This window comes from Biomphalaria glabrata, chromosome 14, assembly GCF_947242115.1.
Source record: "Biomphalaria glabrata chromosome 14, xgBioGlab47.1, whole genome shotgun sequence".
Classification (NCBI taxonomy): Eukaryota; Metazoa; Mollusca; class Gastropoda; family Planorbidae; genus Biomphalaria; species Biomphalaria glabrata.
This window is the reverse complement of record NC_074724.1, coordinates 9494552-9638730: the sequence shown is the minus strand read 5'-3', so window position 1 is coordinate 9638730 and position 144179 is coordinate 9494552. Positions and strand designations below refer to the sequence as shown.

At 33.9% G+C, this 144179-nt stretch overlaps 4 protein-coding genes across 15 annotated transcripts; 2 read left to right on the top strand and 2 right to left on the bottom strand.

The window, feature by feature from the left end:
• Positions 1-25900: 25900 nt before the first annotated feature.
• LOC106075794 (uncharacterized) lies at positions 25901-50516 on the bottom strand. Of its 2 annotated transcripts, none has more exons than XM_056011307.1 (6): positions 50444-50516; positions 47249-47312; positions 46781-47113; positions 44979-45047; positions 39950-40078; positions 25901-30107 (listed from the first exon to the last, which is right to left on the bottom strand). In XM_056011307.1, exons 2-6 carry the CDS (start codon positions 47298-47300, stop codon positions 30043-30045), a joined length of 648 nt encoding a protein of 215 aa, XP_055867282.1. In that variant the 5' UTR covers positions 47301-47312; positions 50444-50516; the 3' UTR covers positions 25901-30042. The 2 variants fall into 2 exon arrangements, with proteins under 2 accessions (XP_055867282.1, XP_055867281.1); XM_056011306.1 differs by lacking the exon at positions 50444-50516 and adding an exon at positions 49413-49509.
• Positions 50517-55112: 4596 nt separating this feature from the next.
• On the top strand, positions 55113-75894 carry LOC106055250 (uncharacterized). Of its 3 annotated transcripts, none has more exons than XM_056011390.1 (10): positions 55113-55288; positions 64217-64546; positions 65136-65254; positions 67337-67544; positions 68522-68707; positions 69460-69531; positions 70604-70722; positions 71904-72099; positions 72952-73077; positions 73710-75894. In XM_056011390.1, exons 2-10 carry the CDS (start codon positions 64279-64281, stop codon positions 73958-73960), a joined length of 1545 nt encoding a protein of 514 aa, XP_055867365.1. In that variant the 5' UTR covers positions 55113-55288; positions 64217-64278; the 3' UTR covers positions 73961-75894. The 3 variants fall into 3 exon arrangements, with proteins under 3 accessions (XP_055867365.1, XP_055867364.1, XP_055867363.1); XM_056011389.1 differs by lacking the exon at positions 55113-55288 and adding an exon at positions 62975-63232; XM_056011388.1 differs by lacking the exon at positions 55113-55288 and adding an exon at positions 62976-63348.
• Positions 75895-79846: 3952 nt separating this feature from the next.
• Positions 79847-87547, top strand: LOC106055240 (uncharacterized). Of its 8 annotated transcripts, none has more exons than XM_056010251.1 (10): positions 79847-79951; positions 80260-80396; positions 80806-80987; positions 81332-81533; positions 83328-83594; positions 83782-83944; positions 84989-85033; positions 85335-85361; positions 85645-86474; positions 86507-87547. In XM_056010251.1, exons 2-9 carry the CDS (start codon positions 80327-80329, stop codon positions 85667-85669), a joined length of 981 nt encoding a protein of 326 aa, XP_055866226.1. In that variant the 5' UTR covers positions 79847-79951; positions 80260-80326; the 3' UTR covers positions 85670-86474; positions 86507-87547. The 8 variants fall into 8 exon arrangements, with proteins under 8 accessions (XP_055866226.1, XP_055866229.1, XP_055866231.1 ...); XM_056010254.1 differs by having other exon boundaries at positions 79949-80069; XM_056010256.1 differs by lacking the exon at positions 79847-79951 and adding an exon at positions 79958-80101 and having other exon boundaries at positions 85645-86369; positions 86566-87547.
• Positions 87548-87601: 54 nt separating this feature from the next.
• Positions 87602-128157, bottom strand: LOC106051064 (uncharacterized). Of its 2 annotated transcripts, XM_056010246.1 has the most exons (17): positions 128014-128157; positions 126360-126713; positions 122398-122703; positions 120492-120812; positions 112581-112934; positions 110015-110299; positions 109121-109429; positions 107857-108162; positions 105453-105782; positions 104188-104508; positions 102132-102431; positions 100836-101159; positions 98965-99099; positions 97300-97327; positions 96150-96166; positions 94811-95001; positions 87602-92423 (listed from the first exon to the last, which is right to left on the bottom strand). In XM_056010246.1, the coding sequence occupies exons 1-17, from the start codon at positions 128114-128116 to the stop codon at positions 92253-92255; spliced, it is 4155 nt and encodes a 1384-aa protein (XP_055866221.1). In that variant the 5' UTR covers positions 128117-128157; the 3' UTR covers positions 87602-92252. The 2 variants fall into 2 exon arrangements, with proteins under 2 accessions (XP_055866221.1, XP_055866222.1); XM_056010247.1 differs by lacking the exons at positions 120492-120812; positions 122398-122703; positions 126360-126713; positions 128014-128157 and adding an exon at positions 114383-115015.
• Positions 128158-144179: the final 16022 nt, after the last annotated feature.

Here is a 144179-nt window from a genome sequence, read left to right as displayed (position 1 = left end):
GTATACAAATGTAACTTTAGAAAACCAATTTTGAATGTTTATTTGATCAAAATATGAAATGAATGGACTTTAATTAATATATTTATGTGTGAAAGTATTAAACTATCTGTGCGAAGAGAAGTTTTATCATCTTAGAGTTGGATTAGAGTTTTAGATCTAGGGATGGGATTATAAAGTAAACAATTAAACGAAATAATTTTTAGTACGCGATTCATGAATGAATATAGATCTAGGCCTATCTCAACTCGGCTTCGCGGCTTTCGTAAACGAATGTAGCTTTAGAAAACCAAATTTGAATGTTTATTTGATCAAAATATGAATGAATGGACTTTAATTAATATGTTAATGTATTAAAGTGTAAAACTATCTGTGCGAAGAGAAGTTCTATCATCTTAGAGTTGAATTAGAGTTTTAGATCTAGGGATGGGATTATAAAGTAAACAATTAAACGAATTAATATTTAGTACGCGATTAATTACGGAATTGTCTAATGAAAGAATGTTCGTCAGGAAATCTGTAATCACAGATATAAGGAACTAATTAATGTAAAAAATGCTTTTGAAACACAAAATTGAAGGTTAATTTTATTTTATAATGAAATCAATGGATCTTCTTTTGTCTTTTCATGTGTCAAAGTAAAAAACTATCTGCGCAAAGTGTATTTCTTAAAATTAGATTTAGATCTAAATCCTTTCTATCTTTTCTCATGTCAACATTGTAGACATGGCCTAGATCCATAAAATACTATAGCTGTAATAGAGTCGGACAACTTTATTTTTTTTGAGGGTCTTACATTTGTTTTAGGGCTACAATACATTCACTAAGGTCTAAGTTGGTACCCAAGGAACATTCCTGCCTAGTTTTATCAAGATTGGTCAAGCGGTTTTGATGTCTATAAGTAACATACATACATACATACATACATACATACCCCTCACATTCTACTTTATAATATAAGATATACTAGACATATGTTACCCGCGACCCGCGGGTCTTTATTTGCACATTACTGTCGATACTGAGAGTGTTTTGTAAACAATTAAACGAAATAATAATGTAATAAGTAAAGCTAATGTGTCAATGTAAAAATAGTGTGAATGAAGCTATCAAATCAGAATAGCTAATAGGCTTAAATCTTTTTTTTTTTTTCAAATTAAAACATTTGCTTGTAGGCCTACATATATTTGATTAAAATTTGAGATGAATGGACAATAATTAGTATATTTATGTGTTAAAGCACAAAACTATCTTTGCGAAAAGAAGTTTTATCATCTTAGAGTTCAATAAGAGTTTTAGACCTAGGCCTAGGAATAGACTCAGTAGAGAGATGTGTTAATGTGTAACCATTGGTAATGTCTAATGAAATAATGTTCTCCAGGAAATCTGTATTCACAGATATCAGGAACTAATTTATGTAAAAAATGCTTTTGAATAATCTAGTGGATTGGATTTAGATGTATGTTAAACTTAGCTAATAATCCTTTCACGTAATTTCTCTTTCGTTACGAAAATAAAATTAGTTTTGCGAAAATGGGTTTACCCGAGGTCGATACATTCTTATCTATTAAAAACGAAAAGAGCGATAGCTTTGTTAAATGAATGGGATTATAAAGTGAACAATTAAACGAAATAATTTTTAGTACGCGATTCATGAATGAATATAGATCTAGGCCTATCTCAACTCGGCTTCGTGGCTTTCGTAAATGTATGTAGCTTTAGAAAACCAAATTTGAATGTTTATTTGATCAAAATAAAAAGTGAATGGACTTTAATTAATATGTTTATGTGTTAAAGTATAAAACTATCTGTGCGAAGAGAAGTTTTATCATCTTAGTGTTGAATTAGAGTTTTAGATCTAGGGATGGGATTATAAAGTAACAATTAAACGAAATAATTTTTTGTACGCGATTCATGAATGAATATAGATCTAGGCCTATCTCAACTCGGCTTCGCAGCTTTCGTAAACGAATGTAGCTTTAGAAAACCAAATTTGAATGTTTATTTGATCAAAATAAAAAGTGAATGGACTTTAATTAATATGTTTATGTGTTAAAGTATAAAACTATCTGTGCGAAGAGAAGGTCTATCATCTTAGAGTTGAATTAGAGTTTTAGATCTAGGGATGGGATTATTAAGTAAACAATTAAACGAATTAATATTTAGTACGCGATTCATTACGGTATTGTCTAATGAAAGAATGTTCGTCAGGAAATCTGTAATCACAGATATAAGAACTAATTAATGTAAAAAATGCTTTTGAAACACAAAATTGAAGGTTAATTTTATTATATAATGAAATCAATGGATCTTCTTTTGTATTTTCATGTGTCAAAGTAAAAAACTATCTGCGCAAAGTGTATTTCTTAAAATTAGATCTAGGTCTAAATCCTTCCGATCTTTTCTCATGTCAACATTGTAGACATGGCCTAGATCCATAAAATACTATAGCTGTAATAGAGTCGGACAACTTTATTTTTTTGAGGGTCTTAAGTTTGTTTTAGGGCTACAATACATACACTTCGGTCTAAGTTGGTACCCAAGGAACATTCCTGCCTAGTTTTATCAAGATTGGTCAAGCGGTTTTGATGTCTATAAGTAACATACATACATACATACATACATACCCCTCACATTCTACTTTATAATATAGATATATAATATATATATATATATATATATATATATATATATATATATATATATATATATATATATATATAAATGTTTGTAAAATGTTTTACATGTTTCGGATGTTCCTTCAGAGTTGAAGATAGTTTACTTCCTAGTCCAAACCTCCCGCAGGACGACGGGGGATGGGAGCGGACAGGATTTGAACCCTCGACCATCGATAAATCCGAACGACAGTCCAGCGCGCAAACCTCACGACCATATATATATATGCATATATTTTAATGTACTAGTTTAGAGAGTAGGTTAGTTTTGGTTAGACAAATATATTGTGTATAGTTTTAGCGACGGTAAAAGTAGTGACGTATTAAGACAGACTAATGACGTAGTAGACTTAGGCAAACAAGAGACCAACATGGCGTTATGTTAGAAGTTTGTGTTTTGAATAGTAGTTGAATAGTAGTTAGATATAGTGACGTTTTAGGAAGGCTGGACGGATTTCCCAGTGGTTAATAAAGTATCATTTTATAGAACTGAAGGTTGTTATCAACTATATTCAACTTGTAATGTTCAGTGGCTAATGTTAAATAATAAATGATACATAGTCAAGGTCATATTAGATTAGCACATAACAATATATATATATATATATATATATATAGCCTATATATATATATATGACGTGGAGATTTAGTTTAAGCTTCTTTTTCGACATCGTTTATCAGAGTCGACTACCTTTATATTGTTTGCCTTTTGCCTGTGTTGTTTCGATATTAAAGTGTTATCTCTCTCTGTCTGTGGCAAATGTAGAGCTACTTAAAGCTTAGGCACCTAATTATATTAATAGAAGTATAGTTACTAAGCTGTAGTTTTTACTATCCGGTTTACTATCCGGTAGTGAAATTCGACCGGAGCCGAATATTGCCGAATATTTAAAAATCCCGAATATTCGCAGATGCCGGAGCCGTAGCGACTATCCAGTGCACCCCTAATATATATATATCATGGGCGTTGTGACGATCACACTTGCCGGGGATTATATTTGATAATAATTCAATGAAATGAAGAAACCTCTTTGTATTTTCTTCAAAACTTCTTTAATAATACTTCTTCAACTTTCACATAAAAATAACTTCTCACTTAACAACAACTTGACACTTCATAAATAAAACGTAAAGATACATAAAAACTACACTTAGTATAACTTCAACTTTAACTTCAAACAACATAACTTAAGATAATATTACTTCAACTAATAAGACTTTAATTAAATTGACCCGCTAATATCACAAAACCATATCTAATCGAGGACTAAGCGAGGACCATCGCTCTACAAGAACTACTAATTTGCGAGGACCCCGTCTAACTGACTTTCCCCTAATTTATACATTTCTTAATCGTACATTCCAGAATCATGGAAACTTCTCTCTTAATTATTTTAGTAACTTTGACCTTGTAGAAGCTGACGTGTGCTATTTTTTTCCTTAACCCCTTTCTTTGATTGAATACCTAAAATTAACTTGTTTACGTTGGACACTTGCACTGGTTTGAACTCGCTTCTAGAAACTGGTCGAAAAAGGTCACAGACTCGACTCGTGACAGCGAGGCCAGGATTTTTTTTGGGGGGGATTCCCCCACCCCCCCGCGAAAAAAATATTTATATGTATGTATGTGTGTGGGTGTACATAATGTTTATTACATTTTAACTAAACTTTTAGTTATTTGAAAGACGTTTATTGTGCCGTAGAAGAGGTTCTTCCTGGAGTTAGTGGAAAAATTGTAGACTTCTCGTTGTAGCTAGCAAGTGAGTCTGGGGGAGCGCCGCCAAGCACTATTTCTGGTATTGAAAGCCAACAAAATGCATATTCTGAGGTATCTACAGTTTATATTCCTAGCTATTAAAAAGTCTGAAGCATCTTTCCAACTGCTCCGAGGAACTCCATGAATGTGTGGCACCAAATTGTACTAGGATGTTATCGCTACTCTTATTAGTAATTTATTTTGTCGGAGAACATGTCGCGCAAACCTCATGCCAGGCTCTGTCACAACCTTACTAAGGGATCGGCTCCCAGTTTGGCATATGATTTCCTTGATTGAGACCCGATCTCTATAACTGACACCTAAAATCTGTCTTAGCCATCTTTGTTGAGCCACATTTAGAGTTTTTCAATTTCGGCAGATGACTATTCACTGAACTTTATTAATGGAGCTCCGCCACTGGTAGAAATGTGTAACCTCTCTTGAATACGCTCTTGAAATCAGGCGACTGTAGTTTGCTTTTCATTTTATTTCGAAAAGGGAAGTTTTATAGTCAAAATCATCTGTTGGGGCTTTTAAACTAAAAAATCTATAGAGTTTGTTTTTTTTTTAATTCAAAACCCCATTTAGCTACGGTAATTGAATTAGTTAACTGTAGTTTGCTTATGAATGATATTGAAGATAGAGTTGTTTTTTTATCTCAAAACGCTCTGTAGGGAGATTATAAAATCAAATCCATCTGGAGGGGTTTTAAAAAGCCATTTGTAGTAGAGGGGTTCAAACTCAAAACCTCCAATTGGCTTGGCTACGCTCAAATAATTTTAGTGTATAATTTGCTTTTTTTATATTGAAAAGGTACTTTTTAACATCAAACAATCTCTGAAAAGGGCTTTAAACTAAAGATCATAGCATTTTAAGTGCGTAATTTGCTTTCATTATTTTACATTGAAGATGTATTTTTTTTAGCTTCAAACCCTGCTGGGGAGGGGTTATAACTCAAAACTGAGTCAAAACCAATTAAACTAAGCTCATAACATTTGGAGTGTGTAATTTTCTTTTTTTTTTTTTCATATTGAAGAGGTATTTTGTAGCTTCAAACCCTACTGAAAGGGGTGGGGGGGGGGGTACTCTAAACCTTTTTGGCTACGCTCATAAAATTTTGAGTGTGTAATCTGCTTTTTTTATATTGAAGAGGGGGTTTATCGTAAATTTTGGAAGGGGTTTTAAAATCAAAATCTTCCTTAACTGTGCACCTGGAAATGGATGATTGTCGTTTGCAATTTTTTTGTTTTCTTTTATAGAAGAGGGAGAATTAACTGCTAAAACCCCTGGTAGGGGTTTTTAAACTCAATCCCCTTGGTATGGGGTTTTAAATTGAAAACCTTCTTAACTGTGCTGTGGCAAGTGTTGGTTTAGTATTAAAATATAATCTCAACTAAAATAAACGAAATCAAAGCAAAAAATAAGTTACTAAATTCCGATCCACCCTGTGGGGGGAATTTTTTTTCGGGGGGGGGGTTAAACCCCCAAAACACCCCCTTGGCTACGCCCATGATATATATATATATTTATTTATTTATTTATATATTTATTTATTTATTTATATAGTTAGTTAGTTAATTATTTTGTTATTTATTTACATATATATATTAAAAAGGTAACATTAGTTAATAAAATTAAAATACATTTTGACATTTCGTGATTAATAATATCAATTATGTGATACGTATAAACAAAACATTTATATTGATGTCATTTGTAACAAATAATTAATTTATAAAAGGTGTATTGTAGTTAGTATGTATTTACCTCAACAGTTTCGTTAACCTTGTTTTTGCTTTTTATATAAATCTGTCCTCCCTTAATTAGATTTTTCTCGACGCCAGTAATAGTACCAATCAACAGGAACTTCTCTTTCAACAGTAGTCCTTTAACACATTTAGTATTGTTGATGCTTTTGGAAGAAGCTAACTCAAGATGCACGTGAATTCCAGAACAAGCTAGTCAAATAAAACATTTTATTCGTAACAAACCGTATTACTTACCAAAAAAATTTAGTAATTTTATTTATTAAGGGAATTGAGTGTTCCTAGATCAAAAGATAACTACAATTGTGAATCTGTTCTTCCAAGGACTATACAAAAATACAAATACAAAAAATTCAAATACAAAAAAAAAATTCCTTCTGTTAGATAAAAGAAAAAAAAAACATTTAAAAAAGATAACACCTTGAGCAGGCTACATTTTTCAGCAAGAAACTTTATTCGGACTTAGAACTTCTCTGTAAACACCATTTTTTAAGACGATCGTTGGGCCATTCAGATGTCCAATTGAATAAAAAACTAAAGACATTTCGGTCAACCGGTTCTATATTTTTGCAAAAGAAAGCCGACGCGTTCCAATGGGGCAACATTGCCTTGTGGAGTTCGGGGTCTTTGATATATCTTAAACAGTTAATTCACACTCTCAATTAAGAATCGATGCTAATTTATTGCTTCGCTATTTTGCAGCACCATAAAGTGCACTACTTAAAGTCGGTTTACTCTTGGTTTTACATGGCCGAGATATTTTTAAGGAGCCAGTTGAGCGAAATATGAAATAACGAAAAGGTTAGGTACCTTGGGGTGATCCTCGAGCAGATACTAACAATGTGCAATAAAATCCAGAACCTAGGAACATTGGATTAGGGTTTGGATCTTGTTTTTTTGGCACATTGGCAAAATGTTGTGCCTATACTCTTCGAAGGGTTACTTCCAATATACAGATCGATTGCTAAGAGTTACGCAACTGAATTGGAAAATCGGCCTTTGCGATGGCAGCGATTGTCTAGAAACTGGCAAAAAAGAAATATGGTGAGATAACGCAAGTAAGGAGAATGTGGGCAGTGCGCTTACAAAATCACTGCAGTCTACACATCGTAAACGTCTACTTCGGTAATGTTTAGGATATATCCATAAGTCTTATTTGTGTGCTTTCAGAAGAACCCCAATCACCGCCTTAGAAATGGTGTCAAGATGTTTGCCCGTAAAATTGCAGAAAGCAAAAGTCATACAAGATCATGGAAGGTAAAGATAGTTTGAGGAGAGTTCCTCTTTCACACGAATGTTTGACGACTGGGATTGTAGTCCGCGAGGCAAACATTATGCATGTTACGCTGTTGCTGTGTGAAAAAAATGTTACTACCCCCCATCCCTTGCTTTGTTTTCCCCCTCACCCCAACAAGGATCACCTCCTTCCAAAAATCACATATGCCTGCTTTATTCTGAGTCAGACAGGAAAAGAGAGCCAAACCAACTAGTCGAAGCGGCCAGCGAAACCATCAATTCTTACAAGGTAGGAGCCACCATTATCTACTCAGACCGCTCTGAAAAAATGCACGACGAGGATCTGAGCACTGGATACGGAGTTGTGATTAGGTCTCATAACATGCACGGTGCAATGATTTATCACCATTTTAATTTATAGGTTATTTGCCCCTAGTCGTGTAATTGGGAACAGATTGAAATACGAGACTCTTAAATATCAAGTACTTATAATTTTTTTTTTAAACTAACAAAATAAATAACTAACCTGTATGAACAGACATGAATGCAATGATCATCAGCATCTTAGCCTTGATGATCGGCATTGTTTTTGACATTTTTCTAAATATGTTTAGCAACAAATAAATTTTAATTAATTAAAATAAAAGATAACAATGTATCAATAATAGTATTTTCAAAAATAAAATATGCCAACCATATTGTTTGTAAACACGAGAATAAATCATGAAAATCATATGACGTTGTTCTCTTTACACACTTGGTATCAAAATGCAGGCGACTTAAAACCAATATGTTGTTAAAAGTCAGTAATAATGGATGCAAATGTGAACATTATACACAATACTAGAGATTGAAAAGTATAGTTTTTTAATAATAATAATAATAATAATAATAATAATTATCTTTATAATAGAAGAAACCGGAACTATTACTATGAAAATTACCACAAGAAATTTATTAGAGACTGTTTTCTGACAATAGCTTCTAAAGATATTTAAGTAACATAAAACCTAAATCCAGTGTAATTACGGGGATAGATTAGAGTGCAACAACAAGAACAAGATCACTTTTCACACTTCAGACACAATTCTTACAAGTTTTCAGCCTCGACTCTCACCACACATTCATTCGATATATATATATATATATATATATATGTATATGGCTTCTTCTGTCTCGGAAGGCAATGGATGTGCCCAGATGAATCATTGGCTTTGGTTACGTCTTGAGATGAGACAGAGTAACTGATCAAGCCGATTCTATGGGGGCAGAGTTTTCCACAGTTTGTGCTTGTATATTCATCTGTCCTCATCTGACAGGGCAGATTTCTTTTTCTTTCCTTTGGCTGATGCTGCTTCATTTCATTTTGGCTAAACTGAAAGAAACTGAAGTCTGGAGTTTAAAAAAGGAGAGTAATACAAGGTGGTCAACAAAAGAAAAAGAACCTTCGCAGTTTCTTCGCATCTCGACAAAATTCGCATCTCGAAAATATCATTAAGCTGTTGGAAAAGCTTTCTGAATCAACAATTGAAGAAATGGACACTAAAAGCAGATCACATAATCTCCTTCATGCAATCGAACATTGTTAATTTTTTGCTTATCTGGTCAAATCTTCTGCGACAAATCAATATAGTTGAGCAGAAACGACAAAAGTCTAAAACCATTTCATGCTCTCTGCAAAATGATGTGAAACGGACGATGCTGTACACCCAACCCACTGAAAAAGCAAAAGAAGTCAGTGAATGCTATGGATTTCCAGTAATCAAAATAATCAGAAGAAAGAAAAGACTTAATGGGGAGATGAGTTATAATATGGGACTGTCAATAGAACTGCAACTCAAACGTGTAGGACAGACTTCATATGGAGATGAAGCACAGATTCCAAATGCTGGAAAACCATGTGGACACCTTTGGATTTTTTCTTGAACCAAGACACCTGTTGGAGACTATGGATGATGACACGCTGCTGAAAAACTGTTTTACTTTTTCCTGTTTGATGATATACAGGCAAATCACTAGTTCATTGTCATTGATGCTTGAGCACTGTACATCAACAAACCAGTGCCACAATCGACACATTGAGGAAGCTGACTTCATGTGGTAATGATGTGTGCTCAAACCTTGCAATACTGCTATTCAGACCACTCGTGTCATGCGAGAGATCATTCTATTCTCAAAGCTCAGATTAATCAAAAACTATCTCAGGAGCACAATGACGCAAAAAGGCTTAGCATGGTTTTTATGTCAGTGGAGTCACAAATAATAGTTGGTAACAATGTAGATGATGTTATAAATGCGTTTGCGACGTCAAGCTATGAGATTTGTAACTCACTTGTGCATTATTTCTCCAATAAACAAGATTCCTAATGATTATTTCAAGTAACTTTACTGATATACTGTACCAATGAGAATGTATGCTTATATTTTTATTAAATACATCATCTCATGTCATGATTTCGATTGTCAAAATCCGAGGGGCCCCAAAAGGGGTCAGACTAGACAGGCAAGATGAGACCCTATATGGGTCATATTAAATATACAAACATACAATAATTAATAAGCTTAATGAGTCGTTGAATTGACTCTAATAATATATAGATCTACATCTATTATAATAGTTTCTAGACTCTAGATCTAGATTTAAATATATATAGGCAAATGTTTTTATTTAAAAAATGGATTTAGGTCGATTAGCTATTTTAATACCTCCACTCATACCATTTCTACATTCACATTCGCTTTATACGTATAACAATATTATTTTGCTTAATTGATTTTAATACACTATATCAGTAACTATGGAAGCGATTTGCAAATTATGAACCTCGGGCCGCCGGTAATATATGGCTAGCACTTAACATAGCTCTGTTGTAACTAAAACGAACTCCAAACTTTAAAATTGAAAGGACAAAATTGTTTGGTTGGATTTATTATTCCTAAAAAAGTATATCACTAATAAATTACTTAAATTAAAATGTCATAAATCGCTTGAACAAGTTTAAGCCAATGAAAGCATGTCTAAGAAAAGTAAGAAAAAAAAAACAACTTTGTTTCCTACTTTGTCTAAAACCATCTCATTTTATTCTAAGAATACATAAGCAGTTAGGAGAATAACATTTTTCGTACGTTGCAAGTATATACATATATCATACACAGCCATATAAAACATTCCTTACTACGTATTTTTTTTAAATTTAAATTATTCATAGAAGTTCTTGTTTTTTTTTTACCTTTTTATTAATCACGGCTTATCTGTCTTCGGTAATTGAGAATTGCTCTAAAAAACATTTTATTTCGGAAATACCCCTTATTATTTTGTTAATAAAATTGTTGCCAGATATGATGGCTAACTTTTAATAGGTGGTAATGTAGCATAGATTATTTTTAGTGAACCAATAAAAAAAAAAGAAAAGAAACACATTTAAAGTTTATTTTACTCATAAATCACAAAAATGGAGTTAAATCTAGGTGCTGTGATGTGATGTTTTTAAAATAGTTTTGTTGAGATGGCTTCAACAGGCTTTTGGCGAGAGATTCAGAAAAGAGCAAGCCGGCATCCGAAATAACATTATCTGTGACACAAATCTTCTACAAAATATCATACAATAAAGTCTCAAATATTAACAACGTAGACTTTCAAAAAGCGTTTCTTTGTGTCTATCGAGAACAAAACATTTATGAAAAATCGTTTTCAATCTACAACACATACACCTAATCTAGATGCTGCTTTAAAACAGAAAAAAGAACAACATAGTTTTTCAGCATCGAGACAGCCGTCACTCTTGTCTCCCTTCCTCTTTCTCTAAGCAATCCAATCCATAATGATGAGAGCAATGAACACCTACCTTCGTTATTTCATAACATGAACTAGATCGAATGATTTCACAGATGCTGTTGCACTATTAAAGTCTAAAAATAAATGCAAACAAGACCTGAAAAGAGACTCTATAAGACACAAAAAATTGTCCAGTTTATAAACTTCGATAGAACTAAAATTATGCCATTAAAATATATGTCAAAGGCTGCCATAGTAAATCAAAGCTTAAGGGGAGGTATCCCTATAGAAAATTGAGTTTTAGGTCTAGGATATCGATTTTTAACTAATAACATAATTAAGTAGATCAATCATTTTTCATTACATTACAATCATTTTTATTGCTTAAATCTGTGTCTAAAACATGTTTTTTTAATGTTTTTGTAAGGGCTATGAGACAAAATCTTAATAAAATTTATACTTTAAACTCATTTTTCTCAAAATGTTAGTTTTTGCACATGTCATTAAGCCTTACTAGGAATTTCTCCTAAACTACTTGATAGATATTGAAGAAATTTGAAACACTTCTTAAGGACATCATTTACTTTACTCGTACAATGTTGTTTTTGTCAATATTTTATTTATTTTTTTTTAAGTAATTTTAATTAATATTTATCCTGTCTTTTAGGTCTAAAATATAGTAAAAATTCAAAAATTTGTAAAAAATGTAACATACTTAAAGCTTTAATTCTGACTTTGGACCAATTTAGAGGATCCTTTTTTGTTATCTTTTAATTCAATTTCATCTATTTCTGATCAATAGTTTTTACAATATTCAGAGTTTTAATTTGTATACAAAAAACATTATCCCCGTTACCATGGCAACTATCATTCAAAAAAACTTTTTTTTAGCATTATTTATTTTAGAATATCATTATATGTTACCATAACAAATTTCAAAGGCCTAGCTTTAGAAATAACAAAAGTAAGATTTTCAGGGATACCTTGATAATTTCACAGACTTGGGCAATCCTAAAGTAAATATAGAGCTGAAGCTAGGTGCTGAAACAAATGTGATACATACATACATTAAGCATTAATGAAAAGCATCACCAGGGACCAAGTTTTTAAGAGAGAAAGTAGTGAGTTAAATGGGACGAAAATAAGGGACTGCGCCGACCAAGGCTGGAACCATTGACCCTGGAAATGACAACACCACCTATGTATCACATTTGTTTCACTGCAACCTATGCGACCGCATTGGGCCCCGCATTTTTATAGGATCCGCGCTAATTCAAGGTGTATAAATTATTAAATTAAACCGTTTTATAACTTAAAAAAGATTTCCCCCGTTCTCCTATCGATTTATCAGGAGCTTTTGGAAATCTACCGAAATTGCAAAATATACGAAAAGGTCCATAAAATTTACGGAATATATAGACAAAAAATGTAATTTTGGGGTGTCATTCAATACTGAAAACGCCAATCCTACGCGCGAAATCCGTTTCGCATAGTTAAATGTTATTTAGTGACCTGTAAATATACATAGTAGATTACTTGTTCTCTTTCCAAGACTTCTTGGTCACAATGGTTAAGTATAAGGAAATATATAGACAAATTGTCATTTCGGGGTGTCATTCAAAATGGAATACGTCAATCCTACGCGCGATATATAAAAATGGCATTATGCATTAGCCGCAATTGTGTAACCTGGTGAAAGAAGCTTCTCGCTCCTCAAATTAATGAAGAATTACTTGAGGTCAACATGTTTCAAAGATAGATTAAAACATTTCGTAATTCTTGCTGTTGAGCGTGCTCTATGTAGGAAACAGAATTATTATGATTTACTGTATGACTTTGCTTGTATAGTAATTCTGTACGTAGTAAAGAATGAATAAGATGCATAGACGAATTTATTTTCTAATACAAACTCTCAATTTTCACTTATTATCCGCTTTCCTATCCAAACTTGGCCCCGCGAAATCCTTTTCGAAATGGGCCCCACAATGGTTAAGTCCGGCCCTGCTATTTAGTGTTTGTAAAATGTTTTACATGTTTCTGATGTTTCTTTCAGTGTTGAAAATAGTTTACTTCCTATTCCAAACCTCCCACAGGACGAAGGGGGATGAGAGCGGGCAGGGTTTGACAGTCCAGCGCGCAGCCATCCGTATCGAGCTGTAAAAAGCGTGTTATCCCCCCCCTCTCCCTTTTTTTTCTCGCAGGACGAAGGGGGATGGAAGCGGGCAGGGTTTGACAGTCCAGAACGCAGCCATCCGTATCGACTTGTGAATACCCATTTGTTCTTCCTTTCCATCTTGTTTTTTCATGGGTTGACTTTCCACAGAAATAAGAGAGTGATCTTTCCTTTACTTCTTCTTCTCGCCCAAACTCTTGAGGGAAGTGGAGAATCATAGATATATATTATAGCACAACTCGCAATGTAACGTATACAAAAAATATCAAAAACATTTTCAATTTTCATCAGGTAAAATAATTTGAAGCTTGAAGTTTGGCAAAAAATGAAAGTCCTCCACGGCTACATAAGTATCAAATGATACTATTTTTGGTATTCAACTGGACTATAAGAATGTCCTCTTCTCCTCTGAAGAAGCGCCCTTTAAGACCTGGCGATCTATAGGGCAGATGATGTTTAGGTCCTTTTTTTTCTTTGGCCAACGGTTAACCAGCAGGGTGTCATGTGACCATAGAAACGACCAACCGCTTTTCTTTTTCCAAACTAAAGTCAGATATCTATTAGTGTTGGATGAAATCAAAGGTGATTTAAATACCCGAAATTAAAAATCCCAGTTTTCAAATCCCAAGATTCCAACCCAGAACCACAGTTTTGGCACAGCGCCTATCAAATTTATCAATGCATTTTCATTATGTCAAGAAGGCTCAAGATAGACATTTCTTTATGTTGACGTCAAAAGAATACATTTCTGAAGGTTATGAAGCAGGAATAGCTTCACTTTTCGACTCTGCCCAGTACGCCAGTAGCAAAGAAATTGAGTGCACCCCAAAATCCTCTTGCCGGCTAGAAAAGATGTTGATAAGTTTCATAATAACTTCAGAAAAAAAATTCTAGTACATATAATTTACATTATTATCCTAAAATAAACGACTAAAATACTATTTATAAAAAAAAAAACACTTTGAATATTTGAATCACAATATGTATATAGGAAAAATGACACATAAGCAGACAAAAAAAAACAACCTAAGAGTTATAGCAATGAAAATTATTTCTTATTTTACTTAAGTAAAACCATTAGTCAAATCACTAAACTTATATTAATAGGCACTTTACGACTTCAAAAAAAAAATGCATCCACATATAGACTATTTATCCTTTAAAAAAAATGAAGTTTTTATCTGCTCTTAATAAGTAATAAATGATAGAAGAAAATAATGTTTTTGTCCGAACAAATTAACTCTAAGATGATATAACTTTTCTTCGCAAATAAAGTTGTATTCTTTAACACATGAACAGACTAATTATAGTACATTCATTTCATATTTGTTTTTCTAAAGCATTTTTACATAAGTGTAACTCTATTCCTAATATAGCGTGCTTCTATATATAGATCTATACACAAGCTAATGTTTTCATTTAATACAAAAATGAATTTAAGTCAATTGACTAATTTTAGCTCCATTCATAATATTTTTTAATTATAAATTCGTGCTTTCGCTTCACTTATAACATTATTATTTTCTGTATATGTTTCTAATGCACTGTCAGTGACTACATAAGCAATACGAAAGTTAAGATCCGCGGGCAGCGCGTAATATCTGGATGGTATATATATAATTGTGTGACCGGTCACTTCATCCCCGGTCACTTCATCCCCGGTCATTTCATCCCCGGTCATTTCATCCCCCGGTCACTTCATCCCCCGGTCATTTCATCCCCTGGTCACTTCATCCCCCGGTCACTTCATCCCCTGATATTTTCATCATCTGATAATTTAATCTAACAAATTGTAATTTTAAAAAGCATTAAATGAGCAATATTTAATGTATTCCTTTTTTATTTAAATGACAGAGAGAGAAAGAGATAGAGAGAGAGAGAGAGAGAATCACACTCTAAATATACATGCAAGATTATTTCCAATAAGCACTCAAACAATTAATTTTAAGGATATAGGAACCTCATCATGACGGGTATGTTCACATAACTAGAGGCCCCCCACCAGTTTCAATATCTAGAATGAATATCAATAAACAAAATCTCTGTGGCATTTTACGTCTCGAGAGACAATCTTTTCCCTTTGCAACTTCTTGTGTGACTAAAGAGGCCAATCCTTGATACACAGCTGAAATCGCAGGTTGGGCAAATATAATCACCAGGCGCCGTTGCATTTTCACCCTTCTTTCTGCTTCTGTTGTGCATGACATCTGCAATCTGTGACCCTTCCTTTATGCTCACTCTCCATGTGGATCTGTCCAGTGCCACCTCTTCCCAGTTGCCAGTGTCGATTTTAAAGAGCTTCATGTCGCGTTTGCATACATCCGTATAACGTAAGAGTAGGCGACCAGCGGCTCTCCTGCCTTCTATTAGGTCGCCATACAGGATGTCCTGTGGAAGTCGACCTACTGGCATTCTACGAACGTGGCCAAGCCAGCCAATGCGTCTGCTGCTGATAACAGAGCGGATGTCCTGGCATCCTGCTCTATGTAGGACTTCCTCATTGGTTATCTTATCTTGCCACCTAATTTTAAAGATCCGCCTTAGGAATCGGAGGTGAAAGACATTCAGCTTTTTTTCCTGCCATGAGTAGGTTGACCATGTTTCACTTCCGTACAGCAAGGTGCTCAACACACAGGTCCGGTAGACTAGGGCTTTAGTACTGCTAGTCAGCAATATGTTGTCCCAGACTCTTTTCTGCAACCGTGACATTGTGGCCATTGCATTGGCTATCCTTGGCAAAATACATACTTACATATACATGTAGGAATAAAGTCCTATAACACAATTTGTAACTTTAATGTTTAAAAGGAAGTCCGCCTTTATTAGAAAAAAATAAAACCTTATTTCAAGGCTAAAAATGACTCGCCCATTTTCAAGAAAGAGCGATTAAAAAATCAAATAAAGTGAAACATGGTCGTACTTTCACCACAGCTTGGCCTTTGATGATAAGTTATCAGCGGCACGGTCATAATTATTGTAATCGCACTTCTATCTCTCAAAAGATTCCCACTACTTGCACCACACCTTGGCCTTTGATGATGTCTAAGGCTGGCCCTGTGTCAACAAAATCTTTGAGATATCAATCCAAACAACATATTTGATACTCAATGATTTATTTCATTAAAATGCCTGTTTTTTTCACAGTCAAAGCACGGGATCCATGAGTTGTTACACTTGCCATATTGTACAAACCGACCCAACACTTTCAACACAGGTTTTCATAGAATTGAAAATATACTGGCTTGTGTTAGTCTTTGACTAAATGTTTCGAAATATTGCCAATAAGAATAATCTTCGTTTACTTTAAACTTTTTAGAATGACGTTTAATGACAATGTTTCTTTAGCCTCTTCATGATAAGTGATAAGAATAAAAAGTTTTAATGTTTCTAGATATATAGATATTTACAATTATTTATTTAAGTGTATTTGCATTTTTATAATTGTAATGTGTGGGAACGCCTAATTTCTTTAGGTGTTGGCGGGCCCCATAAAACACTCCGGCGGGCCGCATGTGCCCGCGTCCGTAATTTGCTCACCCCTGGTCTAGCTGTACTGTTTTTTTACCTGCTAAGATTCCTCTCTTTACTTCTATATTATACATATTGTACATTAATTCCTTAACTCTGATTAACTTTGACATTGTCTCCCAGTATGCCCCCTTCTCTCACAATTAAAGTATAAGATGTATGGATTTGTTCTTCTGTTTGTGGGTTTTTATCGCTTTCGCCATACACCTGCTCTCCTTTCTTTACTTTGATTTTGACCTATTGCAATCACATTTCTTTCTACCTTATATATTAGTTCTTTATTTTCAAACTGTGCTATCCATGGCATCTGATATATGGAATCTTATGTCTTCTTCTAGATCCCCATTTCTACATCGAATACACTTTATCCCATAATATTTCTTCCAATTCTCTGAACACATTTTCACATCATGAATGTTCCATATAATTAAATTTATCTCATTCTGAGATTCATTCATGCATTCTGAGGACTTTAATCTTGATTCAATTAATATGTCAATAATAATCTCGTTTAAATGTTTTCTCTTTTTTTAATTTACTTGTATCTTCCTCTTTCAACACGAAATCGCACCATTCCACATTCACACTGTGATGCCACGTAACAATAAACATTAGCTATATAACTTTTGCTGTTACCCCAAGAAACGTTTTCAAAGCTAAGTTTGGGGATTTATTGAAATACATAAAAGTTGTAGTTTCACTTTCTGTCCATGCAGTGTATAGGGCAGATGATGTAAAGGTAATCTGTTAAAGGGCAAAATGTTAACGAGGGTGTCATGTGGTCAGCACACGACCAGCCGCCGCTTTCCCAAACTAATTAGAGATGGGTGAACTCAGAGGCGCCCAAAAGTTAAAAAAATTCAAATCTCAGTTTTCACCAGGATTCGAAGCCCGGACGCCTCTCCTCCTATTTGTTGTTATCTCATTCCTCATATCATACGACCTTCGTTCATCAATTTATTCACGGTAAGAATGACAATGAGAGAAAAAAGAAACTTCTCTATTGGTGACTTGATCTCGGCACGCAAATGGACACTAAAAAACACAAATACGGTTTATCGTCTGAAAATACGCATTTCCCAATCTACAGCACACCCCCCCCCCCTTGAAAAAAAAGTACTTATTGCTAATCCTATATAGATCAGTTCATCAATCTACTACGAGAAATCATCGCATTTTCTTTTTCGCACGCGCTGATGCGCTAGGATTTAAATGTTTACTAGATCTTACTAATCTAAATAAAGCAGAATTTTTTTCAATGTGTCAGTTTATATGAAGGCTTCAGACTGATTGGGAATAAGGTTTCTTTTCATCTAGATATGATCTAGAACTAGATTTATATCTAGATATATTGTGCGATGCCAGGAACCTATAATATTGTTATGACTTTGCCATGCGCACCGCCATCCAAGATAGTGCAGAAAGAAGGTGCGCAATTGGTCTCAGAAGTGGGATTATAGGCTACTCAACGAGAGGAGGTAGGCTTTGATTACAATGACATATTTAAAGCTATTACATCAGCTCTCAATTAAGTAGCTACGACAAGAGCTTCGGGACCTAGGTTTAGAATCCCTCGGTAGCAGGGAAACGGTCACGGATCGTCTGCGCCAAGACTTGGTCGATGAAGAAGAAGATCCGGAGACTACACATTTGAAATTGAACTTGGGTTTGTTGAGTTCTTTGACAAGATACAGGAAGAAATTGTTGCAATGCGTGAACAAATTAACAGGATGGGGAGTAAGGTAGATGAAAGTGTATTCCAAGTAGAAGGCCAAATAGACCAAAGTGATAAAATTGTGTCGCAAGCAAAAGGAGGAATAAACTCGTTAGGTAAGGAGCAGTTGCCTGGTCAGAACTGTGGCTGCACAAACAGTGGTGATGGAAGCGCTGGGGATTGGAGCGCTGTCTGTGACTGTGTTGTGGGCAAGTCTGGCGGGGATGACTTTCATGGCGAGAAACGTGACAACAATTGCTGCGGCGATATCAATGGGATATACAGAATTGAAAGAAAAGAAACAAATGAAGAAACTAGAGAAATCTGTTATGAGCCTGAAACTTTTGTTCCTGGTATACCTTCAACGAGCCGGACAGATCAAGACAACGTTGGGTCAGCGTCCAAGCTGGCTGCTGTGGACCTTAAAGACCTCTGTTTATCTGTCAGTACCTTTCATAAGAACTCAAGCCATGAAAGCCTTAAGACCGTTTCTGATTCCTTGCCTTCGATGTCGTCGAGGGAAATTGCGAATACGGGCCCCAACAATGGCCGAGACAGAAACAACGAATTTGACTTTGGCAGCGGCATAAGAGAGAACTCGATGCTTGACAACTGCATCCAGGCGATTGACATGAACTGTGTATGCGGCGTCCTGCGGGGACAGTGCCCATGCCAAGAAACCCAGCAACAAGATCTGAACTTAACAGACATTTGTACTTCTGCCTACATCAGTGAGAGTGACTTGAATGATGGTGAATCAATTCCAGCAGAACCTGATGCAGTGGTGGATGAACATTCGCTTATCGAACATTACAAGAGTGCTCCATGGACATACATTACAGATGAAGCTGAGAAAGACTAAGTGTTTGAAAACATGGCTACCTGTGGGCCTACAACTGTGTCACGAGACGTCCATGGAAAAGGTCCGCTGACTTGGCGTCTTAAAACAACGGCCCTGGAAACTACAGTGATCGCCACAACCTCCATTTGTGTTAAGTGGCTGGTATCAGAGACTATCGTCATGAGGTCAAAGCGTAGACTGGCCAACTGGAAGAAGAGGAAGCGACGGCCTCGGAAAACTGTGCAGATGGCTTCGTGGACAACAGGCTCCCTGTCGCCTGTGGCTCCCACTGATCGACCTCCACCTGAACTGTCAAACCTCAGCTGCAGTGTTTCTTTTCGGGACGAAAAGTGCTAAGACGGGGGCAATGTTATGACTTTGCCATGCGCATCGCCATCCAAGATAGTGCAGAAAGAAGGTGCGCACTATCTGTGACCAAACAAGTCGGATGTTGACATTAGTAGACAAACGATTTCCGCCCAAGTAGAGAACCAATATGGAGATGCTGTACTCAAGGCAGATGCCCTTTATGTTTATTATGTCTCTATGTAAATAAACGTCTATGTCCACGTTGAGTTGCCTCAATTAAGTTATTACAATATGAATTTAGATTTAGAAATAAGATATAAGATCCAAATTTAATTCTAGTCTTGATTCTAGATATAGGCCAGATCAGCTAGATATTAGCATGTGTTTACTAAAATTAGACTTATGATTAATCTAAATGAAATTACATCTAATAATAGATTTATACTACTGATTTTCTTTTCGGTCTAGTAGCTCAAGGCAATGGAGATCTAGATCTACTTAAAGCAACTATTTCTGCCATCTTATAAAGAGATTTATTGATCTCCTTATCACTATTCTAGGTCTAGATTCGATTTGTTTTTAAACATCAAATTCAGGATATAGTTCTTTTAAGGTGAAAGTGAGAAGAGTAGAGGTTTTATTATAGAAAAAATATTGGTTTAGCTTAATCTCTCTCTTTCTTAGCATGGTAAAGGGAATCAAACTGATTTTATCTGACTTGCAGAACGTATCTTCAGTGCTAGATCAAGGGCTACTGTTTTAGTCAATAAAGACTAGCTAGGTTTCATTACTTATGAAAGCATAAATTCAAAGATTTCAAAGAATGAAATCAGGGGCATTCAAGTCTGAGAGTGTTTGCTTTAAATATGCTGACAAAAAAGTATTAAATTCTTGATTCGTTTCTCCCTCCCCATTGGTCTCAGACAGACAACATGCTACACCACTTTTAAGAAGAACATTAAGACCTATCTGTTTAAAACTTTTTTAGATTAGTACGTCATTTTAACTATCATGTTTGTGTTGGTAATGTTAATACAGCACATTGAGCCTACATTTTGTTTGTTAACATCACTTTATAAATACAATTATTATTATTATTATTATTATTATTATTATTAAATAACAGTTCTTTTTTAGCACCCACAGTAAAGTAAAGTAAAGAAGCCATTATTAGCGGTGTGTAAAATGTCCGCCCGTTCGTCTGTATGTCTGTTAAACTGATCTCAAAAACTAGAATAGAAATGAACAAATATAATTCACCATGCGATGTGGCTTGTAAACTTTAGGAGCAACGTCTTTAAAAAAAAAAAAAAAAAGAAAACCATTTTGTTTTTAAATTTAATTATGAAAGCGAAATTTAAAATAAAAAATATACCACTCTTAAGACAATACAGAAATGTAAGGTAGGTTAAGTTAATCTTTTGACAAAAATATGTGTGTATCACTTATTCATTAATATATTTGTAAAATGTACAACAAATGTTCACAACAAATATTAAAGTTACATCCTCCAGCGCTATTCGAGGCATTGGGGGCAAGCAGTCTCCACAAAGATCTGTCACTTGTAATGTCTGAAGCCTCTTTCCACCTGGTGTCCACTGTTCTGGGGTTTTACATGAAAGTGTGCCTCCAAATTAAACGAGGATGTTGCTCTTTTAGACTTTCCTTAATTTTTCTTCTCATACATAGCAAAATACTTGTTTATTGATAAAAGAATAAAAGAATGTTCCGGTCTTTGTTTTGAAAAAAAAAATGACATACATTACTTTATTTTTCTTTCGAATCGTTGCTACAATATTTTTATTGACAAGGAACGAATTTTCCTTATCTTATATGAAAATTTTACAAACGTCTAATGACTGTTTGAAATCGCTTTACATGTATACTAGCATTAATTTACCCGGCCTTGCTCGGGTTTTTCTTTCTACAAATAGCATGCATTTATTCCGTTATGTAAGCTCTATGTAGACTAATAGTACCTACCTAGAAGTTGAAATGTTTTCTGTATAATAGTGTAGATTTATAATTATTAACGATATAATCTAGTATAGATCTCGCTGAAAGATATAATCTAGTATAAATCTCGCTGTCTTGATTATCGAATGAACTCACGTCTGAAACTGAATCTTTAGAATTATACAAGTTCCAGTCCAGATTAGATCAAAGAAATGAAAGTAGGTCTTAGATCTATTTTTAAAATGTGTATTCTTAATTAAAAGTACAGTCAAACGTATATTTAAGAGAGTAAAATATTGAACTCTCAATGATCTAAATATAAAGCAAAATAGAGTTTATTCAATTTATTAGTCAAAAGACAACATCAGTTTTTAATTTTTTTTAGAGCCGAAAGTTCATGACCTCAATACGCGTTGCCTTGAGTCGCCTTGACAAAAAGCAATAAAATATATTTTATAATCAAATCGAACGCGTGAATGTAATTGTTTATATAACATTGTTAGTTTAATTTTATGTAGCTCTAGATTTAAAATCTAAACAATTTGAATGCCACAGTAGTCTAGTCAATAAATAAAAACTTTGAACCTATTATAGTACAAGACTATAAACACTGTGATGTGAGATTGTGTCGACCTAGTGTTGACCTAGATATACTAGCCGTGTTTCATTCATCATTTCGTAGCTAAGTTACTAAGAGGTCTAAATGCGCATAAGTAAATCTTTAAAAAAAGTAAATTCAAAATAAAGACTTAAAATTAATCTGAATCGGTAACTGTAGGCTTAAATGCTTTAAAAAAACACATTGGAAAGTAAATTGTATTATGTAAGTAGTTTATTAGTTTTATAATATGCCTTTATAATGGGCGATATTATCACCTCTGACGTTATGTTCATTCGTATCACTGCGCGATATAATGGTTCCGCAATGAATGGAAAAGTATGTCAAGATGTTTAAAGCTAATTACATTTAGATCGAACGATTTTATGTAAAAAAAAAGGTTAATGTGCATCAAATAATGAAACGAATGGACACGTATTTGTATTTTCATGTGTAAAATAACAAAATAATGTTTTCGTAAATGAGAGCTAATTATATCTATAGATTTTCATCTCTGCTGCGCATGCGTGACCTCATCATTTAGACACAGCATGCAAACATGGCCTAGATCTATAAAATACTATAGCTGTAATAATTTTTTTTTGAGGGTGTTAAGTTTGTCTTAGGGCCACAATACATAAACTACAGTCTAAGTTGGTACCCAAGGAACATTTCTGCTAAGTTTTATCAAGATATATATATATATACATATATACATACATACATACATCAAACATTCCGTTTTAATAATATATTCATATAAAACGTCGCAAAAAGTAAAATCCGATGTTCCTGAAAGAAAGATCATACTTGTGTTCAGAAAAAACTCTACTAGCGTGCCTCAGTGGCGTAACTAAGGGGGGGGGGGATGGGGGGGGAGAATTTTAAAATCCCCCCGGGCCCCCACCTAGGGGGGGCCCCCAAATGGGTGTCGGAAATAAATTTGTAAATACATAAATTAATATATTTGATTGACAAATAATAGATCGACAAATAGATCTAAATGGCGAGTATATTGTGGCTACACTAATTAACCTTGAAGCAAAATTTACAGATCTAAAAGTTATTCTTAATAATGCTAAAATAGTCCATTATTCGGGTTTGGCATCTATAATTTCAGAATTAAACTTCACACTCGAGTTATTACAACTCTATCTTTCCTCCATTCAATGGAAACTCCCTTTTTATTTTCATCTAATCCTTTTGTTTTCGCACAAAACATAAACAACAAACAATGACGTAATATCATATAATATTAGCACATCATTCCTTTTGAAGTTATTATCACACCCTTCCTTTTAAAGTTCTTAAGAGTGATATCTACTAGCAGGGCCGGCCCTAGCATTTGCGGGGCCCTATGCGAAACGGATCGCGCGGGGCCTATCTGGGTAGGGATAAGCATAATGTCAAAATTATTATTTTTTTAAATTTGAAAATAGGCCTACTTTCGTCTTTGCAATAAATTTTTATCAAATGAAAGCTCGCAATGCCACTTTTTATTTATTGGCACCCCAAAATGTAAATTTGGTCTATTCTCCAGGAGATTTGAATAAATTCAAAAAAAGTTCAGGACTTTATCGCATATTTTGCCTTTTCATGAGATTTCCTGGAGGCCCTGGAAAATGAGGAGGTCGCGAAAACCCTGTTAATTTATTTACGTTATAATGGTTTAATTTAATACTTAGAATTAGCGCGGGGCCTATGAAAGCGCGGGTCCCACTGCAACCGCATAGGCTGCAGAGGCCTAAGTCCGGCCCTGTCTTTAACAATTCGTCCACTTCTGGTTGTCTTGACTGGCACAAGTTCTCTAGACATTGGTCTATAACTGTCTGTTTCGTTTGTTCCGACAGTTTGCAGTTCATTGTCTTCATCGGTATCATAGTAACCAGAGATGTCTTCATCGAAACTCTTATTCAAAAAGCGTTGATTTCTTCGGTATTTTTTTCCATTGTTTCTATTTATGATGTAAAATCTGGGTGCTGAATGTTTTTTTATGACAACTGCTTTCTGCCATGTTTGACCTAGACGAACTCTCCGACAGAATAATCTTTAGGTTCGTTGAGTAATGTCTCTGCATTTTCAGCTACCGATGGTTTCAATAGTTTGGGATCAGTTGGAATGATTCCCTGAGTCTTCTACTCGTCAGCAGTTGTGATGGTGAATACGGCAGTCCACTTATCGGAGTATTTCTATACTCGAGCATAACGAGATATGGATCTTTCCCACTTTTGTATGCTCTGAATCCTTTTGCTTTCGCTCAAAACATAAACAACCAACAATGACGTAGTACCATATAATATTAGGACAGAATCTTCTTCATGCTGTGGAAAATTAAGAATTTTTTGCCTATCTTGAATTCTGGTCAAAGCTCCTGCGCCCAATTAATATAGTTCAGAAGAAACTACAAAAGTCTGGACTGCATATACGGGAAGCTGCTAAAGAAATTAGTACCATTTCATGCTTTCTGTAAAATGATGAGAAACTGACAAAAACCCAATCCATCGAAAAAGCAAAAGAAGGTAGTGAATACTATGGATTCCCTGTAATCAAAACAACCAGAAGAAAGAAAAGACTTGATGGGAAGTTGAGTTCTAATGTAGGACTGTCAATAGAACTGCAATTCAAACGTGTTGCGACAGAAGTGCTGGACAGATTTCATATGGAGATGGGCAGATTCCAAAGGCTGGAAAGAAAATGGATACCTTTGGGTTTCTTCTTGAACCAAGACACCTGTTAGATGAAGACACGCTTATGACAAACTGTGCTACTTTTCCTGTTTGTATGATGAAATAAATGGAAAATAGCTTTTTCAATGATGTCATTGATGCACGAGCACTTTTCATCAACAAACCAGTAATACAATCACCAATAGACATATTGAGGAAACAGGCTTCATATGGGAATTACGTGTGCTCAAACTTTGCAACCTCCTCCGAATACCGCTAACTCAGTCCACTTCCATTACGTCATATGAGAGATCATTCTCAAAGCTCAAGTTCATCAAAAACTATCTCAGGAGCACAATGACGCAAGAAAAGCTTATTATGGCTTTATTGTCAATGAAGTCACAAATACTAGAAAGTATCGACGTAAATGTTGTTATAGATTTCTTTGCTGCACAGAATGCACGACGTGAAGCGATATCAATTGAGAGTTGTCACTTGTGCTTAATTTAACTAATAAACAACGGCAATATTCATTAAAAGAGTCTTCATGATTATTTTTTTAAGTTTACTGATATACTGAACCAATTTGATTTTGGACTTATATATATTTGCGTACATTATCTCATGTCATATGTCGAATGTCAAAATGCAAGGGGCCCCCAAAGAGGTCAATCCCCCCGGGCCCCCAAAAGCCTAGTTACGCCCCTGGCGTGCCTAATGGTTTGAGCAAAATGAGTTAACAATAAGTTTTAAAAAATGTGATCGTTCTGAAATTCAATTGTAAACTTTAGAATCTTTTTTTTTTTTTAAACAGCATTATGAATCTATGTAGTAATAGACACTTTTCTATAATTAGATGACATACTTTTATGTATCAAAGAAACTGAAATAATTGTAAAGTCTTCCGAGCTACCTGTTTGCATCTATACTTTAATACACAATACATTTTTTTTTTGCAAAGCTCATGTAAAAATATTTTTTGGTAACATTCAATTAATTAAACTTAGCTATTTATTACATATTTTGTAAACTTTATATACTTCAGTGAGTGATTTATTTTAATTTTGTTTCCCTATTTTAAACAGTCTTTAAGTAACATTGGAAACAAAGAAATCTTAGAAACAAAATAATTACAATTTGTAATGAATTTATATAATGTTGTTGGCCTCCTTCAGTAGTAGAAAGACTATGGTTCATCTCGAACAATTTTTCATGTGGCAGTGGAACCCTATTTTGGACAGACATTCCCGTACACAAATATCGTAGGTTAAGATGGCTCTTGTTTCGGTAGTAGAGGAGCTTGCCGATTTTGCATTGTACGTTTTTCTTCCAGAGTTAAGGACCATGTTCTTTCGATGTCCATTGCATTTTAGTCAGTCTCTCTACATCTGGTGCGGTCTAGAGCTATGTCTTCCCAATGGTCAGTATTGATGTTCGCTGATTTGTGGACTCTTTTTATTACATCTATGTAACGGATGAGGGGGCGACCAGTTTTTGTTGAGCAAGTCGCAAGTTGTCCGTAAAGGATGACTTTCGGGATGCAATTGTCCACCATCCAGCGAACATGTCCAAGCCAGCGCAGGCGGCGTTGTCTAAGGTATGCTGGGAATATCTGTTCGCGCAATGATATCAGTATTGCACACTTTTTCTTTCCAAGTGATTTTCATGATGATACAGAGACATCGCAAATGGAATGAGTTTAGCTTTCTCTCTTGCTTTTCTTAGGTGGTCCATGATTCACTGCCATACATTAGTGTACTCTTGTAGACTGCCATTTTGGTCACCGTAGTGAGCTTCTGGTTTTCCCAAACTCTTGACATGAGTCTAGCGAAGGTTTAGGCAGCCTTCCCTATGCGTTTTTTTAAATCTACTCTTCTAGAGCAAAGCATCTTAAGTTGTGGATTCCAGATAGCAAAATTAATTTACGACATTCAGCTTGTTATCGTTTATGACGATGTGGGGTGGTGCTGTAGCAGGTTGTCCCATAACATTTGTTTTCTTTGTGCTAATAATTAAGCCATATTCATTACAGACCTGAGAGAAGAGGGACATTAGTGACTAAAATTCCACTTGTGAGTGTGCCATTACCGCTGCATCATCTGCGAATAACATATCTCTTACGAGGGAGGTTGTGATTTTAGTTTTGGCCCTCAGTGCTGGCAATATTTAGGAGTTTGCCATCAAATCTGGAATGGAGATAGATGCCTTCGGTGGATTTGTCCTCCAATGCGTTGTGGATTAGCAGTGACAATAGTATTCCTTGTTTAATTCAGCTGTTTATACTGAAACTTTCAAAAGCAGGCACCGTTTACTTGCACTGTTCCCATCATATTTTGGTGGAAAGATACGATTACATTTAGTAGCTTGTGCCTATTATCTGTTTTAAATTTAAAAAAGACCTCGTCTCTGCTGACTAGATCAAAGGCCTTTGTCAGGTCAATGAACGCAATATGCAAAGGCATTCTTCGTTCTCTGCACTTTTCCTGAAGTTGTCGGATGGAGAAAATCATGTCAATTGTCAAGCTTCATAAGCGAAAGCCGCATTGTGATTCTGGATAGACCCAATCAGCGAGTTTTGTAGCCTGGAAAGCATTACTGGAACAAAGACTTTGCCACAATACTTAGGACGGGGATTTCCCTGTAATTGTTGCAGTCGAGTCTTTGTTTTTATAAAGTGTAACGACTTTAGTATCCCGCAGGTCACGTGACACAGCACCTTCTTGCCAACATTTGCAAAGCTGTCCGTGTAGAGGTTGGATTAGTGTACTTTTGAATTGTTTTAGAAGATCTGGAGGGATACCATCGCATCCGGGTGCTTTACGGGTTGCCGTGTTATATATGGCTTTGTTGAGCTCTAACAGGGTGGGTATTTCGTCTAGTTCGTTCATTGTGTATAATTGTATGATAGCCTTAAGGGCTGAGGCAGAGACTAAGCTTAAGTTTAAAGTAATGTTCAACTTGTCTGTGATAATTTCCTCAGTGGTTGATTTAAGAGGTGCTGAATTGTGAGGGTCCGAGAGCCTTTTTTATTTCTTTATACATACCTCTTATGCTGCCCACTTGAGCTGCGAGATAAATATTCTCACTGAGCTCTACCCAGTATTCATTGGCACAGATCCTCACTGTCCTTTGCACAGTGGCTCTAGCCTCTTTCATATTTAGCAGGTTGCGTTGGGTAGGTTTCGCCTTGTATGTATCGAGTGCATCTCTCTTTTCTCTGAAGAAAGGTTCTAAAATAGCTAATTTAGAGTCAAACCAATCATTTCGTTTTGTAATTTTTCTTCCAAAGATGTCCAGGGAAGTCTTTTGTATGGTGGACTTGAGGTGTTTCCATTTTTCTGTTGCTGTATTTCCAGAGAAATTTTCATACTGGCGTACAAAAGATTCCGTATACTGTATCTGAAGATCAGGGTGGCACATCTTGCTTACATTCGATTTGGGTCTTCAAATCTGCTTGGTATGGCTGATTTTTCGTGGAGAAGATTGATCTTACAACATACCAAGGAGTGATCTGTGTTACAGTCTGAACTGTGATAGGACCTGATAAGATGACAAATTTTAAGCACTTTTGTCGTACAATGATTAGGTCTAGTTGGTGTTAATGTTTGGAGCAACGATGCAGCCAAGATACCATGTGCTGTAGTTAAGTCTTGAAATAGGTATTAGTGATACAGAGGGGGTGTAGTGAGAAAACCTCGAGGAGCCTTTGTCCATTTTCATTTACTTTTCCGACACCAAATACAGCAGTCCCAAGCAGAGTTGTCAGATCCAACGCGTGAATTGAGGTCGCCAACGATGATAACCTGTTCCATATTTTGGATCTCCCTGAGAGCAGACGAAAGGTTACCATAGAAAAAGGTGTAGTATTTTTCTTTGATTGAACCAGAGTCAGCTAAACGAGTTTTCTGGAGGGCAGCAATTTCCAATTTGAGCCTGGACAGTTTATCATTTATTATTGCGGATTTTCTGGCATCTTCTATGTCCAGTAAGTTTTCATTAAGTCCAGTTTGTTAAGTACGCACATTCTATGTGCCCAGTTTAAGAGTGCAGCTCTTATAATCAAAATAATATAAATACGTAAATAACTAATATATTACGTTAACAATATATTTCTAAAGATCGCCATTATTATAGTAAATCAAAGTATATCAAAAAATGTCCCAACTGATTTTACTTGGGAAAATGCCTCTCAAAATTTTTAACTTGGCGGGACATTTGAATCGATGAGATGAACATCCCAGCATAAAAAGTATATATATATATATTGTTGTAACTAGTAACTATTACTATTTGTTGATGCTTATACTAGTTATACTAAATAAATACATCGTTTACTGTTGCCGACCTGTCTTTCGTTGAGTGCCTACCCTAGAGTTACAACAATATATATATATATATATATATATATATATATATATATATATATATATATATATTGTGTATATATATATGTGATATATATGCGTATATATATATATGTGTGTGTTTGTATATATATATATATATTTAAGCTCTCACTGCATTACGTCTTCCAATATCAAAATGTATGTGAAATGTTTGAAATCTTATTATAAGGCTGGTTCTTAAGCCCATTGTTGATGAAAAAAAAAAAAAACATATTTTTTTTTGCTTTTCTTTTCCACAAATTTATATATTCACTAAATAAAATATATGGTAAGCATATTAAAGTTATGTCATAGAAACCTAACTAAAACAATATTTAAAAAAAAGTTTACACACTTTTATAACGCAACAAAACTAAAGAGAGTACTGAGGATTAAGAAAATTAAAATATTACTTTAAAAATTATAAATACATATATTTATAACGGCTCTAGGTATTTATGACTAGGCGTAGCAGAAAATGGAGAATTTAATATACAACAATATACATAGTTTCAATTGAAAATCTTAAATAGTTAAATTAATTACTTTATCATTAAAATTACATTTACTTTCAGATCGTAAGACATTAATATAATAAAATAAACAAAATGTCTTAATATCATTCAAATCGTGTTGTATCTTTATAAATGTTTTCTTGTAGTTAGTTTTACAATAACTGTTCAAATTTTTCTTCGACTTTTTTCTCTCTCTTTCTCCCCTTTAAATAGACACCTATTTAAAAAAAAAGGAATGATGCAGTTATGTATAGCGTGCTCTATGGATAACATACAAATTTATGGTAATATATGTAATCTAAGAAAATGGAAATAATTGGAGTAGCTCCATAAAAAAGAAGAAGAAAAACTTTACACGTAGTGATAACGGACTTAAAGTAACGTTCTGAATGAATACTAAGCATCAGCCTTCTTAGCCGCAATAGACATAAACATATATATTTATAACCTACCAATTTGCATTAGCTGTATTATTTTCTTCCGACCATTTACAATATATATTTGTAGTTCTAGCGAATTGAAATCATTGAAGGACTGATTATGGTCCGACTGTTATGAGGTCCGAACGTATTCCAAAGTATGTCCTTTTTGGTGAGCTGACAGAGGCGTAACAGAGGTGCCCCACGGAATTGATGTGCGTGGTCTAGAGGCTAAGTACGCTTTAACTTGGCTTAAACTCAGTGTTTACTGAGCGCTGAAAAGCAGCACACAAAAACCTTCTTTAAGATTCCCCCTACCTACACTGGTCCACAAATGAGATTGGACCATAGTGCTCTGATCATGCTATAAGCATAAAAGTAGCACTTTCTAAAAGCTATAATTTAATTTTAAATATCGGGGTCGGCACAATCTTGCTTTAACTGACAAAGAAGAGAGCACATGTCTGGAGGACGCTTTAGAACAAGACAGCTGGAGAACAATTACAAAGGCAGCGGATTACAAATTTGAAATAAAAAGAAAATCCACTGACGAGAGCAGAAGACAGTCAAAGAGAATATAAATCAACCACCAGCGAACGATGGTCACGTCTTTGCTGGACATTGCAATATATGTAGGTTGAAGCTGTGAAATATTGCACTCCTCATTAATTTTCGAACTTGAAGTCAAGCCTTAGATATACAATAGATGCGAAATAATATTAATAAAAATACAACAATTATATAATGTATTCATGGCAAACACGTTACACAGACTAAAAATGTAATAGCTATGTGTAAAAGAAGTAAAAAGCTATCACGCAGTCAACTTATTTAAAAAAAACTATTTTAAAAATAGCATTAGAGTTAATTAAAAGATTTTGTTTTAATCAAACAGAAGCAGTAACTAAAATGCTTTTTAACCTTTTTAGGCAAATATTAGAAACAAGAAATGATTTTTTAAAAAGCATATATGAAATGCAATTGTATCGAATACTTTGGATCAGACCTGTTGTGACAAGTCAAAAACTCGCTGTCAGAGTCACTCAAATTTATCACAGCATTAATTATTATTTTTCCTTATTTATTTATTTTATTTTAATTATTTCCCCATCCTACCCCCAAATTCTACACACGCACCACCTTTTCCCCTCCAGGCTAGACTTAATTGACCACATTGAAGATAGCTAGGCCGCGTCTTTCGATTTGTCTTCCCTTGACCGGGGCAAAGATACACACGGACTCTTTGATCTTATCGGCAGGATGTCTGACAGCCGCAGTGGACACCACCTTGTGTGGAAGGCAAGTCACTCCTCCCCTCCCCCCTTTTCTCCTAAGTCTCTCTTTGATCTAAGAGATTACTCGGGTCAACACACCGCGTGATACTCCAAGGTGCGACTCTTGTCGGACTTCATCCACGTGTAAGATAATTCTAAGCCTAGGACATTTCCTGTTTCCGCCCACATTCTCCAGGCCTTTATATAAAGTGAATTAAATCAGGCCAGACTCTCTTTCATTTCTCATTCGAGCTGAGCTATCGAGTCTGGACTACTTCATACTATTTTACTCCTAGAGGAATACCTGGTGGTAAGCCGAACTTAATCACAAGTTCCATCTTAATTACTTTTGTGCTATTTCCACTGGATATTATTATGTGTATTTTGCTTATTTCATTTATATTTAATTAGTGCATTGTGTATTTCTCACTGGCGTAAGTAGAGAACATAAACATGTCCTATGTATGTATTTATGAATTGCATTAATCTATTAATGCCACGCTGCTTAATTGATCGTTGATGCAACCATGTATATATTTGTACATCTTATTTTATTTCCTTTATCTCGGCTGGCCGCCTTGATAATCTTACTAGCGCACTAACACTGCGTCTAGAGAGGAGATATGAGTTATCTCCCATGTATTGAATTATCTCCCCTGTAGCCATTTCACTCTAACGAGAGTTGCGCCGCTTGAACGGACACCCTCTCCATTCAAGCGCGCTCCATTGTTCTCGATCGACGGTCATATGTAAACATACCGTCAGGGTCGCTGACCACCGCCCAATTCAACCCCCCCCCCCCTTTTTCTTTCTCTATCCACCTGTGTTGTTTATTTGAGATTATTATTTCCCCTTCTAGGTACATTCTGTATTATTACTTTCCCTTTTATGTACATTTTGATATTGCTATTATCTGCCATCTGTTTTTTCCAATTCCCATTTGTCATCATCTCCCCATTGTGCTCTAAAGCAATTTTACCAATCTGACGAATGCACCTCAGTCGAGGGCATCGATAAGATGCATGAGAGACATGTCCTAACTTGTGTTTATTTATCCGCAGCCTCCCTCAGGTGTCCGCCTATTTAATTATTGGATCAACGATCTATTTACCTGCCTATTTATGTGCTTAGTGCTATTCAGCACTGCACTTGCCTACTGAGATCTACTCAACTCTACCACTTGGCGCTATCGGCATTGCCCGCCTATTCGACGGCCCACCTGTCAAGCTATTAGGTGCGACGTCCCTATAGATCCAGATCTGTGTGAGACGTCATAGCTACGCCAACCCTCTGCAATTCACTGGACATATCCTGTCAACTACGCTGCCCACGGCAGATCTGCTCTGCCCGCAGTAACCTTGTGCTCACGGTAGCCGGCCACCCGCCCTACTGTGCCCACTACAGATATTAGAACTTGGGATTGAGACTCCACAAGAACTATATCATCGGCGTCCCTCTATCCGCTAGAGCGCCACCTCCAACTGCACAACCTCAAGCCAGGACACAGCCAGCTGCGACATCAACAGGACAACCAGCTAAGTCAGAGGACAAAGTGACATTTTCTCTTATTCAGTGCAAGAGTGATGATTAAACCTAGTATTATTTAGAGATAGATGCAAACCCTTCCCCTTTTTATTCTTATATGTATATTTATGTAAATAAATATTCTTTTATTTTAACTTTTGTATCTATCTTTCATTGCTTGTCTCGTTGCGTGCCTGTTCCCGATTCATATGCTGATAGGTTGGTGTGTGATAGCTTTAAAAATAATCATCCCCTAGACAATAAACGCGCCAAACACACATCACATTTCCCCACCTGTCACACCTGTAATTAAGTTTGTAACATATCTAGACGAACAGCAATAAATCTGTGCGATTAATTATATTTTTAGCAACTGTTTTCGTTAAGCTTAATTTCATCCTTTTAACTTTCTCAAGACGCTATGATCCTATCACTTGCCTGGATCAGTTGGGAAAATGGAAGGGGGATGGGGAAGAAACAAAAGTGTATCTGTGTTGATTTTACAGTAAATAATTTTTTAAAAGTATTAAAAAAAAAAAATGACATGAATTCGAACTTGTGGTTAGGCCTACTCTTGCTGACGCGCTAATCAACCTTCTAGTGCGGTTACCTATAAAGGAGACTACTTCAGTTTATACCACAATTTCAGTCAAATACGATTTCTTTCTATTGTTTTAAATACCAAACAAAATAATAAATAACCAATATATAATTAACTAATCGGTTAATGCTTTTTATTGATTCCGTGTTGTTAGGTAACAGAAAAATATTGTGAAGAAATTTTATATTGATCCGAGATTGGGTGTCGGAGAAATAACAGACTGACAGAGTGAGCTGTGATAGGCTTTATAATAAACTAGTCGACCGGCGGCGTAGCATACGCCTCTATTTTGCAAAGCCGGTCTTAGGCCAATGCAACCTATGCGACCGCAGTGGGCCCCCACTTTCAAAGGATTCGAACTTTCATAGGACCCACGCTAGTTCAAGGTGTATAAATCATTAAATGAAACCATTTTTAACTTTAAACAGATTTCCCGCTTCTTCTTGTCGATTTACCACTAGGTCAACAATTCTCAAAGATAGATTGAAACATTTGGTAATTCTATGTAGGAAACAGAAATATTATGATATACTGTATGACTTTGCTATACGCAAGGCTCGTAAACTTATTCTGTACATAGTAAAGAATGAATAAAATGCATAGACGAATTTATTTTTTAATACAAACTCTTAATTTTCACTTTTTATCCGCTTACCTACCCAAACTTGGCCCCGCGAAATCCGTTTCGAATAGGGCCTCACAATGTCCGGCCTTGCTATTTAGATTTATATGGATAGATTATATAGATTTATATATATTTATATTTATATTAGATTACTTAGATTAGTTCCTAGTCCACACCTCCGGCTGGACAAAGGGGGATGGGATCGGGCAGAGTTTGATACATTTAAACGACAGTCAAGCGCGCAGCCAGTCATCCGTAGTGTCAATACTACTCTTGTTTTTTCGTAAACTATCCGCAAAAATAGGAAAGTGATCTTTCCTTTACTTCTGGTTTAAACTGTTAAGGGAAGAAGAGAATTCACTAGTCGACCGGCGGTGTACCATACGCCGCTATTTTGCAGAGACGGCCATAGGCCACAGCAACCTATACGACCGCAAAAGGCCCCACACTTTTATAGGACCCGCACTGTTTCTATGTATAAATTATTAAATTAAACCATTTTATAACTTATAACAGATTTCTCGCTGCGGCCTGATTTTGTAGGAGTTTTGAAATAGCAAAATATATGAAAAAGTCATGGAAAACACCGGACATTATGAAAAATCTTTTTAAAAACAAATACAAATCTCATGAAATATATAGTCAAACAAGATTACAAGAGACAGTTTGTGTGGAAACACAAACTCAAAATCGGCCCCCGAAGTGGTCCACCCAGGCAGGCTTCAATATTTTCAGAAAGAACTTGCAAATGAAAATAAATCAAAGACAAATGAGAGATAAGAATGGAGAAAAAAGGTTGACAGATCTTGTGTAGTGCCCCAACGGTACAGCAGATCAAAGGATAGCTGCAAGTTAATGCAAAGTTAGATGTGAACCTGGCCTAACTAGTTCCCCATTTAGACCTTGTGGTCTATAGGACAGATGATGTAAAGTTCATCTGTTTTTGTGGCCTACGGTTAACGAGGGTGTTATGTAGCCAGCACAACGACCAACCGCCTTTACTTTTCCCCAACTAATATCAGGTACCCATTGGAGCTGGGTGGACTCAGAGGCGCCCAAGGATTCCGAAGTTGAAAATCCCAGTCTTAACCAGGATTTAAACCCGGGGCCACCGATTCAGATGGTATGCAATAAGGAAAAAATTCACAAAAATGAAGTTCACAAGATTACTATTCGTTTTAATTTAGGTCTAACTTATAATGCATACTAATTAGCTTTTTCTCTTTAAAAAACTGATTTTAAAAATTAGATTTTTCGCTTTCATAAAAAAAAAGTAGCCGTTGCATCAGAACTTTGAATGGTCTAAAATATTGTGATGTCGAATTTTCAATATCTTTTCTAGTTTACGAGATATAAACGGGACAGACGGACAGACGGACAGACGGACAGACATTTTGCACAAAACAAATAACGTCTTTTCCCCTTTCGGAGGCCGCTAAAAATGGCATTTTGCATAAGCCGTAATTGTGTAATCTGGTAAAAGAAGCTTCTCGCGCCTCAAACTAATAAAGAATTACTTTAGTTCAATAATTCTCGTAGGTAGATTGAAACATTTAATAATTGTTGCTATTGAGCGTTATCTATGTAGGAAATAAAATTTTTATGATACACTGTAAGACTTCGCTACACGCAAGGCTCGCAAAGATTGTGGGATAACTCTATCCGCAGAAATAAAAGAGTGATATTTCCTTTACTTCTTCTTCTCGTAAAAAATCTTGAGCGAAGAAGAGAATTATATATATATAGGTTCATAGAACCCACACTTTCATATGAATCCGCTCTAATTCAAGGTGTATACATTATTAAATTAAACCATTGTATAACTTAAAAGAGATTTCCATCGCCCTCCTGTCGATTTACCAGGAGCTCCTGGAAATCTCCCGAAATTGCAAAATATACAAAAAAGCCCTTAAAATATACGGAAATATATAGACAAAAATTGTCATTTTGGGGTGTCATTCAATATGGAAAACGCCAATCTTACGCGCGGCATTATGTATCAGCCGTAATTGATTCACCTGGTGAAAGAAGCTTTCGCCTCGCGCTGGGGGAGCTCTCTACGCTATATTTTCAATATTCTGGATCTAGTCTAGACCTTTTAAGTAAATAGAGCGATTATGATCAGGATTAGTAGGCATACTAGTGGGTATTAATGTATTATGCGTTGGAAACCAGTTAAGTTTTGCAGGATAGTTTTTTTTTTATTTCTTACTACGTCGACTCTAATATATTAATTATAATTGTTGGGAAGAAGTAGGTATCTTGGAGCAAAGGCGTCATTGGGTGGGGGGTTGAGGATGCGGTCCCCAACAGTCCACACAATTCTGGAGGTGGCAAATAAGTTAAAAAAATATATCTTGGCAAAAGCAGACACACTGAAAAAGATAATAATAAAATCTGAAGAAATATCTTAAAGCATTGGCGTCACTAGAGGAGTGGGTGCCAGGGGTTCGGTCCGCACCGGTCGACACCATTTTGGGGGTGATAACCAATTTGGAAAAATTATAACTCAGTAAAAGAAGACACATGGAAAAAGATAATTATTATTTCTAGAAATATGCCCAAATTTCCCTTGTCACATCTAGATGGTAGTCATACCATTTAAAAGTAAAGTAAAGTTCCCCTTTCAGACCTTGTTGTCTATAGGGCAGATGATGTAAAGGTCATCTGTTTCTGTGTCCTACGGTTAACAAGGGTGTCATGTGGCCAGCACAACGACCAACCGTCTTTACTTTTCCCTAACTAATGTCAGGTACCCATTAGAGCTGGGTGGACTCAGAGGCGCCCGATGATCCCGAAATAAAAAATCCCAGTCTTCACCAGGATTCGAACACCGGTCCCCGGTTCAGAAGCCAAGCGCTATACCGCTCAGCCACCGCGCCTCATACCATTTAATGTATAACAAAAGAAACTTTTTCATATGATGTTAAGTCTGTTTATAATATTAATGAAATAATTGTTGTAAAATTTACAATAACATTTTAATAAATGTAATAAACATTGGGATTTTACATTTGAGTAAAAATCAATAAAAGTAGGTTATCAGCTCACTGTATTGGTTTAACAAAACAAAAATAAAAATAAAAATAACAATAGAATTTATTGGAATATATTTCAAGAAAGTCGAGGGGGAGGGGTGACACCCTGAGCTACCGCAATAGGTGCGACACTGTATCGGAAGGTTTCCATGCTGATCTTAGGTGATCACTTAATGCCTCTCTACTTATTTCAAAAGAGTTAAAAGATTCTTATCAAAGACGACGTGTTGCACTGTTTGTTTATATATGAAAAATAACGCAACATTTTTAAAATATGTATAATCGATAAAAACAAGAATATGGCTTAAATATATTTCTCGTCCATTGGTGAATTTGATTGGGGCTGTCTCTGAGTTGGCTCTCTTTGTAATCTTGTTATTCTATATGTTAAGACTAAATCACAAAAAGTGCTCTAATAAGTTAAGTTAAGATAACATAATATATTTATTTATATGCGTGGTTGATATGTGGAAATATATAGACATGGGAATAGTTGAAGAGATTTGCCCAGAACTAAGATGCCTGAAGAAATCGTGTTGGTGGCATGTGCACCAGAAAGGTCTGCATGTACAGATGATGATATATATATACATATATGTTCGTGGGGGGGGGAGGTTTGGGAGAAGAATTTTCTACCTTCCCGACCCCCCCCCCCGGCCAATATATATTTTCCTGAGAAAATTGCAAGCAAGGGGGTCTAAGGGAGCGCTATATATATGTATATATATAAAAGGAAATTTGTTTGGTCAAAATCATATCAAATCTCTGGATTTTTTTTAACTAATTTAAAAACCCCTTAGCTACGCTATGACAGTAATTTGTTTGTTTTATTTTTTTTTTTACATATTTCGGATGTTCTTTCAGAGTTAAAGATAATTACTTCCTAGTCCAAACCTCCCGCAGGACAACGGAGGATAGAAGCGGGCAGGGAAGGAACCTTGGACCATCGATAAATCTGAACAACAGTCCAGCGTGCAAACCGCACGACCAGGAGACCATCCATTTGCTATGTAATATTATTGAAAAGAGAGGTTTTCAACCTTAAAACTCTATAGGATTTAAAACACAAAACCATTTAGATGGGTTTTTAGCTTTATAAAAAAAATTCAAAACCCCTTTTGGCTTGACTACGCTCATAGAAATTTAATTGTGTAATTTTTGTAGTAATTTAGCTGTCCCCGAAAGGGGAAAAGACGCTATTAGTTTTGTGCAAAATGTCTGTCCGTCTGTCCGTCTGACCGTCTGTCCGTCTGTCCGTCCGTCCCGTTTAGATCTCGTAAACTAGAAAAGATCTTGAAAATCCGACATCACAATATTTTAGACCATTCAAAGTTCTGATGCAACGGCTACTTTTTTTTTTTCTGAAAGCGAAAAATCTAATTTTTAAAATCAGTTTTGCAAGCAGCTTTTTAAAGAGAAAAAGCTTATTAGTATGCATTATAATTTAGACCTAATTTAAAATGAATAGTAATTTTATAAACTTCATTTTTAATTGCGGAATTTTTTAATTACAATATTGAGGATTCGAATTAGAGATTGAGCCTTTTCAAAACAATTGGATCAATTATAAGACATCATTTAGGCCAAGGGAGGCGCGTTGGCTGAGCGGTAAAGCGCTTGGCTTCCGAACTGGGGGTCCGGGTTCAAATCCTGGTGAAGACTGGGATTTTCAACTTTGGAATCTTTGGGCGTCTCTGAGTCCACTCAGCTCTAATGAAGCTGAAAACTACCTTTTCAATATTTAAAAAAAAAGCAAATTACGCACTCAAAATGCTATGAGCGTAGCCAAAGGGGGTTTTGAGTTTAAATCCCCCCTCCTCCAGATGGCTTTTTCTTTAAAGTTTAAAACCCCTCCAGATGGTTTTGAGTTTAAAATCCCCCTACAGAGCGTTAGAGTTGAAAACCTCTCTCTTCAATATTATTTTAAAGCAAACTACAGTCACCAAATTCTATGATCGTAGCTAAATGGTATTTTGAATTAAAACCTCTCAACCGATGATTTTGACGAAAAAACTTTCCTTTTCGATATAAAATCTAAAACGAAATACAGGCATGTAATTCCAAGAGCGTAGTCAAGAAAGGTTACAAATTTCTACCAGTGGCTTGGGCTCCATTAATAAAGTGTGAATAGTCTTCTGCCGAAATTGAAAAACAATAAATGTGGCTCAACAAAGATGGCTAAGACATATTTCAGGAGTCAGTCATAGAGATCGGGTCTAAATCAAAGAAATCATATGCCGAAGTGGGAGTCGAACCCGTACGGTTGTGACAGAGCGTCGCATGAGGTTTTGCGGGACAGGTTCTCCGACACAATGAATTACGCAAAATAAGAGTAGCGGAAACAGCTTGCAGGAAAATGCGCCGAACGGCGCGAGAGGGTCTAAGTCAGTAAAAATAGCACATTACGTTTTTGAAATAAAACTTTTTAATAGCAAGATAATACATTGTAGATACCTCAGAATATGCATTTTGTTGGCTTTCAATACCAGAAATAGTGCTCGGCGGAGGGGCTTCATATATATCATTTGTTTGTGTGTGCGTGTGTGTTATAATGTATAACGAAAAAAAGTATACTTACCAGCAATTAGTATGATTACTATGACACTAAAGGCGCCACCAAGTGGACCTGCAAAATTGGAAAGCCAATTTTTTTCATGCGTGTAGTGAACGAGCGTTACACCACTTTCTTTCGCTTTTGTAGTTGATTCTTTCAAAAAATAAAAACATATTTAAAAATTAGCATATTTTGTTTATTTTTCAATGCGAATAAACTTCACATCACATACATACACTGACTTAAGGATAAGATTTTTTATGATTTATTGTACAATATATTAGAAATGAACTCATCATTTAATGAGGAAGTTAATACTGTAATCTAGTTTAATGAAAGGCAGACATAACTATTTATGGTATATTAGCCAGTAGCCATGAAGACTCTATAGAAGATTACAGGAAATAGAGACTTCAAATATTTTTGTTGTAACATATTGTATTTTTATACTAGTCCTAGTCCAGTGGTTCTCAAACTGTGGTCCGCGAACTCCCGACTTGAAATTTCTGCTCGTCTAGATTTGTTATCACTTAGACATACCGAGCAAGACATAATTAAGCTCAGAAAGTATCATCAAACTTAAAGAAGTCATTGTGTTTTTATAGTTATAAATTCAAAAAAACACTCCTTCAACTATTTGTTTTTCTACTTTTGTAATTTATATATTATGCATTTATGTAGGTTTTATACTTTAGAGTTATGTGGGAAAGTTTTGACTATATTAAGGGATCCCCAGGTCATAAAAGTTTGAGAACCTCTGTTTTAGTTGAGACATCATTTTGAAGAAGAGCAGTGTTTAAGAAACAAATCAGTGAAACTTCCTCTCAGACAGATGGTGAACTTCTTCAGATACCAAACAAATTTGAAGAGAAAGCTGTTGATGAACCCGTTGCTTTTAGCTCCTTTTATCGTTTTGTCAGCAATATATCTCTGGCTCATGATAGAACGGAATTGGGAATTAAAGAAAATGTGAAACTTCTGTTATGACTAATTCATGGTTATTATTATTATTATTGGTCTTGCAATTTAAACTCCGTCAAACAAGTTACGGCTCAAATTATGCTATACTTAATTTCTGCTTCAAAAGATAACCTGTTAGGTTTCGATCTATATAACAGATGATGTTAAGGTCATCAGTTTCTATGGTCCACAGTTAACGAAAAGAGTGGGATGTGGCCAACTGCATTTACTTTCTCTAACTAAAGTATGGTCCCCTTTTGGGTAGACAACGGACGCCCTGAAATTCCAAAATTCAAAATTCCAGTCTTCACTGAGATTTGAGCCCAGGACCTCAGGATTGGAAGCCAAGTGCTTAAGCACTCAACCACCACGTTCTTTCGCAATAAATATATGCCTTACTCATACAAACTTATATTGTTCGATACACTCTTATGAAAATAACAAAGTTGTGACGAAACCAAAAATGCGCTAATCTAATCTCGGTGCATATCGTTTTTACATAGAGGCAATTAAGTTCACACATTGATCTATAACAGTTAATTCGTTTAGAGATATTTATTTTGTATAGGACGAACCATTTATGAATGCGTCTACGTGCTTAAACAAAAATGTAATTACATTTCTCAATAACCATAAAGACACACAATTAACAATCAGTATTTAGCTTTTAAAATGGAAAGAAAGAACGTAAAATGTATTTTGATTGTGTCACGATGCAATTTACAAAATAGAAGAAGATAATCAGGTTGTTTTTTTCTTTACACACCCATAGTACTAATTCAATCATGTTGAGTTGACGTTACAACATTGACGCGCAAAATCTGATCTGAAATATTTTTATAAATAAATCTTTAAAAAAAAATAATAATAAATATATAAAAAAAAATATTTAGATTTTAAAGTTGAACAAATTTGAATTCAGAAGCTTTTAAGCTCATTATTAAACAAAATTACAAATTTGTGTTATTACACAACATGAGAGGCGGCCACTATCAAATTCACCAAAGGACCAGGAATATTCAACCCATAGTTTTGTTTGATCGTTTAAAGCAATAAAATTTAATAAATAATTTGAGTTATTTTTAACATAAAAATAAACAATGCAACAGGTCGTCATTGATAAGATTCTACTATCTCTTCTAGACTAAGTAGAGTAGCGTGAACTGTATTCCTAGAACAGCCTGGAAACCTGCTTATGCAATATCAGTGGCATCTAGTGCGTTAGCTCAGGGTGTAACCCTCCCCCATAAATCTAATGTATTACGATGTCCGATTATCATTTTCTCTTCTAATTTCTGAAATCTAAACGGAACGAATGGACGGACGGACGGACGTTAGGACGGACAGACAGATCACACAAGACGTAATAGCGTCTTTTGGGAGCCGTTCAAAAAAGAAAGTCTATATGGACTTGCTTAATTATAATTTTATATGAATGTATATGCTTTATATCTTTACTTAAATGTATAATGCTTTTTTCACTTGTGTCTCTTATTTCTTTTTCTTCCTATCTGCCACTATTTTCTACTCTTTAAAGCTGTTCTTTCATTATTATATATTTTTAATCAGAACGTTTCAAAATTTCTTTCCTGTTGTAAATAAAAACAATTAAGCTTTGTTAATATTTTTCTGTTAAAGAAAAATCTCACATGTTTAAACTAAAACTGTAATAGCTATTCTATCATAAGTAAAGAAAAAACATTAAAAAAACCTACCTAATTGAAAAAAAAATGCACTGATGTGTTGGTCAGGATATAATGGCCGCGTGTTGAGCATGAAAAAAATTCCAATAGATTAGGGAAGGGCAACCTTTTCCTATCAAGAGTCGCAGTAACCAGAAATTGGAAACGGGGGGCCACGCATATATATATACATATATATATATATATATATATATATATATATATATATATATATATATATATATATATATATATATATATATATATATATATATATATATATATATATGTCTTTGTGTGTGTGTGTGTGTTTGCGTGTGTGTGTATGTGTGTGTGCATGCGCGTGAGTGCGTATGTGTGTGTGCGTTTTTACAACTTTAATAAGTAAGATAGCTAACTATTTGAAATGTCATTTAATTCACAGTTTTACTGAACTACACATTTATATTTCATTTTTCAAATAGTGATAATAAAAATGGTAATAATAATAATAATCTGTATTATTCATCAGGAAATGTGTCTTACAATTTGTACATTACACCAAACAAAATATTATAACTATAGAAAACCACAATATACATTCACACCAGATTGACTCATAATTTACATTCGAAAAGTTTATATCAGATTGTCTCCTTTTTATGATTTTATTGCCAGGAGAACAACATAATTTTACAGACCTAATTAAAAATTACAACAAGAATTAGATATTTATTACACTAATTTTACAAATATTTTATTAACTTTGCAATAGCGTTTTCAATTTTATTTCACCACAAATGTACAGTTGTATTAAATGTAAAGTATTTAACTGTGTAAACGCGTGCAAAATTTTCCTGAACTGTGAAACAATCTTTCTGGTTATTATCTTCGTGAATGCTTTCAAATTACTTTCAGTTAGTATCCTACACAGACAATATAGGCTACTTATTCACGTATGTATTTGGACCAGAATAATGGGAATGTTCATTACCAAAGTTTTTAAGTGTTGAAATGCAGCTTCTGGCAAAACCAAACAAATACCGTGGAAGAACTGATTTGAACTTCTCTTTCAGGTCATAATTTATTTGGCAATATCTCCGCTTGTATGCTAAAGGATGAACTGAAGGTATCAAAATCTAGTTTGAAGTTCTTGTCTTGAAATGTCTTTTAAAAAAAAATATCAAGGAATCTAGGTTTTTTTTTTTGTTTTGGTCCTTTTCATTCATTTCACTAGAAATAGTTACACTCTTTAACAAAGGAAATGATAAAACCTGTTTTTACTTGCCTGCCAGGAAAAATGGGAAAGCTCTGTTTGAAAAGATTTAACATGCACATACATATCTTGTGCAAATAAAACATTGCAATGTAAATTCAACAGCAAACGTGATTTCTGTCTTTCACTCGTAATTTCAATTATTAGTAACAAAGTCACAGCCAATGTCCTTCAAGGAAGATAACAGATAAAAGATATCATACTCTTCTTAATACCTAGCCCAACATCTGAATGTTCAGTTTCCGAATCTTCAAGTACTTCTCGGAACAGTTTTTGGTTAAAACTACTAGCTATGATAAGTTTGATCCCTAAGATGATTGGGTCAATACCATGTTGGATTATCAATGAAATTTCGTAGGAACATTTCCATGTAGAGGTAGTTTAGAGCTTGGTTATTGTTGTTTAATTTTATTATCAAACCGAAGGTTTTCTCAGTCAAAGCATGGGCACTCTCAGTTTTACACTTGCCATCTTGAATTATGATGGCACAAGACTTTCAACACAGTTCTTCATAGAATGATAAAAAATGATCTATGTTTGATTCTTCGAATGAATGTTTCTAAATAATCTTCTTTTCCTCTGGGTTTCCTAGAATGACATGTGTAGAAACTGTGTTTTTAAGCCTCTTCATCATAAGTATCGGAAGTTTTAAAAATTTAAATAAATTTTAAAATTATTTTTATAATATGTATGTATTTTTTAATATCTAATATGTGGCAAACCTAATATTTGAAGGTGTCGGCGGGCAGCTTAAAACGATTCGACGGGCTACATGTGGCCCGCGGTTGTAATGGATAGTTGTCGTAATCACAGTAGTAATTTTAATGCTGAGTTTTTAGCTTACATCTAAGCAAAATAGATTCATTATAAGGAAAGGAGTGTATGAGTATGTTATTTATTTCTAAATTACATTTTGTAATTTAAAAATGTATAAATATTTTTTGTCTGTTTTAAAAGATGAATGTGCTTCTTTCCTTTCTTTCTATTTTAGCTTAGAGTCGATAAAAAGAAATTGAAGTAGATGAAAAGTACTTTCAATAAATAACAGCGTTCACATAAGCCAAGTGATAATTTATAAATATGTGATAAAAATGTACACTATTGTGATATAATTTGTGCACGTAAGGAAAAAAAAAGAAACTTTCGCAGTACTTACCAAATGTAGTGACCTCACTCGTGCTGCTTAAAGCGAATTTATTTTGCTCAGTTTTGTTTGTCATCATTACTATAATATTAAACATTTAATAAATTATTGAAAATAAATATATTTGTATTATAAGTAGACAATTAAAAGTGGTGTGAATTTTAAAAATTCAAATATTAAAATATATATTATTAAAACCCTGTTGGTTACACAGATGGGGATAAGAGTGTGTGTGTGTGTGTGTGTGTAGTAACTGTAGTTAGCTGACGCAAATCGCCCGAGACGAGCGCTAGATGAGCGGTCAACAGTGACGAGCCGGTCAACTGCGATGTCTTGGGAAGTTTCAAGAAACATTTAAAGGCTAGTCACATCAAATATAGTCGGCTGACAACCCAAAAGGGTCTTGAAGTGTTCGATTCGGTTCTAGAAGGCCATTATGGACTCTATATTAATAGCGAAGGTATCAGAGTCGAGTCAGTCACAACTTCTCGATCAACGAGTCAGTTCAGATTTCCACAGGGTACAGCGAATCCAGTAGAGTTCAAAAAGGAAGAATTCGCACAACTTGTAAGGAGGGTGACAGAGGCACTGGAGGAACGATTAACAACACTGATAAGGTCAATCTAGGACCCATGTACAATGTTGGAATTGTGGTAAACTTGGCCATATACAAAGAAGCTGCACTAGAAGGTATCAACAAACCGGACCCATTAAAGATCCGAGATGTGAGCAAGTGAGCAAGAAGTTCCGGGCCACACAGTGAATGAGAGCCCCTGCAACCGTCATCCCGGTAACCGTGCTATGGCAAGGTAATAAAATGAAATAAAGGAAATAATCTGCACTGTCTAATTTTTTTTTAAACCGAACAATCATAGATTATTTATACAGTAAGATAAAACAATATATCTATCTATTCTATATCTCTCTATCTCTCTTTCTCACTCTCTTTATATATATATATATATACTAAGAAATTAATAATTTATTTCATTCATAATAAATATATGCAAGAAAAATGGTTTGTACCTCGTACAGGTGGGTACCGTCGCAAAAGGTGCTGCTTATACAAATAAATATATAAATGGGTTTACCCGTTAAGCCGCTACAATCATATCTATAAAAAACGAAAGAAGCTCGAGATGAATAGGATATACAATAAAACGGGTTTTCCTATTTGTTAAATGAAAGGGATTAAAAAGTACGTCAGGACGTCTACATTCGAAGAAATAAGGAACGAATTTATGTAAAAATGCTTTTGAAACAAAAATGTGAAGGTTATTTTGATTAAATAATGAGATCTATAGACTATATCATGTATTTTAATGTGTCAAAGCAAAAACTATCTGTGCAAAGTGTCGTTTTTAAAACTAGATTTAGATCTACATCCTTTCGATCTTGTCTCATGTAAACATGGTCTAGATGAAATAATAGAACTAACAGACTTTGTCAACTTTTATTTTTTTAGGGTCTTTATTTTGTTTTATGGCTACTATACATACGTTACGGTTCCAGTTAGTACCATAGGAACATTTATGCCAAGTTTTATCAAGATTGGTCAAACGGTTTTGATGCAGGACATACACCCAGACATTCATACGTACGCCTTACTATCTGCTTTATATTGTAGATATATATTATATTATAAATATATACATATATAGGTATATGGTTATATCGTTGTAAAATGTATATAAAAGTATATTAACATAATGTACTTATTATTATATTCCTTTTAATCAATGTATTTAAATATATTCTTCAGATAAATATCTTTAAATCTATTCGTAAGATAAATATATTTTAAAAAGACTTACTTGTCGGTTCAAGATTACAAGTGTACAATGGTTCACCATGTTCTAAAACCAAAACCCCACTGTACATCAGTTTCCACAAGCCGAAATCGTTCTTTGTTACATTCTTGATTTGAAAGGAAAACTTGTAGACGTTGTTGCCTTTTAATACCAAGGATGTTTGTGTCTTGTTCTCTGAATCTCGGCACACAATGAGATGATTGCACTTTGAGTAGGTAGGAACTATTCCTTCTTTTGACCATATTATTTCAACGGGATCTTCAAAGGTATGTGTAAATGTTCCCTGAAAAGTTACTGTCTCACCCTCTTTAGCAGTAGGGCAATAGCCATCTGATTCTGAAGTGTGAAGTACAGGACTATAAGAATCTTGTACAAAGACATTTTCAAAGACAAAATATCTTGAATTACAAACACACTGTTACTCTTTAATATTATACCATTAATAAAATTCGACTAAAATTCAAAACATACCTTTGAACAATACAATCACTAGAAGTATAATAGCTTTTCGCTTGAAAGGCATTTTGTTTTACATCTGATAATAAATATGTGTATACATTTTTTTAAATTTTAATAAAAGAAACATTTATCATAAATTTTAAAAGGAAAAAACGTATATAATATTAAACACATTTATTAGTTTTAAATCTTCTATGCTAATTCTTTTTTTTTGGTCTTTTTATTAAATAAACGTACTAGTTTATATTTTATATGATTTTATTTATTTTATATTAAATATTTTTATAAAGTGTATTATATACGATTCGAAATATTAGGATATCATGATTATTATCTAATATAAAAGATAATAAAAATATAAATAGTATCTAAATAGTAATTATTAAATAATAAAAACCATGTCTTCAAAACTATTATTGCACTGTTATTGGCTGTGCGTCGTCCAGATAAGGTGTATACAATAACCTGACAAAGGAAGGAGCAAGGCAGGTAAATTTATTTATTATGGGGAATAATTATATGTTTAAACGCAGACAGTAATGATTAATTTTTGGATTCCAAATATGTAGAATAAGTGCTTTTTTCATGATTACGCAAACCCAGTTGCGACAAGCATATTTTTCAACGTCTAATACAGACACACATTGCCTGAAGTTTAATTTCATGATTTGTTTATATAAGAGGAAAAATATAGCTTTTTAAATGTACATCATGCTGGTATATCTAATGATAGTAACAGGTTTGATGGAATTACTATTACTATTAATTAAAAAACCCAATTCTCTTTCTATGTTATTATTGTGCGTTTAATTCAGTTTTTATTACATTGTACTTACTTACTTATGTATTTACTAACTTATATTTTTAATGATTTAAGAGTTTACTAACTTGTGTGTTTACTAACTCGTATGTCTTACTAACTTATGTGTTTAATAACTTAAAACAATAATTTCGGGAAAAAAAAGTTATTATCCAATAACAAGAAATTATTGTAATCCAAAATTGCATTAAGTCAAAATTCGTATTTTTTCTCACTAAGTTTACTTTGCACTCATATAGACACCTTTTTTCCGTGCTGCCTTTAGGCCTCAGTAAACCCAACTCTGCTCGAGTTGGGTGTCAAAACTTGAGCCCCCTTCATATGTAGCCAAGTGTGATGACTTCCTAATTGTAATGAATCACAAAACACCTAAACAAAGTAACAAACTCAAATAGCTTTATTTTATATTAATCTGCAGTCTTTTAGTTACTATATTCTCCTCAAAAGCATACACCAACAGGCCTAGCCGCTCATAGTCCTACTGTATTCCTGACCTCTTTTTACCCCCATTCAACCGCTGGACAGGTACAGAACAGGGGCGTAACTTAAGAGTAACACTAATGCTCCACGACATACACACACATTAAAATCGTTTCGCAACAGCAGTGTTCAAACGTAAAAAGACTCTTGACCACGCTTCCTACGCTTAAAGTCAAGGGCCGACTGGGTGCTAAAATCGGCACGAGCATTTCGATACAATCCAGCCCACAAATTGTATATCATATGATGAACATCCTGTCCTCTTATTTTACAGACGTTACATAAAAAAAAAGAAGATGATTACGTCCTACGCGTCATGCATTTAGCCAAGCATATTAACCAATGACCTAAATTTTACCAAGTCACTGGTTTTCCTGGCTAGCTCAGGCAACCCATTCCATGCTCTAATAGCGCTAGGGAAGAAGGAGTATTTGTACAGATTTGTCCTAGCATATGGGACGAGGAATGTGCCTCTATCTTTTTCTTTTTGTCTTTCTTAGTATTTTATAAAATTGTTTTTTTGTATTTCAGTGTTTTATGTATAATTGCTACTTTAATTTTAATGTCTTCTATCCTGAAGGCTTTCTAAATTTAGTGATTTTACTAAAGGTGTTACTCTACTTAAATGTGAATATTCGTTTGTTATGAATCTCACTGCTCTTTTTTGTGTCTGTTCCAATTTCTTAATGTTTTCTTGAGTTGAGGAGTCACAAACATTTATTTTACGATGAATAAAATTAACATTAAATGACAAAATATTGATAAAGGATGGTGTTTTCATAGACATGTAATTAAATTTTTACAAAATGAAATCTACGGACTTCATAATAAGCGTTATAAAATTACATGTACAAGAGTAGAAATATTTTAACTTACATTCTTAATCTTGTGTCAACATTTAGTTTCATTTCCTACATCTGAACTAAAGTCTATTTCTTTATTGTTTCATTAAGCGATTACTACTACTTATAACCAAATAAAATAGGGAAAATCCGATATGACAAAAACGATTGGCTAGTATTAACATTATGTGTGCGTGTGTGTGTTTTTTTCATGTCTTACAAAAACAAATAGGCGTGGCAGGGATATTTTTTTTACGTGGAAAGGGTTGGGAGGAATTTTAAATCCCCCCCCCCCCACAACAAGTACATATAATATAATATTTAATTGGAGATGAAATGACCGGGGATGAAGTGACTGGGATAAAAAGACCGATAACCATATATATACACACACACACACACATATATATATATATATATATATATATATATATATATATATATATATATATATATATATATATATATATATATATATATATATATACACATAGATAGATAGATACTAGCCATATACTAGCCAGATAATACCCGCTGCCCGCCGGTCTTAAATTGCGCATCACTGATACAGTCACTAATATTTTGTATTTTAAGCAAGTAAAGCAAATAATTTTGTTATAATTAAAGTGAGTGCAGGAAATCATAAATTTAAAAATATTGTTTGTATCTGTTTTGAAGATATATTACATACGTTATGATTTTAGATAGTACCCAAGGAACATTTTTACCTAGTTTTATCAAGATTGGTCAAACGGTTGCGATTTCTATTAAGGACATCGTTTGATCATCAAAACGCTGAGCCGAAGGGATTGTGAAGAGTCTGAATGTTTGGAAACTAAGAAGCCAGCTTTTGTGCTGCCTGAAGGTTGTAGAAGGGACCTGGAGCGAAGCGGGGAAGGCTGTAGTTGGTTCACATTTGGGTTAAGTAGCAAAGGACTGGTATAGTTAGTAGTAAGACTCTGAGGAAGTCCTAGTAAATAAACACAATTATTTATTTCCTGTTAAACTGATGTAGGGTATAATTTAAAATGTAATGTTGAAATAAATATAAATCTTTTCACTTACATTCCATAAGCGTCGATTTTATGATTATTCAAATGATTACCAAATGATAAGGGAAATACCCGATACAATAAAGTATTTGATTTTCAAAAGCTTTTTTTTTTGTATCATGAGATATTATTTATTTTTAAATTAAAGTAAAGTTGTTTCAAACTATTGCGCAATATTTCGAGACTAAGATTATATATATATATATATATATATATATATATATATATATATATATATATATATATATATATATATAAACTCTATTTACATCTAGAGCCTATTTCTTTTAATAATAGGCTTCATTGATCACCCGTCAATAGTTATTAGCTTGTATTGATACTAAGCGAGACTAGCGTAGAGGTGGTCATGACCAAATTTTCACATTACAGAATAAAATAAAAGATTATATATACATACATACATACACACAACACACACACACACACACACACACATATATATATATATATACAGAGAGAGAGAGAGAGATGTGTGTGTGTGTGTACTGATATACTCGACTTAGCTAAAGTAGTTTAAGTAGTTCATAAGAATACATTTTTTGTGAGTGTAGCTTAGGAATCGAAATGTTGATTCATCCCACATTTCTTTTGCATCCTTCAGCTTTATATATAAAAAATATAAAAGTTTAAAACAGTTTTTTTTTGTTTTTGCCGAGATTCTTCATGAGTATAACGAAACCCTTACCAAATACGATTGCAAAGACAGTTTGTGTTTAAAACAAACTTAGAATCGGCCTTCCTAGTGATCCGTTTAGGCAGGTAATAAGGAAGGTTTCAATATTTTCATAAAAAAAATCAGAAACTATGAACTACAAGCCAACAACATCTACAACACTAATCTCCGTCGATACAAAAATTAGAGACATACTTGTGTCGAAAGTGTTGCCGATACTGTTGTATTGTTAGTTTGACAAACGACTTCAAATTTCAGAATACGGAGATTCATTAATGTATTATTATTACACTAGTCGACCGGCGGCGTAGCATACGCCGCTATTTTGCAGGGACGGCCTTAGGCTTCAGCGACCTATCCGACCGCAGCGGACCCACACTTTCATAGGACCCGAATTAATTCTATGTGTAAATTATTAAATTAAACCATTTTATAACTTATAACAGATTTCTCGCGGCCGCCTGATTTTCCAGGAGCTCCTGGAAATCTCCTGAAATAGCAAAATATATGAAAAAGTCATAAAATCTCCGGAAATTATTAAAATATTTTTAAAACTCATACACATCTCATGAAATTTATAGAAAAAAATTGTCTATCCTACGGGCGATAAATAAAAACGGCATTATGCATTAGCCGTAATTGTGTAATCTGGCGAAAGAAGCTTCTCGCGCCTCAAACTAATGAAGAATTACTTTAGTTCAACAATTTTAGTAGATAGATTGAAACAATCATTAATTGTTGTTATTGAGCGTTATCTATTTATGATGATACACTGTAAGACTTCGCTACACGCAAGGCTCGCAAAGATTGTGGGATAACTCTATCCGCAGAAATAAAAGAGTAATCTTTCATTTACTTCTTCTTCTCGTCCAAAATCTTGAGCGAAGAAGAGAATTATATATATATATATATATATATATATATATATAGGTTCATAGAACCCGCACTTTCATAGGACCCGCTTAAATTCAAGGTGTATACATTATTAAATTAAACCATTGTATAACTTAAAAGAGATTTCAATCGCCCTCCTGTCGATTTACCAGGAGCTCCTGGAAATCTCCCGAAATCGCTAATTATACAAAAAGTTCTTAAAATATACGGAAATATATAAACAAAAATTGTCATTTTGGGGTGTCATTCAATATGGAAAACTCCAATCTTACGCGCGGCATTATGCATCAGCCGTAATTGTGTCACCTGGTGAAAGAAGCTTTTCGTGCCTCAAACTAATGAAGAATTACTTGAGGTCAACAATTCTCAAATATTTGGTAATTCTTGCTATTGTGCGTGATCTATGTAGCAAACATAATTATTATGATATACTCTATGACTTTGCTACACGCAAGTTTCGTAAAGTAATTCTGTAGGTAGTTAAGAATTGATAAAATGCATAGACGGATTTACTTTCTAATACAAACTCTTAAATTTCACTTATTGCCCGCTTCCCTACCCAAACTTGGCCCCGTGAAATTCGTTCCGCATAGGGCCCCACAATGGTTAAGTCCGGCCATGCTGTTTACATATATATACATAGTAGATTACTTAATCTCTTTCCATGACTTCTAAGTCACAATGGTTAAGTCCGGCGCTGCTGTTTTGTGTTTGTAAAATGTTTGTTTGTAAAATGTTTTACAATGTTTCGAATGTTCCGTCAGAGTTAAAGATAGTTTACTTTCTAGTCTAAACCTTCCACAGAACAAAGGGGGATGGGAGCGGGCAGGATTTGATAAATTTAAACGACAGTCCAGCACTCAGGCAGCCATCCGTAGTGTGAATACTACTCTTGTGTTTTCTCGTGGACTATCCAAAGAAATAAGAGAGCTATTATTCCTTTACTTCTTGTTTAAACTTTTGAGGGAAGAATAGAATTATATATATAGATTGTTAATATTCATATGTACTCAATTAAATGACAAAGATATAGCTAAATCCAAGGTGTCACTTACATAAATCGCATCACGTTTACAAACAGTATACCTACTAACGATTGTTAAGAAATGTAAACTCAAACTCAATGACCACATCACAAGGTCATCAGGGCTCGTAAAGACCTTTCTTCAGGGAACATTACGGGAAGAAGATGACGTAGAATACAAAGAAAGGCAAAGGACAGAGAAAAATGGAAAAAGAAGGTTGATAATACAATTTAAAAAAAATACTTTTTTTAATAAAGAATCTAAAACAGTTTCAGAATAATGTGCTGAAAATTATTTTGGGAAACATATTATCCAAAGTAAATAGTCTTCCGTGTTTTTTATTTTACTATTAATACTAAATAGTTATAACAATGGTATAAAAAAGATTTTTCCATAGTTAATTTTAAGAATAATTTTTTTGTTTGTTTTCAGAAAAAAAAGTAGCAATTACATCATAACTTTGAAAGGTTTAAAATATCATGATGTCTGATTGTTATTATTTGTTTCTAGTTTACGAGATTTAAACAAGACGGATGGACGGACGGTGGAAGGACGGACGGACGGACATTCTACACAAAACTAATAGCGGCTATTCCACTTTCGCTATAAAAAAATAAAAACTTGAAGTACGGAAAGTCCGTAATTAGACAGTCGGAATTTCTTAAAATTAATTTTTGTTTTACTTCTTCTATTAGAATATTCACCAACATAGCTTGACTAAAAAATTTAAAATATATTAGCGTTTCTTATTTCATATGTCTATAGATTTAGGCTTTTTTAATAGGGAGAGAACAAACTGTAATAGTAAAAGGTTCTGAATCCTAATCAATGATATTAAACTCAGGTGTACCTCAATGAGCTGTCTTAGATCCAATACTATTTCAAAGCTACATACATATTTTACCAAACTATTTCAGGAAAGGAAATCAGATTATTTCTAGACGATTGCATTATATACAGAGCAAAAAAAAACAACAGATGATAAAGAATTTGTTTAAAAAAAAAAGATGAATTACAGAAATGGTAATCAAATTAGTTTGTTTTCACATGCACAGAAATGTCAGTTATTAAGACTAAAAACAATTGAACGAAAACAATTTATTCCACTTATCTTATTCATGGTTAATTACTTACACAGACTAAAAACTAAAAATATCTAGGTGTTATAATGAATGAAAAACCTTTATAGAATCCCCATTTTTATGAAATTATTTTAAAAAATTAAAAAGCATTATGGTTTGTAAAAGAAATTTCTACAAATCAAATAATTTCATAAATCACAATTGTTATTTAACCTAGGTTAAGCCAATAAACGATTATGCATCCTCTGTTTTGGGAATTTTGAACTCAAGAAAACATTAATAAACTGGAACAGACACAAAATAGAACAGTGCGATTCATAACAAACAAATATTCATATTTGACTAGAGTAACACTTTAGTAAAATCACTAAATTTAGAAAGCCTTTAGGACAGAAGACTCAAAAGTAAAGTAGCAATTATACATAAAACACTGAACCATAATCTTCAAATACAAAAAACAAAATTTAATTAAATACTCAGAAAACACAAAGATAAAGGAGCATTCCTCAATCCATATGCTAGGACGAATTTGTACAAATACTCCTTCTTCCCTAGTGCTATTAGAGTATGTAATGGTTTGCCTCAGTCTGTCAGTAAAACCAATGCATTTTAAAACCTAAAATAGGATAAGATCTTTTCCTAGAGATGACTCCATCTTCACAAATCGTATTTTACATTCACTAACGTTTTTAATAGACCTTTTTTATTCAATGGACAATATTAGAACTGTTTTTTTTCGACTAAGAATAAAGGCCTAAATGTATATCTAGAACTAGTCGTTTTAGAATGGTGATACACATTATCATTAACTACAGTCTTTAAAATTTTAAATAGTAGAAGTGCTCTTCACACAGATACATACACACACTTTCATAGAGATGTATAAACACAATTCATAATAAAAAAATTGATGTAAGGATTATTCAAAACATTTAATCTGACATTATCTACATATAAATGAGAATTAGATTGAAGATCTAGATCTGCGAAGAAATAAACATTCAAAAGGAAAGACGATTTTAAAGAGAGTCTGTATTATCTCACAAATTTAAAAGTGATCTCCTACAGACGTTAGATAAACATATTCCAAATGATGTCAAAGGAAAAGAAAACTTTTTAATGCGTCACACGGCTTAGTTACATTAAAACATAAATTTGAACAGGTAAGAGTTGATAAGGGTTTATAAAACATTTTAGCACAATTTTTTATAGCATTTACTTTAATGAACTCATTCTGAATTACATGAAAGAAAAAAACAACATTACATTAAATGGCCTTTTTTAGACTTTAAAATGTCTTTTTGAACAAGAGAGAGTTCACAAGAGTTATTAGATATTAACTTAAAAATGTTTTGAGTATTTAATTTAATAAAACCATTTGGAATGACTTCAAAGAAAAAACAAACTATTGTTTTCTACGTCATGGTTAGGTTATACTAAAAATATATTTTTCAACACGATAGAATTAACGAGGGTTAATAAAACATTTTTGCACAATTTTTAATATAATTTATTTTAATGAATTCATTCCAAGTTACATCAAAGAGGCGCTGTGGCTGAGCGGTAAAGCGCTTGCCTTCTGAACCGGGGACCGAGGTTCGAATCCTGGTGAAGACTGAGATTTTTAATTTCGGGATCTTCGGGCGCCTCTGAGTCCACCCAGCTCTAATGTGTACCTGACATTAGTTAGGGAAAAGTAAAGGCGGTTGGTCGTTGTGCTGGCCACATGACACCCTTGTTTACCATAGGCCACAGAAACAGATGACCTTTACATCATCTGCCCTATCTGAAAGGGGAATTAAGAAGATTAAGTTACATCAAAGAAAAGAAAAATTCACTACGTCAAACGGTCTATTTAGACTTAAAAATGTCTTTTGCAACGCGATAAAGTTGACATTGGCGTAAATGTTATTTTAGCATTTCCTTTAATAAACTGATTCCGAATGACGTCAAAGAAGAAAAATGCACTACGACACACAATGATAAGATTTAGCTAAAGATGAAATATAATTCTGAAAATACATTTTCTTTCTTTGTCTGATATCTTTTAGTTTATACAGTCTTGCAAAAATGTAGTATTTAAGAATAAATTATTTTTATTGTTATAATTTTCTGACTAATATAACTTTTATTTTTAATACACGATCCTCTCCTCTTCTCTTTAATAATATAAACGTGGAAATATCGTAAAGATTAACGTGATGGTAAAGTAGTAAAGTGCTTGGTTTCTTAATTTTTAGATCTCGAGTTTAAATCCCTGAGAAGACTAAGATTTCGAGCCTCGAAAGTTTAAGGACACCCCTGATACAAACCAACTGTAATGTGTAATGAGTAGCTGATATTCTTTGGAAAGTTAATGTGGTTAGTCTACGTGATACTCTCGTTAACCTTTGTCCGGAAAAAAAAAGATCCTAAGGTCTAAAAGTTTAATATTAATCAAGATGTTATTTTGTATGTGTTGAATCGGTATGTATGTAAAACGTTTCTTTTATTTCAAGAACTAACACAAAAAATGGAAAAAAAAAACTTTTAATTTCTATAGAAGACAAAATACAACAGCTTTGAGAAGGAGGTGCCAACCCTATGAGACCAGTGTCTCATATGTCTACAAATCCGTTCATGACGCTCATGTATTTTTTTAGACAACATCCAACGGGTCTACCTAAGCAGCCAAAATGATTGCACAGAGAAACAATCTCTTAATGTTCATTAACTCCACTTGGAGTTAAATTGATACAACAGTTAACGCTCTACAAGAGGTGGAAGGTGAGGGATAGATATCGTGATTAGAACAACACAGTATCTCAAACTTAAAATATCACTCCATTTCAATAATTCTGAATGCTATAATCTTCAATCATTTCCAAGCTTTGGAGTCACGCTGAATAGATAATAGCGACTTATAGACATCGTTAGAAAATACACACATTAGTTAAGTATTTCTAAGTCGTGTATGTGACAACGTTTTACTCATATAAAAGCATCTATTGTTTTCTAATTAATAACAAATAAATTATAGTTTTTTAATTGAATACATTTTAGGTTTTCTTTTAGCAATATTGTGTAGTCTTCTTACTGTATATTATATGCTTTATATTCCAATGTATTTAAAACCATTAATCATATAATAGAGTTCTGAAGCAAATTTTAAAGCACATTAACATTACTAAGTAATTTAAAAAAACATAAAATCATTAATTTTTTCTTTAACAATTAGAAACATTAATTCAATGACACTTATTCACATTTTAAAACATGTAACTATTTGTTGAAGAGGCATCTTTCCTTCATTGACACTATAACTAACCCATTATCTGCAAACGGTATATGAAGTAAAAAGTAAATTTCAATGTAAATATAAGCATAACTCCGCCATATGCCGGTCCCAAGCCCGGGTGAGAAAGGAGGAGGGTTTGGCGTTGGGCTAGCGACCCCACCCTGTAAAACCACTATTGCTACAGAAACGGCAAACTCGACACATAATGAAAACTATACATGCGGCGAGGGCGGCCAAACCCTGATGGATCAAAGCCAACTGGAAGTCCAATACCCGATACATGGCAAGCCTTTCAACGCAAGTAAACCGACTCTTATAGGCACGTGGAATGTAAGAACCCTGAATCAATGCGGTAAACTGGCCCAACTTTTAAGAGAGTTTGACTCTTACCGGCTGGACATCCTTGGGATCTGCGAGATGCGGTGGACATCAAGTGGACAAATAATCAATGATGGCAAGACAATAATATATTCAGGACATGACAAGGAGCACATTGGTGGTGTAGGAATCATCATGTCTAAAATAGCAGCTTCAGCGCTAATTGCTTGGAAGCCAGTCAGTGACCACATCATTACAGCTCGACTCTAAACAAAGCAAATTAAAGTCACTACCATCGAAGCTTATGCCCCTACAGAGGATGCAGAAGATACCATCAAAGATCATTTCTATAATCAACTACAAACCACTCTTGATGAAACACCTACTCACGACCTAATTCTACTGATGGGAGACTTTAACGCCAAAATCAATCCCAACCGAACTGGCTTTGAATATGTAATGGGACCATATGGCTCTGCAGAAAACATCAGTGATAAGGGCGAGCGCTTGATTTCTCTCTGCGCATCCAACAGCCTTTCAATTGGAAACACGTATTTTAAGCACAAACAAATACACAAAAAAACATGGCGATCACCAAATGGAGAAACCTTCAACGAGATAAATTACATTTGCATCTCCAAACGATGGAGGTCATCTCTGTTAGACGTGCGGACCCGCAGAGGAGCTGATATCGGCTCAGACCACTACCTTGTCAGTGGCAAATGTAAGCTCCGATTGAAACGCCAACCAAAACGAGCCACATGACCCCGCCCATTTAATGTAGAGAAGCTTAAAGACGGCAATACTGCAGCACAGTTCCAATTGAAACTAACGAACCGCTTTGAGGCTCTTGCAGATATATTGACCCTTGAAGAAGAGTGGGCCAACTTCAAAGATACCATTATTGGGTGCGCGGAAGAAGTTATCGGAAGGAGGCGAGGTTTATACAAGGAACGGTGGATACAAGACAGAACATGGAAATTGATAGATGAGAGGAAAGAGGCCAAATGTAGACGAGATCAGAAAAATGAAACACAGGATCACAGCCTAGCGGAAGAAGCCTATAGGGAATCAGATCTGAAAGTAAAAAGAAGCTGTCGGCGAGATAAACGGGACTGGATTGAGCAGAAGGGACAAGAGGCACAAGCAGCTGCAAGCAGAAATGACACAAAAACCCTCCATCGTATTGTCCGAGATCTCACTGGAGCAAAGAGTGGAAATGGGGCACCAATAAAAGACAAGGAAGGCAAAACTTTGTTAACGAAAGAAGAAAAGGATGCAAGATGGGTAGAGCACTTTAAAGAGACCCTTAACCAACTGTCGCCAGACCTAACTTACATATTCAAGGACCCCTCTTTAGACAATGATCTCAAGGTCAAGACAGACCCAATAACTGCTGAGGAGGTTACCATAGCCATAGCAGTGCTAAAGAATAACAAAGCACCAGGACTAGACATGATATCAGCAGAAATGCTAAAATATGGGGGACAGTGCATTGTTAACAGAATGACTGATCTCTTAAATCTCTGTTGGCGAACTTCAAAAGTCCCAGAGGACTGGCAAAAGGGAGTGATTGTAAAGCTTCCAAAAAAGGGCAACTTGGCAGACTGCAACAACTGGAGGGGCATTACTCTCCTCTCTGTTCCAGGCAAAGTTTTCAGCACTGTTTTATTGAGACGGCTTCAACAGTCTGTAGATGAAAGGCTCAGAGAAGAACAAGCAGGTTTCCGAAGAGGCAGATCATGTAGAGAGCAGATTTTCGTTTTACGAAATATCATAGAACAAAGTCTTGAGTACCAACAACGGCTAACGATCAGTTTCGTGGACTTCAAAAAAGCGTTTGATAGTGTCCACCGAGAATCACTATGGAAAATAGTTAGAGAATACGGTATCCCAGAAAAATTCGTCCAGATCCTACGACACCTTTACAGTCAGTCTAGTTGCTGCATTAAAACAGAAGAGGGAACAACAGAGTTTTTTACAATCGAGACAGGTGTTAGACAGGGGTGTATCTTATCTCCCTTCCTTTTCCTCCTAGCCATCGACTACATAATGAGAGCAATGAACCAGACTGCCTTTGGTATTCCATGGCATGAACAACTCCGATTAACGGACTTGGACTTTGCTGATGATGTTGCACTACTCGGGGCTACAAATAAATGCATTCAAGAAATGACGGAGAGCCTAGACAGAGAGGCACCCAAAATTGGCCTCCGCATAAACTTGGATAAGACTAAAATTATGCGAGTTGGATATAAGGCAAAGGGTGTTCCCGTCAGACTTTGCGAGTCAAAGCTTGAAGAGCTGGACAAGTTCACGTACCTTGGCAGCATTATAACAAATGATGGAGATGCTTACCATAATATAGCATGTCGAATAGGAAAGGCAGGGACCATTTTCCAAAGGCTGCAGCATATTTGGACTAGCCAAGCCATTGGACTCGAGACAAAATACACCTTCTCAACACAATCGTCATTCCAACTGCTACATATGCATGTGAGACGTGGAAGTCATCTGTCAAAATTGAGAAAAGACTAAATGTGGCTCAACAGAGATTGCTGAGACGGATTTTGGGAGTCAGTTACACAGACCGGATCTCAAACAAGGAAATCCTATGCCGAACTGGGAGTCGAACACTTAGTGAGGTTGTGACTGAACGTCGCATGCGGTTTGCGGGACATGTTCTACGTCAAAATGAATTACGCACACCAAGAGCTGCGATAACATGGAAGCCAAAACGAGGAAAGCGCAAACAGGGACGTCCTCGTATTACCTGGCGACACACCTTCATGGAGGACCTCAGAACAGTGGACACCAGGTGGGAGGCTTCAGACATTGCCAGTGACCGATCATTATGGAGACAGCTTGCCGCCCAATGCGCCGAACGGCGTGGGAGGACCTAAGTCTAAGTCTAAGTAATAAGCATAACATTAATTCCAAGTTTAGTCAATTTTCAGATCTTATTAGCCAAATAAACGTAATCTCATCAGGCTATATATATAAATTATATTTTATCGTCAAAAAAAAAAGTTAAAACATTTAAGTCCTTTAACATACTAGTTTGTCAATTTGTGAACATGTAATATGTGTTAATAATAACTTAATATAGTCTATTTTTTTCCTTTAACTATTTTTACAAAATGAAAACACTTTCTGTGATTGTTGTACGTTAAGTACACATGTGTACAATGTTTACATGGAATGTCTCATGTTTGAGTAAATGCATACATATGAAAAAAATATAAATAGCTCATGTTTATATCTGTGCACAATGAAGTTCTAACGTTGATGAAATAATATAGTTAACTTATGTAAGTTACTGAGGTTTAATAAATAGGCTTCAACTAGTTTAGTATAATTACAGTTTCGGTTGCCATCTTAAGTTTGTCATATTCATTCTATCCTATAGATAACAAGATTCAGTTTCGTTTCTTTCTGTGTCAAAATACTTTCTGTACATGTTGTAATGTACTAGTTTAGAGAGTAGGTTAGTTTTGTTAGTTAAATATATTGTGTATAGTTTTAGCGACGGTAAAAGTAATGACGTAGTAAGACAGACTAATGACATGGGTAGACTTAGTCGAACAAGAGACCAACATGGCGTTATGTTAGAAGTAGGCTGTGTTTTGAATTGTAGTTGAATAGTAGTTAGATATAGCGACGTTTTAGATAGACTGGACGGATTTCCCAGTGGTTAATAAAGTCTCATTTTATAGAACTGAATGTTGTTATCAAGTATATCTATTTTGTAATGTTCTGTGGCTAATGTTAAGTAATTATTGATACATAATCGAAGTCAGATTAGATTAGCCCACAACAATGTCAATACTAGCGAGTGTTTGTGATGATCAGTTTATATCAAGAAAAATTCTTTTAATGTTAAAAAGAAATAATAATAATAATCAAGAGACTACGCGTATACCACAAATAAAATAATTGTTCTTATTTTTATTCATTCTCCATAATATCGTAAACATTATTTAAATTGTCCTGTAACAATGAGTGTAATAAAATTAATAGTTCTGGTTTTAGGGACCAACATGACTAAAAGTTGTATATACAGAAATTTTTATCATTATAAATAAAGGATATGTGTCATTTAGTGCACTGGTACTCACACAAATAATTGTTTTCAGTGTGATTTAATTTCTTTTTTTTTTTACAACTTTTTCAGTCAATTGTACTTAAATCTACAACAGTCATGTTTGCCGACTTCGTCTATCAATGTAGTTTACATCTGTATTTAGTCAAATATCGGGTGAGGTAGTGTAGATAGATACGTTCTTGATGTTCCCAACGAGTGTCACTGACGTTCTTCATGAGTAATCGAAATTATATATTCTTCATTACTTCTCGCTCTTCCTTGACAAGGATGTTGGCTATTAAAATGTTATTTGTAATGCAATGTGACCATATCATCTTAACCTGTTAGAAATTCATATTGAGTTATACATAGCGTTCTAAATATCAAATATCAGAGCTAGCTGAGTGACAAAGCGCTTGGCTTCAGAACCTAGAGGGTCCATGGATCAAATCCTGGTGAAGACTGCAATTTTATTTTAAACATTGGGATCTTAAGAGGTCAACATACCTAACACTTATTGCGGAAAAGTAAAGGCCCTTAGTCATTGATCTGATTACATGACATCCACATAAGCAGAAGACATTTACATCACCTGCCCTATATAGATCTTATGGTCTAAAAGAGAATGTTACTTATATTGCGCGATTCGGGTTGACAGAATGATCATCTGGCACATGTGACGATGACGATGAACTTTGCACATAAATTTGACCCGTGTTATGGTCCTGTGATGAGAAGCCTTCGCGGACTAGAGACAGTGTTTGTGATGTGTTGTGTTGAGCAGTGTTTACAGAAGGCCTGGTTAGATGAGAGAGAGACTTAACAAATATATATATATATATATATATATATATATATATATATATATATATATATATATATACAGAGAGAGAGAGAGACAGAGAGAGAGTGAGACAGACAGACAGACAGAGACATGAACAGGACAGAGATAGAAAATGATGCACAGAAAGATTTATTAGTTATAAAGGAATGATTGCATGACGAAATAGTGAGCTTGACTAAACTTTTGTTCCTTATCTTGTGTATTTAAATAAAAAAAGGTTTCTGCAAACAAAAAATTACTTTAATATAAAGTAAAGAAAAATTACAATAAATATTTTTATCCCTCAAACAGTTGGCCTCTTTATTTTTTTTTACACTTAGGCCTACTTTTATAGATACCATACTTCATAGTCAAGTGAAACACATTATGAGTCACACTGAAACTATTTACCAAGAATATCAATTAATGCTTGGGTAAAGTGACGAAAGTATTGTTGAGTTGTTCAGGACGGAAATGAAATTATGAAAGTTGTAGTCATGATGAAGAATATGTATCAAGCTATTTCTAGCGAAGAGAGAAGCTTCACAGCCTACATATTTTGTGAACAAAAACAATGCGTTTCACTAATATACAATTTTGTACAAGTACGAGTTTGTTTGTTTTTTAAATTGAGTTTAAATAAATAAATAAATAATGACAGGTTACTATTTTCATAAAGCAAGGATCGCCAATGTTGCCTTTATTGTTATTTTGTTTGCAGGTAAGCATAAAGTCGATAATATTTAAGTAATTATACCGTATAAAACATATTTAAACACCACAAATTAAAAGTGCATAAAAAGTTAATACAAGTGCATAAAAAGGTAATAAAGGTGCATTAAAAGTTAATAAAAGTGCATGAAAAAATATAGAAATGTAAATTCCAAAGATAGATGAATAGCCTTTAGAGTAGAAATAGAGGGTCACCTATTTAAAGCTTGCTACATAATTTGCTGAAATTGAATTGGGGCAATATAAATATACCGGTCCTGTCAAATCCTAAATCTTCGCAATGTTTAAAGAATTGTGAGAATCTCGGGCATCATTATGCTTCGTTAGATTAGTATGTTGAAGATTTGAGGTTTTTTTTATATGAAAATTGAGCTCGAAGACTGTTTTTTTTTTCTTTAGGCTTCAACGTATAATGTAAACTAATTATATTAAACTATGTGAAATTTAAAACGAATTAATATCTTACCATTTGCCATTTCACTGTAATATTTTAAAATACCATTATATTTTTATCTATTACTTTTTAATTACACACGTTTTTTGTCATCCCAACTCAAAATTGCAATATATTAATTAAAAAAAGGTATTGAAATATATAGGGAGGCCGCCTTCTTTTATGTCCTTCGCAAAACGAAGGTGTAATGTGGTCAACACAACCACCAATCGCCTTTACTTTACTCAAGTCAGGTACCATTTAGGGTTGGGTGGACTTAGAGAAGTCCTTAAAATATCGAAAATAAAAAATCCCAATCTTTATTGAGTTACGAAGCAGAGAGACAATCATTTTATCACTTTGCTTTAACTATTTATACAATATGTGCAAACTTTTTTTTTGTTATGTTTATATTCTGTTTCAGAGAAAAACAAAGGTTGTCCCTTGGCTGAGGAAGGCAAACCGTACAGTTTTGTCAGCTCATTCATGCATAACTTCAGCGATTCAGTGGATTGCACATGGCAAAAAGATGGCAGACCTTTGTCTATGTGTAATCACAATTTGCTATGTATTGATGTGTTGCCGACCAACACAATTACAACTTTGAAACAAACCAACAGGACTGTGTATGCATTCAATTTAACACTCTCATCTGTATCCCGAGACGATACAGCCTTATGGTCTCTACGTTACATGTTACCAGCAAGTGAGAAATGGCCATATCCTTTGTACACATGCAATTTATCAACATATGGTAAAGCCAGTTTCTTAACTCTATTTATATTTTGCAAATTCTCTCAGAAACTGTAAACACAATATGAATCATGTTTATTTCATATGGACTATTGTAGTTATCAGTTTGCATATTTTTATATTTATATCATGCAATAGTATTAAAAAGGATGTATACCAACAATGAAATATAAGGGGAACCCACATTAACTCTTTCTCTCCTAACTGACGATACCAGCGTTGATTCCACCAGAATGTGGTAAATAATTACAGAAAGAAAGAGTTAATAAAGCCCGCTATGATTATATGATTACAAATTTAAAATGAAAAGTAAATACTTATATGTTACCATTCCAAGGATTAAATAGTAAACACAGAATATTCGTAACAAAAGCACATACAATATATACTTTCTTGTTGCTTCTTTTTAATAACCAGAGTCTGCATAAGACAAAAAAGCCTTATGACTCTGGGTATCTTAAATCTTGGGCATACTGTTTACGACAAGCCAATTTAACAGATTCCACATTTTCGTCGTGGACTTAAGTTTTTTTAACAGAATGTGCACTATTTAAAAAAAACTGTTTTTTGTTTATATTACGTTTCCTCAGCCAGAGGCAACAACAGCATCTGTGAAGAAACTGTTCAAAGCGATAACCTCAAGATATCCTGTACTATATTGAACATTTACCCTCAAGCAAATGGTCAGCTGTTTATAACATCCAGTCTTGTAACTATAAACGTTCTTTTTATATCCATCTATCTATATCTTCATAACAGAAACTAAAAATTGAATCCATCTTCTAGTTCATAGGACATGATATCGTGCTCATTATAATGTGTATAGCATTGAGCATAACTAATTGATTACAAGCGTGGTCGAGAGGCTAAGTGCGCTCGAGGTTCGACACCCGACTCGGGCAGAGTTGCGTTTACTGAGCTGCCTAAAGGCAGCACGGAAAACCAACTCCTAGATACCCCCTCCCCCCCCCCCCCCCACCGGGCCACAAATGAGATTGGACCAAAGCGCTCTGAGCATGCTATAAGCATGAAAGTAGCGCTATATAAAAGCTATAATAATAATAATAATAATAATAATATAAAAGCTATAATAATAATATTTAATATTTTACAATCAATTTAATGTATACTAGATTTAAAGCAGTGGCGTTGGCCTGTTATGAAAAGATGTAACATATAATAGGGACATTGTCCGAAAATGTAATTATTAAATAAAGAGTTCTCGTGTTTTCGTCAAAGTACTAACCTGTATGGAAATATCGAAGTTTTGTTGGTAAACAGATAGTCTTTAAGCACCTTTAAAACTTCTCGTGCATGTCAAATTAAATTACGTCACCGCAAACGTAATTGACATACTTTCGTTTACGTCACGATAAAAGGCTAATCATTTCTCTACACGTCACTAGCACACAAACATACACTAATTGACTAATGAAAAAAACAGCGTAAATCACTCATATATTGTTCAAGAAAGATGCCTTTCTAAAACACACACGATCCTTAAAGACAACCTGCACCCATTAAACACTGTTACATCAGATCAGAACGAAGTGGTCGTCTCCTTTCCATTAAGACTAAAACAGAAAGATTTAAAAACTCCTTTATCCCATTATCGGTCATAGTAATACAAGATCATCTGTCGTCATCGAGAAAAACATAGAAGTCTAATTCATAAAGAGCTAGTTGTGAGTGTGTATGTGTTTCGTCTGTGAATGTTGTTTGTATTTGCATCTATATGTGGGAAGCGTGGTCGAGAGGCTAAGTGCGCTTGAAATTGGCTTGTCTTGGCAACCTAGAAGGGGGTCGAGGTTTGACACCCGACTCGGGCAGAGTAGCGTTTACTGAACGCCTAAAGTCAGCATGGAAAACCAACTCCTAGATATCCCCTCTTTCCCACTGGTCCACAAACGAGATTGGACCAAAGCGCACTGAGCATGCTATGAGCATGAAAGTAGCGCTATATAAAAGCTATAATAATAATATTGTTACAGTAGTTACGCTGAGCTGGTCAATTGTAGTGAAACTGAATTTCCATTTAATTAAACTTATATTGTCTTATCTTCTGCTAACTAACTTTTACTAACTCAAGCAGGCAGGTTATATGGGTTATTGGTACACATTGCAAACAGTGCACAATTAAAGTTAGGGCAAGCTCCCATGGGGACTCCTCCAGAATGGAGCCTTAAAAAAAAAGAGATAAAAATATCCGATGGTTCAGAATCTTTAAAAAAATTTTTTCCCCATTTTTTTACACTGGCGAAAATGCGATTTAGAAGAGTAAGCTTGTACCATTCTCGGAATAAAATGCAGCTCCGGATTTATGAAAGTGGGACTACCAAGGCCTTACACTTCACATATTAATTTTTTAAAAGAAAAGTGAGATAAATATTCAAGAACTCTATGTCTTTCTTCTAAAATATAGCCTACTTTCATATACAGGGTATAAATATGTTTATTCATATGTGATTACTATTAGAGCTTTAGAAAAATTGTAGGGGCTTTCACAAAATTTATCCCTGGGGCATCCACATACTCAAATCCGTCCCTGATTACACAAATACATTCGCTATATTTGCCTTAATTACCTTTTCTGCGTCTTCCTCAATTCAACCTTGGCTGAAATCCTTTTTTATACTAAGACTTTGTTAGCAACTCATGACTGTTTTTCAACCTTTTTTTATGTTGTTGGGGGGGGGGGGGGGGAAGGTGTAAACGGCTTTAAGTTAACAATGTAAATCAATTTATTGTTCTATATCTAAATTCTTTATATGTTGTTTGTATTTTACATTAGTCGGCAAGAATACACAGACATATGGAGTGTTATCATAATGTATCGGCTAGCAAGCCTGACTACTACACGTCGAGATGTGAAACTCAGATAGCTCTAAGAAATATAAATGTGACTTCAGACTCACTTTATGTAGCGATATATCCTAGTTTAAGAAATACAGAAGAGGATACTAAATATGGACAAAATGTTAAACTACAGAGGTTCAAATGTAAGCTTTTGTCCTTATAACATTTCAGCATGAATATATATATAGAACAAAAAAGCACAAAATATATTTTCATTATATATATATATATATATATATATATATATATATATATTGGGCATATATGCCCAACCTGCGATCGCAGCTGTATATCAAGGATTGGCCTCTTTAGTCACACAAGAAGTTGCAAAGGGAAAAATCGTCTTTCGAGACGTAAAATGCCACAGATATATATATATTAAATCGCATTATTTAAATTCGAAGATATCTAAACTTAAAAAAATCATTATATGCATGACATAAACTAACACACATTTCAATTTTGGCACTAACTACAGTTTGCCTAGAATATGCTACATAATTCCTTTTACCAATCTAATTGGCGGCTGCTTAGTTGTAAAGCGCTTGGATTCCAAACCGGGAGTCCTGGGCTTGAATCTCAGTTAAGACTGGGATTTGGAACTTTGGGTTCTCTATAGCGCCCCTGAGTACACCCAACTAAGGGCTACCGGACGTTAGCTAGAGATAAGCAATGAGGTTGGTCATTGTGCTGGTAATATCACACCCTCCTTAATTGTGGGCCGCAGAAACAAATAACCTTTACATCAAATGCACTATAGATAGTAAGGTCTAAAAAGGGGAGCATAACTATTTTAATTTAATTAAATAGCAAGATGAATGCATTTAAAGATAATACTTATGCATTATTATATTATACTTTTATTTTTAATTAAAAGATCTGCTTAATGACTACAAACTTTTTAAATAGTATTTTTCTCTGGTTAAATATAAATCGCTTAGTTACAAAAATTAATTACTGTAATTACGAGGCTTATCATTGCAATAAAAATATGTACTTTGTAGTCTGAAATTTCAAAGTGATTTTGAGCTTCTGAATGATGAAGCTAATTTTCTTCAAAAGAAATTAACTTTTTTGTCGTTGTTATTCTTAAACATTAATATTATTATTTCACTTCCAGCTGCTTCAATTTTGGCATTACATGGCTGCCAGGAAATAATTGAACTGGGTGAAAGTATACATTGTTCATGTAGGCCTAACGATGATTCTACAATTCCAACACAGATTGCTTGGTATGATAGGAGCAATTCAGTATTAAGCATTGGAAATTTCAAACTTTCTGTTACAGCCACAGCTATCAACGAAGGTAAACAAGCTGCGGTATCATTATTCATTATCATTAGAAATTCAAATCACTGTAGACCAATCATGGTGACTTTGTCTACACGTTGGTGGAGAGAAGGCCGACTAGCTAAGCACTTGGCTTCCAAATCTGGGGTCCCAGGTTTCAATCTAGGTGAAGACTGGGATTTGAATTTTGGGATTTTAAGGGTCCACACAACTGTAATGGATACCCAACTTTAGTTGGGAAAAGTAAAGGCGAATGGTCGTTTACATGACGCCCTGCTTGTTAACAGTTGACCTAAGAAACAGATTATCTTGACATCATCTTCCCTCTAGTTCACAAGGTCAGATTCGTTTGGTCAACTGTGATACAGAAGTCCTACAAAATTTAAATGTGATACTTTGTAATAAATGTAGAGAATAATATATTAAAACTTATCAGGAGACATTTAAAAAAATTATATTTATAAAGACAATGTCACCTTTATGCAATTTATGGTGCGATTGTTTTTCTCTTAAAAATGATTGAATGTTAGATTTTAAAAAAACTTGGAACAATATTTTTTAACCCGCCCTCTCTTCACCAGAAAGAATCCTGGTTAAGCGAATTTATAGATCTATTACATTGTATAATATTCCAATGATAAACATTTAGATTAAAGACTTAGAAGATGATGCATAAAATTTTCCTGAAAATTGATTTATTTAACTTCAGCCAGAAAATCTTTGAATTCGAAAATACAAAATATTAACAAAGTTATCTCTAATCACCAGAATATGTTTGTCGAGGACGTACGGTTGTTGGAGTCGAAAGTGTTCCTGTTTTTTATAAACCTCAGTATTTCAGTAAGTAATGAATTCATTTGTAAGTTGAAAGACATTTATTGAGAAAGAAATCTTGGGAAATTTAAACGAAACTAAAAAGAACTTTAACAAAAAAAAATGTTGATATGTTTAAAAGTGTTTAGTACCTTTGTTTCGGTTAATAATGCCCGCCCCTGTCTTATGTTCCTTCAGAGTTGAAGATAATTTACTTCCTAGTCCAAACCTCCCGCAGGACGATGGGGGATGGGAGTGGGCAGGGTTTCAACACGGGACCATCGATAAGTCAAACCGCACGACCAGGCAGCCATCCATCGTCTCAGTGGATTAGCCTTAGCCTTAGACGTAATAAACAACTTTCTTGAAATGCAACTTTTATAAGATTAACCTTAATTAACACAGCGATAAATGAACGAAGTAAACAAAAGTAAATGCTAGCGGATAGCCTTTGGTATAAATTGAAATACTTAATACTATCAAGGAGTCTGTCGTGGTTGTATTTTTGCCTTGGATCATACAACCCTTTGACAGTCTACCAATTTAGTACGTTAATTAAGTCAAACAAGTAATGCCGATGGGCTGAAGTACAGTATCTAAAAACAAGCAGTTACAAATGATTGTTTAATGATATAATATAAACAATACATACAATTAGAGCAGACTAATAGCTGAAATTACATATTAGGTAATCATTCAGTAAACTTGCATTATTTACAAATAGATCACTGTCTTAGTATAAAGGGACAAATCGGTCACGAAGCCAGCTGTTCAATCCAATTAGGAGCAACGAAATAAAGATAAAAGTAACATAAAACGTAACTGAGAAAATACTGTGGGGAACAACACAAAAAGGCTACAACACAGGCTAAGTCCTCCAAGCCCAATCACAAGAAGCGATGACGTTTAAAAATTGGATTCTACAGTACTAAAAAATGCATACACGTACTATATGGTTTCAACGAAATCACTTCTCAATACTTTCGTATTTATTCTAACCGGATAAACCATAAAGCTTGCTATTCATCTATGTTTTCACCATGAATGATAAAGTACTTACATTCTTAGACAGATAACATTAAAACATTATCCTTTTCAGAAAGAGGCTTAAATTTAAGATGTGAGGTCAAGACCTATGACACATATTTATTGATAAATTGTAGCACTAGCAGAATTTACCCAGAAGGAGCGTGTTTTTTTACGTTTCAAGGGGAAGATGTAAGTGTGTATTATCTATTTTCACAAATGTTCATAAATCTCCAGTTGATCTTATCTTAATACATAAAGGTTATTAAAAGTTTACATGAATGTTTCATCTCTTATGACATTTTTTTTTTCGAATGTAATACAAAGTAAGATAGATAACGCAATTATAGTGTACAGCTAACTAATCATAATATATATATATAATTTTATTTATAAAGCGCTGTTAAAAAACATAATGTAGTCTCAAGGTGCTGTAATAACATTACAAACACTACGACTACATTTGCAAACTAATCTAAAAAAGCTTTAAACAGATAGATCTTAATGTTCTTCATAAAAGTGGTCTTGTAGCATGTTGTTAGGAAAATATTTTTAATAAGTATTTTACAGAATTAATATAGAATCTAGGCTGTAATTAGATGTAAATTGTTAAAATGTTCAACAAACAAATGTGAAAATTCTCTGTTAAAATAAAAAAAAAAGTTTTTTAAAGCTTATATTCAGCTTAATTGTATCAATTAGTTTGGATCAGTTTGTAATAGATCTATCTAACAATAACAAATCTGTAAGATTAAATATATTTTTACTATTTTATGTATTTATTTTTTTTTTATTTGCTAAGATCAATTTCATGCTTTTCATTTACTCAATGCCATATGATCCAATCATTTGTCAAGATTAGTTATAAAAAAAAATGGGGGCAGAAGGAGCTTTTTAAATAAATAGAAGGTTTTATAGTTAACTATATTTATGTTCAAACGACCTAAATCTCTACAAAACGTATAGAGGGGACTAATTCAAAATATTTCACCACATCTGTCAAGCACGGTTTCTTTCCCTTGTCCGATACCAAACACAATACTTATTTATCACTAGTTAATTTTTTTTTTCTTGATTCTTGTTTTGTCAGTTACAAAAAAAAAAAAAAAAAATTGTGCGAATTTAAAACTTAATCCCAGATTGGGTTTGGGTGAAATTACGTAAACAAACGTTTTACTAAACAGAGTTAAGCTATGGACTAGTAAAGACCTTTTTATTTTTCATATTATTATCAGTAGTAGTAGTAGCTGTAGTATCAAAATAATACAGTCTAGAATGTAACGTTATGATTAATTTTACTTATAAAAAATAAGTAGTATGTATACTCATATACATTTAAAATTATTAGTTAAATTAAAAATATTTTTTGTTAGTTTCTTAGTAATGGTCTAAGGAACATACCAGGATTACCATTTGTCAACGAATATATGACACTGTGTAATTTTACACTCTCGACTATAACATTGAGAGACGGTAATTACACAATAGCTGTTAACGTTTACCCTGTTATAACTGGTACTCATAGAGACAGATTTTATGGAACAAATTATACCATAACTTTTCATCATAGTAAGTACACTTCTTCTACCTCTTTACTGTATTTATCTACCAATTATGTGAGTTTTATTTAGTTGAAATATAACGTAGCTCCTCATACCTAGAGAGGTCGTGGTAGCCAAGTGGTAAGGCGCTTGGCTTTAGAACCTGGGAGTATCGGGCTTGAATCCCGTTATTGATTGGGATTTTGAATATCATGGATTGAAGGGTGCCTGGGAGTCCATCCAAACCTTGTGGGTGCCTAAAATTAATTAGGGGAAAATGCAGTTGGTCATTGTGTTAGTCACATGACACCTTTGCTAAAAGTGGGCTACACAAACAAGTGACCTTTCCTTCCTATAGAACGCAGGGTTTAGAGGGGCAACTTTACTTTTTATTTATCAATCCAAGAAATTATAATAATTCCCATACCCCGAAAAATGATCATGTTTACAGTAGCGACAATTTTTGATTCTATCATTTCTATGTAGGTTGTGTATTCCACAATATGAAGTGGACATTTTTTAGTTATTACGTACTCAAAATTTTGTTTTTTAAATAAACGCCATAAATTTTAATGAATAAATTACATAATTGATTGTTTTTTTTTTATATTTTGTATTTTGTTTACACAGACTAAAAACTTCAAATACCTAAGTGTTATAATAAATGAAAAATTCATGGAATACCAATAATGATGATATAAAATTAAAAAAAAATCAAAGCCTGCTTTAGATATAGGCTTTCAGTAGAATACCTAGGTTACCTGTAACTGTGTAAAATCCCTAGACAAAGCAGGAAATTGAGAAGCATTTTCTCTTCCTCATAATGTCAGCATTCTATGTTTCATTATGCATCGAGATAAACACATTTATCTTTTTTTAGAATATGTGAGTTCGATTCAAAATATGGATGCTCGGTTGGATCTTGCTCATGGACAAGTAGTTCTAAGTATTTCTGTTTCTGCGCTAGTCATTGTTCTGATTATTTCGTTCATATGTGTTTGGAAAAGTAAGCAAAATAAAATAATCATTTTTAGTACACATTTATTTTGCATTCATTATTATTATTACCACTGTTCGTTTTTTTTTCAGCATGTATGTGAAGGCGTTTAACTAACACTTGTAGTGTCTATTTTATAATGAAATGTTTATCTAAAAAATGTTAATATTTTTTTTTTTTTTTCATAGTTGGCAAGTCTTGTAAACTAAGTCCGGTGTAGTTAAGCATTATGCAGTATTTACATCATTCTTTTTTAATGCAGTATATGATGATAGTTTTACTTATGTTTTACTCAATTATTTAAAAAAATATATTTATTAACTAAATATGTATCATTTGTTGAACAATATATAAAATCAAAGCGATATGTACAATATTCAATATACATTTTATTTTTTTATTTTTTAACAGGACTGTTATAAGTTGTAATTTAAAAACTTTCATTTTAATATACATCGTTTAATGTAGTAATGGTAAGGTCCCTCGGACCAAGGTGCTAAAAAATATGTAGGTTGAAACTGGACTTAAGTTGTCATGTGATACACTGCACTTACTCTTAGTATTCGAAATTCTTAACATCCCATTATTATTATTAATATCAATTTTAGAGAATTTTAGATGTTCACTTTTTTTCTCTTCAGAATTAGGGTATAGAAAATGTGTACAGTCTAAACAGGAGTTACATCTTCAGAACAGTAGCAGCGAATACGCCAACGTATCATCATCACAGAACAATGTACCATTGGACGGATTATATTCTAATAGTAAAGTCATAGCGCATCGCTCTCTTTTTCAAGAGGTCCAAAATGTTCATTATAGAGAAATAACATCAATTAATTACGTAACTTCGGATTTCGTTGATAATGTTTCGTATATCACTATACTTGATTGAATTCAAAACGTATTTATGCAATTATATAACATTGTTTAAATATTAAACGGTTATGATTATTTGTAATTAACTGTTTCGTAGGCCTAGTTAGATTTGATATGTACACTCAAATCTGTTAAAGTGGACAACCGGTTAATGGGAAAAAAGTCACATTTGGACGAATCCTAAAGTACCAAAACAAATGTTATTGTGCAGTCGAATCGGGTAAATTGAATCAGACGGTTATTAGGACCAAAACGATAATGTTCCGATATGGTTTGATTAACCATATTGAATTGTATTATATAGAAGCCTAATTTAGATTTGGACGGCTGACTGACCATAAACTATGCGTTTCGCACAGTCACTTAATAGCCGACAATCCCTGTAGGATTTTCAATTAAATATATACTGATAAGTATTACCTTGAAATCTATCATAAAATTATGTACCAATGATAATGTGCTCGTTTATGTACCTATCTTAAAAATGTTGGATTCTATTTATTTTTTTTTTTTTATAAATAAAATTATTTTACTAGAAAATTGTCATTCTTTTAATTAATGTGATGTAATGTAACTAGCAATACAATATTTAGTTCTGGCCGCTCAAGTATTATACATTTATTCAGTACCCATCCCATTTTTGTAATTGCGTTTATTAACTTATTTTTTCTGGTTATTCGGCTTTCTTTCCGTACTGTATCAGGTTAATTTTTCTGCTCCATGTCATTTCATCCTCGGTCACTTCATTCCCGGTCATTTCATCCACAGTCATTTCATCCCCAGTCATTTCATCCTCGGTCATTTTATCCAAAGTCATCTCATACTCGGTCACTTCATTCCCGGTTATTTCATCCACAGTCATTTCAACTTCGGTAACTTCATGCCCTGATAATTATATCATCTGAGCCAAAATAAAATGGTTAAATATATATACAATTAACAACATATCATACATCTAATTATATCAACATGACAAAAAAATGGGACAGATCAAACAAAATATATAAAGTTTAATATCTATAGATATTGAGCTAAGGATTTTTTTTTATTGCTTGTTAATCGAAATCGAAAAGAGAGACATGCTATTGATCATAGGTACAGAAGACGATCCATTGATTCGTATCACTGTACCTCGTTTGCAATTTTTTTGCTAGGATATTCTTCTACGCCACATTTTATAACTTTAATTTTTTAACGCGATTTTTTATTAAAGCGTATGTAGGCGATATTAGTAGGTGATATGATTCGGCTCCAGAGGAGGATTGAAGTCAAAGTTAACTAGAATAAATAAAACATTATCTTAAAACACAAAAAATGACGCTCCTATATTCACAAAAGAATAATTTCACAAATTGCATCTCTTTCTATATATATATATATATATATATATATATATATTTACACTTTTTCTTTTTGACTATCAATACAATTTAAAAGCTTTTGATTTTGATCTATAACAGAACGGATGCTAAAAAAAAAAAGAAAATAAATAAATGGTCAATATGTCCTAGTAAGAAAACAGTTGTAAATAACGCTTATTGGGTTTATCTACTGTTAGTTGTATTGAGCCTTCGATGTTAAATGCAGATTCTAAAACTAAGACGACAAGATAAAGTAAGCCGATGACAATAATGGACCAAATGCAAATTGACGTCAAGTGGCCGATACATGGCAAGCAATTCAAAGTAAGAACATTAATCTATAACAAGTGTCAGGACATTAGCACTACATTCAGCAGTTGCTTTCACTGGATTGCACCTGTTCTCTAAATGCCACAGGTTCTAATTTCACAGGATATATGAGCTATGTGTTGACATTATGGGAGAGTTTCAATCTGATACAATGTAAAACTGACATAAATCTCTTTGGCATTTAAGAGAACAAATGATACACGCAATTTAAAAGGAAGTCCAAATACAGGGGGTCCTAGATCATAGATTAAAGCAGATTTTTTTAAAAAAAGGAAACAACACAGATTCTTAGTAATTACTACTTCCTACTATATTAATAGATGTGTATTTTCGTGATAGACTTTTTGGAGAACTGTGGATTTTGACATTTAGGCACACATCTATTCAACACACTACTAGGATGGAATGTAGTAACACATTACTGAATATACTTTTCTTCAGTCTAATGCTTTCAATCTCTATGCAATAAAATAATGTATTCAAGATATAGGGCTCATTTTTGACTTGACTGCTTTCTCTTAATTTTAATATAAATGAATAATATGTATAAAGACGTATTTAGGTTATTGCATTATAATGGAGCAGGTACACACTTAAAAATATGCATTTCGGATAGGTCTAATTGGGGGGTTTAAGTTAAATACAATTATGAAGTATATAGATTGTTAAATAATAAACTTTACAAAAGTTATTTATTTTTAAAACAATTCTTTAAAACATTTACAGCAGTCGAGCTGTACTGATAACAAAATTTCAGAGGCCTATTCCCTTTTCAATGAGGGCAAAAATACTAAAGGAATTTCATAAAAAGACTAAATAGTCTCAAATCTAATGTAATAAAAGAAAATTTTAAAAGCTTTACTTAACTAATAAATTGCAAAATATTCAAAAGCAATATTGATTTTCAATTAAATTGATTTTTAATATATGTGAGGAAGGTAAATCATTAATGAAGAATTTTCAATTATATGTAAGTGTTAAGAGTCGTTCAAGTAGAATTGAAAACCTAATACCAGATCGACAAATTAAAATACTCAAGAACACAATGTCTTAGAAAATACTTCGCAAAGAGATACAGTGATAGGAACCTTGACTAGTAATGACACACGAGAGCCCATAAATGGAGAGAAAAAAACAAAGAAAATATTTTAAATTAAAAAAAAAAAAGATTTCCCTTTCAGACCTTGCGATCTAGGGGGTCATCGGTTAAAGAGCAGGGTGTCATGTGATCAACCGCCTTTACTTTACCCACGTTAATTCACGAGCCATAGAAAAAATGCTGCTGTCTATTTACTGTGATTCTGGAGAATGGACAGCGTGAAAGAATTAACTGTGAACTCTAGTTTAAAATTACCGGAAGTACAAATGACGAATTTCTATCCAGCCCTCCGAAACATTGTCACAAAATGTAAAAAAATCACTTCAAAAAGGTTAAAAATTGTATTTTTCCCTACATCATGGTTCCCATTCTTTCTTCCATGAATATCATTTTATGATATTCTAATAATCATATCATGTTTTGTCTTGTAAGAAAAAAAAGGGGGTTAATTTTTAGGCGACATAAATCGACAGTTATTTTTATTTAATTCTTGGAAATTTCGCTGCTGCTCTAATTTAGATCTCGTGTGTGCAACACAGAACATCATTTAGCGTCTTTTTTTTTTAGTATCAACGCGAATGGTACCATAACATTTAAATATAGGCGCGTTAATAAAATGGGATCACTGGATAAATGAAAGTAGACTATGATTGAAGAAACCATTAGCATAAATAGACAGATCATTATTTTTTTTTTGTGGAACTTTCAAACAATCCAATAGGTTTTATATAGACAGCTGTTTGTGGCTGTTCGTTAAGAAAGTATCTTATAACATCATCATGAAATCAGAGACGTAAACAAATATGGCGGTTGAGTACGAAGAGAAGATTGCTAAGTAATGCTAAGAAATTAGGATTTACACGAATATTGTGTAGAACAGTGTAGAACTGTTTAACGAAATCTTGTAGGATCTTTTTTTTTTCTTCGGGTGAAATGTCTAGGGTGACTATTGATACGCCAGTATGGTTGGATGTCACAGCGGACTGGCAGCAAGGGGTATTAGACAAGTTGTACAATCAGACGGTAAAGTGCTACATCTGGACGTGACGATGCTTGCGTTCTGCACAGAATCAAATGAAAAGCATTGAAAAAAAACACAGCTTTCAGAGATTTCCTAGCACAAGTACATTCCTAATATGAAGACGTTCTTGTCGTTGATTAAGTCTAGGAAATATTCTTTTTTTGTTTTTGAGACATACATTTTAATATATTTAAGACGTAGAAATAAAAAAGTTTTTTTTTTTTTTTTACGGACATCATATCTACATGAACTTAACACCAAACTACAAGAAAAGAAGTTGATTTCGCAAATATGTGCAGACATAAGCGCCTTCTAAACGAAATTTCAACTCTTCGTTTAGAATGTGGAAAGAGTCGAAACCAATGTGGCGTAATCGCCTCACAGACAAACATCGAGGTTTAGTGTCATGGTATTCTACAATTTAGTTTCGCATAAACTTCCTACATCCCAGTAAGTGTAAGTACAAGTTCCAAGGGTTTCTAATAAAGTTTTTTTATAGTAATTTTTAAAAATGTTTTTTCTTGATGTAGCCCCTGAGTCATTTAAAATGGCACAGAACGAATACGTTGGACATTACTGGATTGAGTAGCATTAGAAAAATATATTGACAGCCACAAGGGAATGGAAATTTGATAAAAGCATTAATTTATCCACACTTTTAGAAATTGTGTGGCCGAAATTGCAAAAAAACACGTGATCATCTAGATCAGGGGTGCTCAACCTGTGGGTCGCGACCCCCTTGAAGGTCGAATGACGATTTGCCAGGGGTCGCCTAAGACCATCGAAAATTGTCTACTCTTCTATTGCTGTATGTGTGTGTGGGGGGGGGGGATCGCGGCAATGTGGTGGATTGTAAAAAGGGGTCGCCGAGCATAAAAGGTTGAGAACCGCTGATCTAGATATATAGAAATACTGCGACGTCTGTCCGATGTAGACAAAGTATTCTTAGCTTGATGTTAGTCTTAAGCTACGATAAGTCTTCAGAGCAGATGTAAGTCATTCGGTGTTCTTTGCGCAGAATTCATTTTGTTTACACAGCTTTGGGCACATTTTAGATAAGCTTTTCTAGGGACATTACTATTTTTATGTTTTGGGTTATGGATTTTTTGAAAGGAAAATAATAAATATAGGGCAGACTGACACAAAAAACACACAAATCTAAAAAACGCTTTTTTCCTTTTTATGGGGGTGGGGGGCTGCTCAAAATGTCTTTTATACACGAGAAAAATGACAAGTAAATTATACATTGGCGAACGAGTTCTTATAGCAGAATATAAACGAATGCTTCAATCTTTCTTTGTTAATTACATTTTGACAAGAATCCCTTACCTAGCATTAATTCGTTTTTCAAAACAAAATCCTGAACAATAAATATTCTTTTGTGCGTTGGCAAGAAAATTTAAGTTTAGGTCAGAAATTTAAATGTTGTAAGGTAAAAGAGTTATACCAAAGCATTATTAGTATTAATTTACTGTTTTCAAAAAAATCATGAACAGCTTTACGATTTTCAGTAGCCTTATATGATATTTTTTTTTTGCATGACAGAAAGACTGACAGAAAAGACTTAATAAAATCTGATATGTAAGACTTTTTGAGGGACTGATTTAGTACAATGTGGATGCGGCCGTCGCGCTACTTCACGAAAATCGCTGCATAAAATGTCGATTCGAACAAATGTGCGTGACATTTACATACAAAGTGCATTATTAGCGTTTATAAACAAACATATATGTCGTGTTTTCATTTTATTTGCTAGTGTACCATAAAATATATATAAGAGTTTTATGAACATCTCTTGCTCATTTTATACGTAAATAAATGGTACTGTTATCTACTTTCATTGAACATTAATTGTTAACATATAATTGATATTATCTCACTTACATTTATGTATTGTTTTAGAATTGGTGTATTTTATAGAAAAATCGCTTGCATAATTAATTTTATAAACTAAATTTACAAAACAATATGCATGATGAAATTTTTTTTTTTTTTTTTTTAATTCTCTTCTAATTTTTTATTAGGTTCGAGTGTGACTGACGTTTAGACGGACTGACGGACATTTTACGGAAACCTAATATCGGCTTTTCCCCATACGGGGGCCGCTAAAAAGAGGCGGTTCCTAAAACAATATTGGAATTTTCCGAAATGATCGAATGTTTTAGTCAGGAATGTTGTTAACGACACACTATACTTGTCAGTGGCGTGTTATACATTTTTATGGAATTAGAAAGATGATTTTTTTTTTAAATCATTGAATCTGATTGAAAGAATGTGTTGTTATGTTAAAAACTTTAAATATAGAAATACATATGTATTTGACAATGTTTATAGTAGCACTTATTTGTATGTTTCTTTTAATCTTACTTTTTAAAGTCCATATCTCAATTATGAGCCATCACAATAATTTACGTTTTTGTTTTTTCAGTATTATCACAGATAAGGGCTGTTTTTAAAGTTTTAAATGCATTCTTAATTATTTAAATTTTCCATTTTCTTTCTAGTTGTATGTAAGTAAGTGTTTCGTTTTATGCTGATGCTGAGACTGAGATCTGACCTACAATTGTCATAATGACGCAAGTGTTAGCTATAACAGCTATTTTATTGCTCGAACTACGAATTTTCGCAATCTGGACTAATGGTATGATTATGTGATAAACATTATTTCTAATTTCTTTTTACATAACCGTTTATCTTCGAAATGTCCAAAAAGATTTGAGATAAATCTTTTTTATGAACTTTTGATCCGGAGAAGGAGTCTATCCCGTGGCCAGGATGAAGGGTTGGTTTTTTATTGATACCTCAGTCTAAATCCTCATGTCAACAAGTTTATCATTTAATCACACCCGTTTTGTCATGGGTCACGGTACCATAAGCTGATTCAATGTGTTATCCCATCGCAAGAGAGGCCAGAGGCCTAGTATCAAGTTTTAAAAAATTCCGCTTAACATTTGACTGTCTCTATTGCTTAACACACACCACTGTACTGTGTAATAGATATGTTTTAGTTAGAGACAAAAAGGTGTAATATGCACTTCCACATATTCCAGGGGTTTTGCAAAACGAGGCTGTCTTAAACGATTATGATCGTAAGGATCTCGTAGAAGAATGCAAAGACTTCTTGACTCTGAATGATACATTGGTCATGAACGGTGAAGTTTCTGTACTTGAAAGTGAGAATGCTAATATTGCAATCATGAGAAAAAGTCTACAAGAAAAGGAATTTGTAGAGGTAAAAGCTGTTTAAATTGTTTCACAAATTAATAAGCACTTGACAATACTTGACATTATTCTGTAAGTCTGATTGTAAAATCCTTCTTATGAAATACTTCTTAAAGTGAAGAATTTATTTTTCTTTGGTAATGATTTGAGTGTTTAAATACAGTAATAAAATAGTACTAAACTCCAATATATAAAAACTGGACAATAGCTAAAATATCATTATTCCTAAAATGCAATTAAAGATGTGAGACCCTATTTTCTAAATCAACATTATGGTCAGTGATTCGTTTATGTATGTTCTTAGAAAGCATTACAATGAAATACCAGGTTACACATTTATTTTTTCGCTTTCAGATAGATTACGTTTTTCTCAGCAAATGCTTATTTAGAACTAATTTCTACTGCACTCCTAAAAAGAACCAGCCAAACGTTTATGACGTAGTTCTCAACACAACGATCAACTCTCGGCGTTATGATCAAGCTAAAATAAAGCTGAAATTGCAGCTAGACAAAAGAGATATTTACAGTAAGGATGTGGTGCTTCCCAAGCTATTTAGTAAGTAATAACCTTTTTATTTATTTTTATAAACATAATATCACATTTGTGAAATGATTTGTATAATCATCCTTTTTCTTAGCTTCATTTTGTAACTACATTTTGGCTAAGTTTTTTTTTTTTGTTTCCCATTATGTATACAGAATACATGGCCATGGCAGGATTTTTTAGGGGTTTTTTTTGTTTTTTTTTTTGGAGGGGGTGGAATGGGGATTATTTTTTTCCTCTTTCCCCCATAATTAATCTTTAATCAATCCATCATTTCATTCTTTAGATCTTTTGTTTGGTAACCCAAGTATGCTATCTCTGGTGTTTGTGGAACGACAGTGGACACCCTTCCCTTGCCAGCCAGGGTTCTGGGGGAACACTATGAGTTCTTCCAGCGGGGTCTGGCCAAGCATTTTTCCGGTATTTGAAACTAAATAATGCATATTGTCAGGTTTTTACAGTGCATTATCTTCCTACTCTTGTTTAAAAAAAATGTTGGTAAGGTATCAAATCTACGCTTTACTTATGGAGTCCAGCGACATGTAGAAAGCAGTAACTATTGTTTTTGCTTTAGTTTTTTACTGGGAAGAGCAGTTAAACGCTAACCCCTTTTGGCTGTACTCATGAAAGGGATAGGTAAACTTAGTACCACTTGGCCGAACTCATGGAAGGATAGTTAAACTTAGTACCACTTGGCCGAACTCATGGAAGGGATAGTTAAACTTAGTACCACTTGGCCGAACTCATGGAAGGGATAGTTAAACTTAGTACCACTTGGCCGAACTCATGGAAGGGATAGTTAAACTTAGTACCACTTGGCTGAACTCATGTAAGGAATAGTTAAACTTAGTACCACTTGGCCGAACTCATGGAAGGGATAGTTAAACTTAGTATCACTTGGCCGAACTCATGGAAGGGATAGTTAAACTTAGTATCACTTGGTCGAACTCATGGAAGGGATAGTTAAACTTAGTACCACTTGGCCGAACTCATGGAAGGGATAGTTAAACTTAGTACCACTTGGCCGAACTCATGGAAGAGATAGTTAAACTTAGTACCACTTGGCCGAACTCATGGAAGGGATAGTTAAACTTAGTACCACTTGGCCGAACTCATGGAAGGGATAGTTAAACTTAGTACCACTTGGCCGAACTCATGGAAGGGATAGTTATTTTAATACCACTTGGCCGAACTCATGGAATTTGGTGAATGCCGTTTGTTTTAGTTTTATACTAAAGAGAAGTTTTTAACCTTAAATTGAAAACCCTCAGAAGGGGTTTCAAAACTCAAAACCCTTTGGAAAGGGGGGGGGGGGCTAAACTATACAGCTCCTTTTGGCCACTTTCATAGAATTCGATAAAGTTTGCTTTTATTTTATTTTTATTTATTTATTTTCACTTTTATTTTTATTGAAGATGAGATTTAACCTCAAAACTCCCTTGCACAGCTGGGAAAAAGATTTAAAGCAAAAAAAGTCACAAAATTCCCCATTTCTAGAGGGGGGAGGTTCGGTTTCGGCTACGCTTATGACAGAAAAAGATTCAAGGATACACTTAAGAAACAATGCAATTAATTTGTATATCTTTTTTGGAGCGTCTGAGTTCACCCAACTCTAATAAGTACCTTACATTAGATGTTGAAAAGTAAAGGCGGTTGGTCGTTGTGATGGCCACATTACACTCTCGTTATAACCGTGAGACAAAGAGACAAATGACCTTTACATCATATGTCATATAGACTGGTCTGAAAGTAAAACATTACTAGATGAAATCGAAATTTATGTTCAGTAATTGTGTAATGTTTCAGATTTGTCTTCAGTACATCTGACAATCGACGGATTAAAACTCACATCTACTAACAAAACAGTGACTTTGGAATCTAACAGTTTTACACTTTGCTGCCCCCCTCTGCGATACCCATGTAATGTTGTTGTATTTGCTGAGGGTCACGTTCATGAAACTAGATCTAAATGCTATACACATACAACAGCCCAAACAATGAACTACAGACTCGGTTTCTTTGTATGTGGTTCTGAGCACTATTCTAATCACTTCGACGTGCTTATCAATATAGGTAATTAAAAGTAACAAAGATTTATTTTAAAGTACTTTTTTTAAAATGATGTAGTTTTAGATATGCATAACATATTTTACCGAAATTCCATCTCATTAAACATTTTTGACTTCTTAGCGTTAGATACATTTTTGTGCTGTATTATAGAAAGCATGATTAACATGCCATATATGTGTGTATATTACAGTTTTGCAATCACCTGCAGCAGAAGGCAGTACGTTCACCATTGTAATCATTGTCGTCTTAGTTATAGCACTAATTCTATTAGTTTCAATTTTGATATATGTGTACCGTTCGATAAGAAAGTCCAAAAAACATAATGACATCAATGTATCACCTACCGCTAAAAGGTAGGCACAATTTTTATGTCTCGTAATTAAAAAAAAAATTAAAAAACTTAATTTTCTAAGTAATGATATTATTCTGTTATTTACGGTTATTTCATTACATTTTAGTTATTATTTTTAAGCATTTTAGTCAAAGATACTACCATGACATTTTTTTTTTTACATTATGTGCTTCAATGAAATAGTCTGCTTTAAGATGCTTAAAACTGTTGGTCATCTATCAAGGGGGGTTGGAATTTGAAATTAGTTATATTTGTTAAGAGCCTAAACGTAGATTAGTCATCTTCATTCAGATAAACCTTCGCCTAAAAAAAATATCAAAAGGGCTCTATAAAATAATTATACAAAAGAGTAAAACCAGGTCCGACCAAGTCCGACGATGTACAAGGAATATTCAAGCCACGAACTTGTTTTGGTTGTCTAAAAAAAAATTAAGAATTATTTGGATTTATTTTTCACTTCAAAGAAACTGAACTATTATTGAAATTGAAATGTATGAGTTATATTGGAGACAAAAGGAGGACAACTCTTTTTAATAGCTTCACTTGTTTTTTGATAGAAATATAGCAGACTGACAGACCATCGACACAAAAACAAATAACAGTTTTTTCTCCTTACTTTAGTCGTTAAAAAATACAGATTTTGTTTGAAATGTATGAGGGAATAAAATTAATATAGGAATCTCTCACAATCTCTTTCTCTCTCTCTTTCTCTTTCTCTCTTCTGTGTATCTGTGTCCTGAATGTATATCATTTCCTCTGTTTTCTATAAATTAATATGTGTTTTTTTATGATTACAAAATATGTATTTTTTGTACGGCTGCCATGTCCTGTGGTATTCTATTTTTACTTCTCGAATCCGTCCCACTTCTGTCTTATGGTAGCTTTGGACTAATATGTAATAGGGAGGAATATACGAAAAATGTAAACATACAAAAATATGTAGAAATGTATGTTAATATAGTACAATCCGTGTTTCCATGTGTCATCGTCATGTCTTTCTGTGTATTTTTAGTTTGAATTTATTGATTTGTAAACTTGTATTTAGATCTCCAAAAGACAAAGACAACGAAGTAAAAATTCAGCTGGAAAGGTAAGTCAAATAAATAATTAGAAATAAAATCGTTGTATCCCCATTACACACTGAAGATATTGACAATTATTATAAAGTTAAATATCGATTTAAGCAATGATATACATGTTACCCTATTCTCTCCTTGCAAAGTTAACACCCATAAAAAAAACTAAATTCACATAGTATACTGTAATTAAAGTTTGCGAGATTGACCCTAGAGAAGAAAATTGTAACCATTTCTATTTTTGTTTTCCTTTTTACTTCTTATATTAGCTTTTATCATGTAATTTTGCATTTTTTTAATTAATTATTTCTTCAGTGCAAGCATGAGTAGTACGAAAGCAAGGTAAGACATGATTCACGGGCAGTAGTTATAAACCACTTTATTTTCATAGCTCTTAAACTAGCTGCGATTCTATCAACGATACTATAATGAATGCATTAAAAATTTTAGGGGGTCATGAATTAGTTTTGATAGGCAATAGTTGATTTGCATCATGATAGACAAATACAATTGTTTTAGTAGTTGTCATCTTACTGATATGCATTTTATATTTTATAATTAAAGTAACTATAGCATATTCAGCTAAAACAATGTTTCCTAATTTTTTTTTTATTTTTAATTGCAGTAAGCGAAGAGGCAAGAAACAGTAAATTTCTAATTAAAACAAAAAATTTCATTTGTGTTACAGATATACTTAAAGGGAAATTGTTTGATATAGTGAGGAATATTTAATGTGTGTTCTATTATTGTGTTTGTCTCATTTTTTTTTACCGTACGTAAGTTTATGGATAACATAAACACCAATATCCATACTTTGCAAGAGTATCAGAACATATTTATAAAGGCAGACACACCCCAAAATAAATAAAGGGACCACCAGCCGCACATTCTTTATTGTCCTTTTATTGAACTATCTAATGTGATCTACAGGAGATTTATGGAAATATCTTTGCTTGAACTGTTGGAGGCAAAGTCTTAGTAAACGCCAGAAACCCTAGCACGGCTGAACAATGGAAGATTGAAATTAGAAATTTTATCTAATATAATAGGAACTGTTTTATTAAACTGACGTGATCCATAATGTTAGGGGCTGTCCTCTTTAAATGTGCAAGTACACCATTTCACCCATATTTGATTGAAGTCCAAAATCAAATCGGTGGCATCATTATCACAAATGACTGTCAGAAAGGATTTCATCCAACGGCCATACGTGAGCTCTTCATCCCATGTTCTGTCCATTTTTAGGTTGTCCATTTTTAGGTTGTCCATTTTTAGGTTATCCATTTTTAGTTTGTCCATTTTTAGTTTGTCCATTTTTAGGTTTTCCATTTTTAGGTTGTCCATTTTTAGGTTGTCCATTTTTAGTTTGTCCATTTTTAGGTTGTCCATTTTTAGTTTGTCCATTTTTAGGTTGTCCATTTTTAGGTTGTCCATTTTTAGGTTGTCCATTTTTAGGTTGTCCTTTTTTCCAGTTTGTCCATTTTTAGGTTGTCCATTTTTAGGTTGTCCATTTTTAGGTTGTCCATTTTTAGGTTGCCATTTTTAGGTTGGGCAGTACCATGTACTTAGCGCTCAGCAGACGAGTACCCAAGGTAACACCATAGTAACCTGGTTCGCTACAGTTATTCGTGTATCTAGTTCTACTAGACGTTTCCACCGAGACGCCACGTCTAGGCTTCGGAAGCTGAAGTTCTCACCAACCAGATGCCAGTACTGGTAGTTTGGCCAGTTTTAACATTTAAGCACACAATCCGCCAAGCATTTATCCTGATTATTAAGTCTTTAGGAAGGCATGCATTTTTTTTAATAGACAAAGGGAGCTTATCTGCAATTAAACACTTGGCTATAGCAATCTTTGAAAACCTATGCAAACAAAGATATACAACAAAATAGTAAATTACAATTTATGTTTCTAGTTAGTGCTGACTATTTAAGTTATGAGTTCTTCACTTGAGATAATTTTGTAAAAGAGAATAGATAGTCTAAACTAAATTCCACATTATTAATGGTCTTAACTTACACAAATGTCTTATTTTGGATATCACATATACATATATATGTTTTAAAGTATACAGTGATGCATATAGTTCTAATGATTTGTCATAAATATGCACCTAAAAAGACAAAAAAACATTTTATATTTTAAACATTAACATTTCCGCCTCTTTAGATCACAAAGTGACACTATGCCTCTTATTTGTCCTGTTTTAATACTTTTTAAATCATAATGTTTAATTCATCGTGGGAACGTTTACTGGATAGATGCCGGCTAGTCTGAGATACGCCATAGAATCTCATCTTCAAGGTCATGGGTTCGAACCCTGAAAAGGCTTCTTCCCTCACCGTCATACAACAGGTTTGGGTTATGAATAGTACGGATATAATAGTTCTTAATTCTTAAGAAACATGTAAACTATGAGAAACAAAACAAATATATGTTTAATTTATATTTTCAAATATTATATTTATTAATACAGTTAAATTGTGTGATATGATTACATTGAAATAAATACAATATAAAAATTCAATGTCATTTCGTATTCATTGTCATTATGGTGACTTCAAATTACATTGCTTGCTGTGTGTTTGTTGTGTGTTTACGTACCCACGAAAAGGACATACAGATATATAAAGGAAGATAGGCAGTGGCGTAGCTAGGAATTTGTGGGCCCGGGGGCTTGACCTTTTTGGGGCCCCCTGCATTTTGACTTACGACATTTCATGAGATAATGTACTTAATGAATATAAAAGTCTAAATTCAAATTGGTACAGCATATCAGTGACATCATTTAGATCAATTCTGTAAAGTATTTTAACTCACGGTTCGTAAATGTTGCCTTTAGATTTATGTCCAACAGACGTTTCTGCAAGCCAGGTAGATGGCCACTCATATATCGCGGCTTCGTTATCATAGGTTTGACCTCTGCACAGATCAAAGTCCAGTTCAATGTCTTGAAGAGTTTTTAAAACAAGTTCTTCATAATGTTGTGCATCTGGTTTCACAATTTTAAAGTAGCCAATGAATGACTCTTATATGTAAATTCTCGAAATCCAAGTAAAGAAATATAATGGATACTTGTATTTAGCGAGAAACAACCATAAACAACTATAATGATAATGAAACAAATCCTATATACCAAGTATGGCTGAAAGCAATCCCGCACGGAAAAAAAACTTAATCTGTGTGGAATACATGTGACAGGGTCATTAGCTTATTTGAAACGTGAGATTGCAAGATTTCATTGCGATGGCGTAAAATTGAATATCAAATACAATAAACAATTTTGGACACTCATTTGCCCCCCCCCCCTCAAATGGTGACACGGGGGACTTTCAAATGTATACCCTACTTTCCCCACCCTAGTTACGCCACTCAAGATAGAAGCGAATTTCTTTTTCTGTCGAATTGATTGTAAATGTTGAGGTAAACAATTAACCTAACAATAATGTATTGGTGATTGTGTTCGAATGTGAAACTCAGGATGGTATCATAGTTTGGTCTACAGAGTCATGCTGAATCGAACCAAAATGCATGGCAGAAATTCGAATACTGTTGAAAGAAAAATCAGACAGATAAGATAAGATAATTTAATTGGACAAAAGAAAAGGAAATTTAGTTTGAGTACAACAGTCTACCTCATCATTACTATTACAATAAAAGAAATATAAATGCAAACACAAACACCATTCACATATATGATATGCACACACACACATACACACGAGCGTGACCAGTACTTTATGAATTAAGCTTCTATAGTAGTTTTCTGTGACATTAGAACACCCTGAGTAAAAGTGGGATAAAGGATAGAGAAGTAGGAAGGGATGGAGTGAAAGAAAGATGAAGAAACAGAGAGATGGGATAAAGAGATAGAGACAGGGGACTAGAGAAGTGATGAGAGAGAAACGGACGATTAGATTACAAAGTGATAAAGACCAAGAGAGAAAGAGAGAGAGAGAGAGCGAGATGAAATAGAAAAAAGACAAAAGAATGAACGACAAATCTAATGTAACGAATGATTTGTATAAAGTATTCTAAATTATATCATATGTTTTTGTTAATACACGAAAATTAAACCAATAAATAAATAATATTAAGCTTTAGTTAATTCATATGAAATGTTAGTTAGTATAATTGCCATTTTTTACAGAAATATTTCCTTTGTCTTTCTATTTGTTGTTTTGCTGCGTGATGATATGTATCTTCATCGATGATCAGAAAGAATTAATCTTTACAAGTATATACTATGTGTTGTTGTGGCTCTTCCGCGGTGTCGAAGCCAATCAATGAAGTAAACAGGAGGTAACCTTCAAACTAATTCAGTAACACCGGCGAAATGCCAAAACAAGCAATATAGATAGTCGGCACCATAAACACAATAAACACCTTTAATACTTAAGAAGGAATCCGTCGAATGTCTCTTAGTAAAGCCGTATATCTATTACTGGTTATTTCTAATGTTCTACACAAAGCGTCTTAATTATAGCGTAACTTACAGCGTTCTTGTTTTTTAAAGATCTGTGACGTCACTTGTCACTAAGTAAAACTTTCCCCTTATTTCAGAAACAAATAACTAAATCCTTATCATGTCATAACAATGCTTTAATTGAAAAAAAAAAAAAACTAATATTAATTAATTTAAGTTATGTTTTGCATAATAGCAAACCCTGTCTTAAAAAGAGAGAAAGACAGAGAGAAATAGAAAGAGGGAGAGAAAGAGAGGGGTAAGGGGGCTGCACAGTGTAAAAAAAAAAACATCGATTTTGGTCAAAAAATTTCGAGTATGAACAATTATCTGTTAATACTGAACTAGATCTTGCATATATAGATCGTTATAGAGTTAAGAGCAAAAATTGACACTATTTAATCTTATTTTTACTGTCTAATATTGCTGACACATTTTTTTTTTATATTTTTAAGCGACGTTTTATAAGGCGCCTGTCTGGTCGTGAGATATGCGCTATGGTATGTTGATATCTATGAGGAAATAACCAACTTAGTGATACAGCATTTTATGCACCTAGAAAAACTGAAGGTACAATTGCTAAAGATAAAAAAAAATAAGAATGAAATAGATTAACTTATTGCTGATAACCTACCTCCATCTTACAAGCGGACGGCCACGCCTGCCAACACTAGCATAAGTCAAACTACAACCTGACAAAGCCTACTTACTCTTCCTCCAAGATGTCATCTCCCTATACACCACCATCCCACATGCTGACGGTCCTAAAGACATTAGTTACTTTTTAGAAATACCAGAAAATAAACACAAATCGATCTCCACTGACCTAGTTCGCCTAACGGAACTTGTACTAACTCTCAACTCCTTCGAATTTAATGGGCCATTTCTTTTACCTTATCAGTGGAGTAGCTATAGGTACGGCATTCAGTCCTTCTTATGCTTGCCTATTCATGAGCTTCTTAGAGCTTACTATTTGTTCATTGTATTAGGGTCCTAAGTCAGAATTTAATAGGAGATACATTGATGATGGGTTTGGCATAACATCTCTGCAGAGGATGAACTTGTCTAATTTATTCAGCCCACTAATAGCTTCAATCCAGAAAAGTTTTACTTATACTAACTTTATCACTTGTTAGACATGCAAATAGACCTAACCAAAATTCCTTCAACATCTACCAATTACAACTGATAAAGGTCTTGAGGAACGAACGTCTTCCAGTTACAATCTCCGGCAGGGTTTCCAATATGTATGTTTATTGTATCTTCAGGGAACAAGACCAGAAAAAGAAGCAGACAAAGAAAAGTGATTGGAAGGCAACATACAAGGAACATACAAGAAAGAAAGTCCACAGATAATGTGTGATGCCACAATGGCTTCTCAGATTAAGGAATAGGTGATGATGAAGGTGATGGTGATGATGTAATTAAATGTTCAACAAAGCTTTCACGTTTTAAATATTCTGAATAAATTAAGAAGGAAGTTAGAGACTAGACAGACAGCTAAATCTGAACAAAAACAATAGAAGCGTGTACCTCTTTTGAAACCCACTTGGTATATGAGTTGTTCTTAATTGTAATATAAAAAAACGCTCTTTTCCAAGTGCTTATTGATAGCATGTGCCGATATTATAATTATTCTGATTTAAGCAGCGACCTTTCAGTCACAAGTAAATCTTACACTGTGTTACCCACAATGCGTAAATACCATAGCACATCCAAAATTTTGAAAAGTCAAATTATTTTGCCTGTGAGATGAACTGAGATATCTTTATTATCGAGATGGGCTACAAAGTAACTTTGTACATAGATCATAACTATTTATACTGACGCACGACAACACCTCTAATTTTACAAATCTAACTCTGTCTGTCTGTCTGGCTAAATATACACGTTAATTCTCCCACATCCAATCTCGGATAAGTTGAAATTGTTCAAAATTATTTTTTTTTACCCGACAACACAAGAATAAAAATAAAATAAAAAACAATACAATTATTTAAATGACTATTTGTAATTAATTATTTTGTTTGGTATCTTGAGCAAGGGAAACAAATTGTACTTGACAGATGTGGTGGTATAAGTTGAATTAGTTCCCTTGAGGACTTTAGCCCCACAGTTAACATTTTGTATGCAATAAGAAAATCATTATGTAAACATTCTCTAAGGTACCCCCTATTTCCCTCCCCTTTCCCAACTGGTCCAGACAAGTGATAGGATTATAGCTCGATGAGAAAGCTAAAAGCTAAACAGAAACAATTTGTCAAAGTATTTCTTATCGCACAGATTTATGTCTAGGCCAATAAAACAAATAATTACACAACTGATTTTAAATATATTTCTATTTCAAAGAATAAATAAATAGTTGACAGAAACTTTCAACAGCTATAGCTATTTAATTATGCTTTAAATAGTCCCATATATTAACAAGTGTTTGCTTTGACATTTTACAAAGATTTATCATATCGCCTTACGTCAAATGAACAGTTTTTAGAAGTCATGTATAACAGTTGTATAAAATTAGGGAAGATATTTGTTTTCTACCCAGGGTATACCATATACCAAATGAATAAAAATACTAAGTTAATAAAATGGTTTCTAATATTTTTAAACTAACAAAACATTGTTTAAAAAAAATCAAGGTCTTGCTTAAATGAGTTGCAAGATTTATATTGTTGTTGAGATTTCTTTCTGTTTACAAATATGTGCACCTTCAAGTCTGCAATTGTCAATCTTGACTCATAACTGGCTCTGCCTTCTGCTTCCTCTTCTATTCTTTGACCTGTAACGCCAATCTGCTCATCTTTTTAAAGTTCAAGGAAGCGTAAATGACACTGCCATCGCTTTGTGTGGACTTGGAGGTTTGTAAACTCTGACCTTCAGACATGTGGTCAAGAGTCACATATACTAAACCTTCATTGGATATTTGTCTCGAAGAACCCTGTTGAAAAAATAAAGATACTGTAAAATAACTCAATGATAAGACGCGTAGAAGACGGGTTTAATTGGGGATTTCCTTAGTGATGCGACGGTACATTAAAAACATAGAAAGGAAATAGATTAGAGACAGACTAACGGACGAGAGATGCCTCTTGTAGTAACACTTAGGAAATGACATGTTGTACTAAGCAGACTACGTGAACTGTGCCCTTCTAATTTAAATAATTGTGATATTCTCAAAGGACGATTTAGCTTATTCTTTTTGTTCTGTTGAGATTGTGAATATTTAAGAGCTCGTGACTACAAACAGAAAACACCAATGAAAGTCAGATTACATTCACCATCAAGTCAACAGAAATAGCAACTTCTCCCCTCATCAGACGTAATAGAAAAAAAGATATGTTTCTTTATCTCTGTCATTGCCTATCGCTCTACCGGTACCCCGACAAAATGGCGGAGATAAACTAGCGCGAAAAAAATAGCGCCGACAAATAGCGCAGAAAAAATATATTTCAGTCATTTTAAAATATTAATAGAGCCATTTTTTTTTATGTTATCACTATTTTTCAGTCATTTTGCAGGAAACACTTTAGATATTTTAAAACATAAATATGCAAACAGTAAGCAAAAATTATGATAAGCTAAAATGAATAATTATAAATTATATCATTTATTTATATCCAAAAGTGTACTTTAAAAACAGGCAAAGATACTTGTCAGATTTATATATATATATATATATATATATATACACACAAACACTCACATTTTTACAAAGTTAAATTGTAGGAAATGTCATGTAGAAATTCCTTCACTGCTTGAACGGGGTCACAACATTTCAAAATCCTATTTTTAGCAAGTTATGCATTTTAAACTTTGGTGAAAAAGGGGAATGATATAAAATTTAAAGTTCTCTCGTTCTCTGCAAATATGGCATACTTTCAGATCTATTAATATTACTAGAAAAAAAGATAGAGACATTGACAAAAATGCTGCACATGACATTAAATAACTAATAATCCGCTACTTTTATACATAACATATTTTGTCTTGCGCTATTTTGTCGGCGATATTTTGTCCGCGATATTTTGTTGGATCACCGCTCTACCGAATGTTTGGTAATGTCACCATCATAATTAATATCAAACTTTATAAAAGTGAGGACAAAAGATGCTCAAATCCTGTCTTGCTACAAGCTTGTATATTAACACTGCTGTTCTCGTAATGCACGCATGTCGCCATACCGGTCAAGACCTGTCGAGACAGAGGTCAGCGTCTGAAGCAGTCGAAAAGAAAGAGACACGGTTTCTTCTTCATCCTCTCAGTGAGGGGCATTGAGAATCGAAGTATGACATGAATCTTGCAAAACACGAACCAAGTAAAGTTCCCATTTCAGACCTTGCGATCTACAGGGCAGATGATGTAAAGGTCATTTGTTTTCTGTGGCCAACGGTAAACGTCCAGTGGTGTCATGTGGCCAGCACAACGACCACCCGCATTTACCTTTCCCCAACTCATGTTTTCCCCAACTCATGTCAGGTACCCATTAGAGTTGGTGGACTCAGAAGCGCTTAAAGATGATACAATTAAAAATCCCAGTCTTCATCAGGATTCGAGCCCATAAACTCGTTTCGAAAGCCAGGCGCTTTACCACTTGGCCACTTCGTTTATTTAGAAGGGTGATTTCAACATCTAGATCCCCTTGATTTACTTACTTAGACTTAGGTCCTCTCGAGCCGTTCAGCGCATTGGGCGGCAAGCTGTCTCCATAAAGATCTGTCACTGGCAATGTCTGAAGCCTCCTCACACCTGGTGCCACTGTTCTGAGGTCCTCCATGAAGGTGTGGCGCCTGGTTATGCGAGGACGTCCCTGTCTGCGCTTTCCTCGTATTGGCCTTCATGTCATCGCAACTCTTGGTATGTGTAGTTCATATTGTCGTAGAACATGTCCCGCAAATCTCATTCGACGCTCTGTCACAACTTCCCTAAGTGTTCGATTCCCAGTTCGGCATAGGATTTCCTTGTTTGAGACCCGATCTGTGTAACTGACTCCCTAAATCCGTCTCAGCCATTTTTGTTGAGCCCCATTTAATCTTTTCACAATTTTGACAGATGACTTCCATGTCTCACATGCATATGTTGCAGTTGGACTACGATTAAAGAATTTGAATTCGACTCTTATCAATAGAAAAAATATTAGTACGTAAAACTTCTTGATTAGAATGTCAAGCTGAGAAATAAGAGATTGCTAAAGTCGCTTTAGTATTCTACAAATAATTATCCAATTATTAGATCTAGAAGTTTCCGAGTAAACATATTTATATAACAAAAACATCTATGGAAGGAAAAAACATATTTAAAAATTAATTATTTAAACGTGACACTAACATCAAAGCAGCATGCGCCAGGAGTGTCTACTGAAGACAGAATTGTATCGGATGGTAGTTGCCTTATGTTAGCATACAAATCTTTGGTCAAATCAGGAAACGGATCGACAAACCACACAGTGCCCTGCTGAGCTACATCTGCAAAGGACAGCTGGCCATCATGTGAGGTCAAGTGACAATTTACGTACTTTGCTGAGGAAATCAACGAAATTGTTCATACACATCTTTATATTTATTTTGTAATGACTAGCTGTTGTGCAGACAAGAGAATGAAATGATATGTCAATGGTATATTTGGTAACAAACTAATCCTGGTTACTTTCTATTTATTTTTCATCAGCAAGTTTATAGCTTTATTGGGGGCGGGGGTAATATGTCACTTAAAATTTAACAGCTCTGTAAATGTGAAAATATATCTACAAATAACAAAAGCATGCCATTTTAAAACTAGGATATTGTACATTATTTTATATGCACATAAACCATGGATAAAAAAATAAAAATAAAAATTCTATATAACTTAGATCTACAGCAGATTAACTTACTCTCCCTTTCCTTTTTTTTACTTGTTTGACACATTACAATAACGATTAGTTCAAAAATATATAAAAAACTAAATAAATCATTATTCATAGAAGCCCATTTCGAATACATAAAGATGGTAATAATAAGAGAATGTAACTATTTGATACACTTGCATATCGCCCGCAACTATAATCACCCATTAAACAGCCTATTAACATATTGCATTCGAGCAGTTGGTAGAAAGTATTCTGGTGCAGACAAAAAGTAGTCCGGTCTTTCACCTGCCATGTTTGTATAATATAAGATAAAAAAATGTTAGCGATGGAGGCCAGAGTAAAGAGAATTGTCTTGTAATAACTGTTTAAACAAGTGAAAGAAGTAAATTTATTGTAAATGAAGTTTCCTCACGTCAGAATGTTTATAGAATAGATTGAAAAGCATCATGATACAAGAATACCTTCAACTTTCCATATTTAACGTTGTTGATTAAGTTTGTTGATGGGGTAATTTTTTTTATCCTTATTTCAAAATCATTCACGTTGCTCCTTTTTCATTCTTTTAATTTAATCAAATTGTTTTAAAATCACGTAGTTAAGTATTCTATTCTAATTAAGTTTGGAATTTACAATAGTTGGTATAACTTGACCTACTTTATCAGCTTGCGTGAAGTGTTTGGTGCATTATCGAAACTTAAATTATTATGACGGCAGGTAACGATGGATAGTAATATAGTAATCAATCTGTGCGCAACGTTGTACAGAAAGCAAGGGCTGATTGTAACCCCCAGTCCGTCATTAAGTCTACCTAATGCTTACCTTCCAGTCTTGTTTTGCTGGAATAATAAAAATGTAATACAAATGTTGGATTTCTAAATACAGAAGCAACGAATGTAGATTAACTCTTAATGTTTTATTATAAAATGAGAAGGTAGTGACGTAGCTAGGGACATTCATCATTATGACATAAAACAATGGCGTAATATTTCGTGTAAAAAAAAAAATTCGAACACACATTTTCAGGGAAGATAATTAAAGTCGGACCCCCCTCCCCCCACCCTAGCTACGCCACTGTCTCCTAAGATAATTAAACACTTTATTTCTCTCACACTCAGTCACAGACCAAGATGAAACTTTAAACAATGTTTATTTTACCATAGGAAGAAGGAGATTAAATGGAACATTGAATTTAAAACTACATGTCATGTGGCCAACTACCTCCGATCATCTCATGTAATGTCCGGTACTACATCCCTGTCTTCAATGGTGTTGAACCTCGCGAATAATCAGTGCAAAGGCCAAATGTCTTTACAAATAAGCCACGGTAAGAGAAAGTGAATTTCTCGCAGACAGTATAAGGCTTTATATAAATGAAGCGAGCTGAACGAGACAGTATGTTCACATTTTCTTCTTCCAACGAAAGGAGAGAGCGGCTGAGAGCCAGTGTGTTCATAAAAAGCCGTAGATACAAGATGATACTGTTTATACAGGTATAAATAGACAGATACAGATATAGATAGATAGATTAGATACAGAAAGAGAGAGAGAGGGATGAGAGGAAATGTTTAAAAAAAGAAATCGTGTATAATATGAAAAGAAAATGAAAACTGTGTATGTTTAAATGCGTGTAAAAGAAGGGGATACTATCTGAAAGGTAGTTAAAAAAACAGAGAATGTTAGATTAATAAGCAAGTGTATTTTTTGAAACTATAATGCAAAAGAGGGAAAATATTTAAACAGAAAGAAAGCGAATGAGATATAGTGGAGAGGGAGAGAAAGAGAGAGAGAGAGAGATGTAATGAGCAAGAGTTAAGTGAGTTAAATGGAGAAAAGTTAAGACAGATCGATAATTGAATATAATATTTTTATTTTTGTTAGAAAACTAAGGTTATTTTAATTTTATCAAAGTAATTCCACAGATTCATTCATAACTAACTAAGTGAATCAAAACAATGATGCAAAAACTTACTTTAAGTCACTTCCTTGTTTATTTTTACCTAAATTAGAAAGTATAGTTTGTTACTTTAAACATATGCATCTTGTACAAAAACAACATATATGTATAACCCGAAATACCTTTACTTAGATTACATTGAATATAAACATTTTACATTCCAATTTCGAAGACGGCTGGCTGCCCGCCTGCTAGTAAGCGCACGCTCTCTGTCCTTTCGGGTGTTCGGGTTAAAGATAATGCATTTCTTAGTCCAAGACCCAGACCTAAGGTTGGGAGGGGGGGTGACAGCCGGCAGAGCAAGAACCCAGGGTCATCGATCAATCCGAACGACAGTGCATACTGCACGACCAGACATAACTGGGCAGAAGTTACTTTTCGAACTCGGAACGGAACAATTGTAACGACAGATGATAGAGCGTGACTCTCAAACAGACAGATACCTGAAGTAATGAATTAGTTGACGATCCATGTACAGAAATCTTTCAGTATATATTCATGTATTTCAAAAGTCTACATTTCAAATGTCTTAAGTTCAAAGTAGAAACATAACATTATTTTTCACCTCATCCATACTGGTGAAATATTCAGCGTCATAGAAACGAAGGGAGAAAGACGGTCAACAAATCTTGTGCGTTGCCCCAACGGTCAAACAGTCTAAGAGATAGCTGAAGGACTGGCTATTCATTTAAAGACTCCCTATAGATCGTCAACTGATTTTAGGTTCTATTAATAAAAGTTACAAAAATAAAATGCGGGAAGTTAAGGACCGACTACTCACAGCTAATGTGTATTCGGAGCACTCGACGTACTTTTGTTTAGAGACCCCATGTTAGAGGCTTAGGCCTTTCAAAGTTGAAATTTGTCGTCAAGTCAGTCAAACAGAAATATAGAAGAAGAGAAAAGGAGTAGTCAGTTTGTTTTAATTATATTAACGGCAGCGTTCATTGAAACTTTAAAACAAAAAAAAAAAAGCTAGTCAACGATTAAGTCGCCATGAACGTATCTATATAAAAGTGGTGCCGATGTCAGTGGCCTGTGAAAGTTGTCTAAGTTCAAATTCGCCGCTGAGTCAGTCAAGGGGAAACGAAGACAAAGCGAAAATTCCAGGTCAGTTTATTTGGTTTGACGGCCGCGATCTGTGAAATATTTAAGAAGCGCTATCGGACGTTTGAGACTGTAAAACTTTTGGTTTGTTAGTAATAGAGATGTCTGATAAAACAAAAACAACAACCATTTATCTTTAAAATAAAAAAAATAAAATAAAAAATTTTACAATACTAAACTTGCATTAGGTATTTTTTTATTTAAAAGTTGCAATATTATAATAATTAAATTTATTTTTTATGTGAATGTCTTTTTTTTTTAGAATGTACTCATGAACAGTAACAGCGAATTAAAAGAAAGAAAATTGCAAGCAAAAACAACGTTTAGAAATGTAATGAAGAGGAAACCTGAACTAAATATATATGAACAAGAAAGAAAGATAATGAATGATCGAGAGAGAGAGAGGGTAAGGATGGAGATAGTGTCAGAGATAGAAGGCGTTAGATAAAGACATAGTCGCAGAAAGAGAGGCAGAGAGATAGACTGCTATAGAGAGCTGTAATAGAGAGATACATAGATAAAAATATAGATAAATTATTTATCTATTAACAAAAAATGTCAATAATTAATTACCTAACTGATATTTTTTGCAAGTCTTGAAAATACAAACATAACACAAGACGCCAGTGATAGGTACAACAATAAGTAAAACCCATAGTGGTAACAGTTTAAGTGCGGTTCCCTTTGCAAAGATTTTAGAGACTGTATCTGTAACGAAAATAAAATGATAAGTATTAATCATATTAAGCCTACTAAATCAATTTCTACTAAACCATATCAAGAATTGGTCATACTAGAGCCACATAGGCTCTACTAACTTTAATACATCAAATAACCTCACTATATCGACATAATTAACGGTCATTATTTTGAATTTAATCGCCTCTTGCGAAGGTCACAGCTTTGATTCAGGACATATCCCCGCTAGATTTTTAGGTGCTTAGGTCATCTGTTTCTGTAACCAACGGTTAAAGAGTAGCGTATCATGTGGCCAGCACAACGACCAACAGCCTTTACTTTCCCCAACTAAAGTGAGGTACCCATTAGAGTTGGGTGGACTCACAGGCGCCCTAAAAAATACTGAAATTTAAAATCTCAGTTTTCACCAAGTTTCGAACACAGGACCCCAGATTCGGAAACTCTCAGATATATATTTTTTTTTCTTATGTAATACAGACGTTACTTCAAAAAAAGAAGATGATTACATCCTACGCGTCATGCATTCAGTCATGCATATTAACCAATGACTTAAATTCTGCCAAGTCACTCGTTTTCCTGGCTAGCTCAGGCAACCCATTCCATGCTCTAATAGCACTAGGGAAAAAGGAGTATTTGTACAAAGTTGTCCTAGCATATGTGACGAGGAATGTGCCTTTATCTTTATGTCTTTCTGAGTATTTTATTAAATTTTGTTTTTGTATTTAAAGATTATGGTTCAGTGTTTTGTGTATAATTGCTACTTTACTTTAGAGTCTTCTGTCCTGAAGGCTTTCTAAATTTAGTGATTTTACTAAAGGTGTTACTCTAGTCAAATATGAATATTCGTTTATTATGAATCTCACTGCTCTATTTTGTGTCTGTTCCAGTTTCTTAACCCTAAAAGTGCTGAGCTGTTTTACAATGAGTGCATAAACAATGGAGGCTAAACTACCACACGCGCCTTAAGGGTTAATATATATATATATATCAGTGAAATAGAGAAAAGATGCAGCATGAAAAAGAAAAGAGAAACGATCATATTAATTGGGAGGTCGAAGTCGAACTAATAATAATAATAATGGCAAATGTGAGAACATAATAAGGGAAAAGACGATATATGTATTCTTCACAACAGACTGGTACGTGTGAACATAAAACAATATAACATTAAAGGCTGAAATGCCTGAAACAACAAACGATACACTAGTTGTTGAAGTCAGTGGTGCTCAAACTGCAAAACTTGGGTACATCCGAGAATAACGTGCGTCCGGGGCAAGGTACATTGTTTGCACCCCCCCCCCCCAATTCATTTTGCTTGAACATCACAGAGATATAGGCTGCGTGTGTCACTCCCAAGAAGGTGCCCTCCCCCCTTGTCTCCCTCACTACGTCTCTGTATTTGGCCTCTTTAAATGTCGTCTGATCGCGTAGAGTCACGATAGGGTCCAATAAGGATTTATTGATTCGATAAGGAAAATGCATATCCCCCAACCCATTGCATGCTTAGGAAACTAAGACTATCTATCTATCAATCTATCTATCAATCAATCTATCTATCTATCTATCTATCTATCTATCTATCTATCTATCTATCTATCTATCTATCTATCTATCTATCTATCTATCTATCTGTAACTGCAATTCATATTATGTTCAATTATCGTTACCTGCACTGCCCTACATAACGTTATTATTTCATTATAATTCGCAGTTGCGAAGAACGCCCAGAGGACTATGATACTTACCGTTTTGTCTAGATGACTTTATTATTGTGACATTGACTTGAACTTCCTGAGATCTCAACACTACTTTAGCAGTGGAGTTCTTCTGTGCCTGACAGTCAATCTTGTTGAGTGTTAAGATGACCTGGAACCAATCCTTGTAACGCGAATGTTGTTTTAGTTCATAGTATCGTTCTGCCTTGGTGTTGTTTGCAATGGGTCTATCTTCCCACGACACTTGAAAATTGTTGCTTATTTTGACAGACTCACAGAGTGTCAATGTGCTATTTGTCTCTGTTTGGTTCACACAGTCAATGAAGACAGACGATGCACACTTAGTAAATATTGCTGGAAATGTCAATATCTTGTTATACATCTTTCAATTTCTTTAGTATTAAGTGGCAAACGTTTACATATAATTAAAGAAAACACAATTATGTATAACTGGTATATATATCTAGACCTATATTATTTTTACAAAGCTTAAGTCAGCTCACTCAGTTTGTGTACATATCTTTCTGTCTGTCTATCTGTCTGTCTGTCTGGTAAACGTTTGAGCATGTTATTTCTCCTATACCCATTCTCGGATCAAGTTGAATCTTTGCACAGTTTTTCTTTGACGTAGAAAAGCTACTGATTAATACGAAACAATTACCAGTCCAACAATTTGTTACTGGTTATTAATAATTTTGTAATACCAACAAGAGAAATTAATTCTGCAGTATTGAAAGATACGGCTAAATATGTAGGGTTTAGTCTCCTTAGATAAGATAAGATAAGATAAGATAAGACTGCTTTATTGATCCTTACTGAAATTTGTTGTGATTACAAGGATTCGTTTCTCATATAAAGACAACACAACAGAAACATACACATAAATACAACAGACAACATGAAGAGTTCATTCAGCGACTACACACAGGTATCTTGGTGCATGTCATGTTCCCTGATCAATGAGATAATTAAACGCTTTATTTCTCTCACACCCATTCACAGACCGAGATGAAACTTTAAACAATTAAACTATTTTTGTACCGAGAAATAAATGCAGACTAAAAAATAGACTGAATTATTAGAGACTTCTCCGTTAGTAGGCGTAGACAATTAAAAGCTCGATTTATTACGTCACATCCATTCACTTAAGTACATTACACAAAACATCAACACACAAATAATGATGTATTCCAAACATATTAGCACTAGATACTTAGAAATTTTAAACATTAAAAAAATTTGATTATTTTTCATTACTTACTGGTTATATAGATTTTAAAAATACCTAAACTAACAAAGAGCTTTCAACTAAAACACAACACAAACCTAACTGGAGTGTGGATACTTTGCTTGATGATGGTATCTGTAGGATATATTTTTCTTGGGACTCATCCAATATCTGAACTTGTATATAGCTGATACCTTCTCCTTTGTCCAATTTTCTGGCGACCAGAATTCTACTGTTATTATTGGTTGAGATCGAAAATGTTTCATTGTTTATGATTACACTTGTGTCAAGGGTGCCAAATGTCTTCAGACAGAACGTACTATCTGCGGGGTTATCTATGTGACCTTTCGAGACTACTTGATTAGCTGAATCAGTTTTACACACTGACTTCTGAACTTCTAGAGTATATATATATAAATAATATATATATATATATATATATATATATATATATATATATATATATATATATATAATGAAAAAGGGCATTTTTAATCTACAAAATATATAATAAAATAACTCTGGTATACATTTCGAATGCAGTCTTATTGAATTAATAGTGTTTAGTTCTGTAGAATGGCCATAACCTTTTTTACACTTGTCACTTGCCTTATTAAAACATTGCAAAAAGGTATTCTTATCTTATATAATACAGACGTTACTTCAAAATAGAAAATGATTACGTCCTAAGGCGTCATTCATTTATTCTTGCATGTTAAACTCTTTCTCTTCTGATTGACGATACCATCGTTGGTTTTACCCAATTACATTAACTTATTTTGGGGGTTTGTAAACTTTTAGTTGAGTTCTATACGAAGAGCATACATTTATCTATTCCAATTATAACATGTTCTGATTAAAAGACAATCATTATTGAAGTTTAACCCTAACAGGCTAGTGAAATAAAAATGGGAAAAATTAACAATTCCTTCAAAACATGAAAAAAAATTACGGAGAGATAGAGTTAACGTTAACCAATGACTTAAATTCTACCAAGTCACTGTTTTTTCTTTGGCCAGCTCATGCAACCCATTCCATGCTCTAACAGCACTATTGATCAAGGAGCATTTGTACAAATTTGTCCAAGCATATGGAACGAGAATTGTGGCTTTATCTTAGTGTCATATTCTGTAAGTTATAAAAGAAAAAAAAACAGGTTATGTAAAAATACTGAATGGTATTAATTTTTTTTATTATTAATATATTTATTTTATTTTATTATATGTTAGAAACGAACGAGTATTAATTCTGTAGCATTGTAGGGGTTGAGGTTCGTTTAAGAGAAACAAAATTCATTGTAGTCCCTTTATCAGGAATTCTCTGCTGATATGGCAGGTCTGCAGCAGTACCACCCTCTGAAAGGCAACGAGAATCTTCATAGGATTGTTAAGAGCCTGGAAGGTATCTATGAGGTCAGTTGTCATTATCTCCTCGGTTGATATAGCAATATGGTATATGATCAATGATGAAATAAAGAAAGAGGGAATAAAGTTGAAACAAAGACAGTTGATCCCAATGCTTTCAAACAGTTGCAAAGCTAGAAATTGTTTCTTTATTATAAATATATATATAGAGAGAGATTACACTCTGCAAATGCCTACACAGTACTTTGGCAATAACCCGCCACCCCCATTATTTTTTTTTCCACATTCAATAAAACTTCCAGAATCTCAACCCAGGTTAGGCCAGTGTAGTCTAGTATATGTAAAGTTTCATCAAGTGTTAAAAATGTATCTTTGAGGTTATAAATTCTGCATATATATAATACTGTGCGATTAGAGATTTAACCTTATGATGTCGAGTCTGACACTCTACCGACTGGAGCCAACCGGTTGTTATTAAGATCTGTGGAACTTACACAGTAATCAAAAGAACATATACATTTGTAAAAAATATAGCGAAATAACTTTAAAAGGTTGGATTGAAATTGTGAATAAATAATCCTTTTCGGCAAATTGAACCGCTGCTGTATCTATCGTGGAAAGTGTTTAGTCACACACACTAGTAACAGGTTAAATGTTCTTATTTTGTCGTCAACGATAGAAGAATTAGTGAATAGTGATAAGTAAAATCAATCATAACGAGAATCAGGGCCCCAAGGATTATATATAAATATATAGAGGTTTTTAAATTAAGCTCTCCACGACAACTTACCTTTATCTTGGATTAAATAAAATGTATTTCTAATGAAAATATCTCCACTTAAACGAACTTTAACTTCATATCTTGCAAAGTTATCTTTCTTGATGTTAGTGAATTGTATTTCTATTTTGTATTGATTTGGCTCGTTTTTATTTAAAAACACATTTATATTATCGCCTTTTTCAGTTCCTATAACATTCAAGGTGATACCAGTACTATTTATACTATATTGTGACTTTTTGATACAGAAAGGGATTGTAACATTCGATCGTACTTTCAGAAAGTAATACGTCTTAAGCTGCTGGTTCCAGCAATCCTCGAAGTCCGGGACATCTTTAAATAAATAAAAAAAAAAACAACTTAAGATTAGCTTATACAATTTAATTATTTACATGTAAAAGCAGTTTGAGTAATTTATATTTTTCGGTACTATTATAATAAAAAGTAAAAATAAAGTTCCACGTTCACACCTTGTGCTCTATAGCCAAATGATGTAAAGGTCATCTGTTTCTGTGGCCTACGGTTAACGAGGGTGTCATGTGGCCAGCACAACGACTAAGCGCCTTTACTTTTCCCAACTAATGTCAGGTACCTACTTGAGCTGGGTGGACTCAGAGGCGCCCAAAAATCCCGAAATAAAAATCTCAGTCTTCACCAGGATTCGAACCCGTGACCCCCCGCCACCGCCCATCCTTTATTGTAATAGCGATTGTCAAACTAAAAGGCCAGGAAGTGAGGTACACATTTGAGGTTGTCAAAGGTTGAAGACCTTTTAAATCCATTGCAGAACATTTGGGTTATGACGATTTTATCATGGTTTCTGCAAGAACGTTTGTAAAAGTACAACAGGAGGCAGTCTGGGGTGGATAGGTGGTAGTGTAGGTGTGAAAAGAGAGCAAGAAAGAGAGAGATTAATAGAGATTTAAATAGAGAAAAAGAGAGAGACTGAGAGAAATAGAAAAAGAGAGAAAGGTAGAGAAATAAAAGTTAGGGAAATAGATCGATAAGGAACTTGACAGAAAGAGACAGAGAACGAAAGAGACAGGGAAAAAGAGAGAAATAGAAATAAAACGAGAAAAAAAAGAGAAAAAAAAAGAAAGAAAGAAAAAGAGAGATAAGAAAGTGAGAAAATAAAGAGAAAATGCACAAAAAAGAGAAACAAAAAGAGATGGAGAGAAAGAAAATGTAAGAGAGAGAGAGAGAGAGAGAGAGAGAAATATAAAGAGAAAAATACAAAATTAAAAAAAAAAATACAGAATTAGAGAAAAGCTACTTACCCATCTGTAGTAAGGTTAGAAAAAAGTCTTTATAACATTTCTCAGAAGGTTTAACCGTTATATTATATTTCGTGTTATTAAATAATGAAGTATTTCTAAAATAGATTTGTATATAGGAGTAATGCATAGAGGTCTCCTGCCGATACATCCTGTCCAAACTGACGCTCAATTTAGTATCGTTCTCCACGTTGACATCATAGACCACAGAATCGATCCCGATATGATTTATTTTCAGATTTGATACCAAACAGATATGAACCACAGTCTGTGATCCCATCCTAGACCTTGCCACGACATGTGATTCTTGGTTTTTACACAGATCCAGAGAGCCTGTTTTTACAGTTCAAAGGTTTATATTTTTAAAGATTCACTTTACAACATATCATAGCATATAGATTTACTATGTCATCAAAATGCGCTGATTAAACTTATAATCAAAATTCTATTATACAAGTATTTTTTTTCTATTTGAATACAATTTGTATTATATGAAATATATGGCTACAAAAATGAACGATTATTTTAATCTTACAAACTAATCAAGGATAGACACAAAAAGAAATAGTTTTACCAAATCTCAATTCCCACAGCTCAAACCCTCGAACAATATTCTGATTTCGAGCATGTATCAATTTACTCAGATATTCAGAATCTAGAAGAACCACACAATAATTGTCGTATAACTCAATACTGCAGAAATAGGCTACCTTAAAATCTATGCATTATAGAGTGTGTTGTCAGTATTTGTTATAACCTTTAGTAGGACATGTAGATGAGAGCCAAAGGGGTGATCAGAATATGGCTTAGGTCTTTCCAGAACAAAAATTACTAAAAGAGTTTTCACACAAACTCATATGTGGTTCTAATAGGTCAAAGAGTCAACCAGTGAGTTATTTTTTTTTATGAGCAAAGGAGTTAAAAATGCAGCTCTCGATATTTTCGGAACAGATTTCAGAAGCTTTAAATTCCATACCATTAACAGTCACAATTTAACTTCCCTTAAAACAAATTAGATGTACGTTTGGCAAACGTTTAGTCGGGGTAGCTGTAGTAATTAGCCGTAGACTTTGTCAGAGGGGTTGCTAAAGAAAGAGGCATCACTAATTAAGATATTAGAAACAAGATTATTACATTAACAGAACCCCACGACGACTTGCTAACAAATGTAAAAACGAAAACTAAAGTTCAATGGCCATGTCACAAGTTCCTCAGGGCTCGCAAGGACCTTCCTGGATTATGTTATATTTTCATTAGTCATTACGTTTTCTGTAAGTCAAGTTTTAAAACGTTCACATTGTCTTGTTACCTCCTGTGTAAGCCTTTGTTTCTTTTATTAACCTCTCATGACATATTGTTCTCCTATATGTTTGAGATATTGTAAAATAAGAGCTACTTTGAAGAGATTTATAATTATTTTGTGCCTCTTTTCAATATTTCGACATCTTTTAATTTGTGATTGTTTTATCATATTGTAGTTTAGTTAGAAGAAAGAAAGCAATTTCAAATGTACAAATGTATGTTACTATTTTTATTACGATTCAGTGATTTTAAGAAATATTAAAATTAAACTTACCATAGGGAATAAAGACATGGGCCTACAAAGTTAATTTTAGTTATAAGAAATACTGTTTTTATTAGTGCTTTATTCCAGTCATTTATATTTAAATTATAAACATCTTTCTAAATAAGATAAGATACTAGATCTGTATCGTGTTTTAAAGAAAATTTAATCGTGTTTATACTGACGGTAATCTTTCTTTCAATAAATAAATATATTCTACCCTGTAGATTATATGTATGTACTTTAAAGAAATGAAAAACAACAACAACATATATTGCTACTGATGGAAATACTAACAAACCGCGCAAAACTAAAACCGGATTAAATGTTTTGAGGTCAGCTAGAAATTTTATTTATATTCAATTAGATCTGTTTTCACCATGACTAAGCACTGGGAGTCTATAACGACTCAATTTTATTATACTAATTATACGTGTAGTCGTATCTGGTTTATAAAAGCTCTAGCTATTAATAAGCTAAATGTTTTTCGGCTTTAAAAAAATTAAGCTATTGCAGAAATAAACGTATACTTTGTTTGTTGGCATGAGGGATCTTTCATTCCTTGACATTATTTATTGTTGTGATATGAGTATATGTCTCTCCCAATTCCCTTCTTTTGTCTATCTTTCTTTTCTTTAGGTTTTCTTTTTGCTCAGCTGTATTTCTTTAAGTAGCTCTTCTTTTTCCCTTACATAATTCTATAGCTTAAGGAAAATGGATCTTCAAAATTAAAGATAAAAAAATATATAGATTTAAATAATATACTTCTAGTCTTACGATTTCAAATATAACAAAAAAAGCAATAATTAATATACTTCCTAACTAAAAAAATAAAAAACTTACAGTTTATCTTTAAGTCAAACACATATAGAAACTTAAATCCTAGGTCTGTCAATAAAGAAACCTTGTACTTCGTTGCGTTCAATAGCGATACGTTGTGAAGATTTATAGTAAAATTATATATATAAGTAGAAAGTGTTTTCTTGTAAAATGTTGAACTTAGTCGATGATCTAGAACACGTTTGTTCACTAGTATCTGCTTCTGAAAAGGAATGTTACTTAAAACACAGAAACTGATAGACAGGTTTCCATACAATTCAGTTTGTATCACAGTATTATTGCTTGATGTTTCACATAGTTGAGGAGGATCTAAAGAGAAATGAATATTCATTATTATTTGTACACAAAACTATCTATATACTATACACGTAAATTTTCATAGAAAGGGATTACTTGTAAGTTTTAGTAAATCCATATATATTTCTTCGTTATTATGACATTATATCAAAGCACTTCTTTATCTAGGTAGTTCTTTTAGTCTTTTTTTCTCTTTTATTTTTGCAACTTGCTTTATATTTTGGTTTGTTTATTCTTTATTTTGTCGGAATCTCACAAGAATCACAAAACATCAACAATACCAATTAATTACTCAATAAATATATAGATTTTACTATATCATGAGGTCTACCTAGCAATGGGAATATAACCTTGTGTAGATAATTGATCCTTCCCCAGTTTTTAAACTAACAATAGCCCATAAAACCTCATTATGCGAGTACTTGGATAGTCCAGTGTCTAGTAGTTGGCCTTCCATCGTGGAGGCTTGAGTTCTAATTGCAATATTTGTCCTATTGTTTTCGAAAAGGAAGCATGGTAGCCTTCTCCCGTATATATAGTCTCTCCAGGCCACTGGTCCACAAAAGTGATCACACCATAACGCACTAAGCATGATATAAGCATTAAAGTTAAACAAATCAAAGTAATATAAAAAATTCCTATCACACCAAGATATCAATGTCACCCTAGATGTACTAAAAATTAATTACATGATTTATTTCAAATAATTAGTGTAATTTTTCGAAATATAAGTTTATACATAAATATTTTTTTTTTCATTTTTTCCCTATAGTCTTTGTAACATTGTCTGGCTTAATAGCCAGTGAAAAAAAGCTTTATGTACAGTCTACAATGTAGAGTTTACTGAGCATCTTAAAAATTCCAGATAGTCATTTCCGAGATCAAAACGAATTGTGTACTTTCCAAAGTAAAACTACTCCTTGCTAAATGTTCCTCTACTCTAAACGAAGAAGAAACATATACATCTTACCATACAAAGACATGTTTATTTTTCGCTCTAATGTTTTGTTTATATAGGACATTGTTATCTTGGCGGTATATACTCCACTATCTTTGGTTGTTAAATTGTTCAAAGTGAGAATTATGTTGTAGATGTTATTTCTAGTGTGAATGACTTTTAGGCCAAATGCAACATTCAATTTTGGTGAAAACGATACATTTATATTTTGATTTCCCAGTTGTTTATTGTGAACTAGGCACAGAGTTACGTTGACCGCCACACCAGATGTTGAATTCACACTGTGCATAAAGTGTTCACCTTCACAGAGTTTCGGTAAACCTGAAGGAAGAAGAAACTAAACGATTAGTATTTAAAACCACAACAAGATAAATGGATAAGATGGATAAAGAGAAAATGTCTATTAAAAAATCGCTTGTAAGTTATGTCATATAACATTTTAAAGTACTTCGTTTCTAAATATGTAGACTGTAAAACCATCTGTATTATATAAGCCTCAGGGTCGTTAGCGCTCCATACCATCGTTACGAAGTTGACAGGTTCGAATCTTATCTGACAATATCCATTCCCTTTTTTAAGGAAGTTTAGGTTTATGAGGTAATCTAATATAATAATATACAATAAGAAGAATTATTTTCGTTAGCAGTTTTTATTTTTTTAACACCCTCACAATTTACAACTAAGTTTAATTTTTAACAGCTAAAAAATTTTCAAAATAAAAAATTGGTAGAGATTACAGAATAATTTATGGTTAAAATTTATCACATTAAACAATATATTATAGAGATCGATATAATGCTCTCCGTGCCATGATTCTGATTCTACATACGGAAAATCATTACGCCAGGACGGATTTCATAATGCAGAATGGTTATATTGCAAAGATGTTTATCTTATAACACTTACATATGTTAGTAAAATCCAAATACTTAGTGTAACTAGTTCCTCTAAAGTCGATAACTTGACATTTGAAAACTGTAATGTCGCTGCATCCATGTTCATCAATGTCGTAACTCAAAGATCTGTGTTCAGTTTGTTTTATTGTGTTGTTGACAACATTCAGAATTTTCCCAGTGAGATTGTTACTTATGATTATCAGTTTGGGATACCAGGCTGCATTACAGGTTATCGTGTCATTTGCTTCATTGGCTGTTTGTGACCGTTTAGCTTCGAAAGTGTGATTTTGGTTTCCTGTAGAGAGAACATGAAATCATTATTGATGTTATTAGCGACCCCTGATACGAATTAGCGACTGTAATTTTGTTCAATAATCTGCCTGTTAATCTGTTCGTCTTTTTATAAGTTGTTCATCTGTTACGTTTAAATTTTAAAAACCATTTTATTTTACAGTTTCTGATATCCTCACATGATTTTGTTTTCTTTTGTTAACTGAAAGGTACGCTAAGTTTCACTTTTACCATGTAAATTTCAAAATTAATCACTAGTGACATCTGTTAAAAAAAAGTTTTTTCTTTTTTCATAATTAGTTCAAAGTGCTAAAATATAAAATCATGCCTATTTTTAATGCTTTGCTTACCAAAGAGCGGGCACACCGAGGCCGACTACATGGTTATGCAAAAACACAAACAATATTTAATTTATTGTTATTTTTTTTAAAGACTTTTATCATATTCTGTTTAATTCAAATTTTTCCTCAGGCAAATAACTTCTTTAATCTTTCCTCTCATTGTATGCATTACCTAATTCTTACCTTTAATGATTTATTTAAGTTTCGTCCTTTGTAAATGTAAACTTTAGAACCACTGTAATGACTTTGTGACTTGTGATTCACGCTCGTCATGAGTTTAAGTGAACTTATTAAGACTTGGGGTTAAGGTTAAGAGAGCAGCATAGTTAGAGACCAGAACATTTAGTTGAGGGTATTTTAAGACTTGTTCAAGACATGCATAGCCTTCTACCATGTAATTACTGAATAATTAAACCTTTCATGTGATTTCTATAACAGTAATATGAAGGGGTTGACTCCGGAACAGAAAGTCTCGGGTTCGAATCCTGGGATTTTTACTTCCGGGATCTTTAGGGCGCCTCGAAGTCCACCAAGTTCTATTGGGTACCTGACAATAGTTAGATCGTTGAGCTGGCCACATAACAACCTCGTTAACCGCTGGCCATTGAAACAGATGACTTTTATATCATCTGCCACATAGATCACAAGGTCTGAAAGGGGAACTTTACTTTAACTGTACCATATATGTATATGGTAATATTTTTTGGGGGGGAAAAGCCAAGCACGGATTTCATTTATAAAGGTTTATATAAGTGTGTTTGATATAACAGAAGTTTCTTAATTATTCCAAGTAAGTTATAAAGTGGTGTAAAAAGGCGTCACTCGTCACTCGAAATTGACATATTTGTCTCCATTTTTTTTAACAAAATAGAATCATCAACAGTCACCAAAATATAAAAGTGGAGAAAAGCTAATCAATCAAATGTATCAACAGAAAATCTAGTGCAGAATGGGATTTCCACTTATGGGATCTTTAGGGCACCTCTGAGTCCACTCAGCTCTATTGACAATAGTAATGGAAATGTATAGGCGAAAGATCGTTGTGCTGACCACATGATAGCCTCCTTAACTGTCGGCCATTGAAACAGATGACCTTTACAACATCTACCACCATACATCAAAAGGTCTGAAAGGGGAACTTTACTTTTACTATACCAGATATATATTAATAATATTTTTTTTTTTTGGGGGGGAAACCAAGTACGGATTTCATTAGTAAAGGTATATATGTGTGTATGCTATAACAGAAGTTTCTTAATTATTTCAAGTAAGACATAAAGTGGTGTAAAAGATTGCCCCTCGAAATTGACATATTGGTCTACAATTTAATTATTTACAAAATAGAATCATCAACAGTCGCGAAAATACTAAAGTGGAGAAACAGTAATTAATCAAATATATAAACAGAATAATTATGGTGATGTTTAATGCTATCAGTTATAATTGTGGTGGCATTTATTGATCTCAGAAGTGTTGGTGACAGTTTTCACTGAGGCCACTTAAGATTTTGAGGGCATATCAACTAATACTTGTTTAGCAATGTAAAGAAAAGCGAGTTAGAGTTTTTCTATTTAGAACTCAATAATTCTCGTCTAATTTTCTTTGTATGTAACGGTAATTCAAACAGTTTTGAGTTTGAAGTCTAGAATATTTCTTTAAATATCATTGTGTATGTATGATTGATACATGGAGAAGTGGTGAATAGCCAAAGTAAAAATTGAGGAGGTTAAAAGAAAAAAAATGGAAACTGTTTCTATAAATTAATTCAAGGTGTTGATGAAAATAACGTGTGTTATGTGTGTGTGTTTGTGTGTTCTCTAAGAAAGAGTGATGTTATGTAAAAAAGAAAAAAGGACAGATATAGGTAGAATGTACAAAAAATATCTATAGATGTTATAAGACAGTGGTTATATCCTAAAATAATGTAAATTAACTCTCACTTACCAGTTGGATTGATTGTCCATTTAAAATATAGTGTCTCACTTCCGGTTTCACCTGAACCAGTATGTACAAAAATGTCATTGACGCCATACTCATGTACAGTCACATTACGTAACGTTATCGTTAAGATCAACTCATTACGTTTTGTGGAATCTTTTTTCCAGGCGAAATTCTGGCATTGACTATTATGATTGAGTCCTTTCCAACAATTGTTAATGCGTAGAATAGAAAACTTGCTCCTTGTAATGTTAGCTATTAAACACAATCTCAGCTGTATGGACGAATGTAATGGAGCTATATCAGTCTTAGTAGAGACATGGTTTGGACTGTCACACAATTTTAGTTGTCCTTCCAAACCTGAGAACGAAAGAGGGTCGAATAAATTTTTTTTTGTTTCAACAAGAATTATAATTAAGATAATAAAATTAATTAAATCAATTAACTTTATTAAAGTAAAAATAATGAGCTATTTTCTTTCTTAGCTCTCAAATAACGAGTTTTTAAAAATAAAAGGCTTAATACAAATTGGTGCTATTTTTAGAGGCCAGCGAAAGGGAAATAGCCAGTATTAGTTTTGTATGGTTTGTCAGTCCGTCCGTCTACTGAGAAAGAAAATAAAAATCGGACATCGTGATATTTTAGACCTCACAAAGTTTTGATGCAAGGGCTATTTTTTTCTTGTACAAAAGTGAAACAAAAATGAAACATTTAATTATTTAAATTTCATAAAAAATATCTCTTTTAAATTATAAAAAATAGTGTTGTTTTTTTTTAAAAGTCAAATGTTTCTTCTGTAATACGCTGAGCCGGGGATCCCGGGTTCGAATCCTAGTGAAGAATGGGGGTTTTATTTCGGGATCCTTGGGCGCCTCTGAGTCCACCCAGCTTTAGTAGAAGCCTTACATTAGTTGGGGAAAAGTAAAGGCGGTTGGTCGTTGTGCTGGCCACATGGCACTCTCGTAAACCGTAAGCCACAGCATCAGATGACCTTTACATCATCTGCTCTATAGAGCACAAGGTCTGAAAAAGGAAATTTTAATTTACTTTTACAGGCTTCTTCACTAATAACTCATGTTTTTTAAAGATTCGCGCACTGGTACATTGCATCCGAAGGTCACAGAGATGTAATCTAAGAGATGTATCTATGTTTGAGGTTTCCATAGCTATTTTTAGTTGATTAATTCAAGCAGCACTGCTTTCAATGGAGCTCTATTTCTCATTCTTATTTCAGAGGAGCTAGAAGAGTTTTAGTATTGATGACGTGTTGTCCTGTTTGCTTAGTTTTTAAGTTAAAAATATCGTCAAATGATTTTTTTTCAAATTTTATTACTTCAAACGATCAAAACAGGACCATGGCTTGAATATTTCTGGTCCATCCGATGATACCCTCCTCTGAACTTACCAATGAACTTAACAAACTCTTTATGTTATCATTTTGAATGTGGAACAGGACAAAAACACTTAAGTGATTGATTCAATATTTTATTGCCATACATATCATCTGAAAGGTAAGTTATTTATTTCTAAGCCGGGTATCTCGGTGAAGAGATTTGAATTTTGGGATTAATAGGACCCCAGGGTCCACCCTAATCTAATGGATACCTGACTTTTAACTAAAAAAATTCAAGTCGGTTGTTGTTGTTGTTTTTTTAATTCCTCATGGAATTCTCGTTAGAAAAAACAAATTCTATTTCATTTATCCTACAGATCTCGATGTATGAAAAATAATTTTGTTTTTTAAATTAGTCATTATGTCTGTATTATTATTTAATTCTTAATATTTTATGTTATCTAGAAAGACTTACCTTTAAAACTGACACATGACAAAATAACAATGTGAAAATAAAACATTTTTACACATTTAGACATCCCACAATGTGCTTTAGAATTAAAATAAGAATAGTCATTCCTATTCGCTTTATCGCATTCATATATTGCCGTAGATTTGGAATATCCTTATACTTCTAGTCTACTTGGTAAATGTATACATTGGTGTTTGTTTGTCCCTTTTTTTTCAGGAAATTGATTTTTGAAATTATTTTAATTTCCAATAAATGAAAGTAATAAGATTTTCTCTCATGTGATGAGTCAGCTGATGTTTCACTTCCTGTCCTTGGTGTATGAATCAACGAGCAGTAAGAACAAGCGTGGGAGACAACGTTTAACACACTTAAGTCAGGCTTTGAAGTTGAGATTTTTTTTTTCTTTTAGTGTTTAAAATAATAATAATAAGACTAGTCTTTGAGTCCAAAGATTAGTGAGACATGCAGTATTTCCCGTGGCTGCGGAGTCCCAGCTGTGACCTACATATTTTGCCACATTCATGTATAACACAGATAAATAATAGAGAATCGGCTGGTTTATTCACAAAATATGTTGCCCGGATTCTACGTTTTATGGCACGAATACGGAAGTAGAGGATGTTTTGACTTAGTGACAATGACATCATTAGTAAAAACAAGAATAGGTTTTAGAGATAGAACGAAATATCAGGCGATGTAAACAGACTACTTCCAGGATATGTCGCATTTTATGAACGTATAGAGTTAGCTGTCCCTTCATTGCTATTTAACTTGTTCGACATTCATTATCAGCGTTGACTAACGTGTATTCGGTCTTTCGCCGGTGTTAATGGATTGCGTACTCATTGAGTGTGATAACCTCCATTCGGTTTATCTGTATTAGACACCGCGGAAAGTGCCTAACACAGTATAGTCCATTGTCCCAGGTTCGAATCCTGTTAAAAAAAAAGAGAGAGATTTATATGTTTCGGGATCCTTAGGGCGCCTTTAAGTCCACCCAGCATTTGTGTGTACATGACAACAGATGGGAGAGAGTAAAGGCGGTTGGTGGCTGTGCTGGTTACATGACATCCACAGAAACTGATTACTATACATCATCTGCCTTATAGATTGCAATATGTATAAGAGTAATGTAGCATATACATTTTATTCCTTATATTTCCATACATGTTGCTCAAATAATTAACTCTCTTGGTTTACGGTTCAATGTTTTCGATTTAATATTTACAAATGTGTGACGGGGGCGTTTAGCGATTGGTTGTGAATGATGCAACTTAGGTGACCTTGTCGTCATTTAGCCTTAGTTAGGAGAGACTACTCTAGAACGTGAGACTGAAAAGTTGTGTTATTGTAGTGAGTTATTGTAGTGAGTTAGATTGTTTTAGGGAATAAGATTACTAGACTACTACATTTATTTTATTGATCACAAGTTAATTTTGTCTGTATTATAAATAAAGTTCTATGTAGGCCTAGTATTGTTCACAAAAAGAAAGCTATTCTAGTTATTTGAAGTTTTATTATTTAAGATACATTACGCCTACAACGGTTTAGTTGTCTACCAGCAGTTTGGTACTATAAGGTAACGATAGGTAACAACACGACAAATGTTGCTCTGTTCAAAATGAATAGAAGAGTATTATAACAATCTAAGAGACAACACCTTAAGTGTTAGTCATCTATTGATCTGACATCTCCCTCTAATCGTAAGAAATTGTAAACTAGTTATATGCTTTAAAAAAAGGGGACAGCATCCGACGTATAGAATGACAAACATGATTATTTGAGGTCAAGTTCTCTCCTTTGAATGTTTTTCAGCTTCATTTCGTTACTAATGAGACACGTGTGTACTGTTTCACTTCGGGAAAGTTAAATCAACTTACTCTGTCAGTCCTGATCTGTCTGTCTGTCTATCACAAGTTTGTCAACGTTAAATCTCAAACACCCATTCTAGGATCAAGCTGAAACTTTGCACAAGTATTCATTGTTATAGAAAAGACATTGATCAATTTTTATAAACTAAAATTATCTACTGATAATTAATTATTTTGCTTGAGGTCGAATAAGGGAAACAATTTCTACGTGATCAAGAGATATAGCTGTAAGAGCGGAATTTCTTCCCTTAGATTAGCTTTCTTTATGTGAAAAAAATGTTTTTCTTTTTTGTTAAATTATAATAGAATACAATAAAAAAATAACAACTATAGAGGGGGTGATTAGGGTTGGCAACAGTGGCTGCCTAGCGATATAGAGATCTTTATTTGTATAGCCTTCAATGAGTGATAGAAATGTTCGATTCTCTGCTACGTATTCTTAATTTTTATACTCGTTCGCAATATGACCTTCTTTAGTCACGAAACTAAATGGAAATTAGATGTCATGGCATTAGATGCGTGAGAACGACGTCGCCCACACATACAGCTGTTACCTAAATCCGCGAAGTAGATGCATCCAAAGAAACGGCTACTGCTATATAGTTTGGTATAGCGGCGTCACTGGCTCTTATAGGATGCATGCATAAATGCCTGCAAACTGCTTAAGTCTCGTGGGTAATGATTTTTTCTTGGGGTTGTGTCCCGAAGCCTTTCTGATGAATGGGAATAGCAGCTAGCCAGCAGAGGTTTGAATTCAGAGTTTTCTTTCTAGGTGTGTAGCCGACCAACGCTAAAGAGCTAATCTGCAGCAAGCCGGATTCTGTGGAGTCTCTACAATTCATTCTATTTTACCATACTTGTAGGCATTACACTGAGCTACAGTGTAGTAGATGAAACTGAAGACAGCTCTCCATATATAGTGACTTGTTATTTAAGGTTGTTAAAACCAATAAAAGTTAGAGTGTGAAGCCTTTTTCATAAACTTGGATTTTTAGAGTTAGCGTTAGGCCCATGCAACAAAGTATTAGGCTTAAATTTTATAAATTAAAAAAAAAATAACAAAAAACTTCGTTCATAATACTAATACATATTCTGGGAAAATAAAAATTAAAACCTTAAAATAGTTTTTCGATTTTATGAAATGTGATAGACAAAAAAAATGTTTTGAAATTTTCCAAATAGAAATTAATTACTAACCCATTTCTGTATATTAGACTCTTTTGTTTGAGTGTGTGTTTCGGTTATGTGTTTTTTTTCCCTCTCGCCTGCATATAAATGTATGTGTCGATGTCAAGAGAGATTTTTGTTTTTAACTTCAACTGTCATATTCACATTGGACAGAAAGTGAAACTGAATCTTCTAGTGAAGAACAGTTTTAAATGTTTTGTTTCTTTAACTAAAAGTATTTTTCTTAAAATACAGACAGAGACAAAAAAAGGATTGTAAAATGAGGAAAAAAACAACATAGAATGAAAGAGAGAAGATAGAAGCACTCTTTTAACTTTAAAATAACAATGGAGATGGATCAAATGAATAAAAAGAAAGAGGTAAGGTTTGTATGAATAAAATTCATGGTGGAAAAGAGGAGAAATAAATACTAAATACAAATGCACTAAAAGAGATATTGAAAGAAAGATATCATGAAAGACTGAAAGAGAGACTGAAAAAAGAGACTGAAAAAGATACCTAAAAACTGAAAGAGGGATTGAAATAGAGACTGAAATAAAGAGAGACAAAGATAAGACGGAGAATGAGAGAAAAAGAGAGTACAAACATAAGAAAAAAATAATAGAAAGACACAATTAAAAAAAAAAACAGATTTTAGTGTTCATCTCATTTGTCTGACCCATTTAACATTAAAATTCATAATAATACAAAAGAAAGTCTTGTTTTCTCTAAAAGACAAAGATGATAAAATATAAATACATTATACCTTATATTCATCCGAAAGTAGGTTCACAGTTATTAAAATTCCTTTTATTCCTCTGGTTCTGAAGAAAGGGCAGCATTGATTGCCACCATGTTCACCTAACTTTAATACCTATAGACTTCGTTTAATTTTTTTTTTTGGGGGGGGGGGGTTGTTAAGAACATTGTTTATGAGAAGAAACCCAAAACAAGAAATGATTTAAATGAGTGCATTCATCCCTCATTCACAGAAATTGTTGAAGTTCAACTTTGTGCTAGACTTCGTGTCAGAGTGCCCTGGAATGATTGGAAGAATGTTGCAATGCTGAACGAGGACATTTTGAGATTCAAATAATATGTTTGACAGGTATAACATATTTCCCCGAGGAGGAATGCTCCCGTCGCCTCAGCGTGGCCCTCCTGTGGAAACGTCCGCCAAAGGGAAACGGATAGGCAAAGTACGGTAGCACACATAGCTCTCAGTGGGCTACCACTCGTATGGTCGAGAGACTGTACAATGCACGTGGTAGGGATGTAACAAAGGCTCGATAACCCGTCCAACCCCCCATCGATTCGTTCCCTAACGGGGGCCATTCGCGCTGTGATGGACCCTCGCACGGGTTTGATGGGACATTATAGGCATAAGAAGGGCCCCCCACGCGGCTCGGCCTCCGGCCTGGCACGGGAGAGGGAACTCGTGCGTGGCTCAAGGGGGTCGTGACTAGCGACACACCGGGTGTGAATACATGATCACTTCGGATAAGGCGGGACTTTGGACAGAGGGATTGGTGAAGAGCCGATGCCTCATCCTGGCCATGGATAAAAGCCTTTCCTTGGTCAAGAGGTCCATAATAAAGAACGGGACTTTCTCGGACCTTAAGGACATCTGAATTATATTTCCCCGCTGTTCTATGGTGGAATTATTATTAGCAAGATTTTTCCCTTATTACATTATGCAAATCTTCACATAATATTGTCCGAACAACCTTTTCTTATTGATGTGTACGTTCATTAAAACTGTTGGCATTTCAACAACACCTGTTTTGGCCACTGTATTCTTGTATATGTCACATGTAAGGGGTTACTGGATAGTGAAATTTATTTTTTTTATTTTTGCTTTAACTTAATAACTATTGTTATATTATATCATATGACAACTCAAAAATAAAAAATATATATTGAATGTTGTCTAATGTTTCCGGGTTGCCATGGTAACGGCAGCCATCTTGAAAATAAACAAAAATTAGTTCATATAGGAAAATTCTAAAATTTTTCCAAATAGATACATTTCAAAGCTAAAAATACTTACACCTTAAAGTATAAAGGTGGCTGGAAGAAGCTAGCTAGATGTTATACATTTTCCCTTAGTATTTTGCATTTTATGTTTTTTTAAAAAAGGGTGATTTTTTTCCTGTAAAATGCATCCACATTTTTTTTCCCAAAAGATCATATATTAAAAACTTCTTCAGCTAAAGTCATTAAAACTAGCTGATTCTCTGTATTATTTATCTCTGAATATGTGTACCAAATTTGACACATTTATCTCTATTAGTTCTAGAGATTTTAAAAATATGTTACAGGGGGGGTCACAATAAATGCATTCACTCAAAAACAGTGAATTTGTATTATAAAAAATAAGGAAAATAGTGTTCACCACGCATCATTAAAATGCTTTTTTTCAATAAAAAATGCTATTTTTTAGAAAATTTTTGCTGCCAGTTTATAAAATACATGTTCACCTATTTAATTACACCAAAATTGAAAAATCAATTTTTTTACCCAAAATCGGATCCAGTAACCCCTTATTAATTTAATTAATTAAGTGTTGAAACATATTTTAATATCGAGGTTATAAATAATTTTACAACTTTTATGTTTATCTAATTATTAATTATAAGTTGTGAAAAAAACACTGTTTAAAAATATAAAACTATAAATATAAATAATATCGTGCGATTAGAGACTGACCTTATAATGTAGACTAGAGTCTGACAATCTATTGAGTAAACCGGGTGTTATTAAAATCTGTGAAAATTATTCAGTACATCTAAAGAAAAAATAAATGTGTAGACAAATTTAAGGAGAGAAACTTAAAAGGATTGGATCGCAATTGCGAATAAAAAAGACTTTTCGGTAAATGTAACAGTTGCGGTTTCGGTCGTGGGGTTTTTATTTCGGCTTATAGGCACACAAAAGGTAGTAACTGGTTAAATGTTCTTATTTGTTTGTCTACGTCAAGTGTGAGTATTATTGAATAGTCAATTAATCATACGTAAATTAGGGACCTTAAGATTACATATGTTTTCTTTATCAAGCTTTCTATGACAACTTACCTTTATCTTGGATTAAATAAAATGTATTTCTAATGGAACCATCTCCACTAAAAGGAACTGTAACTTCATATCTTGCAAAGTTATCTATCTTGATGTTAGTGAATTGTATTTCTATTTTGTATTGATTTGGCTCGTTTTCATTTAAAGACACATTTATATTATCGCCTTTTTTAGGTCCTATAACATTCAAGGCGATGCCAGTTTTATTTATACTATGTTGTGAATTCTTGATACAGAAAGTGATTCTAACATTGGATCCTAGTTTCAGAAAATAATACTTCTTAAGCTGCTGGTTCAAGCAATCCTCGAAGTCCGGGACATCTTTTAATAAATAAAAAACGTAAGATTGAAATATACGATTTGATTATTTACATGTAAAAGCAAATTGATTATTTTATATTTTCGTGTTTTATTGTAATAACGATTGACTAACTAAAGGCCATGGCGTGAGGCAGTGGCGTAGCTACCAATGTGCGGGTGGTGCGGGCCGCACAGGACACCAGGTGAAGAGGGGCACCAAAATTATCTCAGCGTTTATTATTTCCTATTTCCCTGAGCTTTTCAGTAAAAACTACTAATTGTATGGACACGAACAAACATAAGCTACTGTATTTTAAAAATGAACTAACGATTTATAAACTAGTCATGTCGTTATTTTGTTTCATCTCTTTGACTATTTCTTCCATACAATGTAAGCTATAGAACAGTTTCAATCTAATCTACTAGATTTATTTCGGACACACGGTACATGTTGTTAATACACTGATCAATACTCTGTAATATAAAGAAGAAGAAGAAGATAGGCCAACCTTTTTTTTACTTCATTGTTTAGTCCACTGGTTTAATCTAGATATAGAGTTTACAAATATATTACTAAACTCTAGCTCTAACTAAACAATTGTCTTAGTTTATTCATTTCTTTATGATTCTTAATAGTTTAATTTTGGAAATAATTCTATTGTAATGTCAATATTTTTAAATAAGCTAACCTACAATTTTTTTTAACTAACTAGTTAATTGTAATACTGTAACGTAAACAAAATGATGAACAGTGCTCAAGACTAACTAGTCTGGCTGACTAAGCTTAGAGGAAGAAATCTCTGATTGAAACGGCTGACGGCATGGATCAAAGAGTCTAGAGGGTGAAAATCTGTTACATATCAAGAATCAGCAAAAGGAAAGGCTAGAAAGCTTTCAAAGGCTTGGTTTTTCCGGCAAATGTCAAACGGCGAGAAAGTTCTTAGAAAGTGGATGTGTTATTCGCCAAAAAAAAGAATCCTTATTTTGCTTCCCCTGCGTACTCTTCTGAACAAGATCAAGTACCAAATCTTCATTTAAATCCAAAGTTGAATTTAATGATTGGTGGAGGTTATCCCAGAAAATAGAAAAACATGAGACCAGCAGAGCTCACATTCAGTCATAGCTTGCTTGGAGGGAACTTCACCTGAGAGTAGGGAACAGTATTGACAACAAGGCCCAGGATTTGATTATACAATAGACTAAAACCTGGAGAGACTACCTGAAGAGAATCTTGGACATCATTCGTTTTCTCTAAAGCAAAATCTGGCACTACGTGAGCATCGCGAGCGAGCTGAAGAAGTTTTGGAAAAGCAAAATCAAGGCAATTTCATGGCGTTAGTAAAATTACTATCAAAGTACGGTCCACTCTTGAGGGAGCATGTGCTTTAAATTAAACTTTGTTCCAGACCGAATACATACATGTCTCCACAAATACAAAATGAATTTATTAAAATATTGGGGGATCAAATAAAATGGATCTTCAAAATCAAAGATAAAAAAATATATAGATTTAAATAATATGCTTCTAGTCTTACGATTTCAAATATAATAAAAAAAAGCAATAATTAATATACTTCCTAACTAAAAAAAACAAAAAAAAACTTACAGTTTATCTTTAAGTCAAACACATATAGAAACTCAAATCCTAGGTCTGTTAATAAAGAAACCTTGTACTTCGTTGCGTTCAATAGCGATACGTTGTGAAGATTTATATAAAAAATATATTTATAAGTAGAAAGTGTTTTCTTGTAAAAAGATGAACTTTGTCGATGATCTAAGACACGTTTGTTCACTAGTATCTGCTTCTGAAATGGCCTGGTACTTAAAACACAGAAACTGATTGATAGGCTTCCATACAATTCAGTTTGTATCACAGTATTATTGCTTGACGTTTTACATAGTTGAGGAGGATCTAAAGAGAAATGAATATTCATTATTATTTGTACACAAAGATATCTGTATACTATACACGTACATTTTTATAGAAAGGGATTACATGTAAGTTTTGGTAAATCCATATATATTTCTTCGTTGTTATGACATTATATCAAAGCACTTCTTTATCTAAGTAGTTCTTTTACTCTTTTTTTCTCTTTCATTTTTGCAAGTTGCTTTATATTTTGGTTTGTTTATTCTTTATTTTGTCGGAATCTCACAAGAATCAACAATACCAATTAATTACTCAATAAATTGATAGATTTTACTATATAAAGAGGTTACCTAGCAATGGGAATATAACCTTGTGTAGTTAATTGATCCTTCACCACAGTTTTTAAACTAACAATAGCCCTTAAAACCTCATTATGCGAGAACTGGGATAGTCCAGTGTCTAGTAGTTGGCCTTTCATCGTGGAGGCTTGAGTTCTAATTTTAACTCTAGCAATAGTTGTCTATTGTTTTCGAAAGGGCAGCATGGAAGCCTTCTCCCATATATATAGACTCTCCATCCCACTGGTCCACAAAAGTGATCAGACCATAACGCACTAAGCATGATACAAACATTAAAGTTAAACAAAACCAAGTAATATAAAACATTCCTATTACACAGAGATATCAATGTCACCCTAGATGTACTAAAAATTAATTACATGATTTATTTAAAATAATTAGTGTAATTTTTCGAAATATAAGTTTATACATATTTGTTTTCTTTTTTTCCCTATAGTCTTTGTAACATTGTTTGGCTTCATACAATGTAGAGTTTACTGAGCATCTTAAAAATTCCAGATAGACATTTCCAAGAACAAAACGAATTGTGTACTTTCTCTTGTAACACTACTCCTTGTTAAATATTCCACTAATCGAACTGAGGATGCCATTCTACGAAGAGGACTTGTGCGTATGTTTTGGGTATATCGAGATGCTTATAAAGCTGGTCCAAAAGCAATAGAATGGCATCCTCAGTTCCTCTAGCTGCTTCGTATGCACATTGGTGAGGGTCTAGGCTGTTATTGACTTTTGCTACAAGTTGTTTAAGCATATATTTTTCAAAACATTTCATTTTTCAAAAGAATTCATTTGTGACATTCACCTTTTAAACAATTAAAGTGGTTTTGTAATCTCGACTTACACTTTAATATTATTGCTAAAATATAAAATCATGTTTTTTAAACAGCGTTGCTTACCAAACAGCGGACCCACTAAGGCCCCGCTATGCTTATGTGAAAACATAAACTTAAATACCTTGTTTTGTTCAAGACCTTAGTCTGTAAAACACATATTTTTCTCCAGGCACTGAACTACTGTTATTTTATTCGTTTCCGTGTTATTGTATTCATTACATAATCATTTTCTTTAATGACTTATTCAAGTTTTGTTCTTTGTAGATGTAAACATTATAACCATCGTAATAACTTTTTGACTTGTGAATCACTCTAGTCAAACACTTATTTTTCTTTAGGCACTGAACTACTGTTATTTAATTATTTTCCTTATTATTGTATGCAATACCTAATCATTTTCTTTAATTCAAGTTTCTTCCTTTTTAAATATAAACTTTAGAACCACTGCAATGACTTATTGACTCTAGTCATCAGTATATTAAAGTTGAGACTATGGGTTAAAGTCAAAAGCGTAGCACAGTTATTGAGACCAGAGCTTATAGTTGAAGGGTAGCTTAAGACTTGCTAGTGGCATGTTAAGCCTTGTAACTCGTAATTACTGTAATATTTTATATTAATCATTAAACATTTCATGTGATTCCTATACCAGATATAGCAGTCGCGGCGGCTTAGCGGTAAAGCGCTTGACTTCCTTACAGGGAGTCCTTAGCTCAAATACTGGGATATTTACTTTCGGATTCGTTAAGGCGCCTCTGAGTCTCCCAATCTCTGTTGGGTACCTGACAATAGTTAGGGAAATGTAAAGGCGGTAGGTCGTTGTGCTGGCTACATGACATCTTCGTTAGCCGTGGCCCATTGAAACAGATCAACTTTACATTACCTGCCCAATATATCACAAGGTCTGAAAGGAGGACTTTATTTTTATATACCAGATATATAATTCGAATTTTTTTTGGGGGAGGGGGGGGGCGGGGAAAGATAAATAAGTGTGTCTGTAATAACAGAAGTTTTTAATATTTTTTTTAGTAAATTACATCGTCACTCCAAATTGACATATTTGTCTACAATTTAATTATTTACAAGATAGAATCATCAGAAGTCATAACAATACAAAAGTGAAGAAACGTAAATCAAACAACTATGTGAACAGAATATCCGGGCTGATGTTTAATGATATGTAATAACTGTGGTGACTTTTTATGATGTCAGAAGTGTTGGTGAAAGTATACACTGACGACCACTTAAGTTTCTGGGGGCATATCAACAAATACTTGTTTAGCAATTTAAAGAATATGTATGGTTTATGGAGGATGGGATGCCCACCCACGTTCCTATCCATTCTCAAGCAGTTTCACGTGGGACAAAAAGGCCAGATTAGTTACAATCTTGACCTGTCTGATCACTTCCCAATAGAAAATGGCATGATGCAGGGCTGTGTCCTGGCTCCTACTCTATTCGCTTTCTTCTTTGGCGTGAACAAACAGGAGAAGGGGTAATTGGGCAGGAGGGACTCATTAAAGCAACCGGTTGTTTGACAAGGAAGGAATAAATCCCAATTTAAAATAATCAACGCTGTACAATCTACATTTCTTTTTAACATTAGTTACATGTAGACAAAATTAAGCTATTTAAATAAGATTTGAATAAGAATTTTTCATTTGAATAGCTGTATAAAATATGTATTGGATTAACTACAGTAAAAATCATATATTGTGTAGGAAATAATTGCATTAATGGGATATAGAAATTAAATTTACGACCTGCTTAAAAAAAATCCATTATTCGTAGACCCCCCTTGGACATCTCATAGACCCAAAATTTATTTTTTCACTTTCACAGAACCCTTGGAAGTCTTTGTAGACCCCTGGGGGTCTATTTAGACCACTTTGGGAATCACTGGTACTATAGAGGGACTTGTTACAAGCCGACAGTTACGCTGAGCAGGTCACGTATCCTGCATCGGAGACGAACGTATGCCAATTGCAGTCTTTTTTGGTGAGCGAAATCGTGGTGACATCTTATGATGTAAGAAGTGTTGGCGAATGTATTCACTGACGACCACTTAAGTTTCTGAGGGCAAATCAACAACAATCCATTTAAGCAGTGTAAAGAAAAGCAATTTAAAGAATATGTAATTATAACTCATTAATTATCTTGTAATATTATTTGTGTTAGACGGTATTTGAAACAGTTTTGAGTTTGAAGTGTAGAATTTTTCTTTAAATATCATTGTGTGTGTATGATTGATAAGTGGTGAATAGGTGAATAGCCAAAGTAACAATTGAGGAGGTAAAAAGAAAAAAAAATAGTGTCAACTGTTTCTATAAATTAATTCAAGGTGATGAGGAAAATTACTTATGTTATATGTGAGTTGATGTGAGTGTGTTTGTGTGTTGTCTAAGGAATAATGAGGTAATGTAAGTGAAGAATAAAACAAAAATAGGTAGAATTTACACACAAAAACAGTGGTTATATCCTAAAATAATGTAAGTAAACTCTCACTTACCAGTTGGATTGATTGTCCATTTAAAATATAGTGTCTCAATTCCGGTTTCACCTGAACCAGTATGTACAAAAATGTCATTGACACCATACTCATGTACTGTCACATTACGTAACGTTATAGTTAAGATCAACTCATTACGTTTTGTGGACTCTTTTTGCCAGGCGAAATGTTGGCATTGATCATTATGATTGAGTCCTATCAAACAATTGTTAATACGTAGAATAGGAAACTTGCTCCTTGTAAAGTTAGCTACTAAACACAATCTCAGTTGTATGGACGAATGTAATGGAGCTATATCAGTCTTAGTGAAGACATGGTTTGGACTGTCACACAATTGTAGTTGTCCTTCTAAACCTGAGAACGAAAGATGGTCGAATAACAAATTAAATTTAGAATTTTCATGACAATTATTTTTTTTTGTTTCAACAAGGTGTATAATTTAAGATGGTAAAATCATTTAAATCAATTAAATTTTATTAAAGAAACATAATCATCGTGTGCTTTAGTTATATGATGGCAGTATTTATGATGGGAAAAAGGCTAAAGTAAAAATGATGAGCAATTTTTATTTCTTTATTCTCACTTAAAGAGTTTTTCATGATAAAAGGCTCAATAAACACTGGTACATTTTTCAGCTGTTGCGGGAAATAGCAGCTATTAGTTTTGTGTGATCAATCTGTCAGTCCGTCCGTCCCGTTAAGATCTCATAAACTAGGAAAGAAAATGAAAATAAGACATCGTGACATTTTAGACCTTTCAAAATTCTGATGCAATGGTTACTTTTTTCTTTTCTAAAAGTAAACCATTTTTTAAAAAAATGAGGACAGATTTTTCATAAAAATGTACCACTTTGAAATGAAAAAAAAAGTATTTTTTTAAAAACGTTTCAGACTTCTTTACTAATAACTCATACTTCTTTCATAGATTCGCACATTGGTACATCTAAAGGTCACAGATATGTGATATAAGACAGGAACGTATTTGGGAGGTTCCCCTGGCCTTTTTTAGTTGATCAGTTAATTCAGCTCTGCTTTCGAATCCTTTTTCCAGATGAGTTTGAAAAGTCTTAGTATTGATGACGTGTTGTCCTGTTTGCTTTTAAGTTGAAAATAACGTCGAATGATTTTTTTTAAATGTATTACTTTAAACGATCAAAACAGGACAAATAACTTGAATATTTCTGGTACATGGGTGAATTTGATGGGACCCGCCTCTGAGTTTACCAATTGATCTTAAAAAATTCTCTATGTAATCTTTTAATGTATGCGGAAAAGGACAAAAACGCTTAAAGAGTGATTTATTCAATATTGGATGATTGCCGTACATTCCAGCTGAGTGGTAAAGTGTTATATTTCTTAACCAAGGATCTCGGGTTCGAATCTTGGTGAAGAATTTTGAATTTTGGGATTCTTAGGACCCCAAGGGTCCAATCAAATCTAATGGATACATGACTTTTAACTGATAAAATTCAAGGCCGTTCTTGGTTGTACAGACCACATAGAATTCTTTTTAACTGTCGGCATAGAAACACATAATTTTTTTTCTCATCTGCTCTACAAATCTAGATAAATAAAAAGTGATTTTTTTTTATTAGTCATTATGTCTGTATTATTATTTAATTCTTTATATTTTATGTTAATCTAGAAATACTTACCTTTAAAACTGACACATGACAAAACAACAAAGTAATAATTAAACATTTTAAAACAACTAGACATCTCACAATATGCTTTAGAATAAAATAGCAAGTCATTCATAGACTCTTTATTGCGTTTCCTAATAAATTTAGTCTACTTGGTAACTTATACATTGATTTTTGTTTGTAATAAATTAAAGCAATAGGATTTTCTCTCATGTGATGAGTCAGCCGCTGTTTCACTTCCTGTTCATGGTGTATGAATCAACGAATCAGTGCGAACAAGCGTAGGAGACAACGTTTAACATACTCAAGTCAGTTTTCGATTTTTTTTTCTTTTAATGATAAAAAAACCACAGATTAATAATACAGAATCGGCTGGATTATTCTCAACAGAGATCTTACCCCAGTTGAATGATAAAGTGACACCAGATTTGTCCATTGTCCAGGGTCCCAGGTTCCAATCAAGGTAAAGAGTGGGATTTATTTATTTCGGAATCTTAAAATAAAATTAAGAAAGCCTCTATATAGAAATTAATTACTAAGCCAGTTCTCTATATTTTTCTATTTTTTTTGAGTGTGTGTTTAGGTTATGTTTTTTTTTTATTTCTTGCACGCGTATGTGTCAAAGTCAAATAAAAAAAAAAATTGTCAACTTCAACAGTCACGTTCACGTTGGACAAAAAGTGAAACTGAATCTTCTAGTGACTTGAGGAATAGTTTGAAATGTTTTGTTTCTTTAATGAAAAGTATTTTTTAAAAAGTAGCATGTACAGAAAGAGAGACGAGAATCGGAATGCAAAATGAGGAAAATAACCAAAGAAAGAAAAGATGGACCAAATGAAAAACACAAATAAAAACAGGTAAAGGCTGTAGGAGTAGATATCGTGGCAGTACAGGGCACGGGAGATAAAAACAATGTATGTGTTAACCGCATTGCGTTTTTCTTAGACTACAAATAAGCATGTCAAGCACCCTGTACGGCAGTGCTGAACAACTGAAGAAAACAGCACAATTTTTTTCCTTGGCACAGTCTGCAAAAGAGCTCACAGCTCAGCAGCTATAAAGCTGGCTAGAAGAAGAAGAAGCATGTCAAGAGATATTGATAGAAAGAGAGAATGAAAGAGATTGAAAAAGAGACAGTGGCCGAGAGACTGAAAGAGAGACTGATAGAAAGAATGAAAGAGAGAGACTAGAGAAAAAAAAGGAAACTGAAAAAGAGACTTTCAGGTCATTGTAGGATGATATTACTGAATTATTATCAATGTATTGTTGTAACCCAGGCTTGCACCAGTGCTTGATTTTAAGTAAACAAGAAGGACTGTTGGCAAGCCGGCTAGAAGTCATGTGAGTCTGAACAGTCTGGTGCTGAGTGCTGTCCTGTGTGATACTAGGAAACTGTTTGGGAGACCTGGAGCGACACTGGGAAGTGTGTCGGTGGTCTGTTCTGTGTTCTGGTATAAAGTAGGACTCTTAGAACTTAGACATATTAGTCCCTGTGACTTTATAGCCGAAGTCAAAGTCTAACTAATTACTATTACCCGTACCATATGTCGATACTTCATTTGCATTTATCATAAATAAATACATCGTTTACTCTTGTCAACCTGTCTTTCGTTGAGTGCCTGCCTTACAACAGTAATCTAATCTGTGATTAGAAATTACAGTAATATTTAATTACAAAGTATATTACTTTGTGACTTGTAATATTTTAGGCCCAAGTTCAGCCCGACAGTCACACCATACACACTCTGTTATACGTAAATTAATAAACGAGGTGTATGATGATTTAAATAAAATTATGAATTTAATGTAATGATATATTTACAATGAACTAATATAAGAATAATAATAATGGTAAGAATAACAGTAGATATATAAAATGATGTAATCTAATATGATACAGTTAGTCTCTTTAAAACATAAAAATAATTATCATATAAACAATATCATTACCTTAGCAAAAGTATTCAGTACAATTTGATCAGATAGACTTTCAAGACAACAACTGGTAATCCACGTAGGTCTAGCCTCTAGATCAGATACTGTTCACTGACGACAATTCCAAAATTCATAGTTCACACTGTAACACCAGGTCTGGACACAGCAACCCACAGTCTGGAATCTGGAACCTCAGACTGAAAATAAACTTAAACGTCAGATAGACTAACTGAGATGAAGACCTCAGTCCTGTAGACTAAAGCTAAAATCTCAATATTGAAAACTGAGACTGGAAACTGATACTTGACACTTAGACTTGACACTGAGTCTAACACTGAAACTTGAAACCAAGTCTTGACTCTAAGACTAGAAACAGAGTCTAACACCTAGACTTGAAACTGAGTCTTGACTCTAAGACTAGAAACAGAGTCTAACACCTAGACTTGAAACTGAGTCTTGAAACTGAGACCAAGACTGAGTCTTGACACTGAGACTAAGACCCTATAGAAAGATAAAAGAAAATATTCTTCTAATATTTTAGTCTAATTATAGAATTACAAATACGATCGAATCCAAATGGTAAAACTAGATTTTAGAGTTTATCTCATTTGTCTGACCCATTGTACGTTAAATTTTATAATAATGCAACAGAAAGTCTTGATTTCTCTACAAGACAAAGTTGATAAAATATAAATACAGTATAAATTTATATTGGCCCGAAAGTAGGTCCACAGTTACTAAAATTCATTGGTTGGGGTAGAGCAGGGGTTCATAACCTGTGGGTCGCGACCCCTTGAGGGGTCGATTGACGATTTGTCAGAGGTCGCCTAAGACCATCGAAAATATGGATTGTATTTTTTGTATTGCTGTGTGTGTGTGTGTGGGGGGGTCGCGGCAGAGTGGGGGATAGTAAAAAGGGGTCTACGAGCTTAAAAGGTTGAGAACCGCTGGGGTAGATTGACGTACTTTGAAAGATTGTTATTGTTGTCATAGCAATGAGTTTTGATACCACTAGAAGAAGGCAGTTGCATAGTTTGTTGTATATTTAATAGTTCAACATTTGATGCCTTTAATGACAGATATAAGTTCATTCTGATTACTTTCATTAAATATATATTAAGTTCTTAATACATCGTTTCTTGGAATTGTTCAAAGACATTCGTTTATGTGTCCAGGTCAGAGCCCTATGCCAGGAGTTCACAACAGGGAGTATTATTAACCCTTAAAGTTCTGAGCTGTTTTACCATGAGTACATACAAAATGGAATTACGATTCTAATGTTTTGAGGCAAAACTACCCCCACGCCCCTTTGTCACACACCAGTTTTAGAACCCCTCTGACATTTAGTGACTTGTAGTGATTTGACTATTCCATGCAGTTAGCACAAGATATCTTGTGGTCGGTAACTGACCACAGGGTGAACACCCTAGTTGATCTTGGACTCCTGTAGAGAGAGGAGCGTTATAATCTCCCAGTGTAGTAATGTATAAGTATTAAAGCAATTATTATTGTGTATGCAGTGTTTATTTCATTGGATTATAACTTATGATGGCTTAAGTCGCTAATATCTTTTGTAGAATATTATTTATGTAATAAAAACCATGTCTACTGATCCTGAGTCTATTGATAATTATATACGTTGTTGTCGGAGAGTTCAGTACGTTAGCATTCATACGCACCAGCAAATCTAGTGAGTGTGTGAAAGTATTTAATTAAGAAAAGAACATTATAGTAGTACCAGAAGAGGTAACTACATCACACAACAAGCAGACTAATTCAGAACCGTCCAGGACATTACAAATATTCAGGCCGTGACACCCTTAAGGGTTAAGAACAATGTTTTTGAGAAGAAACCCCAATACAAGAAATGATTTAAATCAGTAATGCCCAACCTAATTTGACTTCGTGACATTTGAATTTCCGACACTCGTGTCGAGGGCCACGTGACCGAAAATGTACAAAATTAAAAAAATTGACCTAAAACAAGTTTATTAGAAACTTTTGCATCTAGTACATTAATTAATCATATATTGGAAGCGTGTCATTTTTTAAGCTTCATTTATCTACTTAAAATGTGAGCAACATTGTATTCTTGTCTTTTGTTGGTAAATATCCCTATCGATCCCATAGGCGTAGTTAAATAATCTTTAATTCGGAGTCAAACTAAGAATGTTTTATAATCCACGTATAAGTTGCTTTGCTTTAAAACAGCCACACTTTACAGAACAACAATGTTAGTTTATCATCATGATTCACCAAAAAAAGGTAAAGATCCATCCACTTTTCCTGGTAGATTCTAAATTCAATGTCCAATTTTAGTTTCTTCAGCTATCCCATAGCAAAAACCCACAAATTATAAATGTCTTGGTAGCAATCCACCAGAAAAAAATGTTGAGCCCTAACGTAGGTAAAGATACATTTTTCAATATTTTATGAAAAAAAATGGGGGAGGGGTATTTTCTACAATTTGTACCAACGTTTCGGCGGGCCGGATGAAACCAGGTCGCGGGCCGGATTTGGCCCGAGGGCCATATTTTGGGCATCGCTGTTTTAAATGATTACATTCATCCCTCATTCACAGAAATGGATGAAGATCAAATTTGTGCCGCAATGTGTGCCTGAGTGTCCTGGAGAGATTTAAAGAATGTTGCAATGCTGAAGGTGGACATTTTGAGAATCTCAGAGATTCAATTGATTTAAGTTTATTTTTGACATGTATAACGAGTTTTTCCTCTGTTCTAGTGTCGAATTATTCAAATAAAAAGTCTACGTTCTAACTGTAATCATATCTTTTGGACCACCCTGTCTGTATAGCATTTCCAATTATTTACTACTAAAGATTTCAATTTTTTAAACCTTCTGATGGTGATCTGGATCTTATAGTTAACGCGACACGATTTCATTCAATTGTATTGTATCGTATCCTTTTGATTAGCAACAAAAAACCAGCTACTTAATCAAGGTGTATCGGAACCTTCGTTGGATCAGTGATTATCTCTAATCATTTTTCAGATCAGAGGCGTTGTCGGTCTTTGTTTTATAATAAGTGGGTGATTACCTTGCTAAGATTGTTCAGCTTTCTAGTTGTGAAACACGTCCACACTGTTGAACAAACTTTGATGTCAAACAAAGAAAGAATTTTAAGTCTAGACGCCCTAAAATATATTAAGCGCCACAAGGGAGACTGAGAAAGATGAGTAAGCAAACGAATTCTATTCAAAACGAGATACGCCTCTGTTTACGTACTGTCCTTTTGTTTATAAAGCGTATTCAAATTAAAGTTACTCGTCCTACAACAGACATTTCCATTCAGAAGGAAAAACTATTCAAGGGAGGAAATGCTTCATACACTTGCAACGTTCGTATTCTTAACATTCTTTTCTACCAATCTTAGAAGTCGTTTCACTTTAACTGAGTTTTTGTCGTTACCTCAAGAACAAGTGGGTGGTAGGCCTGGTATCGAAAACAACAATGCTTTAGAGATTGACAGGAACAAGAAAAAACACAAAATTATCACGAATACGAGCTATAATAAGCCATACTTGGAACAGGAAGAAAGCACAGAATCTTCAGCGAACTTAGAAAATAGTATAACGAAGACAACAAACAATAATAAGCCATACATAGATAAGAAACAAAGCTCTGAATATTCAGTAAAATCAGGTTTAAATTTCTCCTATTGTGATATCAATAAAAGAAGAAACGAAACTGTATCTACAACTATGGATTATTTTACTGATTTGAAGAGAGAAACTTTACTGGGACTAAGTCTATATTTCTTACTTCATAGCAAGAAACGACTATTTCATCATGAACACATAAGTCATTCTATTAACTCAACTGCTCCTGATACAGATGATATAAAACTAATGAACCATTCAGTAATTAATAGTCAGGCTCCTGTAACAAGACAACAGCACATGTTGAAAGATTCCAAATTTCAAAACTCAACATTGAACGTAAAACAAAAACGAAATAAAAATGACTTGGCAAATAACGGAAATAACGCTTCATGTGTTGATATATGTGGGTCATTTCTCAGCTGGCCTTCCTGCTCGTGTGATGTCCGGTGTTTTGTCCATCGCTCTTTTTGTGAAAACATCACGTTCGCTTGTCCTAACCTGACGCAGGATGTAGAAAAGCCCTTCGGAGAAGAACGAATTCGGACAGGCGCTGTATGTAATTATGAGCTCAATGAATATGTGGTCAATGAATGCAACAACAAGACAGACATGCAAAGTGGTCAATTCAGTGAGCTCTCAAGCATCAGGTGAAGTGACCTCATTGGCATTTCTTTCTTTGTTTTTACTATCTTCCCTTATCACTGCTTAACTATACGAATTAGTAATAATACATATTTGGAGAGAGATTTTTAAAGTGCAAGTACTTTTCTGTATGTGGGTTCTATCTATCTATCTATCTATCTATCTATCTATCTATCTATCTATCTATCTATCTATCTATCTATCTATCTATCTATCTATCTATCTATCAATCTATCTATCTATCTATCTATCTATCTATCTATCTAACCCTATCTATCTATCTATCTATCTATCTATCTATCTATCTATTTACCTACCTACCTACCCACCTATTTATCTATTTATCTATCTATTTATCTATCTATTTATCTATCTATTTGTCTATTTATCTATCTATCTGTCTATCTATCTATCTATCTATTTATCTTTCTATCTGACAATTGACTTGCTATCTAGGTGAACATCATTAGTCAAATATTTAAGTTCTACATCTCAGAAGATATAGATTTTAACCATTTTAACCTATTTTATCAGCTAGTATTTAAAAATATTACTAATACAAAAAGGTATGTTAAATTATTTTTTATAGATTTTGAAATAATGATTTTAGTTAGAAAATAAAATGGATTGAATTGTTACAGTAGTTTATCACGCTTGAACATTTTCTTTCTATATTTTAGAGACTCTATATGCGTCACCGACAATGAAACTGGAATCATCTATAAAAATTATCAAATCTATCAATGTTTTAAAAACACAGACTCTAGTCCACTTTTCTGGTCAGTGAAGGTAGAAATCGATCCCATGTTAAATGTATGGTCAACTAAAGATCTTACCTATACAATAGCTACTGCAAAAAAAATTTTTCTTCCTCCAAAAGGGCCAATACCCAGTGTTGACTGCTTCAGAGAACCTGGCCGAAAAGATTTTAAATTCTCCATGATCGTCAATGTAGCGAATGATCACGTGATCGAGATCACAAGATGGACGCCCATGTTCAAGGAATGGACAAAATCGGAATGTAAGGAAAATGGGCAATGCAATCACAAAACTTGTCGTAACCACATAGCTCTTTGGAATGACGTCTGCGTGTTCGAGTTCTCCTACCAAATTTCTATCATTCACCCTCCGTCTCGTCTCCTTGACTACAAAACGATAGCAGATCTAGCCGACCATCTTCTTCGTTGCATATTTCTGAGAAGCAGCTTGGTATTGGCAGCAAGGGTAGCTAGAGTACACTCCAAATTTAAACCGAATAACGGCGAAAATCTGCTGTCTCATTTCGGTGAAGTTTTTCGAATAGTAGTAGATGTCAACGGAACAATGGATCAGGACGTTGAATGGAAAATTAAGAATGGTTTGCATCAATACTTTGAACAGACAAGCCTGATACGTCTTTACGCTAACAAGAACACGTCAAAAAATGGGAGTTTCGTAAGTACGTACCAAAACTCCACTGAAGGTACTGTTTGGTTTTGCTACATTGTTGTGCTGATTTTTAAAAGTAAACCCCCTGACTGCTATACTCCCCCAACTCCTGTTCTGGCTCCGTATTCCAATCTTATGAGTTGCCATGGTAAGTCGTCCTTTCTTTACACTTATGAATTTACAAACATTATAGTCTGTCTTCTTCTGTTCCACGCATCACAACACTAGTTCTAGGTTTTGAAAGCTTTCTTGGAGAGTCTTCTGTTTCTTTGAACTTTGCAAATGTATTTTATCTTCTTCTAGTCATGTTTCAGGCCGCTAGTTCTGTTGTTTTTTTTATCAGTTACCATTACAAGTCGTTCCCTTTTCCTATTGTGGTCTTTACAAAGATTAAAGCATGTCCTCTTTATTTTCCAGGTATGTTGCCGCTATAAGTAGCATGCAGTCTGTAGCGTTGTAGTGTGAATTCTTTTGTGTGTTGTTTGCAATCTTATGTGTTTTATATGGTATGTTATTTATGTAATCTATGTAAACTTGTGTGTGAAGTTTGGTATCTGAGTGAGTGAAAACTAGCTTGTGTAGCGTTAAATCTGTTGTGTATATTATTATGTATTGTGTTATTTGATTATTTTATTGGGTCAAACAAAAAAAAATCATTTAGACAATTGTCTAACTCAGTATTTGTACTATTACAGTTACATAAAGATGTAAACACAGCTACAAACACATACAACATACAAAAGGACACACACTCACAAACAACACGTTATCTGGTTTAGTGTGTAATCTTTAGATCGTGATTTGTACCCAAGAAGCTGTGTTAACAAAAAGACAGAACTTCTTAGTTTCACAAAGTCAGATCTCATTAAAAATAATCATGTTTCTACAGACGCAATGATCTTTTTGACATTAAAAAATATACATTAAAATAACATGATAAAAAAAGTTCATGTCAAATCAACGTAATTACGTCGGCACTGGTGGGTATTAAAACGTTTTACAGAAATGCATTCTCCTTGCGTATTGCAGAACAACGACAGTCATGAACAGTCTTGGCTATGGGAATGTTGGATACTTATTTTACAATGTTTTATTTTTTTTGTTATTGTTATTTCTGCTTCACATTTATTTTATTATTAGTTTAAAGGAAAAAGTACTTGTATATTTGTTATCTTTATTTTTTGTCCTGTGACCAGGAGACCTGGTCTTGAACGAGACAGGATGATCTGTATACTATGGAGACAAAGTGAAAGTCTGTGTATTTTAATTTATCTATTTTTTTCGCGAAGCGACGCATTCTCCGCTTCTGCTTTAATAATATTTTATAATTGGTATTTACCTTTAAGAATATTTTACTTGATTTTAATACAAAGTTTATAACAACGCATTTCTTCGAGTAAAGACTTTTTGGATCGCTTGCTTTTTTTTTTAATTATTGATATGTTGTATTTTTTTTTTTTTTGATGATTCAAGAAGTTTTAATAAAGTTCTAAGTTATGTTGTTTTAAATATCATTATGGTGTCCTGTGATAAATGTGTTAGTACTTAATATACATTTACAAACAAATAAAACCAAGCTACAAATAGAGCTGTAAATCACTCAAGATCAAGACATACAGTGGCGTAGCAATGATAGGGAATGAGGGCAATTTGACACCCCTTCGGGCCCCCACTTGAAGGGGGCCAAATGAGTGTTCGAATTTTTTTTTTACATAAAAAAATTAATTACATTAATTACTAAATATTACGCCATTATCTCATGTCATTATGTAGAATGTCAAAATGCAAGGGCCCCTATATAGGCCACGCCCCCTGGGGCTCCCAAATCCCTTGCTACGTCACTGAAGATACAGTACCAACGTTAATAGTTGGGCCTCCAGACTCAACCTAGACAACGAGGTCGTGCGGACTAGAAAGAAAACTATCTTCAACTATGAAGGAACATCCGAAACATGGAAAAATGTTACCAATTCATTTTACCGAACAAACATGAAGAAGGCTCCAGCACACTGCTCATGTCTTGTGACAGACGGATTTCCTTTATTACTGCATTAAATGGTTCTGAATTATAAACACTCTTGATCAACTGTCTGTTGGCCTTCTCCTGTGATCTACTTGTTGTGGAATGAGGTGTAACCTCCCTTTACTCTAGTCAACACTCTGCCTTTGTAGCAGTTGTGCTTTATGGCAAATCAAAGTAAAATTGTTTTCTTAACTCTTTCTCTCCTATTGACGATGCCAACTTTAATTTGACTCCCATTAAACTAAATTGATTTTTGAATTTATAATTCGTGTCGTGTAAAACAAAAAGCACGCATTCTCCTATAATTCAATACCAAATGTAACATTTTCTGAGGACAAACAAAAAGTTTATTGAAGTTTAATTTTAACAAGATAGTGACATTCAAATAAGCAAAACGAATACTATCGAAACCAGAAAAAAATTAATTAAGGAGATATTTTTTTTGTTTTAAAATCCTTACGAGTGACACAGCGTAAGGGTTCCCATTTATATAAAGCACTACTCTGGAGGTGTATTCTCGCTCGCATTGATCGCTTTATTCCAGCTAAAAGTCGTATGCGTATTAATATCTTATCGAACTTGAATAATACTTAAACAAATTTGTTTTTTTATCATGCTTATATCACCTCACTCTGTCTGTCTGTTTGTCTGTCTGGTAATAAGACACATTATTTCTTCCACAACCATTCTTGGATCAAGCAGAACCTTCGCACAATTATTCATTGGCATTAAAAAAAAAACATGAATCAATGTTTTTATAAAGTAACCAATTAGACAACGAATTACTAGTAATTCATTATTTTGTTTAATAGTAACAAGGAAAACTAATACTTCAGTATTCAAAGATGTGGCTAAATTTGTTTGGTTCTGTCCCCTTTAATAATTGTTAACGCTATTTTTTCCTCACGCATTTTCCGATCAAGTTGATACTTTAAACAATTATTTATTAACAAAACATGAATCCATAAACAAAATAATCAATTAGTCAATTAATTATTGGTAATTAATTATTTTGCTTGATATTGCATAAGGGAAATAACTTTTACATTATTTGTAGATATAGTTTAAGAGACTGAGTTTTTCACCTTTAGATAGTTTTTTTTTTTTTTTAAGTTTGTATTATTTTTTTATTTGCTTGTTTAACGACCTAGAATGAACATAGCTTTTCACAACATATAAACTGATTCAACGTCAATGTAGATGTATATCTATGAAAGTGAAGTATTATCTATAACAAAATATTATAACATATTTTCAACTACTTCTCCTTCTGTCCCTCTTTCTCTTCAATTTTCACATCTGTATTTCTAACCTCAACTGCTATGAACTCTCTCGTTACATTCGAATCTATTAGTAAAACTCCCCTTTCAAACCTTGCAATCTATAGGTTAAGGCCATCCGCTTCTTCGACCACCGCTTAACAAGCAGGTTGTTTTGTGGCCAGCACAACGACCAATGGCCTTCACTTACCCTTACAAATGGCAGGTGGAAATTCAAAATCTCAGACTTCACTGTGATTCAGCAACAGCGCCACATGAGAATCAATTAAACTAATAGAAATAGATCATTTGATATTAATTTAACACTTGGTTACATCAGAAGCACAGCCACACTTCATAAGAAGGAGTGTACTACTTATAACAGGAAGATAAATAAAAAAAAACATTAGGCTTGTCTTCGAGTTCAACATTAATGAGGAATGCCATTTTAATTAGAACATGTTAGTGCACTACAATCGGATTAAATTAATAATTTCGTCAGAACGTGGAAAATAATTACGGAGAGAAAGAGTTAATGATTCCGTTCATAATTTGGGGCTTAATAAACAGTGATTTTACTTTGACATAAAATGATTTGTCCAAACCGAACATCATTTTAGACTTTGTAACTTAATTCTATGTGCCAGGGCAGTCCTTTTTTTTCGGCTGTACGTCAATTATACTTTCGACACTGGTGACATATAATCAGCGAAAAAAAAAAATCAAGTCCATTGTATTTTCACGCATACGCATATAACCAGCGGATTTTACACGTTTTCCCAAACTGATGGCAGCTATGCGGGGTATACGAAGGTGCGGGGTCTACACAATTTATTTTACTTATACACATGGCATAAAAGAAATATACCAGTAGGTGTCTATACCTCTTAGAGTTAGCGGTGTGGGTGTGAAATGTACATTTGAAAGCGTTATGAAAATCTCGTTATAAACCTCAAAAAAACAAGTAGTACCGATGATAGTACTTTATGTTCCGAATGTTTACAGTAAGTCGCGCTTTGCACGCGCGGAGTACAGAAGGGTGCGGGTGTATTTGGTGTAGAATATTTTCTTCAGCTTAGCGACGTACCATTGCTGACGGTTTTTTGAACATGACATTTAGTAACATCATGGAGGCAGAGTAATTAGAGAATTTTTTAGAATGTTTATCGACAGTTGGCGCTTGGCTTTTGTGGTGACTACATAGTCTAGAGACAGATATTCTTTGTGGCCCTATTCTGCTTTTCTGCGTTCAGTAAACACAACTCTGCTCGACTCGGGTGTCGAATCCTCGACCCAAGCCAAGTTCAAGCGTACTTAGCCTCTGGACCACGCTTCCCTTCTCTATCGATTTAGGCTTCTTAGGTTATAACTACTTTGTGAAGAAGTTAAATATGACGTTCTTGCGTTTAATACGCTCACACAGTACACTGAAACACCAAGAATATTTATTAGCAAGTTTCTTTAGAACTTAAATTACATTTAAAATATTTTTTTATCAATCAAGCAAGAACATGAGACTAAAATGCTTTTTAGTGTTAGTTAGGCCAATATTAGAATATGCTTCCTTCGTTGTTGTTGTTTTTTTTTTTTTTTTTTTTTTTGGGGGGGGGGGGGGAATTTCTCAACTCGAGGAAAAAAAAAGAAACAAATACAAAAAAAAGAGCATTGAGATTTAAAACAAATATTCTTCTTTGATAAGAGTAAAACCACTAGTAGACCATAATGTACAAATAGAAAAACAAAACCTTATGAAATACTCAGAAAGACAGAAAACTAGAGACACATTTCTTATTCCCTTATTCCATACGCTAGAACAAATACGTACAAGTGCTCCTTCTTCCCTTGTGTCATTGGAGAATGGAAAGGGTTGCATGAATCATCCAGGAAAATAAACGACTTATCAGAGTTTAAGTCATCAATTAACATGCATGACTGGATTGACATGAAACGTGTAGGACGTAATTATCTTTTTTTTTTTTTTTTGAAATAACGTCTGTAACATATAAGATATGACGGAAGATTTCATATAAATTTTTTAAAGAAAATTTTAGGGTCGATAACTGCGATATATAACGGGTTTGCCATCAGTTTTTCCATCACAAAAGGATCTTTAAAAAAAATTTAATTAGAAACATGAAAACTACACATTTTTACAAACGTATACATGTAAGAGATATCTTTAGAAATGTAATAGTCATAGTTTGTGTAAAGAAACAATTCAAGAAAGAGGGGGAAAATACGTAATTTCAAAGATTATTTTCTTGACAATATTTTCGCTATTTCTCTTTTCATCTGCGAAAAAGTTTTGATATTTCAATCCTGGGGTTCTAATTAAAGTGATTAAATTAAGTATACTGTTGTCTGCTACATAAAACCATCTAATTAAAGAAGACGTGAAACCTGTTTGTATACATTGTCGTGTCTACTATTACTGCTTATCATGTCGAAGTGAAGGGGCGTCATGAATCTTTTATAATGGAGAACCAAGGGTCAGCGTTTTTTTAAAGCATGTTTTATCCAGAAAGATTCATTGACCTTTTGCAATCACTGAAAAACATAAAGTTTTTAAGTCTTCGTGATATAAAGAATTAAAACAACTGGTTAGATATCTCATGATTAGCTCATTCCAGTTTCGGAATGTAACGCCTCTGTCCAGAAAGAGTCTTAAATTTTCGATGTTTATATTTCTTGTATAAACATCATATTTAGAGAGTAAGTTTGGGTATTGACTCATTAAGTCTTGCTTGACGTTAACACAAACCTCCGTTTGTTTCCGTAAAATGTTTTAAGACGTTTGACATGTACAGCTTCATAGCATTTACTTACATTCTTGCTATATCTCGATTAGCTCAGCCTATATCGCTGAAACATGAAGACGATCCAGTGAATAGTAATAGTACTAGTTTTGACTATGAAGATTTCAAGATGAACAAGAACATCGCTACAGACATAGCGACAGCCGAAACATCAAAAACACTCGAGTCGTACTTCAATCAGGAAGAGAGCACAGAACGCTTAATGAGTTTGGATTTTGTAAACACTACCGCAGAATCTGAGAACAGTAGTGCGCGGTACAAAAAAAATAGGGATGAATACATAGAATCTGCAACAAAGATGGGTCTCGAAGCATCTGGTTTTAATAGTGCACAAATTAATCAAGCTGCCAATTCTAATACCGATTTGAAGAGAGATAATCTATTTAGACCAAAAGAAGTGATCCCATTACAAAACAACATATCAAAGGAAAAGGATTCGAAAATTATACAATCTAAATACTTCAAAGATAGGTCGACCGCATCAAAGCATTTAAACCAGACTAAGCCAACGAAACCAGAAGCATTTGAAAACGCATTTCTGAATTCTACCAGAGAAATGATGGTTAAAGAACCTAAAGATCACAGGACATATATCCGTTTTCCAGAAAGAACAGGAAGGATATCCTGCCTCGGAGCCTGTGGGACGCTAGTCCGTTGGCCTGACTGTTCATGCGACATCCACTGCTTCGTCCATCATTCGTGTTGTCAAGACATAACGTGGAGATGTGTTCGGTTGATGCAGGAGGCGGAGGAACTATTCGGGAAAGATCTGATTCGAACCGGCGCTGTTTGTGATTATGAGATTAATGTGTACGTTGTACATTATTGTCCCAAAACCGTAATTATACAGGCTGATCAGTTCAGTGCTTTCTCTAGAATGAGGTGAGTTGATCATTGTATATTTTAGTTATCTCTCTCTCTCTGTGTTTCTCTCTCTCTCTCTTTCTTTTTCTCTATTTCTCTCTCTTTCTCTCACTATGTATTTCTCTTTTTTTCTCTCTTTCAATCTTTTCTTCTCTCTATTTCTCTCTCTGCTGACTTTTTATTTCTATCTCGCCATTGATGGTATGTATCCCTCTCTGTATTTGTCATTTTTTTGTAGGACCAGAAACCAAAGCAAAAGAAAAAGTGTTACCATTAGAAATGTTATTTTAAGTTATTTAACTCTTTCTCTCCGTAATTATTTACCACATTCTAGTGGAATCAACGTTGGTATCGTCAGTTAGGAGAGAAAGAGTTAAGCCCTTTGACAATATGCATACTTTTGTCGAGTTGAAGAAAAAAAAAGATTAAAAAGCCACATATAAGCAACAGAATTTATGAGAGTGAAATACCTTAAAAACAAGATTACAAAGCGAGTTATTACACAAACCCCAGAGGCGGCACCGGTTGGAGTCGGATCCCTTTAGGAACCCGCTATTCGCATTGAATATTTAAGACGTGATTTTGTTTTGATTGTTAAAAGTAATAATGTTTCAAAAATTTATTTGCCGTTGTAAAAAAAAAAAAAAATTCTGTTTTGCATGTTTCGGATGTTCCTTCAAAGTTAAAGATAATTTACTTCCTTGTCCAAACCTCCAGCTGGACAACGGGGATGGCAGCGAGCAGAGTATGAACCCGGGACCGTCCAGATAATCAGCACAGCATGCGAACCGCACGACCAGGCATTGCTGTTAACTTAACAAACTAATAGCCTATTATTGATAAAGAGATATATTACACTTTATGGCATGGCATCTATCGGATATATACAATATGTTAGACGAGCGATTTTAGATAATCTTTTGGCCTTGATTTGTAACTAAAATAAAAAAGAAGAAGAAAAGAACATATATAGAGCTTGTACATCGGCAAGTCTGCTCAATGTCCCAGCAGTGTTACCAACAGAGCTATTGGCATTTTCATTTAAATGGAACTAGAATGAGAATTTAGATCTACCTAAACTAAACTTCTGATTTAGCATTCTTAAGATATATATATATAAATATATATATATCTCCTAGATCTAAGATCTAAATTTGATGAGACCAAAGGAACGGAATATCGAATAGAGTTTGGGATCAGTAGCGCCGCAGCCTCTGCCAGTCTGTAGCACAGTGTGTAGCAATCTTCCTAAGTGTCACCAGGTCCTAATTTTTTCTCAGGGTTGTCTCCCGAAGCCTTTCCCATGTTTGGGTATAGCCGCAAGGCAGCGGAGGTTTGGATTCAGAGTTTTCCTTCTCCTAGATGGGTAGCCAACCAAGGCTAACGAGCCCCTCCTGCCCCAAAGAGAGTAGCAATAAAAGTCATTTATATACTGAGCAACTAAAGGCAGCACGGAAAAACATCCTCATAGATACCCCTTCTCCCCACTGGTCCACAAATGAGATTGGACCAAAGCGCTATGAGCATACTATAAGCATGAAACTAATACTGGAATTTTAAAGAAAAAATAAATAGATTTTATTGACTT

Bases quoted from the DNA above. Each gene is read 5' to 3' on its own strand.
- LOC106075794 (XM_056011307.1), bottom strand. From the start codon at position 47,300: ATGCCTTTCAAGCGAAAAGCTATTATACTTCTAGTGATTGTATTGTTC. The intron at 47,114-47,248 runs GTATGTTTTGAA...TTCACACTTCAG, and splicing joins AGTGATTGTATTGTTCAAAG to AATCAGATGGCTATTGCCCT. The intron at 30,108-39,949 runs GTAAGTATACTT...TTTTTTAAATAG, and splicing joins AGTAATCATACTAATTGCTG to GTGTCTATTTAAAGGGGAGA.
- LOC106055250 (XM_056011388.1), top strand. From the start codon at position 63,282: ATGACAGGTTACTATTTTCATAAAGCAAGGATCGCCAATGTTGCCTTT. The intron at 63,349-64,216 runs GTAAGCATAAAG...ATTCTGTTTCAG, and splicing joins TATTGTTATTTTGTTTGCAG to AGAAAAACAAAGGTTGTCCC. The intron at 70,723-71,903 runs GTAAGTGTGTAT...ATTTTTTGTTAG, and splicing joins TTACGTTTCAAGGGGAAGAT to TTTCTTAGTAATGGTCTAAG.
- LOC106055240 (XM_056010251.1), top strand. From the start codon at position 80,327: ATGACGCAAGTGTTAGCTATAACAGCTATTTTATTGCTCGAACTACGA. The intron at 80,988-81,331 runs GTAAAAGCTGTT...TTTCGCTTTCAG, and splicing joins AAGAAAAGGAATTTGTAGAG to ATAGATTACGTTTTTCTCAG. The intron at 81,534-83,327 runs GTAAGTAATAAC...GTAATGTTTCAG, and splicing joins GGTGCTTCCCAAGCTATTTA to ATTTGTCTTCAGTACATCTG.
- LOC106051064 (XM_056010246.1), bottom strand. From the start codon at position 128,116: ATGAATGACTTGCTATTTTATTCTAAAGCATATTGTGAGATGTCTAGT. The intron at 120,813-122,397 runs GTAAGTTTTTTT...ATTTATTAAAAG, and splicing joins GTTTGACTTAAAGATAAACT to ATGTCCCGGACTTCGAGGAT. The intron at 101,160-102,131 runs GTTTGTGTTGTG...TGACATTTCCAG, and splicing joins AGTATCCACACTCCAGTTAG to CAATATTTACTAAGTGTGCA.